The 144179-nt window shown below is 41.4% G+C and overlaps 1 protein-coding gene across 2 annotated transcripts; it reads right to left on the reverse strand.

Annotated features, from left to right (window-relative positions):
• Nucleotides 1–2178: 2178 nt before the first annotated feature.
• fut8b (fucosyltransferase 8b (alpha (1,6) fucosyltransferase)) lies at nt 2179–90589 on the reverse strand. Of its 2 annotated transcripts, XM_067572083.1 has the most exons (11): nt 90391–90589; nt 71442–71669; nt 43022–43628; nt 33467–33585; nt 32247–32409; nt 26151–26265; nt 21480–21717; nt 15172–15418; nt 6072–6248; nt 5749–5899; nt 2179–4336 (listed from the first exon to the last, which is right to left on the reverse strand). In XM_067572083.1, exons 3-11 carry the CDS (start codon nt 43222–43224, stop codon nt 3998–4000), a joined length of 1752 nt encoding a protein of 583 aa, XP_067428184.1. In that variant the 5' UTR covers nt 43225–43628; nt 71442–71669; nt 90391–90589; the 3' UTR covers nt 2179–3997. The 2 variants fall into 2 exon arrangements, with proteins under 2 accessions (XP_067428184.1, XP_067428183.1); XM_067572082.1 differs by lacking the exon at nt 71442–71669.
• Between the last annotated feature and the right edge of the window lie 53590 nt (nt 90590–144179).

Consider the following 144179-nt stretch of genomic DNA (forward strand, 5'->3'; position numbering starts at 1 on the left):
TCAAGAGCGATAACAGGTGGGATTAAAAATACTGAGCTAATAAAAGCCAAGCTGTGGCCCGATCTCTGAGTTGATTGCCTTGTGAAAACCTGACAGTTTCTCGTCAAGAGTTCCTCCTCTAAGCTTTGATATGGGCCAGGTACCGTAGGGCAGACTTCACTTGTTACTGCTGCGCCAACAGAGTAGTGATTGGAGATGGCCAGAACTACAATAATCATTTCCATTTTCTCTCCTTTTTTCATGAGTCAGTCAGAATTAATTCAGTTGCCCTTTACAAGATTAGAATTCCACAAGGCGATGGTGTACCCATTTATCTCTATATAATATGAATTCTATCAGAGTTATATGGCCACATTGAAGTCTTGGTCTGTGTTCTTGGAGCATTTAAGGATAAGTTCACACTTTTCGTCAGTCTGTCTTAAAACAATACTCGTACCTATATGTGTACTGAAAGAGTTATTGCTCAGTAATCATTCCTCCTCTCCATACTGGCCAGGTGAGATACATTCCTAATGCACTTTCAAAGTTACAGCATTTTTGGTACAAATTCTCTTTGTGTTACTATACCTCCACTGATGCTATGTAGAGGGATAGTAACACAATAGCAGTTTCATCTTATTATGAAAAAAAGAAAGATTTTTGTAGAGAACAACTAATCGATTAGTCAAAAATTAGTCATACACAAATCTGATTATTGATTGACCTTTCATGTCTCTTACGAAGAAAAAAAAAATCCACATTCACTTGGTTCCAGTGTCTGAAATGTGAGGATTTGCTGCTTGGATCTATTTGTCTTTGGATTTCAAACTTTTGTTTGCAAAAAAAAAAAAAAAGCAATACAACACTTTAAGCTTTAGGAATTCGTGATGGCTTAGCAAAAGGCTAATTGGCAGATTAATGGATTAAAATATTGTTAGTTATAGCCCTTGAATTTTGTATGAAAAACTGTAACTTTGGAAGATACCCACCCCATTTCAGAACAAGGATGGTAGGATTGTAGTGACCTTAGAAGGGATCTCTTCAGGGCCAGTAGGAAGGATGATTACAGCAACCAATAATTCTTTCAATGTATACTATTTTTTCAAGTCCGTCTTAAAGAAAATACTCATGTATGGGCACATGAGTATTTTCTTTAAGACGGACTTGAAAAAATGTGAACCTGTCCTTTAAAAGCAAGGCTGTGGGAAAGAAAAGCATTAGTTTGGAACAAAATGTAACCTGTTGACACCTGTGTTTGGAAATGGATCAGGCACTCAGATGGGACAGTTTTTCTTTCAAGTCACAAATTTATTAGTGCGTGACCTGCAGTTGGCCCCTCTTTGTTCAGCACACAACCGCTGCAACAATTAGACCACAAATGCAAAAAAAAAAGAATCCGCCTGCTAAAAATCTGACTGCACTCTATCAGGAGCAGTGGCCAATTAACAGAATAATTAACCCAACTAATGTCTCTCTTAAACGACTGTTACAGGACACCGTGACAGCAACAAGTGTATTTTAATTAAAGTGTCCTCTAGTTAGTGTGTGCATTTATAAAGCCCACAAAGGACTCTTTCCCAGTGAAAAGAGATGTTCAATGAACTGCTGTATGCTGCATGTGCATTGTGAACACTTTGTCAACGTGGGCTAAATTGGATGTGGATTGTTGTCAGGCAGGGAAGCAATAAAACTATTATTCTCCCTTGCACACACCAAAAAAGCTCATCTCCGCATCCAGTGCTGTGGCTTTCCTTATGGGTGTCCAATGAAGCATGCAGATCAGCGTTGAAATTAAAGAGCGATCTGTAATGAAACTCCCAGAGCCCCCTGAGTAAGAAAGTAACAAGACAGCCCATAAATAAGACACAGAGAAACAAGATCATAAACGATTTAGACATGCAGGAAGTAGGGCACTAGACACGAGCAGGAAGTATACTGATGCTTTGCTGCCATACCTGCGTTTTGGCTCCATGTGGAGCAAATGTTTGGTATTTAGGGCAGATATGTCATGTAGCTGTCACACAGCATATTTAAATGGCGGATGGTAACATCTCTGTTAAAGCTACTGATCTTGGTCCTCAGTTTGAAATGTAAATCAAAAGAAAGATTGAGTTTTTTGCTCCGAAATGATGAAAATTGATTCAGAGCCTGACTGAATGATGTATAAAACAAACTACTGGTGCTTTTTTGAAGGCAGGAGGTAGCTCCAATCACGGAATGCCAAAATGATATCAATTTTAGAAACAGGGTCCTCCTTTTTATGGAGATATCAAAAGATGAACTTGAGGTAATGACTTTTACGCTTCAAAAATAGATAAGATACCCTTTAGGAAATGAACTCTTCAAAAAAAAAAAAAGAGAAAAAAAAAAAGCCTTGATTCTCAGTTTGTGATGTGTGTGATGCAGTTGAAGCCTGTTCAGCCTGATTGAACGAGCAGGTGTCGCCAGGTAAAAGACGAGGAGCAGATGGTGAAACAGAATCAGACTGCAGGGAAAAATGCTGTGTTGGTTTCTCAAGTTTATTCGATCTGTGGTTATCAAAGACAATGCCCAAGAACATAAGTTATGAAAAAAAGCCTTCATGATGGGGACTCTGAGTCTGATATAGCATTATCATTTTTAAACATAGGCATATTTTTCCTCATTTATTTTAAAACAGCAATGTTAAAAGTAAAAAAAGAAAAAAAAAAAAAAAAAAAAAGAACAAACAAACAAACAGATGGACTTAAGAGACAGCAGAGATGCCGAAAGAGGACATTATCTCAGTGGAGTGCTTCTTTTGGTGAGCCTCGGGACGGCTCCTGTGTGTGTGTGTGTGTGTATGTGTGTGTGTGTGTGTTTGTGTGTGTGTGTGTGTGTGTGCACCATGAGTTCACCATACTCCACATAATCTTACCATTGTTCACTAGAGGTCACCAGCGGAGTGACTAGGGTTCACCATTGTTCCAAGTGCTGGGGGTACGAGGACAGTCCCCACTGTCACCGCCAGTCTCCCGCTGGGCACACAAACACTATTCAGTCGGGAGGAAAGCCAGAAATAAAAAAAAAAAAAAAAAAAAAAAAAAAAAAAAAAAAAAAAGAAACACACACTGCTCACCAATAACAGGCACCAGGTCGTGACATGGCCCCTTAGACTTTAAACAGCACACACAGGCACACTTGATCAGTCACGCATCCGTCTTTGCACTCGCACACACACACTGTACAGTATACAATGCACAAGCCCCATACGCACAAAATTAAGACCGTTAAAAACACTTGATAAAAGCACAATATGGTATTATAAAATTAATTGCACATGTAGAGACAAGATGGAGGAAGCACAGTGAGTGGAACTGGAGGAGGAAAGGGGGGCGGGGGGGGCGGTGATGAGCATGGCAAGAAGAGGATACAGTACATTCAGTAAACAAACAAACAAAAAAAAAGAACAGGGGAAAAAGAAAAAAAAGGCAAGATTAGAATCAAAACCACTGAAAAGAATTAAATAAAAATCAAAACACTTTTTTCCAGTTTGTCTTTTTTTTTTTTTTTTTCAGTCATTGATTCAAAGCTCACTCTAGGGTGCGCCAGTCTTACAGTAGTCCAAGTCTTGTCTCGGGAGAGCGAGCTCGGTCATTTTCTGTAGATTTTAATTGTTTTCTTGCTTTATTTAAAATCAATGTTCACGTCTACATCTCTACAGACCCGACTTGAGAGCATCGGGCGGGGGAGTAGTGGTAGGGTGCAAGTCTTCCATGACCTGACATATGCACAGGCATTTACACAAGTGCACACACGTTCACACATACATACACACACGCGCACACACACACACACACCCGCTCTCTCACATAAACACACAGAGTGCATTCTCATTCCTATCACCCCTGGGTTCAGGCGTTTTCTCTTTTCTTCTCAGCTTAGCGCACTCTGTACGCCTCTTTCTTCTGTACAAAAAAAAGCAGCCTCCTTCCCTGGAATCGGAGTCTGCGTATTTCTCCTCACTCCTTCTCTTCCTTTATTTTTTTCATTTCTTCTTTTACTTCTTTTGAGAGTTGAGCAGTTTGTCTGCCTCGGGGTACATGGGATACTTCACGGTCTCAATTTTCTCTTTGACCTTGTAGGAAGGGTAGAGGCCGGTGCGGCCCAGTTTGCGGTTGATGCCTTTTGAGTATCCGTCCCAGTGGTTGCCGGCTACGCCGATCACGTCGCCGGGCTCCAGGGGAATGTCCTCGCTGTTGCGCGGCTGGTGGGGGTAGATGGCGATCTGGTTGTGGGCGTTTTGACCTCCAAAGTAATAGATGTCATCCAAGGAGTAGAAGAAGGAGGAGGCGTCTGGATGTAGCGTCTGCATAATCTCATAGGCCACACGGCAGACCTGAGACAGAAACAGAAGCAGGGATTAATTCCATACTTAGATCTATAAATGTGGAGGAATTTGTCTTGATGACAAAGCCGTAGAGGCATGTGAACACTGGTACAGAGACAGAATGATGTCTGACTGTAAGACATACGTTTCATTTAAGTCCTGGTAAAAGAGGGATGAACTACGCTAAGCAACAGATCCTTGAAGTGGACTAATAAGCCAACAGTGAACAGGAATTATGTGGCTCACACATTATTTTTAGGTTTGGCAGGAAGCTCTTTCACTCCACGTTACAACTCATAAAACTGCACTTTAGAAGCTGTGAATCATCAGAATAATGGATGACAGAGGCCTTTTTAACGTCAAAGTCCCAGTAAATGTGGTTACCGTTGTCATGCTTTGCAACATGTGAGTGAAAATGGGACGTTGAGGTTGTTGACAATCACATGATTGTCATTATATAAAGAAGTAGTTCTGGTTTGCCTTGTGACAAACATCAACTGACAGTTGTCTTCCCCACAGATTTCATTAACTCTCTCACACAAAAAGTTTTATCAGTTTGACCTGGTTTTGTTCTTGTTTCGTTTTTTCACGGCCCTGTTCATAATTTATATGACAGCTTTTTGATCACATCTTAAAGATTTTTACTTGTAAATGTTTACTTGTTGATCTCTGTTACTTATTTTTACTGCAATTTAATTCTTTGACTTAAAATAACATTAAAAAACAATAATTTGAAGCTTGGCAGTCCATTATTTACCTTGGATCCAGTAGTTGGACAAAAATTCTAAGCAGGTCTACTTACTGGAAATTTTTTAAGCCCAACTTTTGGCCTTCATCAGTGGAGTTTGCTCAGTTGTCATGGAGATGGATAAACTGCTTTCACATGACTGAGGTGTGGAATTTGGGTCACGTGACAACAGGTGGTCACATTTAGATCACGTGATAACTGAGCCATTTCAATGACAAGTTGGCTAACTCTATCCACTGAGGAAGGCCATGAGATGTGGCTGAAAGCTCCAGATTATTTTACAATAAGCTATGGTTTAAAAATTTTTTTTGTTAAATTAATAATTTATTTCTAACTGTAATTTATGTGTATTCAGCAGCATGTTAAGGAAGTCATGAGAATCATTACATACTAATGTAAATCTGCTTAATGACATACTATATGCCCTGATGTTATAAAAAATGTGTTTTGCTATATGGATATAAAATCATATTCATTTTATGTCACTTCTTTGCTTACTGTCTATTAGAAAGCACACATCAATATTCCTGTCAACTCTTGATATTAATTTGGACTGCTTTCACACCGACATCAGTAAACTTCAATTTCAAGTAAAAACACATGAAATTAAAGTCCTTCCTAAAATAACATTTTATGTTTGATATAAAATGTGAACTGGGGAGAGCGGACTGACCTGTGAGGAGAAGGTGCAGACCAGGAAGTCCGTCTGGGACAGGAAGTGGATGTCCAGGATGACGCCCCTCAGTGAGTTCTCAGTGTAACGGTTGTGAAGTCCTGCCGACCACGAGATGGAGTTATCACTGATGAACTCATAGTCTGGATACCTGATGAGGACAACAAGGCAGGAAGGGAAAAGTCAAACAAAAAAGTCACACTAGACGTAAAAAGCTGAAAATAAACATGGACACAAACATACTCTTGCATACAGACTGACAGCTGACATCAACACACACACACACACACACACACAGCACATACACACTCCAGGACACTGACTTAGTCTTGGCTTCCTGCAGCAGGGAGGGGTCGTCGGTGGCAAGGTAAACTCGTTTCTTGTCGATGTGGACACGTCTGGCCAGATGTTGGAACTGCTCCTCCACATGTAGCATGTACTCCTCTATGGGGTGGAAGGCAGCCTCCGTCCCCACTTTGTCTGTCCTCCTCACATGGACTCTGCAGACAAACAGGAACACAGACAGTGTTACATACTAGTGTTGTATCTCACAACATCTGTAAACGAGAAGCTTTTCACTGTATTTTACTGCTTTTTTTGTTCGCTTTCTTATCAGTTTTGAGTTTTGGGCATTTACACTCCAAGCTAGTGGGTGGCAATAACATGGTTATGATGGTGGCCCCACAATATGATGTAATATAATGCAGCTGTGCTGGGATAGCAGGAACAACAAAGGTTCTTACAAACTCAAACAAGATTTCAAGACAAACTAAATTCACAAACAGGCAGGAGTTTGCTACACGTCAAACTTCTAGACGTCTGTGCTAGTTGGCTAGCTGAGCTGAGACTTTTGGAATTTGTTGACAATTTAGCATAAAAAAAAAACATAATCCTCATAATGAAACCTTGGTAAAATTACCACAAACAAATTGAACCGCTGCTGGTAGCTTCTGACTCACACATAGAGTACTATTACTGCCAGCTTTTCTAAAGTTAAGAGATAATTTCCTTTAAACATTTTTCCATCCCGATGGACTTCGGCTGTACATTTGTTCCACTTTCTGCCTGCCATTCATGCTGCCTGAGCTTCTTGTTTTGCACCACACAACAATGTTTATGTGTGCAAACAATAGTGCATAAGCTGCCCTTCTGCTATGGCATACACATTTTTTTTTACAGAAACACATAAAGACCAAGCATAAAGTATGATATCAAGTAGAAAACAGCATCTTCTATACATTCAAGAAAGAGTGCTGGCCAAGCACTAAGCAAATGCTTGCACTGTACTATTGTAATGTGTGCAACAGGAATATGAAAAAGAAGTAGTGTAGGTCTGAAGTAATGTATCAAGGATGACTTACAAATGACGAATAATTGAGGGAAACAAGGTGAGGGAACATCACTGAATGGTGGTAAATCAATAACAACACTACGGGCCATGCTTCTAAAAAAAAACTTAAAGTGCATGAAAAAAGAGTTGCATTGATTCATGTTTTGTATGTGCTGTATTTGGTAAGTTTGTGTTATTGAAAGAACAGTTTGAAGTCCGCATGTATTGTAGCGCAGTGATATTTTAAATTAGAATTTTTTTATGTGTTCAATACTAATTCATTTCCTGACAAAGGCACTTCAACTTGAATGGCATATTTTGGGATGATTTTGATTGTTGGTGTGAACACAAACAAAGAAGTGCTGGGACAAAAGGTGAAAAAAAAAAAGACAAAAGGAAAAAAAAAAACAGCAAATAGTGACAGAGGGAGAAAGAGATGGACAGAAAGAGAAATAACCAACACAACTGTATTTCTTTTTCTTTTTTTTTTTTTTTTGCGGCGTCCCTGTCACCACTTCCAGTAAGCAAGGACAAAGAGAGAGTGCTGTCACCGGCTGTATATATCAGAGGAAAAGAGCACAGCTTGAAAACAGAACAAAGGATGGTCGAGAGTAGAAACATTTCCTCTCCTGACACAGAAGCATCCCTCAAACTGATGGACGCTAAACACAATTTTTATTCCATCCAGAACTATTAAATTACAAAACTACCCAGCCACATCTGCAATGTGACTTCTGGCCTCGAGGAGCAAAGAAAATTTCTAAATCTAAGAGGAAAAAAAAAAAAAAAAACATACTTCAACCTTCACTTATTGAGGGAAAATTGACTGGACTTGTGCACTTCCCCCCCCCCCCCACAGCACATTACTCCATATTCATAAAGCTCCATCTGGGAGCTGCCCAGTACAACCAGCTGTCTACTGCTGGCCAAGGAGCAGCTCCACTGGAACATCTGGGGTCAGGAGCCTTTTTAAGGGCACCTCTGGGAAGAATATAAGTCTTCCAATTCCCCCGTTCAGGATTTCCCTGTTGCTTTAGGGATTCAAACAGCTTCTCTAACCTCAAGGCTGCCTCTGCCACTTTTGTAAGAATGAGGTAGAACTAAAAGAAGTGTTCGGAGTCAGGGGTTCACAGAAAGAGAATAAACAGGCTGTAGCTAATTTCAGCCACTGGCCAGAGATCAATCAGTTAGTATTGGGGACGCTCACTGGAGAAATAGACTCTTTATTTACGCGGCAAATAAAAGAATGGAGGCGAGAACAGGAGTGTGAGTGGGTGGCGGGGGCGTCAGTCTTTCATTTGGTCTCTGTCTCTCTGATCGGACAGAGGTCTTGACTCCAGGCTCTCCCATTCTTTGTCAGGGTCTCTCTCGCCTGCTTCTTTGCTTCTTTCATGTCTGCTGTTTTTTTGTTCCTGTGAACTCTCTTTGTCTTGCCCCTTTTTTTTTCTCTCTGTCAGAGCAGCAGAGGCCGCACTAAGGCGTTGCTTAGCTCTTAGCTTTCTCTCTCCCTCCCTCGGCACCCAGCACTCTCCCACACTACCGCCACAATAATTCAATTCATTTCTCTCTATTCATACAATACTGGCAAAGGAAAGGCAATCCTCACGGTGGGCGTAAAAGCATACATTAAAGGCATCATACACACCCACACTAGACACCGGCAAGTGCTGATTCTAGCAGTTTGTGACAATAACATATAGATCAAATAAATAATTTATCTGGATGTGACATCAGTGCTCTGCTGCCTATCAGATAGAGGAAAACAGCAACACTCAGCTACCTGTCTTTCTAGCTGCCAGGAACCTCTAGCAGACAGGTCATACCATCTTATATCTACAGTATACATGCAATCGCTGCTACGCACAAGTGTGCTTTATTGTATGACAGCACACGGTATTAAGGTTGACATATAAAACCAACAGAAAGTATCTTAGTAATAGGGCCACCACAAAAACAGCTTTCTTGGCACAGATTCTCTAAGTTTGTAAAGTCTAAGCACTGTAGCATGAACGCCATTCTTCAAAAGGATATGTTTTATTTTATGTTTTAATGATAGTGGTCGAGAGTGCTGTCTAAATACACAATCACCTGTTCAACTGAGCTGAAATCTGGTGGCTGTGAAGGCCATAGCATATGATACACATCATATCCGTACTCGAACCATTCAGTGAGCCTGTATGCTCTGTACAGAAGAACCTGCAGTGGTTTTATATCTATACTTTGTATAGATATAAAACCATATATCTTACTTATTGCAAGCATATATGTAAAGTAATAGATGGCATGTAAATTAAATTAAGTGTACGTAAATAATTGTGGTCAACTGTAAACTTTACAACAGCTTTTTGCAACTTTTATTACTAAGATATTGCTTTATGTTTTGTTTTTACTCATTTGACCAAAAAATACCTGGTTCCTTTTTTTTTCTTCCCCTAAATAGCCAATCATGATCTGGTCGTTTCCTCATGCACTTAAATTTGTTACGTTTTGTGCTGCATGAAGATTTTAACTTTACTGTAACTTCTCTTGCAACAAGCACAGCTCATAGCAAATTAAAACACAGAGAAAGCGCTAATGAGCTTCTAATTAGTCCCTGTAAGAAAAAAAAAAACCCAAACAAACAACAAATAAATCAGTTTGTGCTGAAAATTATGTTTCAAATATGATTTTTTTCCCCAGATATATATCTCTTCTATTTTAAATGTATCTTTTTCCAATTTTTAATATTCAAACGCTCAAATAGTCACTGAGAGATTTAGTGATTAGCAAAAAAAAAAATACACTGAATATAATAAGCACTAATTGAATAGAACAGCACTGGCACAAGATATTATAAAACATGTATACAGTCAGTTCACCTCTTGGCGAGCACATTGCCATGGCGATACAGCTGCTGTAGTATCAGCGGTAGATTAAGTAGCCCTACTTTCTCTTTCTCTCTGACTACACTTGCTACCATTAGGCAACATTAAATGCTGGCAGGAGGGAGCGGCACTGATAGCTGCTTTTAGTCGGTGGCTTCCAGCCTCCTTGCAGCTCACATCCTAAGGGAGCAGCAGGGAAAGAGAGTGGTGGTGGTGACTGAGGGGAGTGGAGGTCAGTTGGCGGTTGTTGGGTGCTCTGGGGACAAGCTGGCTTTCTATCCATCTCGGTACTCTCTCCATCAACCCCTGCACCTCCCACCGCTGCCGCTCTCTCGCTTTTCTCCTGCACCGACACTATGGATCTCTTTCAACCCCACTTTTACATCTCACATTCGACTCCCCCCTCTGACTTCCCCATACACACACATAGCCCTCCCCCCACAGTGCTGATAGAAGCGCACAGGCATTTTGTTGCAACATCAGTGCAGAGTGGAGTGGATGTATCAAGACCTGAGGAGGGAAGGGAAAAAAAAGTGATAAAACTTTGTTCTACCCAGCACTTCATTTCAATAACCCTTTCCCCAGTGGTAGACAGGAAGAAAAGGGTGGGATATATGTGTATAGAGGAGGGGAGGAGTGGGAAACACAAAGAACAGTGATAGAGATGTGTGGAAAACTAGGAGAGCAAGAGCAACTGTGGGTAGGGATGTGCGCCTGGGGAACGTGAGGGAGAAGTGAGTGTGAAATATAAAAATTTGAAAAATCTTGAAGCGGGATGAACAAATGAAGACAGAGGAACGATCACAAATAAGAGGATGTGCGAGGACAGGGAGATTGAAAAAGTTGAGATGAGTCACAGAAAAATAAAAAAAAAATAAAAATTAAAAACGAGAAAAAGGGGGAGGAGAGTCAAAGAGGGCTGTGAGAGACGGTAGCTGCCGCGGTGATGAAAGGCAGGGAGGTAAAAACCAAAGAGAGAGAGAGAAAGAGAGTGAGAGCATAACAAGAGGGAGTGAGAACTATGTCAAACAAGACAGGGAAAGCGAGGAAGATCAGCAGCGATTGCTCGCAGCGAAATGTAAAGAAGGTGAGAAAAATAAAAGTTATGTAGGGTGAGTAGCTGGCACGGAGTATAAATATATGGATGTGAAAGGTATGATGCGGGTGACAGAACAAAACCAGACTGACTATTAGAAAATAACTGTTAGGGTTTGTTTTAAACTACTTCCTTTCCCAGCCGGGTGGAGCCAGCCTCATGGGACGCTGCACGAACTTAAGACAATCTCAACGAAGTACCTAAAACTCATTGCATATACTACTGTACTACTATACTCCATTCCATGACTGACAGTTTACCAGTCATTATGTGCATTGTCCTTACATGGTAAATCTCCCATCTGGTAGACCAAGTAGGTTAAAACAACTGCTACCAATTATCTGCACAGTCCTATTTGATCCAGGGTTTGAAGTGCTGCTCAAAGATAGGTGGAATTATTTAAGAGTAAAGAGAGGCTGGTAGACAGCACATGAATGTTTACTGACTGAACACCTGACAGGGATACAGGAAAAAATAAATAAACAGCTGTCCAACCCCTTTCTTAGAAGCTATTATTAAAAGTGGCTTACAGTATTGTCGCTGCACACATCCCCACAAGGGGTGCGTTTCAAACAGTGAGAGCAACATCTCTGGAGATGGCAAAGCACCAAACATTCAGAATCAAAGCCAAGCTGATATCAAAAAACTCAGTCAGACCTCTCTTTAGCACCATTTATTGAAAGTTTCATGAAAAATAATATCTAGGCTTACAGTAGTGATGTAGATATTAGAGCCGTTAGATGCATTGTTAATGGCACCCTTAAAGGATGGTGTTATTTGATATTTTTCTTATTGTCAACAAATACCGTGAAAAGACAAAAATAAAACATGTGTTTATCCATCTCTCAATACTTTTTGGCTTCCTTACACTGTGTCTCTGTCACTCACCCTCTACACCGTTCATTCCTACCAATAGCAAGACGTAAATCTTTAAAAACAGATCACAATTATATAGTTTCGTTTTTTACGAAAGACCAAATAATTTCCTGAAACGGATGGACACTGTAGCTTTTTTGCCAACAGGAGTGAACATGAGTAAACAGCGTATTTCTGGTGGTCTATTTTTAGCGGTGGATTAATACACATTTAGTGCACTACTGAATATTAGAGAACCAGGACAGTTTATATGGGATTAATTCAAAATAAACTACAGTGCCCATGTTTATCATAATGAAGGAATATGTCACCCTGTATAATGATGCAGCTTAATTATGTTGTTTATAGTTTTTAGAGAACAATATAGCACTACAGCACAGAGGAATAAGCGTTATCAGGCTTTGACTACACAGACAATACTTGTTTGTAGGATCAGTTCATTGTTGTTTTTGGTCTTTTAGTGGGATTTGTTGACAGTAAGTGAAATATAGAATACCATCTGCCTTATCCTTTAATTGACAAAGACTACTGAAGATAAATGAAAAGCAGCCAGGCTATTTATTTTTAATACGGTCATTAAATGTGTTATAAGCCTCTTATTTCTAGTCTGGTTTGGTTTTACTGATTTTAAAATTAGCCAATTATGTTTTTAGCATGTAGTTATTTTACCTGCCTTATAAAAAAAGACAAATACATCAGATCAGGGTTTGGTATCAACAGATCCTCAGTATTAAGTACCTTGGACTGGAGACAAATGGGGACTACAAAAAAAAGGAACCCAATTGAATCACCCCAACATGTCTTTACTTGATTTGACACTTGTCACTAATACTGACAAATATATTAAGGCTGGTGTTTTGTCAGACTGCTTCAGTAAACACTCAGTTATTTACTGTGTATGGAAGATTAAACTTCCAAAATCGCCATCAAAATTAATTAAAATTAGACAACATAAGAAAATGAATGTAGACCTATTTATTAATGATCTAATGTCTATTAATTGGGATAGGTACCAATTAATACCCATGTTCAAGATGCCTAATATAAATCTAATTATTATAAAGAATGTCTCTAATAATTTAAAAAATCAAAACAATTCTAAACATTTCTGGAACAGTATAAAAGCCAAAATAAACTCTTCAAATAAATGTCATATTATTCAATTTAGAGATGGCAATGTAATAATTCATGACTCTCTATCGGTCAGCATTTTTCTTCTGTCTGCTCTGACTCAATACCTGGCTCTTCCTACACTGATAATTTCAGTAATATTTCATCTTGTCACCTTTTGCTTTATGAAAATAACACCCACAGAAGTTCTGAATGCTATCAAACAACTAAGTTTGAGCAGTTATGCTGGACTTGATGGGACTGAATCCAGATATATTAAATTAGCATCTCGTATTCTCATGTACTCACTTGCTGACTTGTTCAACATGTCCTTATCTACTTGTGAGTTACCAGCTATCAGGATATATTCATGCATTACTCCACTTTACAAAGGTGGTGACATTCTTGATCCGAATAATTACAGACCTGCATTGATAATCTGTTCTATTGCTTAAGTATTTGAAAAACTTAGTGCTCATCATTTATCCCAGTATCTTAAGACTAATAATATCCTATCACCATTTCAATATGGATTTAGACCTAATCATTCAACAACTACTGCCCTCTTAAAACTTACTAATGATGTGTTTTCAGTATGTCATACTGGAAATCTTACAGGGGCTATTTCTATTGATCTCAAGAACTCTTTTGATTTGGTTGATCACTACATATTCTTAAGCTTTATGCAGTTGCTCTATCTCAAAATGCATTATTATGATTTATATAATAGAAAACAATGTGTTGTCCTTCAGGGGAGTAAGTCTGATTTATTTGTTCGACAAAGAGGTATACCCCAGGGTTCGACACTGGGTCCACTTACTTTCTCTATTTTTATTAATGATCTTCCTTTAATTCGTTCTAATTCTTCTGTTCAACTATATGCATATCACTTATTCTTCTAAAACCTCATTTACTGCAAATCCAAACTGCCCTTCAATTGAATTTCAATAATTTACAAAACTGGATCTTATCTAATTAACTACTGCTCAATAAAACAAAAATCTACATATTATGGTCTTTGGTGCAAGACAGAGTCTTAAAACAAAATCTACTAATGATGTGTAATGATGGTACTTATCTGCATAGAGTTGATGAAACTAAACACTTGGGTTTATGGCTTGACTCTGAACTTACATTCAAATCTCACATTGATCATGTTCTCCGCAAAATTAATTTTGGAACCAGTGTTTTATTTTGACCTAGAAACTGTTTTACACTTAGTGTCTGAAAGATGCCTCACAACTTATTTCTCGACTATGCTGATGTTGTTTATCAAAACACATACAAAACTAACCTTCTACCCCTCAGTACAGCATACAATAATCACTGTAGATTTGCAACTGGATGTTCCATTAGTACTCATCACTGTATAATGTAACTCACTTAAGTGGCCTCCACTCAATGTAAGAAGACACATTCATTGGCTGCAACTCATTTTTAATGTGTATATTTCAACTATCCTCATTACCTTCAAAAGTTTTTGGTACCATATTCCTCAATATATTGAGGCATTCTACATAAGATCTCTTCTCCATTCCTAGAGTCAGAAAAGCTAATAGAAAAAGAGCATTTATGTTTAAGGCTCCGTCAGACTGGAATAACTTACCTTCAAACATACGATCCTTAACATCATTTCACACATTTAAAAATGGTTTGCCTTCTTATTTTGAGATAAACTGTACATATTTCAGATGATGCTATACCTATATACACAGTATATTCTGTACTAATATTTTTGCTCTAGTGGTTGTGTTCACTATCTTTCTGGTGTTGTTTGTTTTTCATTTTTGTTTGTATTGTATGTTATGACCCCCTTGAAAACGAGATGGTTCATGTCAAGGGTCTTATTCTAATGAATAAAATTATATCATCATCAAATTAAGTTACTTTTAATACTATTGTATTAACCTTGTATTAACCTCACCCAAAGCAGTGTTTGTATTCCACCACAGCCCTCAAGGCTACATCTTCTCTCTTGTTTTCTTATTCCTATGCCTTTTGTTTGTTTTAATTGTGAAGCACTTTGTAGACTTTATTGTAGAAAAATGCTATAGGAACAAATTCATTATTATTGAAGTGTTTATGACCATAGAAAAAGGAGAAGACAAAACCACATACACTGAGATGTTATAGCCAAGTGTTCTTACCCGATGATGGGGTGTTTGAAGCCCAACTTTGCAGTGGTCTGCTGGATCTCCTTCTCCAGCCACGCCTGAGGGCGCACCAGGTACTTGACAAACTGGGACACCCACCAGACGGAGGGGTCGCCATGCAGACGGTGCAGGCGTGGGGCCAGGTCCTCAGGGATAGCCAGGGGCAGGTATGGGGGCCGAGGGTGGAGGCTGTCGACTATAGGCAACTCCACAACCTGGACGTCCTTATCATGGGCCTCGCCTGCATGGGCCAGAGAGAAAAAAAGACACTCAAGAGTCAATACTTAATCAACATTCTGACAGAGCAGACCTTTCTTTAGAAGGTTAGGGCTGTAGATAATTATTCTTTTCATTATTAACTAATGAGCAGTTAATTTATTTGATGAATCGATTATTTGTTTAGTCTATATAATAATGTCACAAAATTGTCAAAAATGCTATATCACAATATCCCAGAGTATGAAGTGACATCTTCAAATGTCATGTTTGGTTTGACCACCAGTCTAAAATCCAAACATATTCAACTATGAACTATGATATAAAACAGAGAACATCACATTTGAGAACCTGAAACCAATAATAAATCGATTATCAAAATTGTTGATTGACTGATCGATTAATCAACTAATGGTTTCAGCACAACTCAAGTCAAAAATGTGTTTCGGGACAGCAAGGTGGCCTTTCAAACAACAACAGAAAATCTTCTACTGGTTCAAGTATTATGTCAGCAACAAGGTAAATATCTTTTGTTCTATTCTTTCTTTTTTAAGTATTGAGTCTGGAAACATCAGCAAGTTCTCACCAAAGCTCTGACCAACTTCAGGCCAAAAATCGAGTCGAATATCAGTCAAATAACTGACATAACTGACTAGCATCTGCAAGTGAATGGGGTCCCTAAAGCGTGCTGTAATATTGAAATAGCTACTAGACAATATGTTATTCTTTTAAATATAAAAATATATTATATATACCGTGATGCAGTGTGATATTTCAGAATTATTCCTTAGCCCTGTTATAGTCATTCCTCCTCCGTTTCCAGAATGAATCCATACTGAACATTCCAAACCCCTTTAAGTCCAGCTTTTGTGATTGACAGCTGCTCTTTGCATATCCTTGCTTAAAGGCCAAGGTAAGATCCTTTATATCAAGGCTGTGTAGAGCCAGGGGCTGAGGCTGAGGCTTAGGCTGAGGCGGGGGGCTGGTGGTCTGGCATTGGCCCCTTCAGGCTGAGTCCTGCTTGGCAGAAGCCCTGGGCAGAGGGGTTGAGCAGGGCTGATTACGAAGGTCACCTCTCTAGGCAGCAGGAAGCTCCTGTGCACAGCAAGACCTTCCAAGACATCAAGACCAACTGTCCATACTGTCCAAACTCAACCACAATCATGTAGATAGAAATACACACACATGAACATGCACACATACGGGGTCTTGTGAACAGTAGGAACGAAGGTGGTCCAACAGTGACAACTAATAAGGATCCAAATAAAATAACAATAAAAAGAAATGTGCATTCACACACACATACACACAAAGAGCCCCAGCTAATCTCATCTCACCAGAAGGGATATGCCTGGCAGACACAACCTTCACTCTCTTTCAGTCTTAAAACCTGAGGAGAGCTTTTTTTGTGTGCCCGTGTGTGTGTGATTTACGTAAAAACTAGTTTGAGGCCCGTGTTCTGTCTGACTGAAGTGGCTTCTGTAACCACCACAGACAGGCCCTAATACAGCAAACACAGCCTCCACAACGCACTTCCATATAAATGGCATAATGAGTCATTAAAAATGGCCTTTCACAGAAAGGGTACATAAAAAACATGTTAAAAACAAGAACAGAAACAGAGGCTTCAATTTGTGTGTGTGTATGCCGGAGCATGAACTGAATATAAATTGGTAGAAGCATTAAATATTGAACAGAAAAAATATTCCCAGGCCTGTCTTTGCTTATATAACAGCACTGGCATGATTCACATAAGGGGGAATGGGCATATTTTGAGGCCTGCACTTCTTGGCACAAATGTACAGATATGCAGTATGTCTTCCTCCCACAGCTACTTAATTAGATCACAAAGCTCTACTGAATTTCATCTCAACTCCAAAGACTCTGCATTCATTTCCTGTATGCATCATGACTTAAAGCATATGGAGTGAAACAGGATTCTTACACTGTATTTTAAACCTATGATGCATACTGAGCCTAATAAATATTCCATAAGATTAACATAGCTATGGAACCGGAGAACCGCGAGTGACACCATCCAGACACAAAATACCAAGCTTCTCTATTCATAATACATTTGAGTTTATGAACTTGGAGAACTCTTGTTCCAGTCTTTACATGGCAGGGGACATTATGTTTTTCCTGCTGCTCTCAGATTCACTCATAAGGCAGTGATATCTCTACAGAGAACCTCAAAGGAATACACTCTCTTTGGCAAATTAGCTCTTTGATCAACGAATCATTGTTCCACAAGAAGACTGGTTTCCCTTTTGTCTGTTACCATGCCTGTGAGATGGTGCAGCGCTGTTATGCTGTCCATTGAACATAAACCTTGTGGTAAAAAAGCCTTATGCACCAGTGGACTAAATAGACAGTAGTGCCGGGTATTGAACCTCAATACTTGTTTTTTTTGTAAGTGACTGAAATGTATCTGTATCATCAAGTATCTGTCAAATACCCAAAGCTGGCAATAAATATCTGGTCAGATTGGTAATTGTGGTTTGTACTTCTGGGGATAACAGCGCACACTTTTAGACAGTTTCTTCTCAAAGACATTGACACTGTTTGTACAGACAAGAAGTGATGGAAGTAGTTGTGTGATGAAGTGAAGAAGAGCTTGAGAGAGAAGCTCAAAAACTGCCTACTTTCTCACCCGTGCAAACCCAGGCAACCACAGTGTGATGTGGGCATGGTTGTCGAATTGTCGGTTTTGGGAGGTTAGAAAAACTGTCAGACACAGCCCTCCCCCAGTCCCTATCCCCGGGTGCACTGTATGTTATTTCTATTTTTATGTGGAAATTCTTGTAATGTTTTGTTTTTCCCCATTTCCCATTTGAAGAGGGAAAATCAGCAGGCCCCATAATGACTTCTTCGCTATCTTTGATTCCCCCCCCCCCCAAGCTATATGTTTTCCTGACAGAAATACCCCGTCACAAAAGCACACACAAAGCATCGTCTCTGTCTATAAATGTCTCACATCCTGAGGGAAATACTTGACAAAAAGTGGGCTAACCACATAAAGATATACGAGGAAAGGTGGGACAACAAGGAATCTGGTAGGGCTTCTCTATAAAATACTAACCAAGTCAATTTCCTACAAAAACACAAGGTTAGGCAAACAATACATAGAATTGCTGAGTGTATAATACACTAAGGCTGAAACAGTACACACCTTTGTATGTAATGGTAACGACAAAGGACTGCTGACATTTACCACAAAATGACACAGGGAGACATCATGATAAAGGTTCAGGAGTGACAAATTTACACTGTAGGTGCAGAGTTTACCGGCACTAAATCACTATGCAAAATATCTTAAGCATTTGCATGGTAGGCAATAAACACTGGTTAACCATAAGCTAAAAGCCAAAACATAACACATGCTAATTTAATGTTGAGTACTGGCACCATTGTGAATTTTCAGAGATCAGTATTCACTACAGTCAAAAGCCGTTAATGTACTGGCATGGGCAAACATTCCACTTAATTAGTGAGATATTCAGTGTATATCTACTTATTAATCCAAGGCTTTAGCATCCCTTTGTGGCCCTGTGCCCAAAGGAATGTTCTTTCCTGCACTGTTAACAAAACAGGCATAACCGCAGACACAGCCAAGTGCCCAACAAGCTTACATTAGCTTTGTCTAGCTAGTTAGTTGGCTTGGTCAACAGAAAATACTGCTTCTACAAACTGCAAGACTTTATAAGGACAAGAATGCAGAATTCTAATAGGCGTGAGGAGAGAGGTGGCTTTTGTAGTGAATTGGCGGTTGGCTACTAGCAGCCAGATGGCATATATGGATCTATAGGAGGCTGTTTGTAAGACAGTCATCATAGAAAGACATTAGATAGTGGAAAAGGACACATGAAAGGCAGAAGAATAAGAGGGAAGGCGCTGGGACAGCAAGAGATAAGAAGGGAGAGCCCAGGAGAGCACAAGTCAAATGAAGCGATAGGAGAAAAATGAAGAGCAGAAAGGATGCAGTGATGAGAACAAGAAAGGAATGAGAGAGAAAAGTGATGAGAGGGAAGGAGAGAGGGAGGCACAGTCTGATAGTAAAACCTCCAAATCATCACTGATCTTCATTTACGAATGCTTTGGTTTTGTCGGCTTAGCAGAGGCAAACACACTTACACCGTAGGATTACCTATTAATCATATTAATATCACATTTTTGACTCATAGCTCTATGCAATCTTATTTGTAAATGATTCTGCTACATTTGCATTAGTAGGGAAATCCATTACATCCAAACAAGTGCATCGATCTTTGGTCTAAGGTATTCTGGTACCAGGTATACATACAGTATGAGCTGCCTTATGCTTAAGCATGGTGCTCATAATGGACTGTCCATGACTAGTGCTGAATTCTAATAACACACATAAATAATAATAAATACCGCTCGGGTTTAGATCAGGCAGGCCATTCCTCTAAATCATCCCCCTCCAGGTTTTTCCAGCATTACCATTGCAAGCACTGAAATCCCCCAGCAGAAACTCAGATGGCACACTAAAAAAAAGGGCTGGACACTCTAAAGTGTTTGTTGGCCCATAGGCATAGACAACAGCACTGTGAAAGTGTTTCCTCTCCACAACGCCCAGCATTGACCTGTACGACCCTATCATTCTTAAGGGAACACTCCAAAGCTGTGTTCGGATAATACATTTGATTTTGTGGTACTTCAAAGTAGATAACAGCACTGTGTGAAAAAACCTGCACAACAATACATCCCTTTGCATTTTTATACTGCACAGCAGTTTTTGTTCCAAGTTTCCAGCAGCACAGCTGTGTTCAACCAGGGGCTTGGGCTTGTGAGGATCCCCACATGCACCGGATTCCTCTCAGGAGAGAAGTCTAGCCCCTGTCTAGGAGTTTGGTTGTTGCAACTCCCCCTATTGCACTAGTTATCAATCATTTCCCACTAGAAAGCCAAAATTCCACATCTCCAGAGCCAGTTTCCTTGAATGCACCCTAAACCTAAACTTACTGTTGGTGGCCCCATTTTATTTCCCTCGGGCTGAGCCTAACCAGGCCTCTTGAGTCCCCTCCCAGGCCTGGCTCCATCAGGAGGAGGGAGCTGTTTTAAGGTTCAGCCCAAGCAAGTTATTAAGACTGCTTTTAGACCAACAATAAACCTCTGGGCAAATACCACAAGGCTGCTTTGGTTTGGGGTTATTTCTACAGGTACTTGTGAGAGCATGAAATATGAATCAGGAAGTCCAGTTTGAAGGCTACTCGCTTGCCAAGACTTTGCCTCCACTGACAAATTTCTTCTGGGAAAAAACAGATATACAGTATCTGAATCAAAATTGATACACAGTAATACTAGAGTAGTGGACCTTTGCTAAGAGGTTTGTCAAATTCAAGTAGACTTTCACTTAGATGTGTTAAGAAAAGCACAATGTTTGCATTCAATACTAGATTAAATACTGATGTCAAATTGGACAAAGAACACAAGCTTTTAATGTGAAAATATAAGACCCAATGGCCAATCTATGCCACAAGCTACTGCAACTAAGAAAAACATCTAGTCGTCCTCAGTTAAGACGTTATACATTTGCTATATTTGCTGAAACACGTGTCAGTTATTGTGCATATTCCCTGATGAAATGTTCTCAATGTACAGGAAATTACAAAAACTGTGCGGGGAGCCTAGGTTCACGAATGATGCACAAACCTCTTGCAAACATCTTATTCCCAACAATCTCCATTTCTATCAACACCATCAGACGTAACTTACTGTGGGTCAGAGGAGTGGGTTGTTTACCGAAATCAAGTCACAGGATTTCTTGGCAATGAAACCTTTGAACAGTAACCTGCTGCTGTTACATTGGCTGCCAAAGTGCTTTAACAGGAATTGCAAAGCCCTGCTTAGGCAGGGAACTCACACTTTGTTTTTGCTGTAGCAGCATAATAGAGAGGTCTGGCAGACTCTGTTTTTTAGCTGGGATAGTTCAACTAACAGCTAGGGTTAATTGATTATCAAGCATCTGATCACAATCGTCTTGGGCAGCCCTGAACCCACAAGTGTATGTGTAGCTCAGGATGGTTCTGGTATGTGTGTGTGTGTGGTGTGTTTGTACGTACCTGACCAGTGTCCGGTGGTGGCCCCAGAGCGGTCGGTGCAGGTGTTACTGACGGGCAGGAAGACGGTTTCCCAGCCGCCAGGGGCGTAGCGCCAGTTGTGAGACTCCAGGATGAGTGTGCGCTGGGTGCCATAAGCGATCATGAAGCAGTAGACGACGTGATGGAGCTGGCAGCCATAACCACAGCCCTTATTGATGTTACACACCAGCTTCCTCGCCTTACTGCAGTCTGGGGGGTTCTAGGAGGAGGATGAGAGGAAAGAAAGTTTCAGCATTTTTATTGCTTGACCTTCGTCTTGTATCTCTCAAAGCCCTGCTCCCTGACTTGTAATAATACATGGCTGATATTGTTTTCGTTGCTCCCTGTACCTGTCTGTCTCATAATCATATATTCTCTTGTAATTTTATGAATCCGCCTCCCTCTTTTTCTTGGTTTGCCTTTCTTGTCGGTTTTTTTTCTCTCTCTGCGATACCCTCACAATTTCCCTCTTTTACCATCTTTTCTATCCACCCCTTTCCTTTTCATTGAAGGATATTCCAGAAGGATTTCATTGAAGAATAACGCTGCCAATATTCTATATTGTTCCAAATGTCAACACATCCTCTGAAAAGACCAAAACCAACATATTCTGCCTTTATCTGTGTAGCAAAAGCCTGATATAGCTTATCCTCTGATGCCATATGCCTCCATTGTATTGCAAAAACTATGAAAAAAACATCAGTGAGCCACATTGGTGCACTGTGTGACATGTTCCTTCATTATGATGAACATGGGCACTGTAGTTTTTTTTTTTGAGTCAATCCACACACATTGTGCTGGTGCCATAAATACTAGCATCATCTGCAGCTGAAAATACTGTAGTACTCAGCAAGTGCACTACTTCTGTTTAACTAATGTTTGCTAAAAAACTACAGTGCCCAGCTACAGTGGCTCTGGAAACTACATAAACAAAGTAATTAACCTTTAGTAAAAACAAAACAAAACTATATGTTTGTGACATCAATGTCTAGTAGGAACGAATAGGCTTAGAGACAGTGTAGGGATGTGAGAAAGTATAAAGAGTGGGACTAACCCTTAGTTGGTCTTTTCAGTGGATTTCTTGACAATAGAAGAATAGAAAACATTGTCATCTTTTTCTTGCTCTTGCATTCTCTCTTTCCCGCACTTTTAACTGTCCCTTTTTTGCTTCCTGTCCTTTTCCCTACCTCTTTTCCTTTCTCATTATTTTTCCCTTTCCACACACTCTCCCTCCCTCTTATTCTCTACCACTCTCTATTTCTCCAGACCTTCTTTGTGATTCTCTCGATCCCTCTCCTTCTCCTACTCTCCCTGCAATTCCCTGTCACCCCCCACCACACTCTCGTTCTTCATTTCATAAATTAGCTTCGATATCATACAAAGTCTGAAGGGAAGAATACCAAATGAGAGGCACTGGGGGGGAAGAAACAACGATTTTTCTTTTTTTGCTTAAAAAAAAAAAAAAAAAAAAAATCCAGCAGAGTGACACATGCTGTGTTGTCGATGAGTCGCCGGGCGGCTTGTGATTCGCTCGGCAGCCAGTCTGAGCGACTCCGCAACACTCGTGCCAACCAGCTTCCTAAACAGCAATTACCGGCTGATGGGAGTGTTTTCCTCATTAGGCTGCTGCAGCTGTGGATGGTTCACAGTAATCAGGCCGCCCGGCACCCACCGGCTAACGCTGCCTATCACACACTAGCAGGAGAGGAAGAGGAAGAGAGGGAAGAGGAGTAGGAGGAGGAAGGAAAGGAGAGGGAAACGAAGAGGAAAGGAAAGGATAAAAAAAAAAAAAAAAAAAAAGATGACATGAAAAAGAGGACAGGAGGCAAAAGAAAAGAAGGGCGAGGAAAGGAAATGAGAGAGAAGGAGAGGAGAGGAAGAGGAGAGGCTCCTTAAGGTACTGAAAACTGATTACCACCACTTCTGTTCAATAACATGAACAGATTACAGCAGCCATCGAGCTGACATAACAACCCACACAGGTATTTCCTCTGAGTTACAGCCTTCCTGTTCACCACTAGCCCCATAGGTGTGAGCTAACTTACTCTACAGTGGCATGCTGACAAGAGGCCTTGTGTGACACTTGTTTTCTGTCGACAGGCATCGGAATCTGAGCCACAATGTCTGCATGAGATCAATGTGTGGCATGAGCCGCGTGGCGTGGAGGCCATCCCGGGGTTGATAACGACTCCTGAATGTTGAGAGACGAGGTTCAAGGATAATGACGGCAGATGCGTGCACAAAGACGGCCTCTGAGTACGGCTCTGTACTGTAGGTTAAGTGACCGTTTAAATGGTGTCCTTTTTGAGTGTGAAACACAGAGGCGGTTGCGGAGTGGATTCAGTTCAGAGAGACCACAGAGATAGTGTTTGTGTAGGGAATACGGCTGAGAAGAATGTGAGAAATACTATGTCAAGCTCAGGTAATTATCCACGGTGATTCCCACATAGCTACAATACTTACTGGAAGATGAAAAGAAGCTGCGCATTAAAAGAAAGAGACCGCAACAATTTCTAAGTACTTTGAATGTCTGTTTTGCAGCTCCTTGTTGCCAGCAGATATACGGTAACAATTTTGTTGTAATAATGTTTCAAATGTAGACTGTATATCCAGCTCATTAAAGCTTTTATATTTGCCTCAGGGAGGTCTTTGGAGGACAAACAGCTGTATTGCACAGGTTGTGACACATTTAAAGTTTGCAGAAGCAGTAACAGTGCATCGTTTAGAAGAGGAACTGGGCGGTTAGCATGAGCAGCCCACACCCACGATGACTGAGCTGTTGAGGAACAACACCATCAGAAAACTCTATTTAAAATTCAGTATCAGAATATCAAAGGAAGGACACACAAAACTCTTGGAACCTAAATGATCAGAACACACTTGCAGTTGCCAACAACAACCACAGGTGTCTCCAAATCAACCACAGATGAAATCTTAGGAGGAACTTTAAAGTACTGGACACACGTGATCTCTGGGAAGGGCAGCAAACAAAGCACTTAAGAGACAGAGACAATGTCTGTCTGACTAAAACTAAAGTTGGGTGCCTATAAGTACTTGAAAGCAGTTTTTGATTGCAGTAATCATTCCTCCTGTTCATACTGGCCCTTAAGAGATCCCTTTCTAATATCCTTCCAATGTAACAGATGGGGGACAAAATTCAGTCCTCGTTCTGTCCAAAAATATATTCCAAAGTTTATCTGACAATAACATAAGCCTTTAGCAGTCTGTCTAGTCTGACAGTTAGTCTAATTAAGTGGGCATCTTCCAAAGTTATGGTTTTCAATTCATAATTCAAAGAGAGTCGATATTTTAATATCCAGAATGGACAGGGGAAATGATTACTACAAGAAACAACTGCTTCAGTAATAAATATGAGTGTGAGTATTGTTTTTAAATAGATGTGAAAAAATACGAGTGTATCCTTTAATACCACTGTATATCACAGTGCACAAGTAGATGAAAAGCTTGTCCAACAGAAATCCATCTGAAGGAGCCAGACATGTTCACCGCATGTTGTGAGTGGACAGATGGAGCAGACGCAGAGATGGAGTTAGTTCAACCAGGAACGAAGGGAGAGGCTGGTGCGGGTGGTAGAGACAGCAGGATAGGAGGGAGGAGTCTGTGTGTGTGTGTGTGTGTACGTATAGATGTGTGTATGTAAGTATATGTGTGTGTGTGAGCGATAGCAAGAGACACATACAGCATCTCTTCGCGTACGAGCGTGCGCATCAATCTTGTGGCTGAACGTGTGTGTGTGTGTGTGTGTGTGTATGTGCGGCAGTCGCTTGCATAGGTGTGGGTGAGTCCATCTGTGCACAACTCTGTGTGTGTGTGTGTGTGTGTGTGATGAATTAGTGATGGCAGCTGGTGGAGCGGTGTGATCCCTCAGCGGTGGTGACAGCAGCTGTTAGTGGTGCTGTCTCCGCCCAGCCAGACTGACTGGGTCCTCTTCATCAAACACACCGGCTCATTAATGCTGCAGGGCCCAGTGCGGTGCCGCACCGCCCCACCCCAGAACCCAGCAGCACCAGAGCTGGGGAACGGGAGCCGGGTGGCTGGGGGTGAGCGAATGTGTCCTGGGTCTCAGGTTGTGTGTGTGTGTGTGTGTGTGTGTGTGTGTGTGTGTGTGTGTGTGTGTTTGGAGCTGTAAGCATATGTACATCTATCTGAGCCTGAGCCAGCGTGTGCGTTTGTGTCTATCTTTGCACTGCGTCAACGTTTTTGCATTTCTGCATATGCACTCTCTGCCAATCTGTCATTTTGCGCCTCTGCATGTGTGTCTGTGTGTTTTGCTGCATGTGTGTGGGTGTGTATGTGTGTGTGTGTGTCACTAAACCGCTGACAAGAAACAAGGATCCTGCTTGTCAAATCCGACTGCTGAAACAGTCTGCTGTCACACCCCTCACCTGCTCCTCGTGGAAACCGATGCTGACAGTTATGGATGGTGCAAATGAGACAAGCAAGTGTGAAAGATGTCCTCAAAAACGCACATGTACGTGTGAGGGAAACATTCGCATGAATGCTCACAATGTAATTGCGTCTATATGTTGGTGTGTATGTGACTCTGTGTGTTTATGTGTGTGTGTGTGTGTGAGAGAGAGAGAGAGAGAATACAAGACCAGCTGTGTAAGCAGCAGGTGCGTCTGTAGTTACCTGTAGGTAGGTGATTCTGTTCTGGACCAGATCCGACAGGTCTTTAGCCTCCTTCACTCTCCATTCGCCCACTCCATCCGCCTGGCTGAGGTAGTACAAGTCTGTCATGATGGATCTGCAACCACAAACACACACGTTTCAATAATTTAATCAATTATGTTCACATTTAAATAACCAGGTGAACATTGACTATTTGTTTCATGTTTGTAACTAAATTTCTAAAGGGGCAGGAATAGCAGCATCCTTTCCAAATATGGACATTCCCAACACATGCAGATCATTAGTATGATCTGCAAACCACCCCTCATCCATCAAATGTAATAACTAACAGCCTACATTCATTTACAAAAAGCAAAACTAAATCTTAGAAGGGTTGGTACTTTGGAACTTTTCTTACAGACTGTAGTTAAACATACTGCATTGGTGCTAGACGGTAATATGAATACACTCTCGAAGATGACGAAATATATGACCTTATGTCCTCAGCTATCACATCAACAACTCTGTCATGTCCTTCAAGTTACTTCTAGCGGTGGTCATTCTGAATGTGAGACAGGGATTCAGATACAAGGTCATGGTTGTGATGCAAATAAAAAGGGGATGGGAGACCAGAGAGAGAGGTTTGTAGAGTATTTACAACTAGTCACAGGTTTTTGTCCATACAACTAACAAGCTCACAGACACAATCACACAACCAGAAATGTATTTCAAATGCTGCTTTTGCATCCAGTAAAGTCAATTAAAATTCATTGTTAAGTCTGGAAGAGAAAAATGTTTGCTTGACTAAAGTGTTGGGACATATGACAATATATACCATGAGATGACAGAAACTTGTCATCCAAGGTTCCTATTGCTCCCTGGTAAAGGTCTTCATGGATCTACTCAAAGTTCAAAGTAACTGATCGGGGACCTGAGTCGGACTGAGTCCAAATGATATTCAGTCTAATCAGATGGGAGTAGATTCTCACTGTATTGCTGTGGGTCTCAGGTTTGTGCATCAATAATGTATGTAATACCCGAGTGGACTCCGAGCGCACTCACCATCAGCTTTGATCACATGGTGCATCATAATCATCAAGAGAAAAATGTGTTTGTAGAGGTGAGATGGAGAGTGTGAACTGTAAAGTGCAGAGAAAAAAATAACATGTATTTCTACTTTTGCTACTTGATTATCCTCAAGTCCCTTTAGTATTGGCTCTCTTTGTTGAAAATAAATGTATCCATCAAGTTCAGGAAGGTTTTCAATGGGTCCGTTTCAGATTGGGCTGAACATTTTGGACCTGTAAAGACCTCTAAACTCTGGCTGTAGCGGGTAATTGAGACCATTGCAAATCAGAACTGAGCAGGACTGCTTTTACTTTTTTAATACTGAATTTACAAGAGTCTTGGATTTACCAATGTACTCCCTTGATTTTTCAGTTTAATTTACTGGATCAGCTAAAAAACAGACATTCCCACCTGGTGATTTTAATACATAAACTGTTTCTGAGTTGCATTTCTGGAAAATGTACTACAGTATATCACAGCACATCAAAGCAAAATTGCATACATCATTATAGAAGATGTTATCGCCCACCCCTACTAGAACATGCAGAGAAGTTATGTCTACATGACCTTGACTAAGTGAACTTGAATAATTTATATGCTCCAACTTGTGTATTTGCATATCTTGCATACAGAGCTGCCTTTGACCTTACTTCTGTCAAGACATCACGCCTTTCTTTTGTTGTCTATCCTCCAGAACACATAGAATAATTAAACTAAGCCTCTGCTTATCATGTGATTTCCTGGAGACAGAAATTCACAAACAAAAATTACAGCTACGTTATAGTGAACTTGTGAATCATGTGATTTGTGCGGCTAGATTGTGGAGCCAACAAAAGTTTCCCACAATACCGAGCAACGCTTTGAGCACCAGACAGCATGTTAACAGTGTACTGTGTGTTAAACATTACCGAGGCTCAACATGCTTTAAAGTTATTTATAGAAAAAAAGTGTCGTTTCTGTCACGCCGACTGACAACAACGGTGTCTTTCTGGTTATCTTGCTCTTTCTTGGATTAAGTCTGCCATCTGCAAGTCTCTGACAGCGAATTTGTGTACATGTCACACACTGCCAAATATCGTGACCATCCACTTACAAACATGCCCGAGAGCTCTGACATGTGCAGCTAAGGGCAGATGCAAACACATCTAACACATACACACACACACTTATGCAAGCTTAATTTATTACTCACTTCTTTGACCCAAATCAGTCACATCCTGTGTGACTGAGAGTTCTTATGCATATATTCAGTAGCTCATGCAAACACGCACACACACACACACACACAAACGTACCATGTCCCATTTCAACAGTGCAGCATGGTGAAAAGTGCTGTTCTCCACAGCTAAGACAGTATCATTACTCATTGTCCCATTTTGAAGCTGGAACCACAGTGTGTGAACAGATGTCAAACTCCCTTCCAGTAGCGCGCGCAGGGGAGCCATCACCGACCCTCTGCGGGAAGGAAAAGCAAACCTCGCTGGCCGCAAAACGTAACGAGAAGGAATCAACAGACAAGCCCCTGAAGGGTTTGGCAGCAAGACGGGGAAACACCACCCAGCCATGAAGTCCTGCATATGTATTGGGGCTTTGTATGCTGTATGTAAGTATGTGTGTGTGGTCTTGCGCTCATGTGAAGCTTGTGGGCTTCCCCGGTGCTTCTGATTGGCTTAAACTGCAGACGTCGAGGCTGCAGCCGCTGGGCTTGGCGGCCAAGCAAAGCAGCTGTAAGTACCAATTTGCTGCACCAATCGGAGAGCAATTACAAGGATTCAGGTTTACATTACAGTACTTTACCAGGCCAGGTGAGACAGAGGATGGGCAGCAGGGGGGGGGGAAACACAAAGGTTCTTTTTCACTGGCTTATAGGTCTATAGTGTGCTGTTCTACGACATGGTGTGAGTCATTTGGTGGATATTAAGCAGGAACGGTGAGTTTATTCAGTTTTAAACTCAACCTCAAACTCAACTCTGACTGTTTTTGTGTCTTGTTCTACCTAGAATATTACACCTTCAGTCATGGGTCCAATCCATCCTGTTGTAGCAGTGTTTTATACTGTATGTTGGGATTTACCTTTAGACTTCATTGTTACAGTATATAGTTTTTCATTTTCATCAATTTTCAGTATGGGATTGGACATTTTTCCTCCTGATCTTGTTGGTTATAAATATTGCAATAAACATATATTTTAGTTTCTTTCTTTATTGTTTATTTACTCCAGGCTTTTTTTATTTAGTGAGGATGGTCATTTCTAAAGGTATAATGAGATAACATTGTATATGTTTGGAGCATGTACTGTGTAATACAACATGGAGTAACAGGTAGTAGTCAGTGGTAGACATCTTGAATGTTGTTTCCAATAGTAGTCAGTTAAGACTGTCAGATGTTTTACAGGTAGATTAAAACTGCAACAATTAGTTGATACATTCATAATCACCGTTTTGATTATTGATTAGTCTTTTAAGTACATTTTTTGTCAAAATTTTCTGGTGTTCTTACTCCTTTAAGATAGTAAACTAAAAATCTTTAACTAAAAATCTTAAACATCACTGTAGGCGTTGGGAACATTTCTCACAATTGACTGTTAAAGATTGAAAAACAAAGGATGGTCAGACTGATCGCTATGAAAATAATTGTTCGTTGCATTCCTAAAGTAGATCAGTAGTGGGTTGAGATTATAAGTTTATTTTAGTAGATGAGGTTTCCCTCTGCCTATTATAGCTTTAATAGCTTTTAAATTATATCTTTAACAATTATGGCTGTTTAAATTCCCATTTTTTAAGCACTGAACTTTTAAATATGAAACTCAACTACATTATTTTAGCTCAGTTTCGTTGATAATAGACAGTGATACTGTGTTTTATTACAGTATACACTATGTTCAGTTATGATACATTCTTTTGTAGATGCAGAGGTGTTCATTGTCTTCATTTTCTGTTGCAGACATTTGAACTCTGAACGGTTATAAAACTATGTACAAGAATCTCTTCATAATGTAGTGATCATTTTCATAAGGTGAGCAGGTAAGTACTTGCACACTTTTTTAACGTGCTACATCTATATTTTACTTAGGAAATTTACAAGACAAGGACTCTTACCCCATTCCTGAGCAGAATCTAAATGAAAGAGCATTTATTTCGAGTCAAACATTTCATTGCTCTTTCCACCTCTGCCCCTATCTGTGCTGGCTCTCTCAGCCTTTGCCTGCAGCACATACAAAGAAATCTGGAGGGCTTAGAAAGTGAATGCATGTGAAAGTCTGTGAGTATTTGTGTATGTGTGTGAGTCTATGCCTGTCTGTGTGTATGGGGTGAGGAATCAGTCTTTGGAAAGCTGCTCAGGAAGCGATGAGTAAGACAATGGGCCCTGTAAGCCACTTCAGCAGGATTACAATGAAACACTTGGCTAAGTGACACCAGGCCTTTCTTCATTCAGCTGTGTGGAAGCCTGCCATCCAGAGGACAGCAAGGGTGTGTCTCTAACCTTTGCCCTTTGTCTCTTAGCAACTGCTGTAAGTACTGCCTTCAAGGCCTCTTGTAAAAAAAAAAATGTCCTAGTTTCAACTTTTGACATAATCAGTAGGCAGCAGTGCTAAACAGAAGCCTGCGAGTCTCTTATCAACACTGAATGCATTAAGAAGAAATGAGGAAAGATTAAATATACTGATACACTTATGTACAGGACTCTTAGCTGTTTCTTAGGCAGTAGAATATCCATACAAGCAGGACTACAACTAATGATTATTTTCATTAATGATTAATCTGTATTTTTTTTTTAAACTTTAAGATTAACTGCTTGTTTAGTCTATAAATTAAAAAACGTCTGCGTCTTCTGTTAAGGTTCACAGCCTATCCCAGCATGCATTAGATAAGAGGCGGGGTGCGACATAGACAGGCTACCAGTCTATCACAGTACTGACACACACACGCATAACACACGGTGCTGTGTCAAGCTGTATCATCAGAAGGATTTGAATTATTTTGGCTGATCAAACTTCCTCTCAGGACTTTAAGGGAGTGTACAGACTGAGCTTGTTTGACATCTCACTGAGTCTCCTTTTAGCTTTGTTGCACCTGTGAGGGCGGGACGAATTACACCTTTATTATCCTTATCAGTACATGGAGTCAAGTGATGTCATGAAATTACCAGCATAGCTCCGCCCACCGCCAACCTGGTCAGAGGTGTGATCAGCCAGAGTATGTGAGGGCCTTTCAATTGAATATTGTTGATGTGATACCTGAGTTTCAGTAAAATCTTTTTTTTATACCTTACTATGAGAAATATTAACCAGAGCCAAACATTCTAAAATATCTAATTTTGTCTAAATGCAAGCAAGAACTTAAACGAAACAGTCGACATAACAAAGGCCAAATTATGATTCAAAACAGGAAGTATCTGATCAGAGAATAAGTGAACAAGATTATTAATCTGATGAAGCATTCAATGCATTCTCTGTGCTGCGGATACATTTAAGTCACCACCAATAAACTATTGAGGTTCAGTACCCAGCCCTATACTGTACATAACAGCTGTGCCAGCTGAATGCTCAGTAAAATGAATTAAGCCAATGATGTCACTAGCCAACATATTGGTGATTTGTGAGACAGAACATCATTTTGAACACGGAACAGAATTATACAAACAAATGAAGCTCTTCGGAGGCTTTCAGACCACTATTTATGAAGGGTTTATATCTACTAATGAAAAATATGCCCTTAAAGAGTAAAATGTCTCAATATTTGCTGGGGGGTGTTGTTTTATGACATGTTCAATATTGTCTCTAATTTTTGTATGCATGGTAAATCCTAGAAAAACACATAAGCAGACATTCATTCTCACATTCACACCTGGGGGCGATTCAGCGTTTCAAAAATCACCAACGTGCATGACTTTGCACTGCGGGAGTAAACCAGGGGGAACTCTACACAGAAGGGCCCCCGCCAGGTGTGCTTTGCCTAGATTTGCCACAGATTTAAAATCCTTGTGGAACGTTTTGACATTTCCACCTGTGATCTTTTCCCTCGTGTTTTTAAGCGACGATATGCCCACCTCTCCTGGTGTCCCAAGTCCTGGAGGAGCGTGTCGGCGTACTTCTGCCTCTCGCTGGGCTCAGCGTTGGCCAATTTCTTCACCTCGCTGCGAACAAAATACCAAAACTCCTTAACGCCGTTCTCCACCCTCCTCCGCAGCTCCTCCTGAGTGGGCCCAGGTCCTGCAGGGGGGTGAGAAAGAACAGCTCACAACAAAACATACTGTAACAAAAGATACTCAGCTGGTGTGACATTTGAGGCACAGGTATGATCTAAAACTACGAATCTAAGACTAAAACTTCAAAGCACCTCCGTGGGAATACAGCTAGGAGGAACAAGGATGCCAAAAGGTCTTTAGGAATGTTTGCGCAATAGATTATGTCGGCTTCAGGCTAATGGCACAAAGCAACATTTCGGAATATAACCATTAAAATTTCCCTCTTTCATTCTGTGTCCCTGGGTGTTGCTTTGACCTCATTAAGACGCACTTGATCACTGCTTTTGTGCCTCATAACTCTCTCTCATGTGTTTTTCTCGCACAGTTCTAACAACAGGAAGGAACTCTACACCCCACCCGAGCCAAACAATGTGGAGTAACCCACATGGATAACACAGCTGCCTGCTCTGGTTTCTGCCGAGGGAAACAAAAAAAAAAAAAAAAAAAAATCGAGGGAAGGGAAGAACAGCCTCAAGCAGGAGGAGATGGTGGTGGAGTTCGTTTTTTTTGTTTTTTTTTTACCTTCCTATCTTGCACTCTCTTTTCTCTCCTCCCTCCCTCCCTTGGTGGAAAAAAGCTGGAGGGTATTTTTAGCTTTTTCTTCCCCTGCGGCAAGATGGAAAGGCTGACCCTGTGCTGCCCTCCACGCTCACATGTCCTTTATTTTCTCTCTGTCTGTCTCTTTCCTCTCTCCTCTCTCCTCTCTCTCTCTCTCTCTCCTATTCTGCCATTGGGGCATTCACACTGCTTCCACTTCATTCACACATTCCCCGCTCACCTGACAGCTTTCCTGCCCCTCTGACCACTGCTTAGAGTGGCAAATACACACATAACCCTGCTCAATCCGATGGTGGGGCTCCGCCATCATCGCTGCTGAGGTACGGCAGGCTCAAAAAGGGACGCTGGCTGGTTTCATATCATATATTCAACCCCAACTCCTTCAAAAATCAATCCTTTCATATCTTTCAAGCTCTGTGCCAAACCCTTCCCTGCAACTTTTTCGGTGGCCCTGCCCAGCTTACCATCTCCAGTGAGTTTCTGGAAGCTGTGGATCTTTTGTTTGGCTCTGGTTAGCTGGTCCTCAAGGGAGCGCAGTTTCCCTGCGGCCAGGGACCCAGCTTCTGCCTGACCCTCTGGTATCCTGTGAGCAAAAGACACAAGGAGAGGATGTGATGGGTGAGCATGGACGCGTGTGTACATCGATGGCAGGAGAGGAGTTCAAAAAATTCTATTCTGCAGGAATACATTGCTGACATTGTAAAACTGACATCCAAGTAAACAAAAAATCTCCAGATTTGGGAAGTATAACTGAATTAAAATGCACTCAGTTTAGTGCTGCAAGTAATGATTGCTTTCATCATTGAAGAAGAAGCTATCAATATTTTTTGGATAATTTAATGAACTAGAAAAAATGATGCCAAGTTGACATCTTCAAATTGCTTATTTAGTCTGGATTTAAAAATAAAAAACAAACAAAAAAAAACACGCACAAATATTACATTTACAATCATTACATTAACTACTCAATCATTGAAATTGCTGTCAATCCGTTTTCTGTTGACTGCTCTGTTTTCAGCACTGGCTCAATGTAAAAGTTACTTTATTACAAACTGGAGTAGAAAACAGTTCAAACTGGAGCAATCCCACAATTTTATTACCCTTATTTTGGCCAGAACCACAAATGAATTAGTATGAGACAGACACCATTTAAAGTGAGCTGCACCACGATGGTGATGATGATGATCGACTGAACTATAGCCGATTGATTTTTTTCTTCTCGACTCAGACACCAACATCAACCATTCCTGCACCACTCGCCAGATTGTAATTAGTCTTTCCTCATGATTTTTAATCTGGAGAAACATGAAAGCCGTTCTGAAAATGTCAAATTCCTCTTAAACCATCCACCCAAAATCTATGTGAGGAAGCAGCCCACAAGGTTGCAGGATCCTGCTTCATTTTTTATCTTCAACTCGTAGTTTTAATAGTTGTTAACAAGGTGCGGAAGTTTGGAGACGAGAGGCAGTGAGAACGTTTATCACCTAAACATTCATTGATTGAACTGACATGCATAGTATCTTAGTGGGGGTAACTCTTTTCTCATTTAGACGTTCCTAGACTTTAAAGCAGCAATGAAAGCTCTGCTGTGAAGGCTAGCATCTTTAACTGTTAACCATTGAAAGTTATATTTTATTTGCTCAGACACCACGGCGGTAACCTCCTGAAGCCCTGTCTAGGTTTATTTATTTTGAGCTCAACATTATGTACAAAGTACTGAATTACTTTCCATGTTTGCTAGGTCCAGCGCGTCTACCTCTGAACAATACATCCAAGCATTACATCCTGTTAAATCATCCATCGAATACTCAGAATGTCAAATTATGGAGACAAGAAATCGTTGAAATAACATTTTTTGACATGATTTTGATTTTTAAAAAAAACTATACAGAACTTCAAACAAAAATAAAGTGCATGAAGGTAGCAAAGAAAAGAAAAGCCAGATTACTATTCTCCTTTGGTTCTAACAATGTCAAATTTATAACCAGCCAGTTTATTATACAGTGCTTACATCTGCTAACCTTTAAACTCTATAATGAATACAAATTGAATTTAATGTGGAAAACACAGTATACAAATCAAAAACATACTTAGATAGAACTAACATCAATTTAAAAAAAAAATAACTGCATCTAAATCAAAGCTATTCCACTGCAGTAAATAGATTAAACATCATTTGTTACTGTACTGTGACCATTTGTCAGTGGCCACTGTGGAAAACCCCTCTCATGTTCCACATGCTGCATTAGTGCTGCAATGACCACGGTGGTCTGTTCTGTCTTACATGTGTGAAGAACTGAAAAGGTCTATTGTCAAACACAACATGTAGGTCACACACAACTGTTCATTCCTTCCTGCTTGCCACTGAGCCACATAGAAATCAATAGATCTATATATATATGTGTCTTTTTCTTGATAAAATGTGTGAATGGATGACAGATGTGTGCTCCAGGATCATATTTAGAAAGCTTAGCAAATATACTCATATTTGAAATTACATTTGTGCAGCCTTTTAGTACATTTACTCACATTAATGCAATGAGCTATTTTCAAGTGCATATATATATATATAAACTAATCTGTGTTGAAATGATCTATGATCAGTATTTTGTTAATTATGGCTACATGATAAATACAAAGATTTAAATCAGCTCAGTCTCAGTGAACTGAATAACGACTGCCTGCATGTAATGAAGACACAAATGAGCGCTCTGACATGCTCAGAACACAGAGTTCGAATTAGCCGAGGAGTAAAAAAAAAGAAGTGCCACTGACATTATACCGAATCAATTCCTCTACATAAAACTATTTAAAAAGGAATATGTTCGAATGCACAGGGGCATTGGTGAAGTGCTGCAAAGGCCATGTTAATGAGTCATCAAGGCATGCAAACTCAATTTGCTCCCTGAGTGAGGAACATCAGTCGCTGGCAGGCATAAAGATGAGACTTTTAAAGTTGCAACAGCTCTTCTTGCTGCACAACTCCCCCTTCATTGCTCAAGCCCCAGTAGCCGAGAAGCCCTGGCCTCCCACTTCACTGAGCACTAACTGAGCATTGTGCTTCAAAGCCGTGGAAATAACTGTGGAGAAAAGGGAGGATATTTTACCTCCTACATTATGTAAGTGATGGTCACGGATATTCATATATGACTTAAATTCATGTTTGCTTCCTTTGTGAAATCTGTGGCGTGTCAATTTCAGCTCCCTGACATAGATCATTTGAAATAAGACCCAGGTACATTTCCTTTCCGAGTACTTGCTCTACTATCTAGTATCAGAACTAAGCCTGTTCAAACAATCTTCACCACAATCTCTTAAAAGCCACACCCCAACCTGCTAGTTACACCATTGTACAGGAAGTAGGACTGTTTCCTCTGTGACTTCATTTCCCAGGGGTTTTATATACTCCTTAAAGTGTAACATAAAGCAACACGATATCTCCTTGAACAAGGCAGAAGAAGTAGGCCAGACCAGCACAGGCTAATGAATACAGACATGGTACAGAGGTTAGCTAACATCCTCCAAAGAGACATAAACTGCTGAGACACAATGCTGTTGCAGGCAAAACACAAGCATCCCCAACCTAGATACGCTGATATAAAATACATCCAAACACTCAGCGGTTTCAAAACCCACAGATACACACATACACAGGAAGGAGGCAAACGCCGTATACAAATACACAAATGATCCCTGACGGTATCTCTAGAGGACCTGAAGCAGAGACTAGACAAAGCAGCTGGATTCAACAGTGTCTTAATCAAACGATACAAGAGACGTAACAGATGAGAAAAACTCTGACTCAGGGGAGGCGGGGCAGGAAAGTGGGGAGGGGGGGGGGGGCGACACTGAGGAGTAAAAGACAAGCTATGAAAGCACAGGGTGATGAGCCCCACCGGCACTAAGCACTGAGCCAGATAGCAGGTGAGGTTCAGCATGCAACCCAGTTTCCTCTGAAATGCTGCCCCAGCTGTCGCTCCATTGGCTCCCGCCCCTACACCCGGTAACCATGGAGTTCACTGGGTGATCAGAGCCGGGCGGAGCAGTTTGAATGGTGGGGGCCTGGGTGCCACTGCAGCGCGTACATATTTCCGTGGTGTGATTTAATACACTCTGGTTGACTTCAATAGAAAACCCACGTGCTGACCTGGAAATCCATACATATGGATGGAGATGTAAAGTGTTCTGGGAGGTGTAGATGAAAGAGGGCTACATGAATGCAATTTGCCTTCATGTTGAGAAGGAACTTGGATTTAATGTTTCTATATATGAATGTGTGCATGTCCTGTGATGCATCAAGGACTTGACTGACACAATCTAGCCTTTCCTGGGAAACTCACTGTGTGTCACACCAAATCACTTGACTCCAATAAGTCAAGCTAATAAACCATGGGAATGTGGCAGTGGGAAAAGGCAAGTAAACATCATCAATGGGTGGAAAAGTCTGGTTTAACCATGATAACCAACTACCACCGTTGCAAAATCGGTTTGAAGGGCCTATAAGGAAAGCTAGATATGTTTGGTGACAATGCTACCTCCATACATAATGTTTGAATGTGTTATATTCAATATTTACTACAGCAGAAGTGTGTATCTGTTGTGTTTGTGAGAATATGTCGAATCAGTTTTTGTTGTCTCCTTCTTCTCCTGTATCCATGTTGTGACCACTGATTCAAACAGTATAATCCCGGGTAAACTGATTCTGAATGGTGCATTCTTGCTTTGCATGCTTCAGTGCCTCAACACATCCAGAGTGAGCCAGCTCTGCCTTGAGTCCTACTTGACAGAGATGTCCCGACCACAGACAGCTCCCACAATGGGACTAGTGTGTGCGGTAGTCAACCTTCCCTCGCCGAGCCTGAGCGACGGCTGGGTCGATGGGAGCTCAGGTCTGGTAGCGGCGGCGGCGGCATCTGTTTGGTGGGGCTGCGGTGGCCGCACATTACAGGATAAATTAATCCTCTCGCTGTCTCTTCACACATGGGTAGACAGGGGGCCTTATCACACCTACAACTACACGAGGCTCTCTCAACGGTTTTCATTTACATTTTATACGGTACATGAAAGATAGAGCCCCAAATGAAGCAGATATGTGCAATAAAGGACCACGTGTAGAAAAAAAAAAAGCTAATGTAGCCGGAAGCAAACTGGCAAACACACAAGGGCACATAGACAGAGAGTAATTGAGGTCTAGTGGTCAACGGCCTGCGCCATTAAAAGACAATTCCACTGAAGCATGGCAAAAACAATTTGTCTTAATCTTGCCCCCTTCTCCATCTGTTCTAGATGTGGGTCACATGGTATATGCAAATACTTCTTTGCATTTATTTTAGGGCCTATCAGATGAGAGTGGTTTTTACCACAGGGCCAACTGAAACAGTTGCACACAAGCTATTGATCTAAGAAAGGGGGCTACACTGCCTTTTATCACCTAGTTCTGGTGGTACTGTGCAATGCGAAACATCTCATCCTGTTGGCGCCAAGGTAGGCTGAAAAAACATGTACAGGAGATTAGTGTGATGACTGTGGTCTCCGCAACTCTTCCCATCCTCATTTTCTATTTCCTCCTTGCGGCTCTTTACTTAGCGCAGTCCTCACGCCATCCATCATGCTCCCTCCCCTCCGCCCCCTCTGCATTGCCCCTGCCCTCCCTCCATCCCTCTGTTGGCATGCCTGGGGGATCGATCAGGTCCTCATCGCTCAGCCCAGCTGTCACTCTCACCCTTCGCTCCCTCCGATGTCACACCATCAGACTGGCGCGTGTCAATGCCTCTGCAGGAGCTGTGGCTTCGTGCCCGAGGTGACTGACAGCTGCGGAGAGGGCGGAGCCAGACAGACTGAGCAACTCGACCCCGTGCTCACCTCTCATTAATGCTGCTGGGTGATTGGTAGGTTGGCAAGCTGCCTGTCACACCGATCACTCAGGATTCACCCTGAATAACTGAATCACTGGACTGACTGTGTAGGCCAGCCAGGTGATACTAATTTGAATCCAAGAGCTGATTGATAGATTGATTCATTTCACATGGTAATTCCATTTGAGCAGGTTGAAAATTTTGCAAATTTGCAATTTGTGATATAGCAAATCAATATCCTGCACAAAGTGCTTCAGCATGACTGTCTCTCCATCACAAAGCAAATGAGACAATACAAACACAATCCCTTCAGGTATGTAATGAATGCACAACACTGCTCATTAACGCACATCCCATCAATCTGGAGCTGCAGTGGTGCGATGACACTAACTAAGTTAAATCCTTCTCTGAACTATAAATCAGCCTGTATGTGGTAGGTTTCTTCTGTGTAACAACTCAACACAAGGGTGTGATTAAGATGAAATAATGTCAGTTTTATGGGTTTGTATCTCTATGAGGCCTCTCATCTAACTAACATGGAAGGAGTCTCTCTGTCTGTCTGTATGTATGTCTGTCCGTTCAACTTCACACTTGGTGGGGGGATTGCTGAGGACCCCAGGAAGTGCAGTGTCAAGTGCGAGCTCTTGAGAGCTTTTGTTCCTGGAAATAGCCTGGTCCCAAATAGCTAGCTGTTAGCAATGACAGCAGCCAGTTGATTATCTTACGTTCACTAACAAGTTGAACTATATTTTTGCTTGAAATGCTCATCCCTAATTGTGTCCTGGGTATCACCATTCAATAGCCCTGACTCTGCTGAATCTGGGAATATAAGACACTTGTTGTAAAAAAGAGCTGAAAAAGGCTAGACTTTCAGAATTAATGCTTTTGTTCCTGGAAATAGCATGGTCTCAAATAGCTAGCTGTTAGCAATGACAAGATATAAAAGGTTGAGAATTTTTTTTTCCTAATGATGATTCATTCTTTCTTTTGAATCATTTCACTTCAGTTAAATGCTATATTTATCTATATTTATTTATTTATATATATTTACTGCCTTTATGAGATTTTTTTACAGTCTTTTCTGCTCATATTTTACCAAGGTTGCCAATATTGCAGAGGGCATTGTATGAAGTTGAAGCTCTGAATAATTGGTATGGCTGTCTGGTGAGTGTTAACACTTGAAATGTTCAACTTACAATTTGAAGTGTGATTTTAACCGGCAGTTTCATCCTCCATTGTGGAAAGTGGACAGCAGTGTGTGTGACATCAGAGTTTAACCACTGACTGTGACATCTAATCTTTGTTGCAGACCACCTTTGCTGATGCTGGAGGGCACTGTATGAAGTTGAAATTCTGAATAACTGGTATGGCCGTCGAACTGTTCGACTTACCGCATGTAAGCAATTTGAAATGTGATTTGTTCTTTGGATGAGCAGCTCTGGAGAAACCTGCAAGCAGCAATACTGGAGGCCAAGTAATTGGCCTGTTCCGAACGGGCACTGCACTAGTAAAAATGAATGCACTAATGCTAATATTACGTGCTTTGTAGGAAACCAGAGTCAGCAGGACGCTTGCAAAGAACTGGTTCTGCTTCATGTACAACACTGAGAGATTCATGTTCTCAGTCCAAATCTGCAGAACGTGTAAGTCGGTGAATTGGGTTAGGCATGCGTTGAGCTAGTCGATCAGTGAGCTAGTGAGTTGTTACACAGTCAGTCAGTCTGTGACAACCTGCCGGCTGGAGTCTGGCTCAGCGCCATGCCTCTGTCAGCAGTTTGGTGGTGGAGTGAGCCAGAGGAGGACGAGGAGGAGGAGGAGGGAGGTGAAGGAGGAGCGAAACGGGGAACCGTAGGAGGCAATGAATGGAGAAGGGAGGGGCTGTGGCAAGAGATGGGCAGCTCGCTAACAGCCTCTTTGCGTCTATTAGGCCTCTAATATAAGGATAAGAGACACTATAGGATGACGCACGAGGTGGAGTTCTCTCCTAGGCCTGTATCAGACTGCTACACACACACACACACACACACGCATGTACAATGGCACAGAATTGAACAGAGGACAAACCAACCCTTGTCTCTGTCAATAGCTCATAAAGCTTAACCTCAGCAAGCCAGTTGCCTGTATTTGGCTTGCTGTGCTGGATACTTAGCTGAAGCTTAGAGGGACTTGAGAAGGCACTGTAGCACTGCCCTAGTAAACAACTGTGGAGGCCTCAGTCCCAGATCAACAACCGAACTCAATAACAAGCAACAAGCGTGCAGTGTGTCGGGGACCCATCTGGACACTGGTCGACTGAAAGCTGCACTTGTTTTTTATGCCATGAATTCCACCTTTGTTTTTGAGCCAATTTTGAATAATTACAAAAGCAAGGGATTTAATCAGTGACAAGCTGTCTGAAGCAACGTGTGCGCGTGTTTTTCGTGTTTGTGTATGCTGATGAGGGCCCTGCATCAAAGTGAATCGCAATATCACAGACGAGCAGCAATGGCAACATCTAAAGCTCGAGTTCTCTGTTAATATGGCGCACACCAGGACACACAATTGCATTCCATGCACATGCGTGCACACTTGCAGACATAGACACCCATACACAGACCTGATGTTTACGTGCGAAAGAGAAACGCTGTCAGCATGCGGCGATAAGAGCAGAACCATCTGTCTCTCTGGTACATATAGCTTGAATGTGTGAAAGATGCTGTGTGGTTAATGGGCTCTTACGATGTGCTACTGTCTGCCAAAATAACACAATAAAATCTGGTGAGGTGTGCGAGTCCATCCATCTTTGTCAAACATCTTTCTGACACTGCTGATCAGCTTTTGATTAAACTTTGTGACAACATTTCTTTAACTACAAGTCACACACAAGATGCTGATTTAATCAGATGCTGATTAAAATTTCACAAATAACTAAAGAAGCAATCATCTCATTGCTGCATTCTGGCATTTGTAAAATTACTCTGATTAGACTACCAGGAGGCTAGAGGGTGTTTTAAATTGCTGCACTGTATTTAATTGCTGGACTGACCAGGCAAGCAAGGGATGTGCATTTCATTAGTTTGTCCAAAAATCTCAGATCCATTTATCAATTCATGACTAAACTTTGGGAAATTATGCATTTTACCACTGCATTCCATAATTTAATGTTACATGGACTGGGCCAAGGAGGAACTGCAAATGCAGATAAAAACTGCAAAACTACTACTACTACTAAATCTTTACTTTGCCATCCATGTAGATGTTTAGAAACGCTTCTGCTTTCTTGCCAATGCCAAGGACAAAAACATGATGTACTGTAGAGTATAATGGAAAATGATGGAATTACATTTTAAGATCAGTGCTGTTGCTTTTGGGCTGAAACTAACTGGAACTATTACTTTTACTATTTATCAATCTGTCAAATATTTTTCATGATTTATTCGTTTAGTCTATGAAATGGTCTTTGACATTTTAACCCTTGATAACGAATTTAAACAATTAGATTACCAAAACTGTTTCTGCTGTAGACTAACAGATGACTTGATTAATTGTTTCTGCACTTATTTGTTTCTTTTGACTGTACTGTTTTAACTGTAGCTTTGAGTTTATTGGGGGTGTCAAGTTTATGAATGATGGTGAGAATTCAGCTGTCACTGTTGGCAGGGTCTTACCACTCACTGATTATGTTTATGTCAAAATTTGTATCCCAGTTTATTTGTATTTGGGATATGAAATTTTCATGGAACATGGAGAAACCTGGTAATATATCATATCCCTCTATATATGATTCTATCAAACAGAACTCAGGTTTCTGACATCCGCATGCACGTAAACCTTCCTTTCTAGTTTTCCAACGGAAAACCAGAGCAACAGTAAAGTTTGTTCTCTGCATTACCGGTGTCAGACTTTCTTTTAAGCATGTATATCATCATATTATTATTATTATCATATTATTTTTTGCTTGTTAAGTGAAGCCCTACTACAGAAGTTCAGTTGAAGATGCACAGGGCAGGCGTCAGGAACCTGGGTAAGGTTTAAGGTTTACAATCACAGTTAACATAAGATTTATAGAACATTTTGTCAAAACCAAGATGTAATGTAATGTAATGTAAATGCACTGGTAAGTAAAAATCTTGTTGGTGTTCAGTGTCGGCACACACAAGCAACTTTATAACAGTTTTCTGTTACCTGAGCGATTCGGCCATGCGCCGCAGGTCTTCATTCTGCTGCTTGAGCCGCTCCAGCTTTGCCAAGATCTTGGAGAGCTCCCGGCTGGACCGTTCTGGGTGCTCGCTGTCCCTCACCAAGTGACCACCAATGTAGAAGAGCAGCGTGCCCCAGGCCAACAGCACCAGGGTAATCCAACGCCATGAACCCGCCCAGGGCCGCATGGTTCAACCACACCCACCCGAAAATGCCTCTTGGTGTGCCTGTACACCCACCGACCCACCGGCGTGCCTGCCGGATGTGCGCACACACTCTGTGCCCCGTCACCACAAGTGCCACAGTGCCAACCTTGGCATCGGCATCTTTGCAGGGATATTATACAGCGAATGACAGATGAGAGGGTGATGCGCGCGTTTCTGGCTCAGGAGTGTATAAGAAAAAGCGGGGGCGTTATCCAGCGATCAACCACCTTTCTCCTGTGTGTGCTAAAGCATGGCTTAGATGTCTGTCTTCTGACGGCCTGATTGGTGTCCTCTCCTCTCCACCCAGCTCTGTGTTGGCCGGCTTATCCCAATCTGCCTCACTGATTTCTTACAGTCCCACGGGATTCTTTTACTGGAGTTGTGTCCTGCAGAAACAAAGAAAGACATGAGAGTTAGTTCAGCTTATACAAAAAAAAAAAAAAAAGTGTTGTCATGCAACTACTTTAAGTGCTTGTTGAGCAAACAGAGACAAATTAAAATAATTGAAGAGCAAGGCCAGTAATCCACCTTGGCAGATAAACAGACATGCCTCATACAGTGCCATACAGAGACAGAGCACAGGGCAGACAGACTGACAGATACAGCCAAGATGCTGCTGACTGGTCCCGACATAACCCTGTCTCAGCAGACTACAGGATTGATCATCATGACACTGCAATTTGCATTTACATAGTGATGTGCGGTCCCCGTGCTATGCTGCAATGCTGTTGAGGCAGGACAGGGATGCTCCACTTTCTACGTCTTGCCTGCTTGCACGTTACACAAACACACACTTCCATTGATGCACACACTAGTCGCTCCAAAGTACAGTACAAGCAACCACACGAACAAGAATATATCTTTTATTTTCTCGACATCGCGCACCACATCTTCAACCAGTCTACCGCAACCCACTTCCAACATTTCTTCCCAACATTTTTAGTTAAAGCGCCTCTAAGCCCGACATTTAATGGATTTGTTTGGAGATAGCTGTATCACACAAATGTTCTTCCCAACCATTTTTCCTCCTTCCCAAGCAACCCGCTGCCATCCTCGTAGCCTCCGTGACAGAATGCAACATTGTCAAGGTGATACGGTGAGTTCAATGGAGCAGAGGGAACGAAAAATCCCTGGATCATCACTTCCCTTCATCCCAAAGCAGCGGGGGAGAGGGAGATGGACTCGTGCCGGGTTTATAAAGCAACCTTCGCTGTCAACTCCCCAACAAAGCCCTGCCACGCAACTGAGACTAGTCGTGTGATGGGATGAAGACTGGCAGGTGTGTGCGTGCGTGTGTGTGTGCGCGCAATATTCAAGTGTGTGTGCATGCGTGCTATCATCTCTTGAGTGTGTACCACAGCGCACTGGAATAATGCCAAGCATCTGAGACTTGATGTGAGTGGTGGTGGGGTGGGGTTGATTGACACGTCGCAGTGTCTCTGGTGGTTCTGCCTGTGAGCGTTCAAGACAGAGGAAAGTGTTCCTTCTGGGGTTTGCCTGGCAGCACAGAAGTAGGTTAACAGTAGCTCATCATGTTTACCATGGCAGCATAGTTGATATGTAGGACATAAATGGTGCCATGCTGTAATACCACAGAGACTGTTCATGCTTCGCTGCTGCAAACTGCCCAGAATGCAGCAGCTGAGGTCATGGAAACAATGAGGTGCAAACTATTCTCCTTCATTTCTTATTGAAAGATGAGGGATTGCTGAAATCTGTGCAGACGGTTCTTCTTTGCTGGTGCTGTTGTGACTAACCTAGGCTGACACAGTGGTGGCTCCTCTTTATGCATGCAGGGCAAGGATGTGCTGAGCTGTGTTTTATTATGGAAAATAAGAGCTGCAAGAGGGTAGCACTCCACTAGCTAATGCACGACTGGGACTTTACTAAAAGGCAGGCTGCAAAAACCCTTGTCACTGTGTTTGAGGAGCTATAATGAGGTTTGTGTTCAGTAGACTAAAACTGATAAATATAAAACAGTTGGATGAGGCAGGCAAGCGCTGCCAATAGGATATGGAAAAATTTGAGATAACACTTTTAGCTAGAGCTGCTCTACTGTACTTATACTTGAAAGTCAATTTAACCTAGTAATGTATTACAGGTATAATAATAAAACTTGGACGTGCAAATATTGGCCAACATCTGACTGTGATATTGGTCAAGATAATAGAGCTAAAAGCTAATATTTGTTTTAACACCTGTTTAGAACAAACCCAGTAAGAGCAAATCAGTTTTATTTAAAAGGGCAAGCCACTGATTTTATACATAAAGGTCAGTTTATTTTCGTCATGGAGAGTGCTTCTTAGCCTGTGAAAACAGTTGTATAATGTCTTTTGTGGCTCTGTAGGGAGCTTTTAAAGTCTGAGAAAATAACCCTGAGGATATCATCAGGATTATCTTGAGTTAAGCTTGACACTTAAAATATTTAACAGAAAACCTGCGTCATAAACTGGGGGCATGAAATTTGAAAGACAAGATCCTTTAAACAGGGAAAGTGTAATGAAAGACTCTGTTGAATAGCATTATGGGAATTGTAGGATTTTGTTTTTTACGCTTCGCTACGCACTACAAGTCAGGATATTTCAGCCTCTCTGCTGTTTTGATTTTGACGATTTGCTTTTTAAATTTGTCTTTGTAAATTTGCAAATCCTCCCACTTTATGGAAATGCAAGACTAAATTGACAGAGTACCCCTTTAAAGGCCTTCATAAGCAATGCCAGAAACATGTTACAAGGTCAAAAGAAAAAAAATATCAGCATAATGAGATATAAAAGAACAATGAAAAGCACATATGTTACACTAAAGGTCATAAATGTGGAGTTTTGATCTTTGGAAATGGCAATGGACTCTAACCTTACCTTACAAGAGTGAAATTATTACGCAGTCTAGTGTCATTAGAAGCAAAAGCAAAATTTAGCCTCATATTTGAGTCTAGATTGTAGAACAGTGTGAGCTAATCTGGTCACATTACTGGGAGCGCACAGTGTGTAGAGGTGAGAAAGCAGAACCTGGGATCAACCGCTTGCAATTAAATACTGAAGGTTCTCAATAATCATTATTACAGTATGTAATAGTATAGTATGTACTCCATCTCAGAAGATACCAAGCCTACAGGATTATTGGTTAATTCTCTCTTAAAATAAAAGCCATCTCTACTAACTCTACATTATGAAAAATATCAATCTAGTGAATGGTGTCAGATAATGAGGGAGGACGGTTTTACAGATCCTTTTCAACATGCCTTTGAGCTTAACCTTGGCTTTGATGAAGTGGCAAAGGAGAAGAGAAACACATTCATGGTGCCTCTTGGTGGTTTCAGATCACTTATAACTAAGAGAACAAGGAGACATCTACTGAATCCTGTGTCAGCAGAATGTGGCCTGATTAAAGAGAAAATGACACTCTACTACAATTTATTCCACTGATGAAGATCTGGCGGTGTAATCTTCCACCAGCGATATAGCCCAGTGCACAGCACTGAAGATTTTTGCATTTTCTCAAACCTCTCACATCTGCCCTTGAGTTGCCACCAACAGGGACTAAATAAATAATGGAAATTATAATGATGTCAGTTAAATAAATAAATAAACCCTCTGTGGTACAATTATTTCAAAGTTGGACTGTGTGACAGATATGCTGACTGTGGGATTTTAGATAAGTTGGCCTTATACAGTAGTTCCCTTTTTTTCTCCACTTTCTTTTCACCAAGCCCCTCCTCCCTCATCTTCCAAGTGAAATGATTGTGAGGTTTCAGCATCTCTGGACAAAATGAAATGTGTCCTTTTGAATGTCCAGTCCTCCTACTGTATACAGTAAGTGGAAGGAGCAAGTGGGCCTATGCTGTTCATAAATGCACCCCCTACACACACTCCCCAAATCTTCCTCTCGATGTTGTGCTTCAAACATCATCACTCTCTCCACAATGCCCTTCACATTGCTTCATGGCAACCGAGGGGCCTGCTTGGCCGGTAAAGCCTGGCTTGGTACATGTGGAACTGCGGGGCGGCTGTCACCGCTGTCACAAAATACCCCTGCGCCGTGGCAACATGCAGGAGCCTCGGGGGTCAGCAGAGATGACCTGTTTTCAGTCCTGCTAGTGAATCTTCAACGTGACTCAGGCCACCGCAGAGGTCATCTATCAGCAGGCTCCGGTCTCCAGGCAATAAGCACTGTGATGAAGTCCACCGCTGAATTATGCATGGAGCTTGGCCAAGGGCGGCTTCTATTACACCAATACGACCACTCCGGCTTGGGGACAAGTGGAAGAGAGCGTCATCTATACCACATATATCTGTCGCTTCTCATCTATGTTGGTGCAGGAGAGTGTATTAAGCCCCGTTTCAACCAAAAGTTCCAGGTGCATTGGGACCAGAGGAACCAATTTCAGGAACTTAACTTGGAACTTTTCCACTGCATCCCAGGAACCAGGTGGATCATGCAAATTAGACCGATAAGGAATTAAAAAATGACAGCAGCACTTGAAAAGCTGTATTCACACATGAGGACAAAACATCACAGATTTGTCCTGTTGTCCTTTGTATTTACTGCTGCATTAGCTGGATGTAATGAATGAATGAAAAGGAGAAGTCAAGAGGAGGAAAATGAAACTGAGAGCATCTATCTCCACAGTAAATCATCTGTTGAGTGTCTGATGGTTATTTCTACTTCAGAACATAACCACCATGAAATAAACAATCAGAAAATAAGGTTTTATTTCTCTAATTCAGAGGCTTTGTTCTCGCTACCACCGCTCCCTCTCTCCATACACTCTTGAGGTCGTTTGACCACCGCTACGCTGTCTCTCTTTTTCTGTTGTTCTTTCTTAAAATGAGTAGGGAAGTCAACAACAAAGCCTAACCTTGCTAACGTGAAGAAATAAAGAGAAATGTCCTCTACTCGTCCTAAATCGATTTTATTAGAGCACTTCCTTGTTTTGTGAATGAAGCGGTACACAAGTTGAAGCAGCCATGCTGTGTGTGTTTGACCAATCAGTGGCAGTCTTCCCTGCAAACCCAGCCCTCAAAGTTCCTGTACTTTTGGAAAGTACTACCCTCCCAGCAAGGACATTTTGAGGGATATAACAATCACCCTGGAACATCATTTAGACCCTGGTCACTCTGGTGGAAAGGCAGGTAGAGGAACAAGGTTCCTCAGAAGGTTCTTAGTCCCTGGGGAAAGTTCCTCCAGTAGGGCTGTTGCAATAACCGCATTATAGCGATACTGCACTATAGACAAGCCAACCATGGTGGAAGGCAAGCAACCACCACAACTGTGCTATGTTCATGTTTTTTCTTTTATTCATGAGGCCAGGCCCTTCTTGTTTTACACTTCAATGCGTGTGTATTGAATGTTCAGCGGCTCATCCAGTCCGGCCTGGCAGCTCCAGAGGATCCCGCCTGCTGCGCACAACGTCTCGCACATTGTGTTCTCACTTGTGGGGTTCCACAGAGCCTCACCCGAGCCTCCCACAGCCAGCATCCAGAATAACAATCTGATCTGCTGGGGATCGGTGCCAATGCTCAGTGGTTAAAAACACGTCCATATGAATATTTTGTCTCAATTATATGTTTTAAACTCTCCTGGGTCACTGCATAGCCAACCAGCTTGCCATTTAACCTGTGAGGTAAAGTAGCTTTTGACCAATCATACAAGCTAAAGGCCCATCCAGCCAGACTCCATTCATAAATCCCAGGTTTAAGGGGACTCGGCTGTTGGCCAACTTTCCACATGGAGTGAGTCTTCCACGTCTGTAAGGTACTGCTGCTCCATTCGGCCGACACAGAATCAGACTAACATACCTTGATTTTCACAAAAAAAACAAACAAAATGGTGATAATACCACATGGACCACATACCGTGCTGTTCAGCCACCCTAAATCACCGCAGGAGAAATTCCTTCACCGCGATAGCCCTGGTTGCCAGGGGCAACCCTAAGGGTGATATGCAGCAAGATGTGCTACATGTTATGGCATGTAGTGTGGTGATGTGGTGACAGAGATATGATGTGTGTCTCTAGAAAACAGACAGGTAGGATGAGACCAAATGCACGGCAGCACTGAAAGCAAGTCGATGGGAAAATGAAAGTAGACACATCTGTAGCTGTGATGCAGAAATATCTTTCTGACAGGGGAGGCTGAATGTTGCCAACAATTGGGCAGCAGCTGCATTAAATATTTAATACATGAAATTTGGAGTATTCCATCGAACATATGACCAGTTCAATCCGAGATGTCAGATTCTCAGTATCGGCTTATGAGCACAATAAAAAGGGGAAGCTTGCAGGTGTTTGGACTACAGAAATGTAGCAAAAGAAACACTGACTGCAACTCTCTCAGCAATTGTTGACCATTATATATCCAGGGATAGTTTGCTGAGCAAGTTGTTCTACAGAAACAACCTACTTTATAGCTATAAAGCTACACTCATTTCCACCTGATGGCCGGCCGGTGCAGCCAGTTTGCTACAAATGGCCACTGAGCAGCTTTTTTTTAGTTATTTTCTCAGCTGGTCTGGAGGTTCAATCCGACGACCTTCCGGCCTCCACTTTTGTTTCCAAGGGATGAATGACTCTAGTGTCAGGAACACATTTCAAATACAAGAACCAGAACAAAAGACACTTACTGCTGGATACGACAAAGATGTAAAACAAAAAAAAAGAATCAGGGGAAGGCACTAAAAAATTGATCATAATGTTTTAATGCAAAAAGTAGCAGCGGCAGAGGAAAACAACACAAATGTTTCATGAACAAAAGGTTATAACTTGAAATGTTTGCTCCCCTGCTTCCTGCCATTTGCAACAAAAGCCTTTACGATTACATTTTGAATGTGACTCCCTGATTATTTCTTTCCATCAATACAGTATGAATATCAGCAAAACGTCTGACTCACTCAGCAGCAGTGAGTGCTCCCACTCCCAGAGCTGCTTTTCGCTTCTCACTTGGCGCGCAGCTGAGATGCGGAGACACCCTTTGGCTTTTTGGGGCGCCCCGGTGTTTTATATGCATGCGGATGCCTGTGAGTGGGTGTGTGGGAGTCACCTGGCTCGGTCGGGTATGGCTGACTGCGCACACACACACACACACGCTCGCACACCTACACACATATAAAGGAGTGTGGTGAATATTTCATGAGCTGCTGTTTACTTCACAACATTTTGAAGCTGAATGCGCAGGAGTCCATTAACTTAGGCTAAATTGCAGAGAGAAAGCCTGGTGTGGGGACTAGCGTGGGGAAAGAGAAGAAAACAGATAAATGGGTAGCCGGGAGAGTTAAAGGTTATGATGACTGCAGCTAACATTGAATACACTGAGGTCATGTCCTCACTGTTATTTCTGGGAATTTGGGGGGATTTTAACAAGACTATTTTAAGTTCTACAATTACAGAAAACTTAAATAGGTGCTTTAAAGGCTGATTCTTATCCTCAAATGTGACTTTTTTAGGGCAAACATTTATGTTGAATAAAAATAAAATGCAGAGCGCAGAGTTTCATCATTCAGACCATCATGTAGTGGGATCAACTGAACAGCTGCATTAATTACTATAGTGTGAAAATGTAATGATCCAATCCTGAACTACACATGAAAACAAACAGTCTGGACATAATGTCTGTATAGAAGATGTTACAGCTAAACAATAATCTTTAGCATTAAAGATGACAGTATGAGTAAATGTAAGGTAACAGTACATTTTGAACTTTTGAAAATGAACATGCTTTTAAATAACGACACAAATACACAAATAACATGCGATAGCTCACGAGCACCGTGGAATTACACAAGTTCAGCAAGCGCGACATGAAAATCACTCAAACATACATAATGCATCAATAAAACATTTCATTGCTGCAGTTTACTGCTTCGCAATTTTTGTTTTGTTTACCTGCCAACATACAAAACAGAAAATCAAGGCTGAATTACCAACCGGCAAAGCAGGCAGCTGGTCTGGGGCCCCAGACACAGAGGGTCCCTGAAGCCTCGGGTTCGATGCATGTCAGTGGGTTTTTGTAATTCCATTAATTGCGGATGTGAATTTGCAGCACTAAAGTATAATATCAGCTAAAGTCGGTCCTGTGTTATTAGCTTATCTTGTGGATCTTATGTCAAAATCCAATGTTAAGGTCTATTGGATTTGAGTTATATTGTGTTCATATGATGAAAATATTCCTTAACTGTGTTCAAATGACCATAAATAACAAATGAAGTACTATCCCCCGTAGGAGTACTGGTTGCATGACTTAACAAGAGCCTGAAGGTGACAGGGCACACAGACTAAACAGAAGAGTACAGAAGGTGGGGGGGTAAAAGTAGGAGAAGGAGCAACCTAACAGGTAAATTCAGCCATGCAAATAATGTTAGAATCATGTCAATATTTGCTAGTGATGTCGGCCTGCCAGTGTACAGGTTTGGACTCAGTAGAGACATCATATGATTTGGTCAAGGTTACCAGAGAATTTTAAAAAAAATTAAATGTTTGTCAGTTCTTTTCAAAGAGCTTCCTGTATTCAAAGAGCGACACACTTTTACCATCAAACGGCAACTATCTGAGCAGCGCCTCGACTCCGGCGCTGAAGGCTGCCCACCTCATCGCAACTTTGGGATTAAGTCTCGCAGAAGTGGCTAAAGGTCTCAGAAGAAGTTCTGGGAACGCAACCGCTGAGCCCGCTGCAGCTTGGCATTCAGTATCAGAGCTAAGCACACAGCCGCTCCTTCAAGGTTATCTCTGTGGAGAATTCGCTGACAGCAGGATACACGTGCACGCGCCGTTCACACGCGGTGACACAGAGATAGGCACCCACACACACACCTCATTGGCTCAGTGTGTGTGTGTGTGTGTGTGTGTGTGTGGGAGGGGGGCGGAGGCGGGGGGGCATGTTTGTGTTAGTTGTTTATGCAAACAAGTTTTTAATTGAGATGGAGGGACATGTGATTAGCAGTAAAAAGCGCTGATCATTTCTCTGTTTTATTACTTTTTATGTCCAAATAAAAATGTGGACCTGGGCGGGGGCCCCACCTGCCAACCCAATCTGTCTCCTGACGAGTGAAGGTGGATCTCGGGGCTCAGACATGGTCAAGGACGGCATTGTAAATTCACCGTGTCACTGAGGGTGATGAACTGGCTCTGCAACGGTGTGTGTGTGTGTGTGTGTTTGAAAGAGAAGGGGAAAAGAGCAAGAGTCAATGCCACTCAAGCAGCTGCATGTATCATGCCTGGGACAGAGAGGACATTAAGTGTGTTTTGTGTGTTTGGTGTGTGTGTGTGTGTGTGAGAGTTTGAGCGAGTGTTTATTTGAGGATAGGAAGGTTGCAAAAAAGAAAACACTGTAAAACTAAGCATCATTACAAATTGATCGTTTACTTTATACGCAGGAGTGTCGAGAAATACAATCTGTGAGAAACAGAAAAGGGGAAGCTCAAGGTCTGTGTTATCCATCCACCTTGAGCTATATCGCTGCTCAGCTCTTCACACACACACACACACACACTTCTTGTCTCTTCCAGTTTCTGTTCCTTGTAATGAGTCCCAATGACGGCTGACCTTTCACGGCCTGGGGTGCCAGGGACAAGCTGCGGAGGTGGGGGCAGTAAGGGAGGATAGATGGGCCTGTGGTGACCCCATACAGAGGGTGCCAACCTTCATTCAATCCCTTTAAAGTGGCCTAATGAGTGACTGAATAGACAAGAGAAAAGAGAGAGCGAAAAGAAGGGGATAATAGAGGAAAATCAGTGGCCAGAGAAGGAGGGAGAGGAGGAGGAGGAATAAAGAGGACACTGGGAGATAGAACAGCTACTGTTACACTGTAGTAAATTGTGCGATTTTATCATCTGAATATGCAGTGATGCATAATACGATACGCCTGGATCCACTGAATATGGATTTTGTTCAGATTACAATCAGACCTTTGAAACAACTTGGAAGTGGTCAGGCTCACATTTTGATTACAATTATATGTAATTTGGCTGCAATACACAATGAGAGCTCCATAAAAAAAAAAGATGGAAAACCGGTGTTCTAAACACGGGAGTATGTCAGTTAATACACCCACAGGAGATATAATAGGCATTTCTAGGTTAAGTGGATGCGCGACCGTGTGAACCGATGAAACATTCTTTGTGGTCAGATATCAAGAAAAAAAAAAAAAAAAAAATCACATTGAAATGGCTTGAAGTGTAACCACAGTTCGGATGACAGGGCTGGCAGGAGAGTTAAGGGAGAAAATCAGAAATGACACCACGGTGAGAACAGACAGAGAAAAGAATGTGTCTGAGGTGGAAGCCAGCAGTTAGGGGACACCAACCACGGAGGAAGACAGCGAGAAAAAATCGTCCTATCCCAATCTCCCAATAAAAGCGAAGATTGACGAGAACAGGGGTCTAGGCAGTCTCTTGTGCAATAAGTTACATTTCCAACAGCAATAAGCAGCGCACCCCACCCCTGAACACTCCCTACCTCACTCATCTTCTGCGACAGAATTTACGGTCAGCGGTTAACTCCCATTATACAGTGGCTCAGGGCAAAAGCAGCCCCCCGCCCCCGCCCTCCCTTCTCCACCCACAAGTCAAAGTGCCCTCTCCGAGGCCGGGGCTTGAATGATAAAGCAATGACTGTGGAAGAGAAAAGATGGAGAGGAGGGTGAGGCAGTGGAAGGGGAAGAGGAGGAGGCGGAAGAACAAGGAGTAGGGAAAAGTAAACAGCACAAAACTGCCCAGACAGCAAGAACACCCAAGAAAAAAAAAAATCATAGAGAAAGAAAAAATAAATAAAAATAACAAAAAGGATTGTGGTAGGAAAGGTGGGAACCAGGGAGGTGGTAATCAGAAGAAAGATGGCGGATGTAGACACAGAGACAGAGGGGGAGATGAAGAGAGCTCCCCGAGGGGCCCCCCCGAGTCCTGACTAATACAGAGAAAGACTTCTATAAACAGCAGTAACACACACAGCTCCCACCGATTCATCCTTCTCTGCTACATTACCTCCATTCTCTGTCTTCAACCCTTAGCTTCTTTGCTCTGTGACCTTAAATCCCTGCACTGCAAAAAAAACACATCAGCGGTAACAAGTGACATGTTTATTTATCCTCTGTCTCAGCTTTAAAATCTTACTTTTTTTCCATCCAAGACAAGAAAAAAAGAAAAAAAACTAGCTAATTGCAGAACAAAGTCGAGTGCAAGATACAGGAACCTGCAAGAAACGTCTTCAAATGAGTGCCTTCCTCTTGAAATAAAGCACCACTCCGTATATTTTGAAATGTCAACCATTTTAAAAGTCATTCTTGTGCAAGCCGTATCAAAACTTCTTGTCCTTGCATGGTTTTTTTTTTTTTTTTTTTAAAAGAAATTGCTGCAGGTATTGAAAATGCCCTGGTGATTCAGTGATAAAAAAAACCTGCCACCTCCAAGCAAGAAGACCCTGACTCTCATGTTCTGGTCTTTTCTGTGTCTGCTTCGCCCTCCACGTTTGCCCTTCCCGTCTTGAGTTTCCTCCAGGTGCTCCGGTTTCCTCCCACACTCCAAAAGACACGCATGTGACATGAAATGAAAACTCAAAAACTGCCCACAGGTGCGTGCGTTGGTCGGGTCTATATTCGCCCTGTGATGAACTGGCGACCGGCATGAATAAATGTAAAAGCGGACTATGAAATTAATAATTGACAAGTTGAGATGGGTGTTTCTGTGCCGTGCTCCTGCCTGACTGCATCTTTGCGGGTGTGCTGCTGCTGCTGCTGCTGCTGCTGCTGCTGCTGCTGCTGCTGCTGCTGCTGCTGCTGTCCTCTCAACTCTCTGCTCCCCTCACTTTTGCTTTATTCTGGTCGCCGGCTTCCTTTTAACTCCGTTTTTTTTGTCTTCCCTCATCTTTACAGATTTTTGTTAGAGCTTGACATTTAAACCCAAACCCATTGGGACCTGCCTAGAAAAGACTTGGGTAAGCTCGCACTGAATTTCCCATTTAATTGCTTTGCTTTAGGTCAGAATTGTTTGAAAAAGTTAAAACACTCTTACCCTCACTTAATGATGTGAAATTACCTAGCAATGTTGGAATTCAAGGGGCTTTGATATATATTTGATTATAAGTTTAGCTGCAGTTTAGACAGAAACGACTGAGGTTTGGGACGGCTTGTGCACGATTTCCGAGGTAAGTTCCGATTTTTGCAGCTCGTCACCTACACTTCCCACCCTCCTCTCTTTCCTTATTCCTTTGCCATGCCTTCTTTTCATGTCCCCTCCGCAACAGCAGCCCGCACGCGTCACAACACGAGCCGTATTGACAGAACTCCTCGTCCCCGTCAGGTTGTGTTTTCTGCTTGGGGTCCGTACTTGTTTGCTCGCCTGACTTCTCCTATGTCTCTTCCACTCTTCGGCTTTATGTCTGGCACTCTGTGTGTGTGTGTGTGTGTGTCTGCTTAGCCCTTCAGCTTCCGCTTGGATGCTCCTTCTGCTCGATGTGACCTGTTTGTAAGTCTTTTGTAGTTAATGTATAGATTGTGTAACGGTTCCGCATAGGGATGGGCGATTGATCGGATTTTATTTTCGATTACGATTTTGGCTTCCAATGATTATGACAACAAGATAATCGAGATAAAACGGTTATTAAGCCGCGTTCCGTTTCGCGGCGGTGCTCTTACTTCGTCTTGTGTTATAAATCCAGCGCACCCCTTTCCTTTACAGTGGTGCACCCTTCCCTAAAAGCCTCCCACCTGTGTTCAGCGTCTCTATTCACAGAATCGGCAGTCTTTCTGCTCCTGACCAGCAGCCGGCTAACCCGCCTTCACCAGGCTGACCCACAGCAGAAATTTACTGAACTAAAATAGTTTTCATGTCGGCACCACAGGGAAGAATTCAACAGTGTTTGTATTTATTGATTCATAGATTTTATTTCCCCACACGCTGTAGCGAGTGAGGGGAATCTGTCCGCCTGTAGTGAAACAGGTGAGCTCACAGACAGACTGGGAGCCTTGATCAATCGATGTAGTTACCGCTAATAAGCTCAAAACACATGCAGTGGGATATTTGTGTTATTTAAACAGCTGTCAGTGCAGGTTAAGCTTCACTAAATACGACGGAAATAGACTTGGAGCGTAAAAAAAAAAAAGACGCTCGGAGTCAGTGTGGATTGATAGATTTAATAAAACGGAAGCGTTTCTGTTCCGTGAGTCGATGTGTAATCGTGTTAAATAATGGTGATATCAACGTGATAATGTCTAGACCTTCATGTGGAAGGGATGTAGCACGGCAGCGACGGTCGGCATGATTTCTTTTAACCGGTTCAACAAGAGTTTGGTCTGTTGTTGTAGCAAAACAATCCTGTCAGCAGACTGAAGGGGTTTCTGCTTTGCTGGAGAGACTAATAACATTGACTACATTCAGCCTTGACTTGCTTGACTCAGATATACTATTGGTTGTAAGTGTAATGAAACTGACAATTACAGGCTACAGTGCAAACATTCCCTCTGTGGCTTTTCATAACCAGAGGCTTTTTTAGTGTAGTCATTGGGGCTTGGCCCTAAATGGTTCAACTCTGCATTCCTCCAGAGGGCGATAAAAAAGACACATTGAAAAATAAATCCCTGTCTCACCTCTAGGGGATGAAGTTTCCTAAATGCGATTAAAAGAGAAATAGCGGCACACTGTCTTCCCTGACCCCTATTAACAGAGCCTGAGAAAACAGCCACCGCATCTCTCCTCTGCACACACACCCTGCCACTAAGCAGGACCTGTTGCTCAAATCACATTAACTAACAGAAGATGAAAAAAAAAAAAAAACTCAATACACACTGTGCCAAGCGGCGCTAACGCAGAGCTGATGCAATCACACCTACAAACACAATCCCTCTTTTTTTTACTACCCCCGTCTCTCATACGCAGGCAAAAAGGGAGAAATAAAAAATCTCTCTTTGCTGCAAATGGGAGTATTTCTTTCTAGTCCTTCCTCATATCTAGCGCAGGCACCGCCGAGGCCTTATTAGGTGAAGCGTAATAGCAACAGTTTACACAACGTGACTGTGTACGAGCTGAAAGTAGAGGGAGAGAACTAAATACTTGAACTGCTGGCGGAACATTGTGATCCAACTGGGAGCAGCTGCATCCACGTTTCAATAACACACACACACACACACACACACACAACAACACGCTTCCCCCCCCCCCCCCCCATCCACCCCCATCCACCCCCTCCCCTCCTCCAGTTGTGAGGATCAGTCGGGAGACGACCCGCAAGGACAGAGACTCTGTCGCTCTCCTTCACCGCACTCTAGGATGCAACGTGTCAGCAGCGTTGACCATCAAACAGGATCACAGCGTTACATGTGTGTAGCGCTACATGTGCGTCTTGTCAGCGGTCTGAAACCTCCGTGCTGACACTAGTCTAGACAGAACAGGGAAGTTCATCAATCGTTCTCTGGGGAAGGACTGTTGCTTATTCGCTTCCCTTGTGCAATAATTGTGCTTTCACCCCCTCACTTGCTTGCAGCTTTCATTTTCAGAGTGTGTAACCAGCCACTGCGCACAGCTGTCATGTGTCTGGTGAAAGTGGTGTGACTGACATTCATTGTTCCAAGATTGAATATGCATTTCTCCCTCCAGGACTGACGCATGCCAAATGAAGGACATTCCCCTGATTGATGGCATCTATTTATATTAGAGCTTTCTCATATACTTCCTCTATATTTCTCTCAGTCTACCGAGCTGACCTTTGACAAGCACAGGGCTGGAATCCACCGCTGGGTAAACAGAGCTGAACCGAATCCAGAGTTATTGGAAATCTCTTATAGTTCACCCAACTTTCCATTAAGGGGTGAAAAAAAAAATTCACTCTTTCGCTGCAGAAATTATGCATGGGTAGAGGGATTCGGGGGGGGGGGGGGGGGGGGCGGAGAGGTACTCCTGAGCACCAAGGTTAGATCACAAACATAATCAATAATGCACTGCCTATTGTGTTTCGCGCTGCAGTCAGCTCAGCTCAGTTCCATTCAAGTGAATCCACAGTGCTGGGTCCAGCTGGGGCCTGTGCTAAGTCAACAGTCTAGATGAAAGATGGGTCTTCTTGACAGCAACAACAGTAGAAACAGCGAAGAAAAGGATGATGGCCTGAGCAGATGAGAGGTAACGTGGACGGACTTGGCAGGAGAACGAGGCGCGGAGGGAATGTCTGGTTGCCACTTCTGCAGATGTTGTTTGTGAGTCTTCAGACAACTTTGCACTTGATCCATCAAAAAGAGTTCGAGACTATGATCCTGGGCCGAGGTACTAGATAGTAAAATGATGATGATAATAAAGATAAAAAAAACACTGGCATATTCTCTAGTACACTTCGTTTGATGCGTTTGATTTGATGGAAACTACTAAAATTTTGTTTTGCCTGTGCTTGTCTTCGCACTCCTTCCCCAGCTCTCCTGCCCTGGCTCACAACTACTTCCCCTACCACAACCTATCAATACGAGCCAGACTGAGCAACAAAATACTTCCTCAATGGCTGATCCACCCCTCATGGAGAATTGATGGTTTCATCTTCCAACTCCGCAAACCTAAACACCGGCTAATAAAACTGCAGTTACCTGTATTTGAGTCCCCCATATTCTTTTCCTCACACTGATTATTCTTTATAGGCCCTTGGAGTGCGTTAAAATGTATATTACTATCCATACACCATCCGTATCTACACATTTATTACCACATGACATGCACGAGAGTTATTTCTGCTGCTTATCCTGGTGACCACGCTATGCCTATGGTGACAAGCGGGCCATTCCGTGTTATTGCTGCTATATTGCCTTGTAACGCAGATGGCTTGTGTGTCTCCCTGTGAATTATTGATCTGCTCATGTGTAACGCAAACACAATAAACTGACACGGTAATACCTCTCCGTCACAGCACACAGGATATGAGTGTGTGTATTGCTCACTTATCATAGATAAACACACACCATCTGGAAACTACTAAACACATGACATCACAGAAACAAACTGGATTGTCGAGTACATTTGCAAATTCGTACTAAAAACACCACCGGCAGGGTTTGTTTTTTATGTTATTTTGTATCTTGAGATAAAAGCGGTGATTATGTTGGAAGATCCTCATCCAAACATCGCCTATTACAAAGTTCTCCAATTCAAACAGCCGCTTGGGCTTAGAAATTCTAATCACATCCCTGCCAATACATGATCCTGGAGAACCACATAAACCTACGAGGCACATTCTGTACAAAGTATGCATTGATCTTAGGCTAGCGCTGCTCCACTAGCATTGATCTAATGCCAGCTCTGTGAACAGGCAGGGTGCTAGCCGGATCCCGTGTGCTTGTGTGTGTGTCGATAATGGTCTAGTTTGGTCTCGGTCTGTCCGGAGGTAGAAATCTCCTCCCTCCCGCCCTCCCTTCTTGCCTCCTCAGTCTGTCGGATCTGATCCTCCCAGTGTGTCCTCTGTGGTGTCTGCTTCTGTTCCCCTTCCTGTCGGTGAACTGAAGGCCAGCAGAGGGGAACGGGCTGCCAGCGCCTTGGCCTGGTTGCCTGGCTCCCCACAGCCTAGTCATTACTGCTGGCTAACAAGCAGAGAGCGAGGGACGTTTGCGGATGCTCTTCCCCTTAACTAACAAAGAGAAAGACCTCATGGGTAACTGTGGTAGCAGCAGCAGTACAGAGGCGCAGGCTCCTGCTGGACCCATAATGGCGCTTTCTCATTATAGGCTGTCTCCTGGGGAAAAAAAAAAAAAAAAGAGATGTACACGCTGGGCTACAGGTCCTTTTAACTAGGCATTGTTGGACGACAGGGGTAGAGAGGAAGGAACATTATGCACATGACCTGTCACATGCCACTGCTTTGAATTATCCTTTCGTAGTGATGGTTGTAAGCGTGCGTGCATGTGCTTTCTGTTTTCCTCACAAGCAGTCAGCTGAATGTTTACACGCTTCCTTAATGTCATCCTATATTTTTGTTGGTGCCAGGAACGTCAGAGGAATTCCTTGGAGGGGGGGGGGTTTGATTTGATTCCAATGGCTCTTGGGAGCCAGGGGCGACATGGGGAGGGAGGACTCACAGGGTCCCTGCATACCCAAGCGCACATAGTTCAAACCAATTCACAGGCAAATATGCTTGCAAAAATATATATCATCCCAAACACACACACACACATAGACACATTATGCTTTCTTAAAGGCCCGCAATCTTTCCGTATATGCAGCGTTTACCAAAGGTTGGCAGTCAATTTCAGAGATGGGTGATGGAGGCGTGGGATATGTTTATTAATGACTTGTAAAATACTCTTAAATCCTCTGCCCACCACTTGTTTGACAGTTGTTTTCATCAATTTTCAGTTGTGTGTTTATATTGAAGTGGGCTGTATTTTGGCAGCATTTTTGTTTACATTTCATTTAGTCAGCTCAATATCTCATCTTTGCTCAGGCATGAAAGTCTCTCACTCTATTATAAGCTAATGAGACTAGCATTAACCAACTTGCTCATGCAAATTTACTGGACTACTATGCTGCCATATGATTACCACCAGTTTTATGACCCCAACATACAGCCAGTTATATCCATAATTGGCTGCACAGGCTATAGTTAAAACTATAGTTGTCACTGTATTGGATAAGTGACCTTAGTGGCTGATGTCTCGATACAGGGGTTATGTCCAACCCCTGGAGACCCCTGTGCTGGCTATTAAAAGATCCCCTTCAAATACACTTCAAATGTAAGTGATGGGGGACAAAATCCACAGTGTGTCAATGCAGTCTTTTGAACAAAAATGCACTTAAAAGTTCATCTGAAGCTTATCTGAGGCTTCAGCAGTCTGAGTTAGTCATATCAAGTGGATATCTGCCACATTTGCAGTCTTTTTAGCATCAAATTCCCTCATTTTGTTTCCTCGGACAGTGTTTCCCTGTTGAGCTGTGGTGGAAATATAGTAACAAAAAGAGGGACTTTAACACTAAAAAGACTGTAATGTTGAAAGATATCTACTTGATTTGACTAATTATGACTGAAGCTTCATATTAGCTTCAGATAAACTTTTTGTACAGAAGCAGGCTTGTGGATTTTGGCCCCCATCACTTATACTGTAAGTGCAATACGAAGGGATCTCTTAACCCTATGAGCCCCAGGCTATTTTCAGGGTAATTTCACTACCTTTACTTTCAAGCTCTTATCTCAGTCATTATAAGGGCTGGCCATACATGCTATATCTTGTTTTTTCGTCATTACAGTCTAAGCTATCCAGATCTTCCGTCATTTGATAGCCTTTATATCAAGAAAAAAGAGATTGTGTCTTATGAAATTGCTTTACATGTATCTCACCATAAAATGCTGGCAGTAGAGATATCTTTTCATAACTGCGTAGGGGAGATTGTCTGGAATCTGGCAATATCAGAACAATGATGGTGGGATACTCTATGACTTAGCAATTTGAGAAAATATGTGCTTAGTGCATAATGGAAATGTGTTTGCGCATGTGTGCAATGCACATGAGCCTACTTGCGCACAGGTGACCTGCACAGGTCATTTGACCACAACTTTTGAATCATTGCAATGGAAAGCAAATTTACATTATTTTAACATTATTTTGTGTTTATTTTTTCCATATAAAGTGGGATCACAAAATGGACCTGCATCAAAAAGGCAAATCCAATTCCCTCTACTTGAGATGGATTAGATTTTGCTTGAATGTGTTTGAATAAAATTTTGATGTTGGGATTTGGTTATCGGTGCTGAACAAGAGGTAATAAATGAAAACTTACAAACATACAAAATGTACTACAACAAAGACGCAAGCGCAGTCGGTTGAAAGCAATTTTCTTGCATCACATTATGTTAATTATAAATTCACAACATTCTGACACCTTCTTCTCCACCCCCACCAGGGCTATCAATGTGCAAAGCTGCCAATTTAAGTGTTAAATCCACGTTTAAATACCAAGGATGAATACCAGTTTACTGCATCACAGCAGCCAAATTAAATATATAACCAACATTTACTTGAGGGGTTGCTCATTTATCTAGACCAGCTGCCCAGTTCAAATCAATATGTGTAGAAATGCAGAATCTGCAAACAGCCATTGTTACCCTCCTTGTTCCTTCAGTAGCTCACATACAGATCATACACACCAGACACCAGTTACGTCCTCACAAACCAGGCATGCCCCCCATGTGTACTCAGGTCACGTGGCTGATCTTTGGCAGGTTGCACACAGCGGCCTGCGCAGTGCAGCTGCCCTGAGACCAAAGCTCTGACCCCTGGTAATGGGTCTCTGGGGGTTGGGGGGGAGCCAAGCCTATACTGCTCTGTACAGTTGTACTGGCTGGCTCCTCCCCTGGGACTGACTCACCTTCCCTCCCTCCTCCACCCTCAACCGCAATGAAGCAAAGTGACGCTGTTGCCAAGGTTACATGGGGGTGGGAGGGGGCGGGAGGTACAGATGAGGTGGTTTGTTATCTGCCTGCGTGGCTGATGTGAGAAGGAAAATGATTGTGTCCTGGTGGTATAGGTAGTGATGAGTTGATGGAGGTGTAGGAATTTGGCGGGGGCATACAGGAAGAGTAAATATGTATGTTTCTGAGAAATTGCAAATATATCAGCATATAGTATGTGTGAGTATGTGTGTGTGTGTGTGTGCATGTCTAAGCAGAGCAGAGGTTGGTGAAGCTTAGCCGACTCTGTGGAATGTAAACTAGCCACTGCAGCACTCCTGCCTGGCCTCAGTCAGACGCTGCCCCACCGGGGATCCAGCGTGTTGTTCGATGCACTCCGCCCTCCCCCCACCCCCTCACACAGCCCTGCATCCGGCACACAGGGCCGACATCCCTGTTAAACTGCCTGCCTAGCACCCACCTTGCATTCCAGTTGCCACGGTGATTCGCTGGCCTTGTCTCTATTTTCAAGCATGTGCAGATAAGTTGAGTTTAAACAAAACCGAGCAGTCACTTACCATGCATTATCATTCCGCAGCTATTTGATACCTGCGCCTCGCACAGCCGCAGCCATCTCCCTAGATGATTGCCCAAGGGAAGGTTCAATGCTTTAATCTAATCTGATGACAAATGATTCGATTAACTTGGCCACTGATTAACCTCTTCCTCTGTGTTTTGTGCACCTATAGCTGAGCAAGACTCATTTCATCCACCCTCCCTCCCTCACTGGATGTGTCTCTACAAATGTCAGCATTGGCTGCATGTGTCACTGACTTGATACATTGTGTTGTGCTGTGTGTGTAACGGTGGATCCGCTGCACCCATGGCTCACCAGCCATCTGCAGCCCACTGAGGGACACATGATGATGACGGCTGAGTCACCCATTAGCCCAAATTAGAGCCATCCTTCCACCATTCAAGACAGGGCCGCTGGCAATGCCACGCAGTCAAAGCCATTACGGAAAACACGCACTAAACTGATTTTGCTCTGCAAATACCATTAGCTGGTGCCCCAAGATTATAAATATCCGAACTCCCAATCTGAAGAAGAAAATGGGCTCGGGTGGGGAACCGTGTTAAGAAAATCCTGCATCAATGTCATGGACTTCTTCACTGGTTGCCAGAGGGCAGAGAAAGGCGGGTAATGGCTACGACAAGCCAAAGATGAAAGAACAAAGAAAAACGTCGGTGGTGAGAGAGGGTGAACATGGACAGCTACAGTTGCTACTGGGAGACTATTGTGAGGATGCTCAGTTAAAGGCACCAAGTGTGAAGATAAAAAATGACAGCTTTCTGTTTAGTCCTCCTACATTACGGATGCCACAGTGAGGACATTTTCCCACCAATTAATAAACTCGTGACAATGGTTACCAATATCTATAGAGTGCTTACTTTGATCTTTAGCGTTAGATTTTTAGTTTAGATCTTCCCATTACTTAAGAGTTATTGATGGCGGGCTTCAGGGTGCTGCTGCTCAGGATCACCAGCAGGGGTCATCCTCTGTGTACAGCCCGGGCTGCGGCGCACACGACAGCTGCTAAGAACCAGAACCAGAGCATACCACCTGCTATCCGGAGAGAAATGCACTGAGAGCAGGCTGAGCAGGCAGAGAGCGGGAGAGTCTCTGCTGAAAACAAGCACTGAGACCCGGAGAGACATGAGAGCAGCTGCTCACCAACAGCTATGTGTTTTTACAGCAGAGAGCAGGAGAGAGGACAGACGTCTCACTCCGCTACTCTGTACAGTGACTCTCACTTTCAGTTTATAATTGTAGCATCCGTCGTTCAACTAAGTATCGATAACATGCTTAATATTTTACAAATGAGTTTTTTTATTTGATTAACTTGGGCGCTGATACATGAACTAAATGGCAAAACAACGGTGGGCAAGTGGTCGTCCGTTTATGTCTGAACACCGCGCAAAACCGGTAACACTTACTAAAACAGCAAGCCTACCCAAGCAATCAAAATAGTTAAATGCGCAGCAGCTTTACATCACTTTAAACACTCACTGTTATCACTGTTGTAAATCTAAGAGAAAAGATTTGAAAGTTAAGAGCTTGGAATAAGTGCTCCCTAAAATGGCTGCAGTAATCCTGGGCCACGCTGTTCAAATGGCCTTGGTTTGGTAAACAACTGTCCTGCATGTGGGCCAATTTGTCAAAACAACATAGCCACTTCAGGCCTTGGGGAAATTGCTATTTTGTCAATACAACCTATTTCGATCCACTCATGTTTCCGTTTTGCCACAAACGCACCCCAACCCTCCCGCCTCTTTCACCATCTCTTTTACTTGAGGGTTCCTGTCGAATGCCAAAAATTGTTGCCTAGCAACTAAATATTCACCCTGCAGAAATCCGCCAGATTATTATTTCTTTCCAAGTTTCATATTTCTGAGAGAGAGAGAGAGAGAGAGAGAAAAAAAAAAAGATATCTTTGTGATTTCAAGTTTACAAATCCCAGTGGTGCACAGACAACGGTATGCTCTTCAAATGAAATGCACAACCCTCCGTCACATCTACAGAGGGAGGCTGTTGCAGAGACACCGCAGCTATTTCAGGGCAGCTGTGTGAATTAGAAGTGTTATAACCACGGTAACTAATGAAATGTACTGGTTGCAAAACATCAAATTAATGATGATCCCCTGTACATGTGATTATGTTAAGATAATATACATTAGAGACAGAGGATTTGAACTTGCAGAGCATTTTTATTGACCCATGAAAAGCAAGAGACAGACTCTATCCAAGCACGGGCTGCTTTATTAAATGAACCACTCTGTGAGACCTATCTGATCCGATCTGTTATGTGCATGTCTTCATTCCTGAGCAATAGTTACTTTGTATTTAAAAAGTACACTCGCTTCATTGCTCTTGTTTTTGTGAGAGCAGGTGTCTTTAAATAGAAGAGATATCTCAGTTTCAAAACTATTTCTACCATGTTTATCAAGACGTTTTCTCGGAATCCTCCCATAACCATCTGGATTTCTGAATATTCAAACAAAAGTTGAGGCCATATTTCAACTGACTTTGGCGTTCCCACCCAAATGCTCGAGCAGTGAACATATTTTTCCCTCAAAGACTGAGCGTGTGCCTGTGGCTAGCCGGCAGTGTGGGCTGAACTCTGGACTCCCAGTAATATGTCTATTTATCCAAGACAACAAAGGCCCTCTGTGATAAATACCATTGGGTGGGGACTCACAATGCACACAGTCAACATTGTGGTGATGTATCATTTCCAGTCTGAATTAGTATCTGACCGCTGCAGAATGTGTCTCATAGCACAGGTAGAAACACTGCTACTGTATTTGTGATAATATATTTTGATGCTGATTATTAAGTCTAATCTTTTTTTCTAAGAAAAACACTAAGCCTTGGTGGCTAATTTTTACTCGTCGGAACAGCATGTTTCTTTGTCGCTGTATTGTGTGTCTGTTAATAACAGCTGCAGGAGCTTTATTTACTGTAATCATGGTTGCAACAGTAATGCGCCTTAACACAAGGCAGACACAAACTATTGTACATAATGTACTGTTGGTGTTGATGAAGCATAATCATAGTTCTCATGTGTATTTCAGCTTTGTGCAGCCACAAAAGCCTGTTTATTGAAATATTTTTCTTCCAATACACTCCTAAGGTAACAAAAGACTACAAAGGTTACACAGTAGAGGGTAGGAATCAAGGAATCAAGTATTAATCAGAGGTAATGAATTGCAAAGTTCTGCAAATTAACTATCGAAAATATGAGGTGGTACCTGCAGAGCTCTTCAAAATGATGATCGTATGGTATTGTATTTTGGTGAATCACAAGTTGTTTGACAATCCTGATGAAAGCACAGGGCCAAAACACTCCAGTTTTAGCTATTAACTTGCTGTCAATGCAACAAATTTTGCTGGAGAAAGGTGTTAAATCACTGACATTTTAGAGAATCAATCTGTCTCTCTACATGCCAGTTGGGATGTACTTGAATCCATCTTTTCAGTGAAATTGATTGGACAACCTGTGTAAAAGCATTTAATGATACATATGAGAGTTTCCGACGCTTGCACTGGATACATTTGCACATTCGCTGTAGTGACTGCACACTCAGGGAAGTTCGGGGAATAAGTGTACCAAACACAGACAACTAGAGGGGCCTGTTCTTTTTTTTTATAATTAATGATGTTCTTCTGAGACCTAAATGAGTCTGCTTAGCCTATCTGATGTAAGCTCTATGCGTGACTGCTTATTAGGATCATGCCATATTCCATCTCGTGCAAAAATATGAAAATGACACAGAATAAAAGCCTACGAGAGAGCAGGTTTTGGGGGCTAGAGAGCAGACTAGCGTGAAAGGAAGGGTGTCACAAGTTCATGTCAGGCTCTCGATGATGTTCTCACCATCAGTATGTGGACCTGGAGGCTATCAGCCTATCAGAGACATGTCTACCACTCCTCAGCTCCTGCATATATGTGGATATAAGCCAAAAAAAAAAAAAAATCCAACATGGCCACACCGATCTCTGGCTGTCACCGAGGCTCACCTTGTGCATGCGCGCTTATGCAAATATTTATCTGAATTCACACTTGGCTTAATTTGACAAGAGCAACCCAGTCTTGAATGGCTTTGGATGCAAAATGGTAATTACTCCTAAACCAAGCTGGAATAATGAACTTGTTAGCATGCTCAGCCTCCTGGAATTCATTACCCGGCTCTACTCTGCACTCCTGGTGGAGCAAAACCTGATCTGTTTTCATTCCCCAACTGCTCAGAGGGACGCACACTCTGACGGCGGCTCTGAATCAAACAGCCGTGTTGCTCGTGACATGTCCAGCAGCCGCTCCAAACTACTCACACACACACACACACACACACACATATGCAGTAGACAGACATCTATCAGCTCATCTAATGAGACTGATTGGTCCTGTCGCTGTTTCAGACTGTCTCATGTGATCCCACACAGACTCCTCAGACGAAGGCATGATCCATGGAAATCAAGAGGACTCGGACCCCTTAAAAGAATGTGCATGACAGTCTCAAACAAACAAGCGGGATGATGATGATGTCAGTGTCACCAGTTAGATAACAGAAAATGTTTTCTCTCTTTTATTAAATAGCGGGAAGGCAGCAATTTGGCTGGTATAGGAACTATGTCTGAAACAGCTAAGTGCTCTTCAGGGAACATCATAATTTGAGGGATGGCTCATATTTTACATTTTCTGTCCGTTTAAAATTATGTTTGGGATGAAGCACGCATCATGACTTCAAATCAGCTTTACCGGATCTCTACATCACCGTTTAATTCCAAATGTTGAAGAAAACAACACTAGAGGCTTTTGTAAAACTGCATCAGGCAATAAACATGCTCACCTTGAAAAACACTTCAATTTCGGTTTCATATTAATGTGCAAATCTGAGAATATTTGAGTATCGAGAGAAGACGGGAGGAAGTATCTGCCTTCCCCCCTCTTCCGCTTCTCACTTTTAAAAACAAATCTTTTATATCTGATCTTGTATAAGCCAACAGCAAAGTTGCCAACTTTGCCAACTACAGTCTATAAAGCAGTGTTTCATTTCACATAATTAAATTAAAATAGCCACCCACAGTGGAATTACAATATAATACAGAATGTAAACATACTTACTGACAGTGAAAAACATTTTAACCTAAAGGAAGCAGCAAGTATTTCATTAAATAACACAAAAAAACAAGAAAATAACATGATGTAAAAAAATACAGGAATGTAGAAATGACCAAAAACTACACTTAAACTGGAATTGTCCTTTAAGGCTTTATGCTGTTTCTCATATTTGCATCATATGTTATCAAGCTGCTCACAGATCACCCCATGCGCTCATTTCTCTGCTTTACACAGTCTCATTTTCTCACTGTCTTCCCTACCAGATGGGTCAAGGACAGATCAGGGGCGACACGCCTCCAGTCAGCATTTGTCCTTTTTTTTTTTTTTTTTTTTTTATCTAAGGAAAATGCTCGCAGGCACTCTGCCTGTTTGTCCAGCGTTTGAGTCAATCACACCACCAAACAGGCTTACAATCAATGCACACACTGCTGATTACATTTCAGATGGGTATTTGGGAGGTAAACATTTGAATGACAGTACAAACAGACACAGTACTGTGACAGACACTGCTCCGTACCTTGCCAAGTCTGTCACACGGCGGCGGCTGTAGATTCACAATCACATTCTGTCGCAAACGCTGCTATGCCAGTTCCTTGTAGAGACTGATATTAATGCAATATTGGTTCCCCCTAATGTTGGCAATTTACAACTATAAACTAATTCTATCATTGCCCGCGCTGTGACTCACTCTGAATACAAGCGCCGGCTAAAACCGCCTAATATCTGTAAAATGTAACACAGTTTTTTGCCACTATAATTCGGCACCTGGAAGTGTGGAAGCTTTATTAGGGTTGTAGTGTATCTGGTGACAGCTAAAGAGATTTTCAGGATTGGAGCGTTTAATGGAAACAGCTGGGCAGCATGTGGGTTAATGTAATAGCTTTGCATGTTGAGCAGAAGTGGTGCTAAGCTGGGGCTATCAGAGAGTCATCGACACAGCAGAGACCCGCCGCTCCATCTCCCTCTCTCTCTCTCACACTTGGTCTCGCTGGCCCCGCATCTCCAGCTCTCCTTTTTCACTCCCCTCTAAGCACCCATCAATTGAGGCAGTGAAGCCATCAGTGCCCACGCTTAGCCCGCCTGTCTCATTGCTTGGATAGCCGTGTGTATGTATGTGTGCGCGTGTGTGTGTGAGAGAGAGAGCTTTAGCGTTTGAGGGTGCTTGTGTGTGGAGCCCCTTGATTGGACTCTACAGCAGAGGCTGGAGCATTAATGAACACTGCCTGTCACAGTCACAGTCCTCTTTTGCAGATCTCTCACCCATCACTCCGGCCGACGGATCAGTGTGGCCTGATCTAAATGGGCTCTCTTTTACTTTTCTCTCCCTGCGGTGCTCTACTGCCGGCTGGGGTTCGCTGAGATCAGTGGAGGCATCTAATCCTGACCTCTCACTGGCCTCTCAGCCTACCTCCCTCAAGTATTGCAACTTACAACTACCCTTGTAGTGTTCGAGTAAAAGTCAGGACCGAAGTGTATTGAGCCTAAATCTCGGATAAGTCTGTGAGATTTTGAGAAAACTTGAGGGAATCATACGTCTCAACACGGCGGGGCAGACGTTTTCAAAATTACAACGGCAGACTAAAAGTGGCCGTACACTGCATACTTCATGATTTAATTTAATATAACCTAAATTCACAAAATCTAGGGATGCATGACACAATACACAGGATCGGTATGAGTGGAATATATGACCTTTATTGAGAATAATCCAGTCAGTTCCAAAGGGTGACACAGATTTCTATTCAGTTTTTTAAGGTCATACACTTTGTCTATCCTCTGCGTGTGACAGCTGAACAATTGGCTTTTTTGGGACGACGAGGATGTGAGCAGGACTTTTTCAAACAATTTCCTGAAAAGTATTAAATGATTCCCGTCTAGAGGCACCGGGGAAATCCCTTCAGATTGCAACTAAAATTAAGTTTGCAGTTTTTATTTCTTGAGTACACCAAACTATTGAGTGTAGTATTGTGTTCTCTATGCCCCTATACTGTATATACTGACCTCTACTATAAGTGCATTTAAAATGATAGTTGAAATTCCAAAAATGTCGTTTCTTCACTGCAATTATGTGCAAGTGTTCTGACTAAATAGCATAAAGTTTTTCTTTAAACTAAAAGTGTGGGTTGAGTTTAAACTGTTTCTCTTCATGCATCTTGCAAGGAGAAGTTGAGCAAATAGTTACTGTAAATAAATTTAGTTTCACAACTCGGAAAGCTTAGAGGTGTGACCAAAAATTCTATGCTGGAGTCCCAACAGAAAAAAAAAAGCTACTAAAAAGGCAGAAATGCACATTCTGGATGGTGAAACTTCTTATCGTTGCTTCGCTTATGTCGACACACCCAAATCATCTCACAGAACACACAGGGTTGCCTTTGAGAGTGAAAAAAGTCAGAAAACAGAGTCACCTTGCCTTGCACGGAGTCTGCAGAACAACAGCACACACAACCAGGAAGCACCCAGCCACATAATGTCAACCTGCGTAACATCCCTCCACTCCACATTAGGCAAGAGTGCTCATTATGAATATGCAAGGTTACAGTAGAAGCAGGCTTTTGTCCTTACTCCCATGTTTTATTTAATGAGCCTGGGGTTGGTATGACTTGATTTGCATGTGCTTGATATAGAATCGCACAGTGCCACACTGCTCATGCCCCCCCCCTCACCCCCCCCCTCACCCCCCCCCACTGCCCCCCCGCCAATATAGGGACATTTTGATTCCATTTTTCGCTTGGCTTGTCTGTCAGTTTACGCGAAGCAGAAGGACCATGACTCAATTTTCCACCAAGGAGGATGCTGTGGCTTTCATTTGTGCACACTTTTGCATCAAGGATGGCGGTTCTGCTGTTCGTAGTGTATGTGAGCACATGAGCATATGCACGCGTGTGATCTGAGGTGTGTAATTTGAAGCGGGGGTTGCGCGGGGAAGCGGTGGCTCCCTTGTGAGGGAAAGCTCTGAAGAAAATAGTGCTGATCTGGTCCCTCTCACCGACAACAGCGAGAGAATGCCAAGTGAGGAGACGGGCAGGGTATGAACTACATGAAAAAGCCTAAAAATGTGCAGCAAGCTAGAATATTTCTTTGATAACACAAGACAAGAAAAAAAGAGACACAGATATGAAACTCTTATTTCTCCTTCCTCCTCTAATCTGGAAATGGCATGGATGTGAAAATGTGGCTCATACCATATTTGGCAATTAATAGCCCCCGGGGCAGAAATGTGTCCCACTTTGATGATGTCAGTGCTTTGAGGATTGAGGGACAGGTCAGTGCTAGCGTCATGGACATCAGAGGCCCTTAGCGTTGCGGCGAGATGTCAGCCCGGTTAGCGCCATCGCTGCGTGATGAGGCCTGGACAGACGCGCACAGGGGCCAAACGTGTCAAGGCAAGCAGAAACGGGGATGACTCAACCCTGCAGTAAGGATGGAGGCAGGCGGGAAGAGACAGAAATGCAAGGAGAGGAGGAGGCGGGAGGGGGGGTAGAGGGTGGGGGTGGGGGGAGAAAGGATACACAGAGCACATGGTGACGGAAAAGAAAGATTGAGAGGGAGGGGAATCAAAAAAGAAGAGGAGGAGAGGGCAGCGGGAGAGATGATCATGATAGGGACAACAAATGAGGAGTTTATATATACAGTACAGAAGGAATTCACCAGGGGCGTGGAAGGAGCAATGTATTAATAGAGAACAGCACAAGACTGAATGAAGCATGTTAATGAAAAGGGGATGCTGCTGAGCGTAGAGTGAATGGGAATACAGCTTTTGAATAGCTGAACCTCGCAGCAATAATGACTGAAAGGCGTGATGACGGGGACGGGATCAGAGGACGGACAAGTGGACTGAATCAAAGATGAAAAATGAAAAATCAGCGACAAGTCAAAGAGACGATAGCGTGACCAGAAGTGGGCCCGGCTGAGGATAAATAACCCTTTTCCCCGCCCTCCTCCTTCGACACCTGCATATACACTGCAAGCCATTCTGATCCATCTGCTCCACGCTATCTGCACGTTAGAAGAAGAAGAAGAAGAAGAAGAAGAAAACAAACGTGTGGTTCTCCTGCAAGAAATTCCCCCCAGTGAATTTGAGTTTGCTGTATGAATGTGAAGCAGGGCATTGCAGAACAAGAGCGCACATCCTCTGCAAACTTTCACTGAATAATTTAATGATCTGTGTTTTCAAAAATAAAAAAAATGAAAAAAAAAGTCTGTTTTTCTATTTTCTGCCGCTGACTTGATCCGACGCAATTCAATCTATAGGCTGTTTGTGAAAGCTTTTTCCCATTTGTTCTTATAAAACAAATAAGTTCCTGGTAGGTCCCTCCCAGGAAGAAATCCTCCTGCACACAGAAACTGCTTGTGATACTTCCTTTTTTATGGTCTACTTAAGATGGTTTTTTGAATGCGGGGTTTTGGATTCGTGTCAAAAAGAAGTTTTGCTGAAAGCACAGACAACCTTATGTTTTGTTAAAACCCATTCTTGCTTGCCCTGCTGCCGAGCATATTTTAAAAAAAATGAAAATATAAATTCTAAAAAGGCACAAAGGCATGAGATGAAATGGCAAATATTGTGTATGGTTGAAATCTTTTGAGTCAACCATCACAGTGTTTGCAAATTTGTATAATATATTAAGTTGCCTCATATGAGTTTTCTGTAGTTTCTTATGATTTGCTAGTAAGAACACAAATGTCCATTAAACTGTCAGAAGGTGAAAGGAAGACACTGTGGTCTGTTCATTAACTTCTGCCTATAAGTCAGGCTACAAGACTATGTGTCATGTAGAAAGACAATCGCCTACAGGCATCTTCTATGCTGATTCAAGTTCAAAAACACTTCTCATTCATCAAACTGTTCACCATAAATAATAGATTTCTTTCTCTATGGTATAATTTTCATGTACAAAATGTATTTTGAGGACGCACCGGTGGCCTGAGGGTTGAGCCGCCAACCACAAACCACAACATCCACTGTTACATTCTTGCCTGGGACCTTTATTGCACGTCAAACCACATCTCTCCTCATTTCTCTCTACTGTCATCTGTCTAATAATGGCATAAAATGCCCCCTAAAAATACATTAAAAATTTATTTTCAAAGCTGCATCGCGAGATTAATGCTAATGACGGTTTCATTCAAGACATCTTTCACTTAATTTGTAATTGCGTACTTTGTAAGAGGGAGTAGGGGGTGTGTGTGGGCGGGTGGTTTGAAGGATGTAGAGAGTGTCGTGTTGGCGAAAGGTGTGGTGGTGACACTGAGGCCATCTGGAAGGCTGGTGGGAGATGAGGACCTAACAGAGAGAGCAGACTGCCACCTCATACACACACCTGAGCTCAGGCCAATGTCTGTATATGTGTGTGTGTGTGTGTGTGAGGCAGACAGAGAGGAAGTAAGTACATGGAATATTACAGATATCAAGAGGGGGGTGTGTTTGTATGGTCATTTAATACGGTTCTACATGTCTGTTAGTGAAAAGAAATGAAATGGAGTGAGAAAGAAGGACAGGAAGAAGAAAAAACAGGAAGTGACAGTAACAGATGGAGAGAAGATGAGATATTATGTCAGATCATATTGACACAAGCGTCTCTATTACCTTGTTTATCTGATATTAATCATGTGACCTGAACCATTTATGTTCAAATGTCACAGGCGGCCCTTGAAAAATGACAAATATGATTAGAGTATGATGTTAAAGTGTGGCAGGAAACAGAAAATTCAAAGATGTAAAAATAAAAAAAAAAGCATTTCTCAACTTATTTTTCAAGTTCACAGACATAGATTGTTGTATGAGAGGAAATAGATAAGTAGATAAATCGTCCTTCTCTGACTTCACCAACAGACCAAATAACAGAGTTCACTGGTACTGAAACCAATTGTAAAAATTTATTTCAGCAGTTTCTAGCGGACAGAAGGAGGCATTTAAGGTTAGTGGAGGAAAACAAAACCCACTGGCATTAGCCTCCGCAGAGTGGACAGGCAGCCTAGCTAGACCGGTCAAATCCTTTGTAAGCGGGTCCCTGCTGCACGCCAGAGTGCAACCGGACTGAAATGTCAGGGGTTCATCCGACAGTATCTCCAACATCAGTACTGCTGCTGATAAAGAAACCTTAATACTCACACTGTTCATTAGCAAATTCATTTTTCTGCTTCAGAAACCAGAACTGATTTTTTTCCCTGATATGTCCTTTTTCTCCCCCCACTCACTTTATTCCACTATGATGAAAAAATTATGGTGTGAAGATCCTATACAGTCAATGTAGAGAATTATAAAAAATCAGAATACACAAAGTGAGGTTTACGTTACCTTCTATGAATTAATCTGTTTGATTCGCACTTTCATTTAAATGCTTGATCCTCTTAATGAAATATTCAGATTGTTTGCGTGTTATGTATTGATGCGCCTCTATTGAATATAAAAATCGTTGCTTTGCAGAGAGCCATTCTCATTTCCTTCCCAGGTTCAGTGCTTTTCCCATTTCTATGCAAACATCCTGTAGTCAGCAGTTTCTAAATTAATCGTTTTCAGCCATTATTTGCTTAGCTCGTTAAAATGATATCTTAGATTTTATAGCCGAACCCCAACTCCTCATACAGGCGTGCCCTCCACCTCGTGTATTGCTTTTTTTTTTTCCACCGGAGCTGCTATTTTTCCTGAGGTTTATTGCAATTAGTTTATTGCAGATACATCAGTATCGGCGTGTCAGCCGATAAGCAACGAGAAACTGCAGTATAGAGAAATGTCCGACTGGGTTTGAGGTGAATAATATTTGCGATACTATCCGTCAGAAATGTTGTTATCAGGTTTTTTTAAACTCAAATATCGACATCAGTTTTGGCCTCAAAGCTCAGGTTGCAGTTTTCAATATCAATGTAGCTGCTAATTATTTTCTCAATCAATCAATTAATCTTCAAAATGAAATAATAAAAAAATGCCCATCACCATTCCACCAAGCCTAAGGTTATGTTTTCAAAAAGTTTGTCAGTCAAAACAATCTAAAAGTCAGATAGAAGTTACTCATATAAGACAGAGAAAAGTATACTATCACATTTTGTACTAAGGAAGTTTTGGCGTGTTTGAAAAGTGCCTGAAACGGTTAAACGGCTATCTATACTGTTGCCTTTTATTCTCTGTTGACAAACTTATCAATAAATCAGCTTGTTATTTCCTCTTTACTTTCTGTGTTTCACAACTGCATTTTTATACTTCCTGACAACACTACTTGCATGGTGTGTACATACACAAACAATGCAAAGCTGAAGCAAGTGTACACGAATTTGTACGCTGTATTGTGTTTGACTGTTTCTATTTCAGGCAACTTTGCTGTTATTACACCTTCGCCTTAAGCCTGGTTAGAGCGGGTCTGACACAGTCTGGGTCCGCTGCTTCTTGCTGTGTGGCCTATATAGTAGGTCAATGTTCACACTAACACAATCATGTACAAAAACATACAAGTATGCATACAAACATACACGGTGAGGCCCCCTCGGCTATACAACCGGTCTCCTTGCCTCCGATGTAATATATGTTGTTTGTTTGCCGGATCTGTGCTAGCCAGCAGCATTACCCTGATGCAGCCAAGCGTAACCTGCACTGGACACACACTCTGTCAACGGCAGTAAGCAAGCAGAGTACTGCACTGCCAGAGATATGGAGCAACAAATCTATACCTCTCATAGAATGGGAGGGTGTGGAGGGGAGGTATATAGCTACAGAATATGATAGAATTTGATAAACAGCTGGGGTCAGGAGGAGGCAGGTCAGCAGACCATTAAGTTATTCTGACAATTTTGATCCATTGCACACAATACTGGGACAAGGCGCTGGGCGTCACCTAAGAGGGGAAAAAAAGGGTGGTGGTGGTGGTGGTGGTAGTGGTGGTGGTGATGATGGGGAAACGAAGGGGAAAAGGAAAAACTGGCAGGAAGCATAAAACAAACAGAGACAGCCTTTACTGCAGGAGATGAGAGGAGATAAGAGACATCAGAGGGAGAGTCTCCTTTATCAGAATGCAATGAGAAACCAGGAGGAGAAAGGCACTCCCTCCGAGGGGAGGGGAGGAGAAGGGATACGCAATATATATAGAGGGCGAGAGCTGATGTAAAACTGTATTGTAAATCATGTAGAGCTGCATTAAAACAAAATCAAACAATAATATCCTTCAATCCTTTTTATCCTTATTGTATGATTGTAATACTCTCAACAAAAAAAAAACCTTTTGGATATTTATGTAGCCTACAGTATATCACTAAATCCTGGGGAATGGAAACGGCTGTAGTGTTAATATTCTGCTCTTTATAATGCTCTTTAGTTCAGTAGAGGGAAGTTTGAGACTCAATAGGGGGAAACTTAGGCCTTTTGTTTTAATTAACAGTCCAATTATCAGGCAACTAATGGCTTTGTAAATATAATGGGTTAATAACTCAGCAAGCAAGATCAATCATCTGATTGTCTTTTTATGAAGCTGGAGAAAGTTCCAATTTAGTTATGTACATGCACATGTGTGTGTGTGTGTGTGTGTGTGTACAGCATGTACTGTATGTATGTGTGTGTGTGCTGTTATATCAGTGAGGAGCAAAGAGCAGCCATCGCTCCTGAGATGGGTTTTCCATTAGATTTTTGAGTGAAATAATACAACTGACCCAGTATCAGCATTTAGCCGTATATATCAGGAGGTCACTTTCTCTAAGCGGATGATCCTGATGTTTGGCAGTCTGTCATGCTCACAAAGTAGCTGTTAGAGGCTTGTAGAGTGTAGGTCAACCATCTAAAATGAACCAAAAAGAAAGAAAAGAAAACCTCCCTCCAGTCACTGTGATAGACTAAAAACACTGTGTAGAGGGAGAATGATTTTTGTAGTCTTTATATCCTCAAGGTATGTTGAATCACTATCGTTTAACAATAACCTTATGTACTGTGGCTCCATTTAGATGAAGTATTTCAAACGTGTGTGTGTGTGTGCATGTGTGTGTGTGTGTGTTTCAGGGTGTGCGTGTGTGGGCATGAGCCCAATGAGGCAGAAAGGGTGCCAGTAGCCTTTGCAGAAGGAGCATGTGTCCGGCATCCACCACTGTTGTGCTGGGTCACAGATGTCACCTGCTCCAGCAGCCTGCCTCACACCACTCGCCCTACCCCACCACTTGCCCACTTGTAAACAGCCCCGAACCGGGAGAAGAAAACAAGTCGCCTACAGTGTTGCTACTTACTCGGATTCTATTGAATTGTTATGTCTGCAAAAAAAAAAAAAATGGGATTCAAGCGCAGGTCACAGAAAGATCATAAGAGTCCACAAGAGCCCCTCTCATGAAATAAGAGAAATGTTATCCGCAGCTACTGGCTATGCTATGTTGCTACTTCTTCTTGCCAAGTACTGACATTGCAAGTTAAGAGTAAATTAAACACTGCTGGCTGGTGGATTGGTAGCATTAAACTGAGCAAAATAGCCTGGAAAAAAAAAAAAAGCTTGGCAAAGGAAAACCTACTTAGATAATGTCATCCACAAGAAAAAGTGTGAAACCACCATACAATACCACAAAATAAATCAGCTATGGAATAAAAAAAAGTGTATGTGTGTGTGTGTGTCAAGAGCATATAGACTCTGTTAATCTTTCAAAGGAGCTCCCTTGCAATGGTGTGGTCATCTTTTTGAGAGGGCCTGAAATTCCTTTTGCATGCTTGAGAAGCCGAGAATGCTTTACCACAGGAATCCTCCATGGAGATTGTTGATGTGTGTATCTTTCTCTCTCAAAACACACACACACACACACATACACATACACATTAAATATGCCCACCCACACATCACTGACATTTCTTTTTGGAGCGTCTTTAAATTACCACGCATATTAGTGAAGCACTGCCAAGACCCCTTTTTATTATTCCTCTTAATCTAGTGTGCTTACGGGGTCAGCAGCTGCCCCCGCTCCCCCCCACCCCCCCCCCACCCTACGCCTTTCCTCTCCCCTTCACTCCCCCGTCTTGGTCGTTACACCCGGTCTCCCGTGGGAGACCCTAGTGCGCTGCTCTGACAGATCAGGACAGGACAGCATGGCACGCTCCTGCTACACGCTTGCCTCCTCTCCCAGCGCCTGCCGCCAAAACCGAACCCACTTGCTACCAACTGTGACTTGCCTCTCACAAATCAGCCAAGCTGTTATTCCACTTCAGTGGTGTTAAAAGATGCTATATGTTCACGAATTTAATGAATAATCTTGAGAATTTTTCAGGTTCCAGTTGAGTGGCTGATAATTTGTTACTTCCCTTAGGGATTAAGGTGTCAGTTTGCATCAAATGAAGTGCTTGTCGGATGGTCAGACTTTCAATGTGTCTGGTGATTTTTTTTTGTGTGCATATTTTTAAATTTACAATCTGACATTCCCACCCACTTCACACAGTAATTGGCAAGGTGTGCAGGGGTCAAAAAGTAGTTCTCTTTCAAGATTCTCTTTTTGATTCTTCAAACAACTACATGTATGCGAACAATCAAGTGCAGAACCATGAACGCCTCTGAGGAGAATGTCCGAATGTGTGCACTTTTATCCCCATTTGTATGATTCACTGCATCTCAGCCATCTATGTACAGCAGACCGTTTGCCCCACCTTCAAGTCTGACCATTTGGAACAGGTATAAAGGGCTGATGCATGTGTGTTCTCTGGGACAAAGACTTTTAAACCAGCAGTAATAGTATTTGGTACAAAACATACTGTACAAAATTCTTACAGAAACTTGGCAGATGTTTTTTGTCTTTTGTCAGCTGTAAAATGATGGTCTTGTTAACTTCAGAAGGCCACTTGTGAATAGTTAATGGTGAACTACTCATACAAGTTAAGTCCAACAGAGTGCTAAAGTTTAACATTCAGGTAAGATTCATAACACAATGCTGTGGTGATTTTTTTTTTTTTTTTTTGTAAGAAACATCTAAGGACACGAACAGGGTTCAGTCAAGTAAGAAGGCAGGGGCATGACCACAATGTGGGGGCCTGATGGGCGCAAGTAGCCCACGCCTCTAATCCCAGTTAAGACAAGCCCGGCAGGCGAGCCGACACAAAGGAGCTTGGTCCAGTGTTAGTGGAATTAAAGCAAAGCCTCTCCTCTGTTGTTATGCTAATCCACAAGACAATGATTATCTGCAGGGCAACGTTGCCACGGTGATAAACATGGCTCTAGAGTGCCTCAATTAGGGCGCCAATTGCCAGAGGAGAGCAAAGACCGAGTGAGGCGGATGATGCCGCTATGAACGGGAAAAAAGGGAGAAAGTGCGGAAGGCGTTTTGTTATTTCAAACCGAGTGGATGGGTCAACTTTCAAATAGAAGGGTAAGCTTACACATGAAGCTTGACCCTCACAGCTTGACCTTGGCTGGGCTTGACCCTCTCTGTGCTGTAAAGGCCTCCCCACGCACTGGTACGAGTACTTCAATGGCGAACATGTAATAGCTCTCAAATGAAGACAGGGTATGTTATTCTGCAATACCTATAGAGTATCATTATGACTCTCAGTAACATGTTCTCTGTGTTGTGCATGTGGAATGAGTATGCCATACAGGGTTGCGGCTTGCTTCATTCATCTTCAAATGCGACAGACTAGCAGTTCAGGTGGTTGCACTGTTCTAGTTTTTGTTTAAACATCAAGAGTTGGAGGACAACCATAACACTGGATTCATCTATAATAATCCTTCATTTACTCCACAAATCAAAGTGAGGAGGCAAAGCCCTCGCCGGGTGTTTAAAGCTCCTCACTGAGTTGAGGTGCCAACTTCAATTCTTTGCTGTTGTCACAAGATCAAAGAAAAGTAAAAACCAGGCTAGGGGAGGCTGTTTTCTGTTTCTGGAGCGGCTTGTCACGCAGCTATTTTACAGATACATATTTGAAAACCTGGTAGTGTGGCTGACATCACACGGGTGTCTCCTCGATCCTCGTCAAAACTAGCTCTGGGCCACCGACATAGACAGACAGAATACATCTCGTTGGTACAGACTACCTCCATCCTGTCTATCCAGTCCTCCGGTGCGTTTTCCTGCTGTTTTCACGAGGGATGTTTCATCATTTTTCGGTATATGGTCAGTCAGTGGCTCTTGTTCTCTCCCTCTTTTTCCTCTCTCCATCTGTCCCACAGCTCCAACGGCATAATAGGCCTTGGACTGCTGTGTCATCTCATTGAGTCCTATCAGGGGCTCTTATGTCTGACTGGCATGTTGTTATTGCTCTCTCAGACCACAGCTTAAACTGAGAAATGGGTTTGCCAAGCAGGCCCTTTAAAGTCCCGTATGCATTGATGGCACTAACAATGAGGAGCGGTTGGGTGTTGGAGGGTGGTACTGCGACAACATGAAACAAGAGGAAGGGGAGGAGGTGACAAAAATGTGATGCAACACCCCTGAGGCTACAGTACATGACAGGTATGTCAGATGCAAATGGTCTCATGCTGGTTTGCCAAGGGCTTTGCCATAGGTGAATGCCACTGCTGCCACTCTCACAAATGTTGAAGGAGGACTGAGAGGCGTCAGTAAGCTTGCAGAGGTAGCAGGATGTTTAACAGAAAAGTTCCTGATATGGTAAAGAAAAGGGGGGGGTTCGGTTTGACAGGAAGCTTAGCGTAGGGGTTGGGTTTGAACAAGAGGTTCAACAAGGTTTACAACTTCGCCCCGCCAAACTAACATAGCTAGATGTTACGGGCAAAGTATTTTAACCCCATGACCTCCACTGAAAAAAAAAGAAAAAGAAAGGGACAACAGAAGTAATGCAAGCACACTACCCTTCTGCCCCTGAAATTGGCCCATGCTGGTTAAATCACACTCCTCCACATATGCAAACAGCTAAGCTATAGTTACACTTTGTATGACTGATGACTCAGAGACACCGGCGAACACTTAACCCTCCACTGAATCATGCACAAGCTCTAAGCTGAGAGAGATAATGTCTTGTAGAAACAAGGTTTAAGTTGTACCACTGTAATGGGGAGGGTAGTACACTGTGGTACCGCAAACCTCCACATTGCACTCAACAGCAGATATTTGGGTAGAAGTCTGTTTCTTATACATTATTTGTGAAGCAATTGTTCTCCAAGGCATGACAGGAAAGACAGCAGAAGCCACAAAGATGAGTCAAACCTACACACAGCTGTCTGGCAAATGTACGGCTTAATTTTTAACCTCAACATTATAGAACTGTAACTGTGTACACAAGAATGCACGGTGGTTTACACTTCTGCAATTATTTATTTTAGAAGTTATGAGGAACTGAAAAAAATCTGTCAATCAATTTGCTCCTTTGTGATGGAAATACCCATGGTAGCCAATGAGATCTGTGTTGTCTTGAGAATAACACGTTGATTTTGACAAGCATGCACGTATGAACTGCCTCTAAAACCTACAAACGCCTGCCGTCTGCACTGTGCAAGTGCTAAAAATTTGTATTGATATTGCAGTATCAAAGAAGGCAACATTTTTATGCAATATGAGCATTACACATTTTATGACTCAATCAATAACTAAAATATCGGGAAAGAGACTTTTCTGGCAAACACAACTCCTTAATGCCCAGAAATACCATTAAGCAACAAGAGATTGGACATCACGGAAAGGTCTGATGGGAGATATTCCAACAATAGCCCAAAGGGGAAGCTCCTGGAAATGCTTCAAGTTACATCTATTAAGTTAATAAAACCTTAAATTGATTTTTCAAATGCATTGTAACTGCAATACATGTCAAAAATAATGCTGATGTGATGTTTTGTCCACATTTTGCAGACCTAACTCTGTGGTAGTCAGTTTGGTCTTGAGCAAATTGCACAGGTATGAATTAATGTCAACTCATTGCGAGGATCATGGTGTAATCCGCTCCTTAACACCTCCGTGATCCTCCAGTTTGTACAATGATACGTCTGGCTCTAGGTTGTGTATACTCAGGGAACAAATATTAAAAAACATCATATCTGTCCACCTACATACTGTTGGACCAAGTGAATCCAAAACAAAGCTGATGGTGGTATTTCAAATTCTGGTGAATTTGTAACACAAAACCGAAATTATTAGGTTCAGGAATACATACATTAAGTCATGCCTGCTCATGATTGTGAACAAATTAATTTCAAGAGACATTCTATTACAAATTTCACACACACCAGGTTAAGATTTTAGTCATTCTTTATAAAATACTGCCCTGGTTTTTACTGATGTCCTCGAGTAAATCCACCACAGCCCTCAAGGAGAGTTGTGAGAGAAATCCACCTGCTGATAATCTCACACTGTTGAAAATCATCAATATGTGATGAACAATGCATTCAAGTAGTTATTCTGTGATAGTTGTAATTTCTGTTTTGTTGTACCCACTTAGCTTCAGCCTTCCTAGTCTAATTCGACTTGTTAGTGATTTCCTATATTTCCCAGAGTGCTTTTCAACAACCTCAAGAGAAAGGCCTGACGAGCTCAATGGAACAAGCTGTTTTATTCAGCTGTGGGTTATAGACGTATACATAGAAAGAAAGAGATAGTAAACATACCAGAGCTTTAATCAAGAAAGTTCTGCATTAAATTGATTCATGCATTCTGGTCTTTCAAGGCTACTGACCGGAGAAATAAGCAGCACAGCTTGGTTAACAATGGATATCTACTCGTATAATTGTAGATCATTATTCAGAGTGTTCAAAATAAAATCTTTGTTTGATTCTGAGTGGGTGTGTTACTGAAATCTGAAATTTAAATCTGGGCTTCTCAAAAGAGGGAGTGTGGGAAAAATACACCATCAAGCAATTACATGGTTCCAGAAATATAAGTTGAAATTGCCACAAACTATTCTTAATGTTTTAAAAGGTAGATTTTTCCACATGGGGAATTTTCCCTACAGAGAACCCAGTCAAAGACTTGGCAAAAGTTGCCAAGGGACTTTTTTTTTGGAAGTTCTTGCTTCCTGCTGCTGTGTATGAATGTAGACTTTGCTCTATATTCTCAGTGTGGCTGCTGTCTGATTGCTGCCCTACTGTCTTCCACAGCACCATGCTGGACCAGGTGACAGGACTCCTGCCACGGAAATCCAATCAGGCCAATCCTCTATGATCCCTCACAATCCTCTCACCCGCCGCCCTACAACGCTAACCATCAGTAACACACTGCACATGCCACACACACTGACAATGAACTCTTTGATAGATATGGAGATGGACACACGCACATTAACCACCTCACCTCCTGTGAACTTGGCAAAGACATCAGTGGGGCTTAGTGCTAAGAGAAATACTGAATCCCTTCCGGCCATGAAGGCAACAGTGTAGCTGACCCTACATTCTGACCTCTCAATGGAGGTCACACAGATGAATTTTCCCCTTGGGGTTCAATGGTGCAAGAGCAAAAAATCCACAAACACTCTCCCCACCATTCAAACAAACCCTCCAGGTTGCCGGACTGGCACCAGTGACATAAATAGACCTCCGCCTGCGAGAAAGATAAAGTAGGCCTTTCATCGTGGTCCAGGTCCCACTTTCCTGGGGCCTAGGGCTGCACCCTCTCTGGACCTGTGTGGAGGTCACACACAGGCCACCCAACACTGGCCAGTACTGGATCAGATACCGCTGGGTAAAAGGAGGCCATTCAATAGTCCTTGTGTATGTGAGGAGAGGTGGAGTGGCTGCTGGGAATTTGGGCTTCCTGTTGAACAGTATAATATCCACAAACCCCCATGCAGAGGCGGGCCTGTCACACAACCCTTGCTACCCAAGTGTGGGAAATGCACCCATTCTGTCACATGAGCTCATAGTCTTGTTGTTTTCTGTTTCTATGTGTGCATCTTTGTGGGCTTGTGCATTCAGTATTCTGGCCAAAGACTGAATTTGGGCTATTGTCACTGTGATCCTAATGGCCAGCATCTGGCTCTCTGGCTGCCCTTTTATTTTTTTGGGGTGGGGGTGGGGTGGGGAGAATAGGGGTAAAGGGGTGAGAGTGAAGTGTAAGGCCCTATGAAATCTGTTTTAATTTTTTCCAGATTCAACTTTATTTTTTCCCAAATTCCTTGTTTTCGGTTTTAATCTTTCTGAATTCTGTTTTTTTTACGATTTAAGCGTCCATTCCATAGGGCCCTAGAGGTGGGTGATCTGACTGCTAGTGCCTCAAGCTGTGCAGCTGTCCCAATTACTACCTCTCTCTTCTCTCCTAATTTCCCCTCCATATCCATCTGCCTCTTCTGCACTCCAAATCTCTGTCCCATCCATGCATGGATGCCACTAGTGTGGATTTGTGCTTTCAGGAGGCTCCCATGCTAAAAAAGAGCCCTTTAGAGACCGAAATAGGTTTACATTCTGTTTTAAGTTAGATGCTGTGAGATGCACAAGACCTAGACAGTGCAGTATCTTATCAGGCAGCTGAGGTTTTTTTTTAGCTGCATCTCTGAATCCCTCCAGTGCTTCCACACCTGCTCTGGTCCTGGTCTGAGATGTGGACTCAGAGGGGCTGACGAGGCTGTTTGATGGGCCATGGGCACTGAGCATCAGGGGATTCTGTAGGTAGGTGGGTGGTTGCTTGGAAGGGAGAGGTATGGGGGCTGTTAATGTCCCACAGTGTAGGTCCCTCGGCAACTTCTGATGAGCTAAAAATTCTCAGTGTGTCATACCCATGTGAATTCAGTTCCTCATGCAGAGAAGGCGCCACAAACTTCACTGCATTCTTCTTGTCCTAATGCAAAGCATTCATAATGAGAGTGAAAAACTAGAATAAACACAAACATAAACCAACACACCCACACTCAGTGATATGTATGCATATACATAGACACAAATAAATGCAAAGGCACAGGAGGCAACAAGGGACAGTTAAGTGCTTCAAACTGTAAAGGAGGAAAAAAAAGGGGAAGGAGAGAATTTAAGTGCTGCATGTAGATGGGTACATGCCTATTTCTGGACAGCTCCAACAAGCTGAGAAGAAATGTCGTAAGACCCACTTCTCAGCTCAGGCTGCAGCAGCTATAACTCCTTGAGATATAGCAAAAGTAAGCACACACAAACAAACACACATCCTCCGTGATGAAAGTACACTGCAGGCAGGAGGGCCAAACAGAGCTGGGGTTGCACACTCTTTGATGGGAAGTCCAGGTCAGGATCTCTGACAGGTCACAACAGTAACAAGGACAGGGTACCCTTAAAGCTACCTCTCAACCCAACACACATTCAAGCATCCTTCAAACCCACCCAAGACTGTTGTGGCTAAGGCGCTCTGTGATCTAGATCCAGTCCCTACACAAATCCAATCTGATGCCACATGGCTATTGGGCCAAACTCCTATTGTGCCTGTCTGACTGAATTCCTATTCAGAACTCCCCTCCTTCCATCCTGTCTTTAGAAATTCAGCTGAGTAAGACAGGTAGACAAGCAGCGAGACATTTAGACAGGCAGACAGCAGGGCAGGCCTACTGGGGGCTTTTCTTTTTCTGCTGCCGGAGAATGCTATCAGCCTGGATCAGGCTAGCCTGCTCAAGCTGAGCTTCAGCAGCCTCACAGACCAGCCCGCTTTTCTCCATGGAAACCTGCCCCACACTAGCCCTGTGATTGGCTCGATCACTAGACAGACACTCTGTCTTACAATACAGATAATAATGGCCCTCCGGGAGGATGAGAGCAGAAGAAGAGTGATGGCAGAGAGGCCTTTTTTTCCACAGATTTTGCCCTTTGGAAAGGCTGCATTCTGCAACCTTACAAGAAACTAGAGACTACAGGTATGTTGCTGCACAAGGCATGCAGTTGATTAGCTCTGCAATCCCTACCCTAATGCTTGAGACATCACAAAAATCCCCAACACATTACCACAGTAAGAGGCTGATGATGATTTTCTCATCTATTTACTGGGGTCTTCAAAAGCCTAGAGAATAGAGGAGACAGAAACAGGGCTTTTAACTAACTTTTTCCACAGCATCCTCACAGAACCGTCCCGAAATGCAATCTAAGCCGTCCCGAATTTAAAATCTTTGTTTTTCTACCTTATCATTGGTTAAAATCATTCAAAGTAACCCTCAACATAAAGAAAACATCATACAAATGTTTAGATGATAAATTATAAACCTTTTTATTTAAATTCATCTTAAAAGATTAGATTAGAGACTAGAGGTTAATGTAACAAAGTCTTGCTTAAATTTGAGCCCTGGACAGAAATCAGACACCAAACACCAGCCTCACATAAAAAATACCAGCCAGATATCAACACTGGTCATAGAAAGATATTTCACTGAACCACATGCATGACACAGTAATTCTTTATCTTTTTTGTCTTGACAGACCAAGCCTTAAATGATAAGACTTGTGTGTGTGTGTGTGTATCCATATATAATAATTTCAGTCTTTCACTACCTCAAAGCAGGAACAACAAAAGCTAAAGCGTCTTTTCAACATCTTCTGCTCTATTTACAATACATTGTGTGGAATTGGGATACAGAAACCCTGCACAGAGATTAACAATACCAACAAAACAATGCTACCAGATGATCATTCTTCTTCTGGTAGTCTTGTTACTGCAACTGGCTACAAGAATCATTGTGTCCTGCATAGCCTCTTCACTTCAATGTTCTTTGTGTTTGTAGCATAAGGCCCCCAAACTGGGAACATGTCTTCAAAATGTGTTGTTTGTTTCCTCCGTAGCTCCATTCAGCCTTCTCTTCTCATGCGTCTGACGTTTTCAGGAGAAAAAAAAAAAAAAAAAGATATATCTGGGACAACAGGGGTGCAAAAAGGGGATGTATACACAGCACACTGAAGCCAATATCAAGCATTATACACACACTGTACACTGAGCCAAAACACTGTGATGCTTGAAATTAGAATGGCTTTTCATGCAAACAGAGGCGCTTGCTGTGCAGGTGACAGGCTGGTATTGCAGAGAGAATTGAAATGAAAAACAAATCCAACTGCTGTTTTAAATAAAACTCCAGTTGGCAGTAAGGCTGGGTCTTACAAAAATCAATTTTCCTATTCAAATCGATCTTTATTTGAATGATCTGATAGCCATTCATGAAATCCCAAGATCAATCTTCTAATATGCCTTTTCCTGTGGATGCATGAAGCTTTAACCCTGTTAGTCTTGGCATGACCAGTCTTTGGTTCTTTGTTCGACAAGATCTCGTGTCCAGATCTCACACACAACGAGATCTGACCACGTGAGATCTCGTCGAACCTCGGTTTTAATCAAAAGACATGTCAGGAGCTGCTCCACTGAAAGCGCCGCCAAGCCTGGTCGCATTTTGGATTTAAAAATTATGAAGACAGAGAAGAGCTGGACAAAAGCAAAGCTACGTGTAAGATGTGCAAAACGGAGGTGAAATATTGTGTTAATACTCGTTGACTGTATAGGCTGTAGACTTGCACGATATTGTGTTGACTGCTGTAGTGTGTTGGTTGTGTTGAAGAAAAATGACATTAATGTAACTGCTTTGAGGTCAATTCTCAATATAAACATTCATAGTTTTAATAATGCACCAGGTTAGATGGTTCCCTGTACAATTTACAGCATTAGTTCTCTGAGAATCTCTTTCACATCCAAGCAAAATTGGTATTGTTACTTATATCCCTAACTGAATTTATATTGAATGGAATCAGAAATCAAATCAGGACCTTGTGAAACACAATCCAATCGATTCGGGAGATCAGTATTGATACCCAGCCCTACATGGCAGTGACTTGCTGCACTAAACCAAACACAGAAATGGTTCTTGCCACGTGACAAATGTGCACACTGTTAAATACAGATAAAACTATGAAATGAGTCACCGCCCATTTTTGCTCACCGCACCGCATCTAACCTCTTTGGCAGAGCAACACTAATATGTTTAATGAACTCATTAGTCAAAAATGAAGACAGACAGTGGCATGAGGCATGGAGGGTGGAAGCACAAAGGGCAGAGAAAGAGGGAGGGAAAGGAAGGGGAAGGGAGAAGAGAGAAAATCTACCTCTCTAGAAACCACATTCTCCTGTATTATAGATGCAGTATCATGTGTTGCACTCGCTACATGGTAACAGATACAACATTTGTCCAATGTCATCAACCCAACAAGCAGAAACAAAACAAGGTGGGAGGTATTTTCCGAAAAAAACCCCTCAAATTAAAGTAAATTTCAAGGGTTAGTTTGAGGGTTAGTTTGAGTGTTATCACTACTATTTGATTTAAGTGCTTCATCAAAATTTACGCAGCCTGGGATGAACTGCTCTAATGTAATTATTTGCACTTGGCCGATATAAATGGGTCCACCCATGGCTATGCCTATTAATTCCAAAAATGGCAAAGCCCAGATCAAAGCAAATGGTTGCCAAAGCATGAGTCACTTTGCTTTATGTAAAATAATTGGCCCCTGACAGTTTAAAACTGTTCAAATTCAGACAGGCGTCTATCTGAAGCAGCACAGTCACCCACCACTGGAATCCAAGACAGACTTCCCCTGCCATAGACTGCTGTCACTGCAATATATATGGCTGTTTACTTATTCATGAATGGATTAGGGCAACTAACTCAATCAATCTACTTCCAGTTACCAAGGCTGACTTTATTAGATAACATTAATGATGCATTAGTTGTCCATAGGTGTTGAGTTTCTCCCTTGTCAGCAACTACAATTCAAATGAGAACACAATGGATACTGGCTGCAAATGGATCGAAACTCTGGCATAATTGTGGCACTATACAACACTATGAACTAATCATTTATTGTCAGACAATACGCTGTCAAAGAAAGAAAAATCACAGCACGTGGTGTGGAGCTGAAATATGTCTTGTAATATTAACTCCAGACATCAAGTGATGTGATACAGTTCAGCTAAAAAGCCATACCTCATCCACATCAATTGATTTCATGAGAACGCAATAAGACATTCATTTTCCATTGACTCTGTCTTACTATACTATACTGTTCCTCTACATGCTTTGATCTCAGCGTCACTTCTGAGATCATGACAATATTACAGCCATCTGTATACACAGAGTTGGCTGTGTGAGCTGCACATTTCTCACAAGCTTTTTGGTGGCACTTTTACATCACTATGAAGGTGTTCTCATGGGTGCTCCTGCTGGGAATTGAACCTCTAGTCTCACCAGCACTGACACCGGACTCGATCAGCTTGAGCTACACTGAACACATACACACACACACACATACACTGCCTGTGCATGTGAGTGCTGCCATCTTATCATCTTCCTTGTCAAGTATGTGTGTGTGTGTGTGTGTGTGTATGTGTGGAAAGGATGGGAAACAGAAATCACCCTGCAGGCTCCCTCATGACTGTCCTAATGTGATGAAGATGAAGATGACGCATGGACTGAGCCGAGCCGTTTTATTTCATAATCACATATCAGAGGCCTTATTACACATTAACCACACCTCCAGAGATACTGAAAACAAACGCACGCCTGGCTCTGGCGATTATTACAATGCAATTCCTGATAACTAGCAAGCAGCAGTGCAGTGAGGCTGTTAACACAGGCGGCTGCTTTGTCTGCTCGCCACACATAAAACACAATGAAGGAAAGACACTGAAGGATGCACACACTTGTCAAACAACACCCACCCCTCTCCCTTCCTATGTCATGTGTCTTTATTTTCACGTGGAGGTCAAATGAGTTTCACTCTCATTTAACGGTGAGAACTCAAACATGCCCGCGACAAACAGAGCAAACAAACGCAGACAAGACAGCTAGCTCACAGGCTACACGCTTTTAGCACTTCTGATGCCTTTAGCTCACAATAAGGCTGCAAAATCCACCAAATGAAACCACTTTAATAACGGTTGACTCACGCTTCCCAGTCCACATAATGCCGCGGTGTTAAAAAGAGGTTTCAGACTGAACTACCCTCTGGCCGTTACGCAGATACACTGTAAATTGTTTTGAACATACCCCACTTGCCTTTCTCAACCCGAATAAGCAACAAAGGATGACGCGGGGTAGTTTATAGGGAAGTAACGTACGCAACTACCAACGGTTCATCCCTCTAAAGCAGAGAAAAAAAAACATCCGAGTAACGGCGTTCATATAACGGGACCAGAAATCTCTGCCTACCGTGACCGCTATTTGGTCACTGTGCTCTCGGCAGCGACGCAGTCAACAGGCCGAGATGTAGCGGGGGAAACTGCCTCCGTGTCTCCTACATTTTTCCGCCATGCAGTGGAGTTAATATCACCCACCTTGGCGTGATACACCGGCTTCCAGCGGCATCCGACCGACGGGGCGCTGCGGAGGCTGGTCTGACGCCGCAGCAGCCTGGGATGTGTTGCTCCAGAAAACTGAGAGGAAAGGCTGCGGCGGAAACAGAGCTGCGATCTGAGAATACGGCAGCCAAGGCTGCTCTGTGGGGATCTGCTGGTCTGGATGGCCGGTGTCAAAGTAGACAAGAGAGGGGGGAAACCTAACATCCGATCACGGCTTTTCAAAATAATATGTGGTCACTAAGCACAGTGCAGCACAGTGTGACCATGTGTTAGTTCATTGTCCTGTTTATTATATATGTCTGTATTAACTGGCAGATAATTATTAACATAAAACAACACTACGAATAAAGACACCTTTTTGTGAGTTTAATGTTTAACACCTGTGCTAAATATCATTTATTTGTTGATCGTCATTTAGATTTTCTGAGGTACATTTGACCACTTCAGCCTGATGGAAATAAACTTTTCCCATTTTGTCTTTGGTGACCTGTCTAATAGCTAATAAATAATTGTAACATAATTTGGGGCAGTGATCTTCAAACTTTTTCATGTTAAGTACCCCTAAACTGACACAAATTAGACCACGGACTCCCATTTGGTTAGATTTGCCCAAGGGTCCCCCATCTGATAAGATGTTTGCTTTTAGATGTTTTATTATAGAAAGTGTATGAAACCCATGACCAAAATAGTCATACATTCTGTCATTGTGTTACTTATGGATGGAATTGTAGTGAAAATAAATTATTCCCCTTTTTGCTGGGGACCCCCTGGAACTCCTCAAGGACCCCTGAGGGTCCCTGGGCCACATATTGAGAACCACTGATTTAGGCTATCAAAAGTAATTCATCTATACTTTTTCTCCACTTATGCCCCCCAAAACTTATTTTGTTAAATCTGTGCTGAAATTTAATTTCCTACTTGAATTTTATTTTATTTTCCTCTAAAATATCGTGATGCATTTCTATGCCACGTAAAACACTTTGAATCAACTCTGTGTTTACAATAAACTTTAACTGCAATGATTGTATTTCCCCTGAAATTACTCACTGGGTAATTTATTTTGAAGGCAAAGAGGTCCCATCTCCTGTTTTTGTCTGGTTCTCGCTGGCTAGCTTGACTCCTTGTGATTCCGACCCTGCTGGGAGTCGTTTGGAGTGGAAGCTGCAGTGCGCATACCAGTGTCAGGTTGTTGTACTGCAGTCTGGTTGATACACTGACAGACTGACCGGCGGGGGTGGGGGGGGTGAAGGGTAGCCTACCAACTCCCCCACTCCCCCGAAGGCTGACGCTCAGCTCGACCTTCGGGGTGCAGGGGGCAGCATCGGTGCAGGGGGCAACATCGGTGCAGGACACAGCCTCAGTGTAATGTTGTAGCCTCAAGTCCTTACTCATATCGAAAGTGATCATGTCACTCATAGTTTCCCAAGAACAGCACTCTGCTCCAGTAATCATCTGTCACAACCTCTTCTCTTCCTTCAACATAATCACCAGAATTCGATTCCCTCTCATTTAAATGATAAGAGAAAATAGTTTGATATCCAGTGTTTTTATCTAGCTTGATAAACTCGAGTGCAGTGGGAATATGTCAAGACAGATAAAGAAAACTTTTCTATAGTTTTTCCACCAGGTGGAGGAGACACATTGAGATATGTCATTATTGCTCAGTTCCTCAGTTGTGATAGATTTTCCAAAACACTGGATTATGTTAACATTTTACATTTGTCTGTCAGCCAGAAAGGACTGGTTTCAACATCAAGGGTACACAGAAAAAGACTTACTCTTACATCCGCATGTCTTGAGCTACGTGTAATCTCACTCTTAGTAAAAACCTAGCAGACTTACAGTGTTTATCCATTCATGGTACTTGCAGTAATCACACTGTGGGGACAAAAGTGTGTTCACACAGTCACAACATGGGGACTTGACTGTCATTCAGAGACAGAAACTGGTGCCCACAAGAACCGTAGGGTTAAGTATTGGTTTTGGTCAGTGCTAAGGTGGGGCAAGGACTGTGGTTAGGCAACCAGTGATTATATGGTTTGGAATGAAAGTTTAGTCATAACAATGCCAACTGAAGTGATGAAAAAGAGAATGTGAGGGTGAAAGTGGAAGTGAGAATGTATCTTCATAACAACCCTTTCTTTGTTTGAAAGTGGTTTCAAAGACAAAGTTCATAGCAAGGTCTATGGATCATCCTGAGTTACCAGGATATTGTTTCTGGAAAGACATTGTTTTTAATACTTTGAGCACCACAAACAAAATTCCATTCACCTCTGTTGTATTGGGATGAGAACTGTCAGAGTCAGATATCTTAATACCTTGGCAAGTAAAGCCTCTCTGTAAGGTTAAATCCCACTAGTAACAAGAGAGATGTGTTTTCTTGTGAACAAACTCTTTAATAAAAATAGCAATATACACATACCATATCAAGAAAGCAGAAATTAACAGGAAAATATTGGACAGCAGCTGTTTTCAGTGATAATTTGCAGGAACAAATTAAAAAGTAAGTTGTTGTTCGCAGCGGAAAGTTAAGTCATAACATAACCTCTGAAATGAGTATAGGCCCAACAATGAACACCACCCCCCTAGTCCGTTTGCTGTATACTATTTACAGCTCTGCACGTCAGCTTTTTGAGTAGTAGATTATTTACATATTGTAAAGATTACATAATGCAGGCGCATAGCTCATCCATTTAGGTTTGTAAATAAATAGCACACCTGAGTGGACAGGGCCTCTGGACAAGTCATCAGTCACACAGCTATAAACCACTGCTGTAAAGGCTGCACATTATCACACTCAGCAGTCTTCTTGTGGAGACCTGCTTATTCATTCATTCACAGTCATGGTTCAGATTACATGGCATTCATTTTAATTTAGGCTAGTCAACTTTACAGCAGAAATGTTCATTGATTTGAAATGGACTCAACAAACAAAGACACCTTTCTTGTATGCATTTCATGTCTGCACTCCTCGTCACAACATTAGGTGATACATATTAGTGCAGTAGTTGCTGTTTAGTGTGTGTAAAGATCTATTTTATCTGTATATATCATTTACCCCAGGTGGTATGAAAAAGTAAAGCAACAAGGGAAGCCTGTGTATGTGCGTGTGTGTGGATGGGTGCTGTGAAACAGTAAACAGGCTTTCAGGTATAATTTGTTGCCCTTGAACATGTAATTTACTGTACCACTCTCTGTGAACTACCATATATGGCTGTTTTTTCTATCCTCGGCTTTTACAGTCACACTTGAGAATTAAGTGACTAAATCAAATTCATAATACCCAAGGGCTTTTCATTTGCTGTTGCTTCCCCATCTATCTTTGAAAAATATCCAGCCTGCCTCTGAGAGGTCTCACTCCTGTGGTGAGGAGCTGAATCACAATAACCACCCCCACCTACATTTGGTACACACATAATTTCCGTCTTACTTAGTGGCCCTGACTGCTAAAGCTGATGCAGTAGCACCATCATGTGGAAGTAAGGCCACAGTACACTGTCGATGGGAAGGAATAAACCAGTCGGAGGTGTTTTCTTTGAAACTGTAGACATTACTTTAAAGAGAAACTATGACTCAGAGAACCTTTCAGTTTTATTTCTTCAACCACCCTTATCTCATTCCCAGGAAATGACTCATGTTTATGGTTCAAAGGGCCACCTATAATTATTGCTGGCATACATGCGTACAAAACACCAACTGCACATACACTGTTGCAGAGAAACACCTACCCCTGGTATGTCTATTGGCAGCTCTCAATGGAGGGGAGTCGCATCTACCCGCTGCGTGATGCACATTTCCTTATTTGGACATCACTCCTGTAGTTGCAGGTGTTCTCCATGCGTAAAGCATGCTAAAGGGACTCCATAGCTTTTGTTCCCCATCTCCTTTCCCCAAACATAGGTTGTAAAGAAATAGTTAATAAATGATAAGTGCAAAGAAATAATTGCCTCTGAAGCTCTTCCTGCACCTTACAAAGTGGTGCCAAAACCTGGGAATAATCCAAGAGAATATGAGAAAGATTGTGCTGGATTGTGAACTCTACTGAAGCTGCGGGGACAGACGAAAAGAAGTCATGGCAGAAAGTATTGCACGACTGAAAAAGATCAGGGGAGCCATACGATCTACAACCATCTACTACAACCAATCTACTAAACAAGATTGATGGGGAACTTTTGAATGGGGATCCAAATCTTGATGTTTTGGAAGAATATATGGAGCAGTTGATATGTAAGGAACAAAGTTTAATTGAATATGAAAGAGACATTGAAGCAGAGACTGTGGATGATTTGGATGAAGAAATAAATTCTGCATTAGAATATATGGATGGCTGAAGCTTCTCCAAAAGAAACAATGGCCAAATATAGTATATATAGTATAGTATATATAGCATATAATATAATAAGACCTCCCAAACTAGTCATATAGAAATTTTCTGGGGAGATAAGCGAGCGGCAAGGGATTTGGAGTCGATATGAAATGGTAATGAAAGTTTGAACAAAACAGACAAATTTAGTTACTTGAAGTCATTTTTAACAGGTACAGCAGTGAGTGCATTATTTAATGATAATTATGATGCAATGAAAATACTAATTAGTTGATTTGGCTGCAAGGACCTGGTGATAAATGCACAAATGAATAAGTTACTAAATATGACTCCTGTAAGAAAGGCCACTGATGTAGTGTCATTGCGCAACTTGTATGATGACTGCAGAGTACAAGCACTTGTTGTCATGTTGTTGTATCTGATACTGATGGAAGCCTGTTATGTCCTGTATTGTTAAAAATGTTTCCTGAGGAAACTACCCTTGAGTTCACCCGACAAGAAGCTGACAATGTGCTCAAGGCAAAGGATTTGATGGACCTTTTGAAATTGGAAGTGGAAAGTAGAGAGAGAACAGCAAATCTCACTCAAAAGAGAGAAGGTTATCAGCATGAGGAAAGAAATGCTGGTCGTGATAAGGAGCGTGAAAAGGAGCGCAGAATGAGAAGGCCACACACTGGCACCACAGTGTCAGCTGCAGCCTTCCATATTTGGAGTCCAAATGATAACAGTGACTGTTTATTTTGTGGAAAGGCTGGACATAAATCATCCAAATGCACAGAAGTCACCATGGCAAGTGTTTTATGTGTCTATGCTCCAGACACATTGTGCATGTCTGTAAGGCACAAGGCATTGTATGTGAAGCATGCAGCAAAAGACATTATAAACTGTTTGTATCCACCTGTCAAAACGTGCAAAAGATGACAAAGGTAACGAGCCATCATCCACAGATACTGTAGTGTCAGTTTTTCCAAGTAATTGGGAGGGCAACACTGTATTGTTACAAACTGCTAGTAGGGCTTTAAACCTACCAGTCGTGGGAACAGAAATAATACAGCTACACATTTGTCTCTGTAACTCAAAAAAGAGTAACTTCAAGAAAGGCCAAGGCAAGCTTGAGAAAGTTAAAAACAAATGAAGCTGTTGATGTGGAATTATTGGAAACACAACTGTATGCGCTTCAAATATGCAAATAGCAGATGAAAAAATAAGACAGTTCCTTGAAGATAAAGGTCTACAGATTGCTGATACTCCGGTGAGAAGCATGGAAATGGAAGACATTGGGACTTTGATTGGAGGAGACTGCTATTGGAATGCAGTGTCAGGACAGAGAGACTTGACAAGTGGCTGTAGAGAGTAAATTTGGATGGCTGATTCAAGATGTTGTGTCCATCCCTGTCCACGGAACCTGTGGATGTGGAGGTCTTTCATCTGAGTGTTGGAGAGGAGCAAATACTGACCGACAAGCTGTGCAGTTTCTGGGAGACTGAATCAGTGGAGATTCACATGGAAACCAAATAGAGCCTGGAGACAGATGCAGTTTGGAAGTTTGAAGTGTCGGTAAAGTACCAACAAGGTAGATCTGAAGTTTGTTTGCCTTGGAGGGAGGATAATTCAGAATTGGCTACCAATTACTGTACTGCAGCGAATCACTTGAACAGTCTAGCCAGAAGATTTCAAAAATAATGACCAGCTGTATGATCAACATAGTCAAGTGTTTCAAGAGTATCTAGCAGAGGGAATTTTAGAAGAGGTAATTAATGTTGAAACAGAAAATCCAGTTTACTATCTGCCACATCATCCAGTGATCAGAGAAAGTAGAACTACTACTAAGCTATGAGTTGTGTTTGATGCCTCTTCTCATGAGAAAGTTACTCTCTGAAGGAATGCCTTTTAACTGGACCAAATCTAAATCCCAATTTACTTGCATTCTGATCGATTTCCAGCAGCACAGAGTTGCAATGATGCAGACATAAAGGAGGCTTCTTTGCAAATGACCCTAAATGAAAGAGATAGAGAAGTGCTGAAATTCTTATGGCTAAAAGAGAAACCAGTCTCCTTTGAGGATTTGAAGGTGGTGATTACGAGAATGACGCACATGATATTTGGCACATCTGCCAGCCCCATTTTGTGTGCTGCAACGATTAGGCATCATCTCAAAAAATATGAACACATATATCCAGAAGAAAGTTTTGGATGAGTGTTTGTATGTGGATGATTTTATTACTGGAGCAGAGAATGTTGATAATGCCATAAAACTATCTCGGAGAGCCAAAGAAATTATGTCAAGTGCAAGCATGAAATTATGCAAATAGAACACCAATTCCCTTGGTTTGCAAACTGTGTGGAAGCAGCAACATGAGATGGAACAAGTGGAAATCAAAGGGCAAAATCTGCTCAAGGTTCTAGGATTAACATGGAAAACTGACACTGAACTTGTGTTTGAGATGAATAAATTAATTGAATATTTGCAAGACAAAAGAGACACAAAATGAGGGGTGCTTCAGGCTGCTGCACACAAGGGCATAGATTTGGTTTTAACTTTGGTGGGGACATTTCTTTTAATCAAACGCCCAAAATAAACAGCAGTGTATGTGCACATGCTCTCTGTCTCTCTTTTCTCTTTCATATGCACACATGTGCTCACATACATACACTCATATAACTTGCTTGAAACAGGCATAATATTTAAAATTGACATAGATTTTCCACAATAACTGCTACAAGAAAATAATGTACCAGTAGGTAATGTGAACCAACTATCTGCTGTAATGTTTTCAAACCTCACCTGAGATTCTGTTGCTTTTCTTTCGATTTGTTGATTGATATCTTTAAATCATCTCAACAACTTCTGCTTGTGTTGTTTTTTCATTCAACTCCCGAATTTATGGTTTGATCTTTCATTATGACATCAGAGCTCACCGGAGAGGCTGCAGCTCACCTGTCTGTGTGTCTCTGTGCTGCTCAGGCTGTTCCTGACAGGATTTTCAGAATAAATTGATTCAACACATTCACAAACAAATCAGTGAGACAAGCTGTGGCTAATTTAGCTTATAAATAATCCATGTTGTAATGACCCATATGCAATAACAACTCATCCACTATTTGAACAGGGGAGGGATGAGGTTATATAAATATTTCTCCTAATAATGTCAAAGAAGATTAACCATTAATTACAGAACATTCTTGTAGCTAAGCTCGGCTGTTACTTACACTTCGGTTCTTCTTTAAAAAGGACCTGAAGTCCTAATTTGCTTTTGGGAGCAATTTTCGCCTACAGTAATAGTTTTTTAATTAAACGACATGTTTGAGCAAGAATCATAAATCAGTTAACAACACCTAACTCCTGGAATTTAAATAAGATGTTAGTTTTGTCTAATGAAGACATTTTCAATTCTATTACGTTTAAAACATTTAAGCTATCAATAAATACTAACCGCTTCAAGTTCACCATTGTTCATCACACTACTACCAGGCCCCTGTTGGGCTGCAGCTAGTCGACAGCACGTACTACAGCTTGCAGTTAAGGGTTGCCAGATAATCAAGTCAAGTATCCCCCTCTTTAACTCTTTATCATAATGACCCACTTTTTTTTGCAGAAAGTACACAAACCTGGCAACCCTGCAGAGATCTTACCGGTAACATTATGTGGAGTTAAAATGGCAAGGTAGTTTGGACAATTCAGCAACACGTTGACATTTGGTAGGGACATGTCCCTACCAAATCTATGCCCATGGCTGTGCATATCTTTGATCCCATTGGACTCTTATCTCCATTCACCATTTGAGTAAAATGTCTTTTTCAGGAGATGTGGGACGAACCTAAAAATGAGAGATAATGAAACGTATTTTTGGACTGATTCTATGATGACGTTCCACTGGATTAGGAGACAGTTTGGGTCAGTGAAATTTAGAGCTTGACCTTACCTGGAAACTGGAATTATTGTGCTGGAAAAGAGAACCCCACTGACCACGGGACATGAGGAACAAGTGCCCAAGCTTTAAAGGACGATGATCTGTGGTGACACAGGCCAGAGTAGCTGAAAGATTTATGTTGTGAAACAGAAGTGATGATTGACATTAATGATGATGTTCAGGAATACATCGTTCAGAATACAGTGACTGAGCCAGACTGTACAGTTCAAGTCCTCTTTGATTTGAGCAGTGAACTCAGTAAAGCCTTGAGAATAACAGCCTGGATACAGCGTTTTGTATATATAGACACCAAAGAAAGACAGACGCACTGGGGAACTGTGTACAGATGAGATTCATTGAGCAGAAAAATACTGGATAAAGCTGACTCAAAGTATCAGTTTCTCAAAGGAAATGGACAACTTACTGAAAAATACCGGATTGGACAAACAATCAGAGGTCATTACTTTGAGACAATTCTTGCTTTATTCACTTGCGCTGTAACACAAGCTGTACATTTAGAACTAGTGTCAAATCTGTCCACCAATGAATTCCTGTTGGCCTTTAGAAGATTTATTTCCAGACGTGGCATTTGGTCATCTATTCTGATAATGCAAGGACCTTTGAAAGAGCTGAATAGGATCTAAAATTTCTGTGGACTCTGGTGGAGGGAAAAGAAATACAGGAATGATTTACAGAGAATAGAATTTCTTGGAAATTGGCTATGTTGTGGAGCGAGCCGCCTGGTGGGGATGTCAGTTAACAACACCTAACGCGTGAAGCGGAAGCTGTGATAAATTTTCCATACAGAGAGCAGTGAACCCTCACCTCTCATATCTACAACTGGACAAAGGATTGCTACTCCTCCTTCATACCCTGTTCGCGATTCCAGTTTGGATAAAACAAACGCCAGCCAGCTCAAGAGATGGCAGTATAGTCAGAGATTGATTAACCATTTTTGGAATCGTTGGAGGAAAGATTATTTGACTGAACTTCGTACTGCACACTGTGCAAATACCTTGAACCAACCATTTAAGTCTGGAGATGCTGTATAGTTGAAGATAAATAACCAAAACTAGATGCTAGTCGCATTTTTCCCACACACAATCATGGAAAAAGGAGAGGCTGTAAAATGGTAGATACATTTTTTTTAAGTGTCACAACTACCGCAAAATGACCCATTCACTATCAGAGTTTGATCACATTTCAAATGTCTAGAAGAGCCACTTGATTGAATTGTTTCATCCACATTCAAGTTAGCCGGAGGGCTAAACCGGAAGTTAGCTATCTCAGCCAGTGGAAGTCTCTAGTGAGCATGCTCTATGCGTGCATGGGGTGCATAGAGCGTGTGCAGTATGTTTTCATCCGGGTAATTGCTTTACAGCAGGAAGTGGCTTTTTTGGCTTCATGTGCCACTGTGCAACTTTCATACGAATGAATGGGGCCTCACCTTGGACACTGTGATCTCTTTATACATCCATGGTTCAACTACTCTACCCCTTGGAAGTAGATGAACATTGACTCTGGAGGAGACAAGTTCATCACACCGGAGTATGTTATGTCTATTGGCAGCTCTAAATGGAGGGGAGTCGCATCTACCTGCTGTGTGACACACATTTCCTTATTTGGACATTGCTTCTGGAGTTGGGGGTGTTACCCAGCTGGGCTACATGCAAACCTCGTTCAAGGGTTTGCCCATCCCCACAACCACACACACAACAGAATTTTATCAGTCACCTGTGATATCATCATCAGTGTTGTTTTCAGTGGGGAAGAGGAAGTTCGATCACATGTGACCTTTTTGTCTTTTCTGACCTTTTCAGATTGAGACATTGAGGTAGAGTTTCTTAAGGAGAACATGTGAACTCTATTCACCTGAAGGAAAAGCTGTAGTGGGAAGGTACAGTACTGGAGTATATGGAGCACCAAGGTGTCAAATGTCTGCACAAAATGTAGCCTGTCACTTTTAATGACACAAAGATGCATCTCATACTAGGAAATAGAAACAAAATGGAACAGAATAATGCAAATATCATTAGAGTATCATTATAATGTATTAATCTGTATCACTTCAGAAGGAATCACTTTAATGGCACATAGAAAGCTTTTCCAAAATGTATTCTGTGCTACAACACGTTTAATGAAATGTGTGACAGTTGGAACATTTTAATGATTAAATATATTTAATGGACGCTCTGGTGTAGAGCAGATCTTAGATTCATAGCATGTAACTGCAACATCTCTTCCTCAATTCTGGCCAGGGTTGTGAGTGAAGAACAATCTGGGGAATGTGACATTCTGCACATTCAGACATAGTTAGTACTTGACAATCAAGATCTTGTCGGCATGAGCCCTTTACAGAAAACACATAGATCTGGTTTATCACAGGTTTATCTCACTTTAGTTACATTAACATATACATGGCATTCGAATTTTTAAATAAAATTGAGGATAAATACCTAGAGTGAATGGGACTTCAATGCAGATACTTGTTTGCAAGATATTTAAAACTGTTTTGTTGTTATAATGATCTTACCTGCCTTGACTATTAATGTTGAAACCTTACCAGCATAATATGTAACAGCAACAGTGGTATTTATAACTGGCCTGTCCTTAGTAAAAGCACTGTAAATTAAATTTATCTGGCAAACTGAGTTATTCTTGAATAGCTGGTAGCTGAGCTCTTTTAAAAATGTAAAAGACCCCCCAAAAAACAAAAAAACCATACACCTCAGTGGAATAAACATTTCAAATAGCTAAGGCCTTAAAATGGGTTTGCACTACACTGTATGTGCTGGAATTAAAATGGAAAGAAATGAGAATACTTTGAGGACTGATATGCTTGCAAGGAAGTTGCACATTAGAAGTTATAATGGAGTTTGGAATGAGGTCAGAACCAGTGAAACCCCTTTAACCTCTAATATTGATAGTATGAGTGGCACAGATGAAATTGTTCATCTATGGCAGAAACACTTTTATAATAACCTATTTAATTGTGTGCATGGCAAAAAGCCTAGCCTATTGATGATGTTGTCCTCTCTCAGGATATGAAAGTGAAATTTGATGAAGTGTCTGAAGCATGAGTGCCAATTGGAGTGCCAGGGGGTGACTTGCAGTAACTATAATCTGAAAACCTCCTAGACACCAGAGGTGTTCAGCACTTGAACAAACAAATTTCATTAGTGTCACTAACTGAATCAGTCGCCTTTTTCATTCACTGGGTCTCCCCTTACTGGTGACTAAAAGAACAACTGCCTGTGATATGTTACCGATGAAAAGCTTACTAAAAAGCAAAAGCCATAGACACATGATGCAAACTGTGTTGAGAATGGAATAAATAGTAAATAAAATCCCAATTCAAGGTCTACTTACAAGCATTTTTTAGGGCTTTTTATCATGTCATATGACCTTCATTAGTGGAAGGAATTTGCTCAGTCATCATAGAGATGTCAGTAGATGTTATGATTTCTTCCATAGCACTTTTAGGATGTTTCACTGTCATATAGGTTGAATTTTTTCACAGAATTGAACAGAACAGTTTGAATCAGTAATTATTTCCACCTCTACTAGCCAACCTTGAGAAACCTTAATGAAAGTGGCATTCAGTGGAGGGTGAAGTTTATATGAATGGCAATGTTATAATTTCTAAAAACGAATATTGTCAGATGATGATGATGGTGATGATCCACAGGGTGGCACTGCTTCACACACATAGAGGAATGAGCACAGATAGAGCTCCTAGCAGTTGCTTAGCAGATTTTAGATGGTGAGCTAATCAAGCTATGGACGTACAGTATGAACCACACCCAAGTTGGTTGAATATGCTACGGAATTGACAGATTTATGGTAAAAACACAAAGACAAATAAGTACATCAGTAATTATGTGAAGACACATTTGGAGCACAAGTCATGGTTGCAAAAACAGCAAGATGGAGGGAGAAAGATAAACGTGAAAGCAATTTGGGAGTTGATGTTGATGCTAACTAATGTTAACCTTATTCGTGATAATTGTCCAGAAAAAGGAATCAACTGACCCAGCTGCCAGGCCAGCTAATGTTAGTTTAACTTGTGTACCTAAAGTGTGAACTGGTATCAAGTTAAATCTGCTCAGTGCCCTGGCATTTCGGATGGAAGGCGAAGAACAAACACCTGCTTGAAGATAAGACAGCTCGCTTTATTATGGCCTCTTTAATGTTAATTGCTGCTTTAATGAGTAGTGCAACAGTTTGTCCTGTGTGATTCTTTGTTAATCTGTTAGGAAGCAGTGGCCTCTGTTTAGTGTCAAAGTGTGAATTGCAGAAGATAGCGTACTTCAGGTTTTATAGACATATCAGACTGATTTGAATTTAAATGGAGGGAGAGAGATAACCAGATGTGTGGTGAGTGATTCACTGGTGTGCAATGAGAAAGACATGTGTCTTCTTTGATGTTTGCCTGTGGCTGATGTCGCTAATTCTTCTGTTTCAATATTATATTGGACTACAGGTGCTGATGTGTTCCCTACATACAGTACAATGCAGCCATCTATGGGTTAGACATTGATTCAGTGTTATTATATGGGGACTTCAGTCAAAATCATGAATGATAATATCATCGTGTTTTGTTTTGCGATGTTCTGTCGTATCTAATGATTTAATGATTCCAGGCAGATAGTGCCAATCAAGTTTTACTGACTTATTCTGATGGTCTATGTAAATGTTGTTTCAAAGCCCTCCTCACGCTGCCAGGAATACAATTTTGGTTAAGATGACCTAAAAATATTTAAGTTTTTAAATGTAGAATCTACACTCTACCCCGGTTGCTAAAAACCCCTCAAATCACCAGAAAAAATACAGAAGACATGAGTTCATTGTCCTCATTAGTGACTACAGGCCTGATCACAATATACATGTACTGTATATTGATATTGCAATATTCAATAACATATAGTGTGATGTATTTATATATCCAGAAGGGCTAAGTCAAGGGCAACTGAACAATAATATGCCAGTTTTGTTGTATTATTTCGTTCCATTTACCCAAGGTGCATTTTGTGCAGTTCATTTCGTGGTATAACTGCAGTGAAACGTAGCATGTCATCCTTGGGGTCCAACAGTTTAGTAGGACAGCTTGTCTGATAAAGCCAAACAAGAATTTAAGCATTTGCTAAAATCACGGATGATTATCTATAAACCCTGAAGCAGACTGAAGTTTCATGTCATTCTGCTTAAACTGGTTTCCTGTCAGCTCTTTGAATGATGTGTATGTAGACATCTCACTAGGAAGAAAAGTGATCTTATGTTAAATTTTGCGGTAGCAGTAACAGTAAATTCTGGTTCTCAGTGTTTGATTATAAAATCATTTGTGGATGTCTGAATGTTACAATATTAGTTTTTGTAAAAACTAATCTGCAAGTTGATTGAAGATTGAAGACTGGAGTGCAAAGTGCATGAAATTACAGTTATAAAAAAGGCAGATAAATAAATCAAAAAACAAAGAGAGCATAGCTAATGTTTGATCAGAAATAGAGCATAGATAAAGGATACAAGATAAAGGATGGTGGTGTTTACAACCTTTGTTTCTTAAATGGGCATTTCCAAGCATTTTATCTTCTGGGGGTTGTTGTCATAAGATGTTGTGACACAGTCATTTCATGGCAGTCAGTTGAGAGTCATTGGAGTCACATGAATTTAGGTGTGAATTGTTGTGAAACTGCCTGTGGATCCCATGTCAGCACTGTAAGTAGCTAATAACTGGCATCACACTTTGTCTTTCTTTTCAGGCATGGTTATCCTAGATATTGACACTGATAGCCTACTGCTGTTTTCTTTTAAACATTTTGTCCTCTCTTTCTGAAATGTAATAATGCTGTCCTCAACAGAGTTTCCATTGTCCTCTTGAAAGTGGGTAGACTCTTAATCTTAACCTGAGGAGGTACTGTAGTCCTTTTTGGGTCATGAGATTATTCACCAGTTGTTTTGTTTCCTAGCTTTGGAAAAGGCTTTTAAGGTGGACGAAAGCAGATTTTGTCACCTTGTCGATGTGAGATGTGAAGGCAGGTTCTACAATGGCCCTTAAATTTGTTGTTGAAAGTAAATCTTTTTAAGGCACAATAAGATTTCACATTTATCTGAAAAAATGCTGTTCACAATATTTTGTAACAGGTTGTTCCATTTGGGCCCCCAAAAACTCAGAAACACTTGGACATCTGATGCAATAAATATCTATAATCCCTGTCATGTTGCAAGGCCCCTGTCCAATAATGGGCCCCCTGAATCATGCAGTGTTTTCCTCATGTCATGGTGCCACAGCTACCTCACATGCCCAATCAAATGATATTAGGTCACAGACTCCATTTATTCTAATTACAGCTGTATAAAATAAAATAAAATAAAAACAGCTGTCACAAAAAAAACAAGACCTGAACAAAATAGGTTCTCAGTTTTTGCTTTAGTTAGGCACAGTGATGACTGTTATGTAAAACAAATTGTTGTTTACATGTAAGCAACTTCTGTGACATTCGTCTTTAACTCGTTATTCTATTTGAACACTAGATGGCGGTGTAATGTTATGTTTGCACACTGTTGGTCCACACCAATCTTGTGCAGTACTATAAATCCAACAGGCCACAGCTGCATACATACAGCTTACATACAGAGTTTATTACATTTATATTGTGTTTTGTGTTGGATTGTGTGTATGGATTATCCTTTGAGGTCCATTGTGTTATCATGTCCCTGTTCACCTTGCTTTTTATATTATGCAAACTGTCTTACCAAGGCTTCCCCCCGGTCTTGTTGGTGATTAAACAGCCTGAGGAAAGAAGGTGACACATTTCTATTGGTCAAATTTAGATGAACATAATGTCATGACAGAAAGTGCTCTCATGGTTGTTATGCTTCCAGCAGATGTCACTAAAGATTCCTCACAGTGAAGCAGGCTGAGCCTCAACACAACTCTCACTGCAGTCTCCACCATACCTCTCTAACCAAGCCTTTATCTTCAGTCCGGTATTCACATTCATCATCATCGTCATCATCATCATCATCATCATCATCATCATCATAATCATCATCATCATCATCCTTCAAATCATGTAGGAATTTGTCATAATAGTATATTTACAACATAGTACAAAGATGTCAAGATTGCTGAGGTATGAAGACATACAGTACATGTAGATACAGTAATAGTCAATAGAGAATGTCCCTCTAAATACACTTTCCACATTTAATGATGATATGCTATCATGCAACACTGTGTACTAACTCTGTATGCAACTCATTTTCATTATCAGTTAATCTGCTAATTATTTTCTTAATTGATTGTTTGATCATTTTGTCCATAAAATATCTATTACAGTTTCACAGAGTCCAAGTTGATGTCTCAGATTGTTTGTTTTGTCAGGACCAACAGTCCAAAACCAAGAGACATTCAGTTTTTATCATATAAGAAAAATCAGTGATTAACACTGACTGGAATTGTGAAACTGCATTGGATATAGTGTTGAAACGACTAGTCCATTAATTGATTAGTTGAAGGGCAGAAAATTAATTGGCAACAATTTTGGTTATGTATGAATCATTTTAACCGGCTATAATTTCTATCCCTTGATACATAACAGGGTATCAAATGACAGTTGAAATGTGAGAGGTTTCACTCCTTGTGATTAACCTACAGAGAATTAACACCCGACTCTGCAGCCCCCCTCAGCTTTACAAAGCTTTACAGCCAGTTTCAGCTAATTGTTTAGATGTCTGCCCCACAACTCTGTGTTCCGGTTCACACTCATAGTGACATTTTCACTGGAAAAGCTTTAAAAACCCACTGTGCACTACCTGTTCAGCACCAAACAGACATAGTTTGTGACTAGATGGTGAACATAGTCTAGAATTTAGCAGCTAAAGAGCCAGACTCTCCCCTCAGGAGTTGGTAGAGACCAAAACATGTACTAAAAGATATTGAATATTGGACTCACATTCACCAGCTGGCCAGAAGCACAGCAAAAACCAAATGAATAATACTGTTACTCCGCGACTGTGTAAATAAGCAACTGTTGGCTAACACATTGGCCATATTGAATGGTGATGATATGTCAGTGTTGTGTTCACGACTTGTTTCCAAAAATCAGTTATTTCAGGTTTAACATTTGCTGGTTCCAACTTCTCAAATGTGAGGATCTGCTGCTTTTCTGCTTTATATCATTCTATCCTTGGCTTTTGGACTGGCAATTGAAGAATACAAGCAATCTAAAGACAAACTTTGTTGATTGCAGCCCTATTTGAAGACCATTGAAAACCTTTTATCCCTCTATATCGTGTAAGTGAAATGAAGCTGTATACACTGGCTGTCAAAGATTTTCACCACCCTTTCATTTGGGTTCATTCATGTTACTGACTTATGGCAAGTTCCAAGCATTTTTTAGTGCACTTCTCAGCATTTCCAATTTCATCTCTGTTGTGTGATTCACACCTCTATTTCTCATAAAAGCTGCTGAGTCACATAGCAGTGTTTGAAGTACAGAGTGAATCACTGTGTTGCACGCTGTTCCACAATACCTTGAGGCCAAGAACCATCAGTAATTTGAACTAAGCTGAGAGATTTCAAGGTTTATGGCATGAGATTTTAAGAGGCCTCCATTGGCAGTGAAGCTGACACCTGCTCATGGATCGTTCTACCTGTACCACTTCATGGTCGATGGCAGTAGTGTAGTAGTGTTTGCTGTTGCAAGCTAGGTTAAATGACTCCAGCTCTTCCATCTGTGGCAGTGCCTGACATTTAAACTTAATGAGGATGTAAAGATGTGCAACAATGAAACTCATCAGTAGCTACATTCAGTTTGAAAATGCCACCCATTTGCCTGCGTTGTAAAACAAGCATGCAAGGTCAAGCTCTGTACATAACAGCATTTCCCAATCGGGTACTGTACTCAACATCAAGACTTCCCCTGGTGAAAAATCCTTGTCACCTCCAAAAGAAAGATTGTACTAAAGCACCATCTCATACTCAGCATGTCAAGTGGAGATTTAAATTGAATCCTGGAGGTTGAGACTGTCACAAATCTGCAGCTGTTAAAGAATGTGCTGAAGAGGAGCTGGCTGAGTGACTATTCTAATTTGTGAGATAGTGGGTTATCTGGGAGATCTCTTGCTGTAAATGGGAGGTGCAGCAGCAGTGAGTGGTTGGAGAGATACCGTTTGTATTGTGTGCATGGCGTGTGTGGTAAGTATCAGCACTTACCTGCATGCTTGTGCAGTTTGTAGCCTGTATGAACCAATTCCAAAGTATACATAAAGTAGTGAGTGCATGTTTATTTTCATGAGCTTCAAAGAGTTCTATATTTGGTAGAGACGGTGTGAAAGAATTAAGGAGAGTAAGGGATAAAGACACTTTGACTTTTAACCTTCTTTATATAAAACATTCTGCCAAAGCATAAAAAAGCAAACATCCAAATTTAAAAAAAAATCTACCCTTATACAATCAAAGTGTCCTGCAGCATAAGAAAACAAGCAGAATGGACAAAACACAGGAAATGAAGGAAATATCTTCACCATTTTGACAGCACAGATGTCGAATTTAGAATAAATGGTGCAAATAAAATACAAGATAATAGCTCTTTTTGCTCGATTATTTCCAAGAACTATGAAGTCAGCAGACTAACACTCAAAAACTATAGGAAGTAAAAGTCAATTTTTCACTTGCTTACTGTTTGAATGATGATGCACCCAAGTTGAAGCAGAGAGAGAAGAACTTTATCTAGAACCTGCTTCCTCTGTTCAAAATGTAGGTAAGACTCCTGAGTTCCTGAAGTAGTTCCTGGATCCCTGGAAAAGTTCCTGCATTGGCCCTATAATTAATAGACATATTCACCAATTTGACAATGTATACATGACATGCAGAAACAAATAGGAAAACACAAGCATATACAGAAATGCTGCAAGTCATACAAAGGACAACAGAAATGAGTTACAACAAAACACTAAAAACTGATGAACTGACTTGTAATTAGTAAAAAGCTAAAACTAGGTGTATAGAATCCATTATCTCCAACAATATTAGAATCATGCAGTCACAATGTTAACCCCTTCAGTTTCAAGCTATCCTACTCATTGACAGTTGGTGGCGGTGGCGTGCCAAAAGTCGTATAACAATGTGCCAGCAAAACAAAGAAAATAATTCTTTTACACCAAATATAAACCAAAGCAGAAACCATTCTTTTAAACATGGCCGCAGCATTCGTTGTACCAAACCCTTTCATCTCGAGTAAGCAAAATGGCCAGCTGAGCCTGAACAAACAGAAAATTAACTAAAACTGCAACTGATTTTCTTCTAGCAGAGTACACAGACCCGAGGATAAAACCGCTCACAAAGAAATCCTCCCCCTGCTTATCACACAGACCATTCAGCAACCTTAAAACAAACTGAACTCTATGACACTGAGGAAAAACATAACCAACAGTTTCAGACACAGAGAGAGAGAGACAGCTGCCAAATCGACGGCCGAGTGGCCATGTGTTTTGTTTCTCCTTGCTATCTGACTTCCGTTAATGATAACACACCCGCAGTGACAAGCATGGATGCAACGGTGGCCATCCCGGCTTCAGTCTGCTAACCAGCAGGATTGGAGACATGGCTCCTCTCCCACTGATAGCTATGTTAAAGAGGCTGCAAAGCAGAATAATGACAAGCCACCCACAGATATGCACCAATACAAAGATAAAGAAGTGTGTGTTTGTGTGTCTGGACTTTGATTTTGGTGCATTTGCAGGGAAAATAAACAACAGAATAGCATCAAAATTATCAAAGCAACTTCACCGTCATTTGATTGTCAGTTCAGTGCCAAAAACGAAGGAACAAATGCATAACTTCCCATGATAAATGGGCACAGTGTGAGCAAACACAAACATTTACACACATTCTTTCCCCCATGGCAAAATAAATTCCTTCTACCGATCCATTGTGACTCAGCACTATGTGAGAGTATGTGGTGTAAGCGTATGCAAAGTCACTGGAGGATGAAGCCGTAAAGATGTCGGTGGCGGCCGTCATCGCGCCAGTCTCGTTTGGCAAGGGCGTCTCCTCCCTCTGACTGAGGAGAGAGACCACTCAATAAAACTGGATGGCAATCTGGAGCCTAAATTGAGCCACAACCTGGCCTCTGACAAGATGAATTCATTTAATAATGAGAGCATTTGGGATTTATAGGTACCGGCGAGGTGAGCCCCATCTCTCAACGGGCACCAGCTCTTAATTCCGGCCAAATCCACCGACTCACGCCCTCTCTGTGGATGTTCACAGTCATACATACAGCACCTTTTCACCCTTGTCTGCACTGCTCAGTGCCGGCGATGGCAGTTCCTCTGATGAAGCCTGTCCTCCTCTATATTTGCAGATCACAGTGAGAAGGCCCTGTCGTCAAGAAGGCAAGACCGTGGAAGAAATATCTGGACTGCTCTGGCAGAGAAATAACTCTCCTATTTTCACTTGCTAGCTTTTTCACACTTCATGGGTATCAGAAAAATGGGATAGGTAAAATGCACATTTACTTCTTTGCTAAATATATTCAAACATTGATTATACCCCTAGGAGATGCTTTGGCCTGGATAATGCTGTGTTCATCTCCCAGAAATAAATAGTTTTTCCTCCTAAGGGAGTGGTTTCTCATCATGGCAAGAGCAGATACCTGACACGTTTATGGCTTAAAGCTGTGGTTCGGGAGTCGAGACCTCCCCCCACCCCTCCCCAAGAAGTGCAAGAAGTGGAAAGCTAAATCTAAGGGGCCGTGAGACAATTATCATGATAGGAAAGCAGACAAAAACTTTTATGTGACACAATATTAGATTTATTTATTTTAGACTTTCTTTTAGTCTTGCAAACTACTGTATAAATGTGTCCCTTTAAATCTCTATAACCCACTGATATGCAACCAGTGACGACTGTTGAGAAGGTAGATGTTGCTCTGTTTTAAAGGAATAATTCAAGAGTTCAACAACAAGCATATTTTCTTTCTTTCTTTCCAAGACTTAGATGAGAGCTATTTCTTGACAAACACCACTTGATCCATCTGCCCAGCACTTCTGACAAGTTTTGATTTTGGTCTTTGTACAAGCATTGCATACACTAATCCTCTTTGTCGTCTGTGGGACACAAGGCAACAATGAGCTCCCTCCATCGTTCCCTTTCCCTCGCAACATGTTCAGCCTTCCCCCATGTTAAGTTCATCTTGGCGGGCTTGTTGGTCACAGTTCTGCGCCAGGCCATTTTTGATCTTCCAGATTTTCTTTTCCCTGAAGGAATCTATCCGAGCGCAACTTTTGGATAGGATTTATCTGCATTCGAAGCACATGGACTAGACATCGCTGTCACGTCTGCGTTATTTCAATGATGATGTTATTGCTTTGGGTTTTTCTGTATGATTCCAAAATACAAAATGGATTAGGCTCAATGTCCATCTTCTTTTGACAACTTTTATTTAAGGCTCGGTTCAGTTGCAAAGCATTTTTTCAAGTCACTTTCGGCCTACTACCTTGTTTCTAGCTGCAACAGCACACCCACACTTTTTCTTCTCTTAAAGGGGCAGCGCTCCAACAAATGCAACCTCCTCACAAAATATGGCTCCATTATAGCCATGTGATGTCAAGCATATAAACAGAAGTTTTAATAGAATATTCCAACGTAAACATAAATCCAAAGCAATCTCTTTGTCTGTTGTAGTTTTTCTAGGGTGCAGTACCCTCCCAGACTACAAAAAGGGGAAAAAAATAAAGAAAAATATTGGCATAACTCTCTTTTTTTCATCTTCAAATGTCTCTTATACTACCTCTGACAATTAATGCATCAACTATACACACAAAACCAATACACTGGGTGGCATACAGTTACAGTTACAGTTATGGCAACATCTACAGTACCATTCCACCTTGCTTAATACATTATTGCATTATACATGCCATGAGTTGTAGTATTACTAATCACTTGTATCAAGCTCTAAATTCTGTTACACATTCTCTGTACATCATACTAACTTTATATCTTTTATGTACTTCATTGTGTTTGATTTTTAACAGTCTCATGTAAATAAACCTTGCCAATGATGATCATTGATCATTATAACTGTATTAATCACCAAATGTCCATTCAATACATCATGAACTCCATCATGAACAAAATCTTTTCGTAGGTACTGTCTCTGTTCTTCCTACACACTATGTTTATTGCTTCGCTGATGTGTATGTTGGTTGTTCTAGGTTGTCAGAAGTGTGGATAGTGGATTGTCTTGGTCTCCTAACCACAGGATCTTCCTTTAACACCTCTGATATGTCCTCTTGAATTTCAGAATCAGAACCTTTCACTCCAAGTCCTGCTTCATCATCTCCAGCATAGTCTCCTCATCAGATTTCTTTTCCTCCTGAGCCTGACTCCTCTTTTTCTGGTCAGGTCTCTCAGTCTCAGTTTCCACTCTTGGATGCTGCTTTGCTCTGACAAACTGCTTAGCTGTAAGTACAGAGACATGGGCTTGTGATTTAAGAATTGTGTCCTGTGTCAGTTGAGGCATCCACACAGCATACTCTTCCTCATGGAGACTATCGGCATCTACAGAATGAGTATGAGTCCTTATTTTCTCTCTTTGTTTGTTTGTTGTTTTTCTTTGATCTGTTTTCCTCTCTTTCAGTGGTGTAGCACTCTGTCCATCAAGGAGGTAAGGGAAAGGTAGCAGAAGATTTCTGTGTAAAACCCTCTCTCGACAATCATCATCCAGAGGCTTCAAAACATATACAGGACTGTCAGTTCCATTTATTTCTATAACTACATGTACCTTGTTTTCCCAGTAAGCATGGATCTTTCCTGGTCTTCCCCTTTTTGACAGGTTCAAGATCAGTGCATGGTCACCAGGTTCAAGAACCGAACTTATGTCTCCATCCTCTCTCTGCTGATTTTCTCATATTCTTTTCTGCAATGGCATAATGCTTCTTGCATTGGATTTTGCCATTTCTCAGCATTTCCTGCTTGAGATGTAGTGTTTTTCTTTTCTTCATTTGGAAACATGAGATTGATGAGTAGTGTTGGCTCACTTTCAAAAAGAAGGAAAAAAGGTGAGAATCCCATTGATTCATGCACAGTGGAAATGTATGCATGGACAACTTTGTTTAGACAGTCCTTCCAATTAGACTAATGGGTTTCTTCCAGCTTGCAGAGCACAACGTTCTGTTGAGATGCTCTGCTGGGTTTGACTGCGGGTGGTATGGCGTTGTTCCTCAGTGCTGTATACCATTTTAGCTCTGCAGTTTGCGAAACAACTAATTCTCAGACCCCTTCCCTTGATCATGATGAATTTTAGATGGGAATCCGAATTGTGCAATGAAGTTGTCGAAGATCTTGCATGCAGCTGTTTTCCCAAACTTATTTGGTGTAGCATGAGCCTGTGCAAACTTTGTGAATTGGTCTACTATCACAAGGAGGTATTCTATACTGCCTTTGCTTTTCTCCAAATGCAGGTAATCAATTGATATCATTTTAAATGGAGCAGATGTTGCAATACTTTGCAAAGGTGTGCTTGTTGTTCTGTTTAGCTTTCTTTGTTTCAAGCAGTGACAGACTGTCATCCTGTCTGCTCCCAAGTGCCCCATCTACTCATGAAGCTGCTTTTATATCACTGGCTTGAAGCTTGCAGGTACAAGTTGATTCCTGGAGGTAGTTTTACGGCATAGGATTCCTTCTTTGTCTAGATACAAATGAGTCCATTCTCTAAGCAGGGATTTTACTGATGCAGACTCTTTCAGTTTCTCTCTATGTCGCAGGTGTTCATGTTGCTGCTTAAGTGTGACCACTCTGTTTATCACCTCATCCTCTCTCTAGGCAGCTTTAATATTTTCAGCTGGGATTTGGGTTTGACTGTAACTTCACAAGTGTTGATGAGTTCAGATGGCACATTAACATTGCATGTGATGGCAGAGATCCAGTCAGCAATCGCCTTACTCTGGGCTTCCATTCCTTTCTATACTCTTGCTAGGACATTTGGATGACACTCTCCAGTGCATTCTCTCATCATGTCCTCAATCTCTGGAGGTCAGCATGAAAGGAAATCTGGATCACAGTTGCAGGTCCCAGGTCTGTTCCTCAGAGTGAAATGATAATCTGCTAACTCTGACACCCAGCGATGCCATACAGCATTCAGTTCAGCATATTTCCTTTCATATGTTAATGTTTATTGTCACTGTATACTGTGAAGTGAGGGGCATGAAAGAGGTAGTGGTGGAATCACTATGTCATGGCCCACTTGAGAGCCAAAAACTTCAGCTTTCTAGAATGGAGTCTGTAGTTTTTTTCTGTGGGAGTAAGTGTCCGTGATCCATATCCTATCCCGTCTTAATGCGCCTCCCTGCCGCTGATACAGGACAGCCCTGAGGCCTTCTGCAGAAGCATCGATACTCAATATAAAGGGCTTCTCAAAATCAGGGTATCCCATTAAAGGAGGATTTGACAGTGCATCAACTAATATCTCCAACACTCGCCAGTGTAATGCTGTCCATTCCAGTGGTTGAGATGGCGGTACTTGGGAGGCACAGTGTTGCTTGTGTTGTTTTTTTTTGTGACCACTTTCTTTTTCTCAGTCTTTGGGTGTGACATCAACTCATAGAGAAACTTGGCAAGTCTTGAGAAATCTGCAATGAGTGATCTGTCATAGCCATGAAAACTAAGTAGTGATCTCACCTCTTTCTGGTTTTTCATTTTTCGGAGCTTAGATTGCCTCCACTTCCTTTGGATTCATCTGATATGCATCCCCTGAAATGACATTACCTATGCAGCACACTTCTCTCTTGAAGAAATCAACTTTTTTAGATCTAAGTTTGATTCCACACGACTTTTGCCTCTGCAGCACTTTCCACACATTTTCAACATGAAGGTCAAAATTCTTACTAAACACCAAGATGTCGTCGAGATAGGTGACACATACCTCATCTCTTAGATCTCCAAGGCATCCTTCCATGTACTACTGAAAAGCAACCAGGGCATTTGTCAGTCTTAAAGGGATTCTGAGCCACTCATATAATCCCCAGGGCATGATGAAGGCTGTGCACACTGTGCTTTCTTCACTGACAAAGCCCTGGTGGTAGGCTTTGCCTTGATCAAGTACTGTGAACCACAAATTCCCTCTGAGATTTGCCAATATGTCCTGGATTTTTGGTATTGGGTGACGGTCAGCCAGTGTATTCTCGTTTAACTGCCTGTAATCCACACACGGTCTTATTGTGGAGTCTTTTTTTCTCACAATTACGATAGGAAATGAGTAAGAGGAGCTTGATTTCTGAATCCATCCTTGATTTAATAAGTCTTGAATGCGATTTTTCACCTCTTAATCAGATGACGTGGAAAGACATTGTATATCTTCTTCACTGCATCCTTAAAGTGTATTACCATCTGTAGATCGGGAATACACCCACTCCCAGTCATCTCTGGCAAAGACATCATACTCTTCTCTTAACATTTGTCTCACCTTCTCTTGCTGAACCACTGTTAAGTGTGAGAGGTCAACTGGTGGGTCCCAGTATGCCTTCTCAAGATACGTCTATGTTACTCTTTCACTGTGGTTGTGGTATTTTCTTTCACTTCCACTTTGTTTGAGTTAACGGTTTCACTCTGTTGACCTGAGGCTTGAGATGTGGCTTTTTCCACACAGGGGAGAATGGCCTGCACCTCATATAACCAACCAATTGCAGTTCAGTTTTGTAGTCTACTATTAGTCTCTGTATTATTATCTGCTGTCACTGTAATCACAGCATTATCTTCAGTGGGGTGCTGCACAAGTTGCTGATTCACTATCAGTCCAGTAGGCCATGGTGTGTTCTCATTTAGTTCCAGGATTGCATAGTCACCTTGCAGCACTTTCTTATTCAGTCTGCCACAGTTAACTTTTGTCATGCTATGTTTTGGGATGATGACATCTTGCCTGCCCAGTCATGCAATGTGAGTTTCTGAGTTATTTTTTTGCTTCTTTAAGACTGTACTATATAAAGCTCTCGCCTGCTTAGGCCCTATATCCAGTGCTGAACCAAGACTATGGAAAAATCTGCTCCTTACTGTCCTGTCAGTAAGGTGTATCAGTGTGGGCTTACTCAAGTCTCTCAAGTGGGTGAGTACTTACTAACACAGATAACTCACTGTCTCTGTTTCCTGGTAAATTAAACTCCACCTGTATCCAGCCCTCATATGGATTTTTTGCTCCATTTGCAGCAAAAAGATCCAACACACCTTCATTAAAACCTTTCTTTAGCCCTTGTTCAATTTGTCTTTCAAGGCTGTTAATATTCAATTTGTCTTTTTGGCCAACTTCCCCTATTTGACCAATAATCCTGAAATCATTTTGGTACACTGGATGAGTATCCACTTGACCTCTGACTTGAGCTGGCTCTATTTCTGGCTCTATCTCTGGCTCCTGTCTGACCTGAGCTGTGAAGAAGCTGTGGTGAGTGCAGTCCAGTCTGGTACCTTAAGAGGGCGCTCGACAACTGTCTCAGGTTGCTCGACACTTTCCTCCTGATATGCTGGTTTTACTTTCATTCTGCCACTGTCTTTCACATTTCCTAAACCATCAATGCATTCATTAGTAGCCAAAAGTACAGGAAGTCCTTGATCTTCCAAAGTGATAACATCTTTGATTTAGTAATTGGCGTGAAGATTTTGCCTCATCACTTGGTTTAAAGGACCAGTGTGTAAGAAATAGAATATAATATTCATAAGTATGTTTTAATTAGTGTAAAATCCCATAAACACTGGCTCTACAGGGCCTTTCACATTTTTTTGCAGGTTTCACAGCCACCATAGGTTCTCCTACATGCTTAGAACGGGAGGGGGAGGGGTTATCAGTTGGTTGCAATCTGCAACCTCACCACTAGATGCCACTAAATCCTGCACACTGGTCCTTTAAGCCTCACTTCTTCACATAAAGTATTTAGGTCTTCAAGTGATAAAGTCACTAGTTTCCCCTCAATATCAGCCATTAATGATTCCTGCTCAGTCTCCATATTTCTTTTTTTCATTCGTGTTACTCATATCCCATTTTTCTGTTCCGTAATGTCTTGCCATGTCACAGGCTAATGTAGCTAGCTAGCTATTCTCCTTTATGTGGTACACCTCTGTCCAAAAATCCAGTCTTCTGCTCATTCCCATTTGTAAACCTGGGCGGAAACACCAATTTATGTTGCACCCTTAAAACGGTTGGGGCTCAATGTCCATCCTCTTTTTGACAGCTTTTATTCAGGGCTCAGTTAAGTTACAAAGCATGTTTTCAAGTCACTTTCAGCCTACTACCTTGTTTCTAGCTGCAACAGTGCACCCACACTTTTTCCAGAACTTCTCTTAAAGGGGCAGCACTCCAACAAATGCAACCTCCTCTAATCACACAATATGGCACAGTTATAGCTATGTGATGTCTAATATATAAACAGAAGTATTAAAGCAATCTCTTAGTCAGTTGTACTTTTTTCTAGGGTGCAATACCACTCTCAGGCATCCACTGTGGAATACCACAATCCTTTTCATATCAGCTTTGGTTTCCCGCCAGCATTGTAAAAGCCTGATGCTAAACTTGGCCAGCTCACTGTTGTTGTTGTTGGCTGTTGTTAGCTTGGAAATAGTTCCAGCACACAACTTCACTGAAACCACAATTTGTTATTTAAAGATGTACCAAAAAGTGGATAAAACGTGCTAATTAGTCAGCTTTAGAGTTGTTGGTAGGTGTATTTTTATTTTTTATAATTGTGGACATAGCCGGGCTAGCTGTTTCTCCATATCCAGTCTTTATGCTAAGCAAGACTTAACATGCCCTTACTCTGGGTTCATACTGGAGTAGTAACAGTAGTAACATCTCACTCTTACAAAGAAAGCAAATAAGCACATTTCCCAAACAAATTCTTTAAGGGGTTACAAGCAGAAAGGGTTGGATACTACTGGCTTAGAAGCTACATCTTTACCTTTTAGGTTGAACAACACAACCACAAGACACTCACAACCAGATGCATTTCCTGTCTTTGCCTGACTTTGAGGAAAGAGGCTAATATTGAAGGTGGAGAGGAGCAGGCATGGAGGCCACAGCAGGATTCTTCAGTCATTACTGCTGCACGGCCAGACAGGATTTGTGTTTACTGTGAGCCGAGCAACTTCTTAGTCATATCATTGCCCAGCAGGCTCATTTCCTCTAGCTACAACTTCATCCCATGCTGCTTTAAGGCAAAGCTTTGTTCTGTGTGTAAGTCATGCATAGAGCCAGTGGAAGGAAAAGGCACACCAAAAGCGTGCCTATAATCATGTCGTAGGGATATGATGAATAATTCTGTGTTGCGAATACCCAGTGTTTCATTACAAACACATGATGGATTGGAGTCTTGTTGAAGACTGCAGATGAAAGCTGCAGTTCTTTTTTGGCCTGGCTAAGTGCAGCTCACCCTGCCTTAACCATTGTAAATGAGTTCTCGCTAGCAAAGGAAGGCTGCCCTGCTGCTTGGCCTCAACGGGCCCCGCCTCGCTCCACTGGCCCCTGGACTCGCCACTCAAAGCCTCCTTTTTCCATTTTCCAATGCAGCCAGGAGCCAGCTGGCTTTATTGGAGTTTTTAAAAGCTATAGCCTCAAACATTCATCCTCTGTTTCAACACATTCAAGACAGTTCCCCTATTTCTTTCTGCCTCACTTCATCTTCTTTTCTCACTTACTTCACTCTCTGTGTTCTGTAAACTCTCACTCTCTCTTTCTAAACTTCTCTCCTCTTCCCTCGTTCTCCCCTTTTCCCTTAATCCTTCAACTTATCCCCAGAGCTCACTCCAGTGGCTCAGTGTGGCCTAGCTTCTTCTAAACCCCTCTCATACAGACAATCAACACTGCAATACTAGTTTCAACCATATTAAATTCTCCACCTTCCTTCTTTCGCACAGAAACAAAGTCCTCTGAGTACAGGGGCCTGCTCTTATCTACTTAGATTTAATTTAGGTTTCACAAAGTGATACAAACGCATTCTGCTGTCTGACTCATGTCGAATGAAAGACCTAAGAATGGAGAGACTGGCCTCAATTTTCTTCCTGTGCTTTATTATTATTCTGCTGGCAGCGTGTCCCAGGGCAAGGTTGTGGTCAGCAGCTCTCTGCGGTGCTCCAACAAAATAATTACAATGGACAACTGGAGAAACCACAATCAATGGCAGATTAGGTGCATTAGACACAGTTATTCTTTCAATTTGACTCACTTCTGTGCTTTTAGGAGCATGTGTGCTCACATTTTGCACATTCATTAACGCTCTTGAGACTTTATTTTATGGATCACACAACATGGGGTAGTTTCCTTTGATTCCAAACTAATTACCACTGGAACTTGAAAGTGACATGAGGACACAGTTTGAGTCATAGAGTTGTACTGTATACATATAAACAAAATCCTTGCCAAATGAGACAGGATCCATCCCCAGTAGAATTGCTTAGCTGTGTATTTCTTTATCATTAGTGGGGAATATGTCCAAATTCTGCACAGAGGCATGTCATTTCCCCTTGCCTAGGGAAATGAGCACATCTGTGGGGGTGCGAGGCTCTCAGCTAGGCAAACAACACAGCATCTGTGTTCTTGGAGATGCATATCCGCAACGAATAGGGCCTGCTTCAAAACCCCAATGAATCCCCTAAAAAGAGAGGCAAATTGGAATGCCATTTGTAAGACAAATTGGCATGATAATTCAGTGGGAAATTAGCTAAATGCAAGTATGAATTGTAGCTTTGTTACTGAATTGGACCCTTATGTTATCAGTGATATTACACTGAGATAAATGGTTGCTATGGTTGCTTTTCAGCTTTCCATATTGTTTATTTCATCATGAGGGAGCAGTCTTTAGAACTGTTGCCCTGACATGGAAATGATCTACTGCTTACTTACAGGGATTATTTAGACACAAAATGGCCTCCATTAGTTTTAGCCTGCCAGTAGTTTGTGTTCCCTCTGATTTAGACATTTTAAGTGTTGATATCTCTAATCTTATTTGATTCATCATGTCATTTTCATCATTAGAATAATCATCATCATGTTCTCTATTACATCATTTACATCCACTGACTAACATCGTCCTCTTCATCATGAACAACCAGGTATGGAAAAATTAAGAAAATTAAGTACCACAATATTTTTGGAGAAAAACCTCAATTAATTAAGTAATCCATTAATTAATAATTGTCTTTGTAATTAATCTGTAATTAATTTGGGGGACAACTGATAGTACTCTCACAAAATATTTACATGCATTTATACAACAATCCTAAGCAATGTGGTGAGTAATCTGGGTTATAGGTGGACGTGAACAAGCCGCTATTTCTGAGGTGATACCTCAACTGTAAACCTGTGCAATAACACTCTCGTGTTTAAGGATTTCATTTTCTTTCTGCATGATTTTTGCCTGATAAAGGTCTGAGGATCGAAGAGGATTAGACTTTGTGTTAATAAAGTGAGTACAAATAATGGCAAGTGTACAGGATTCTTTGGTTTTCTTTTCAGGTTTCTTTTTTGATCCTACAAACCTGTCACTAAGACTTTACTTCTTTTGAACTTTTTTTGATATTATGAAATAGAGGCTATATGTCATCTAGACCTCTAACTTTTCAACAAAATGTTGCAGTTTAAATAGACACAGATATCTTCTCACCAAATCACCAAAACCAGCTCACTGGGCTGTGCTCTTATCAGATCCTCAAGATTAAAGAGGACCTATTATGCTCATTTCCAGCTCTATATTTTTATTCTGGGACTCCACTAGCTCTGCATCATTCACAGGTCACAAAACTCCTTATGTAGCTTTGCATGATTCACAGTTCACAAAACTCCTTATGCATCTGATACTGGCCCTTTATACAGCCCCTCAGTCTAGCCTTTGTCCCTAACAGGCAGTCTTAGATCCTGTCTCTTTAAGCCCCCCTCCTGTTGAGCCCACTCTGTTCTGAATGGCCAGCTTTCAGGAAGCCTGACAAGAGGCAGCTCTATCAGTTGTGTTAAATTACTGCCGATGCAAACCCAACATTTCCTGCTTTGCTGCTTCAAATTAAAAGCTTTTAAATAACTAAATAACAGGGGACTTTTATTGTGAAGAATGTACTGGAAATGAAACGTGCTCCTCACTGAATTAGCAGACCTTCGTTGGCGGCACCAAAAACCGGTCAACACAACAACATATGGAGATATTTGGAGCTGTTTGTTTAGTGGATCAGTCAGAAATAATGCAGGGAGGAACAGTACAAGCAGAAACAGCCACAGTGACGATGATGTTTGATGAAAAGCTGTAGACGACCAGCACACCTCCAACGGGTAAACTACTTATTTTACTTTGCCCTGCTATGTAATGGAAAAACATTCAGTGTGCCAGCTTGACTCCAGTTCTGGCTCGGTGTGACTGCCCGCAAAACAATGGAAAAATGCCGTAATGTGTAATGGAGCAGAACACTGAACAGATGACAGCTTGGGCTGAAAGTAGAAAAAACTGTTGGAAACCGAGTGTTCAGAGCTCAGAGACTACTTCTACACATGTTTACCTTATTATTTTGACGTTTTGGACATGTTTAATATGAACATCCGACATTGTAACATTATATATGTATATGACTGAAAATAAGGAGGCATAGGAATAAGCATAATAGGTCCCCTTTAAAGTCAAACCTTAAATAAAAGCTTTCACTCCATTACATCTTCTACCATTTACAGTAATTAATCTCTATCGAATCTTAAGGCTCCATGTAAAGCCATGTGCACTGCAAATAGGCCAGAATTCCTGTCCACAAAGAAGAGTTGTTTTAGATTTTCATTAAATGACATATATATTTAATGTAAGCTAGCAAATTCTAAAGAGTAATACCAGCTAAGGCTTCTTTACCCCACAGCACTTCACAGCATCCATTTGGGGATCGGACAATAGTGGTATAATGTCATTTTTTCTTCACTTCTACGTTTAGGTACACTGTCCCACCATAGTAACTGGAGGTGTTGCTAGTTAGTGCAACTTGTAAATCAGTCAGCAGATTAGTCTGTAGCCGAACAGAGAGAGAAATTATTTCACTTGGACAGAACAGTCTAATAAGGTCAAACAACTGTCTCACAGCGTTAGGCTGTTTTTCAGGCCAAAAAAAGACCATATTAGTCATGCAGACATGTCGATGTTAAATCCCCCAAATACCAAACTGGTGCAGGTGAGAAAAAAAGTTGTATGAGCCAGACAAACCTGACATCTCAAAACAAGTCTTATCTGGATTTGTTATATTAAAACCATCATCAACCTCATAATGATTATAAGCACATTTACCATCATCACCACCACCGTAAATGTCATTACTCCTGGTATAACATTAGTATCATTGCAATGTCATCATACTCTTCCTCATCATCATCAACCTACTTGTCATTAATATAATTACTTCATCATATCATTCAGCCAGAAACTGAGCATTTATATCAAATGGTTATACTGTTAGATTTCCCAGAAAAGGCTACGTTCTTTGAGGGAGCTCTCAAACATTTTGAGCAACAACAAGGATTCTGCTGGTAGAACTAATCCTCCCTTAATTAACACATACATAAGTATTACTGTAAATCTAAAATCAACAATTTAGAAAAATATAGCACATGAGGAGGAGGTAGGGGTGGTTGGAGGGAGCTGCAGCATCATCATAAGGATATCAGCAAGGAAATAGTGAGAAGTGTCAGGCTATGATAGCTGCACTGCACACCTGCATGAATATGATTGGAAGTTACCAGTCAGCTATTGGCCAATAGCTGATGAGTGAGCCAATGATCACGAAGCACGAACAAAACAACTGATGCTAACCAGCACAACCTTAGTGCTCTGATTGGATTATATTGTTAAATTGTACATTGTTAACCTCTTTGTAATAATCACCTTTACTGCTTTATCACCATCATAAAATCAAATTAGACTCAAATTTCATTTATATATTGGATTATTTATTGTAATTCAAAGTGCCAACATTATAAGGCCAGGAGAACGGAATTAACCTGTGCGACACACCTATTAAAGGGTTAGTTCACCCAAACAAACAAACAAACAAACAAACAAACAGCAAAACAAACAAACAAACAAAGAATAATCATTGTCACACGGGTAGTTTTTGTTTTATTTGCTCAGATTTTGAATATATCTGTCTCTGAGATTTCTGTTGAGTTATGGTGACTAGGACTGCAACTTTTTTCATTATCGATTAATCTGTTGATTTGTTGGTCTATAAAATGTCAGAAAATGGAGAAAAATGTCGATCACATTTCCCACAGCCCAAGGCGACGTCCTCAAATGCCTTCTTGTGTCCTGACCAACAGTCCATAGCGCAAAAATATTCAATTTATTATCACAGAAGACTAAGGAAACCAGAAGCATTCACATCTAAGAAGCTGGAATGAGAGAATTTATTTCTTTTTTGAAGAAAACATGACTCAAATGTCATTTTTGAATGCCGCGAGCAACAGACAAAATTGTATTCGCTTCCATTGTTTTGAAGTGGAGGCAGAAATCTCACAGACAGATGTCAACAGAGATAAAGGGGTAAAGGAGGAGGAGTGTTTTGCTTGTTTTTGTAACTTGGGTGAAATTACCTTTAATATAAGAACAAGGTGTTAAATCACCTACATTAACATTGTAATCATAACTTATTCTTTCTATTAACTTCACAGTCATTATGTGATCCTCAAAAGCCTTCCGTACTTTATTGTCCTTGGGCTCTTCATCATCATCATCATCATTGCTATTGCCTCTGATAATCTGGAGAGGTGCAGAAAAACGAATTGATTTTCCTGCACCATGTAACAAGGATAGTGGTGGAAATGTCAGAGTAAATAGCCCGCGGGAGAAAGAGAACAAAACAAACAGGGGCGATAGTGAGTTTGATCTGCTATTTATGAGAAAGCGGAAAACAAAGCAGGACTATGAAATCGATAGCTTCCTAAATCACCTAAGAGAGGGTAAGCAGAGGATCCTGGGCAGCCCTCCAGCTCAGGGACTGGCAGTTTATGGATCCTCCGTCGCATGCACACACACAAACACACACACACACACATATATATATATACACACACACAAGCAGACACACACGCAACCACCAAATCCTGAAAACACATGCATCTTCATGCATTTCTCAAGTAAACACACACCCACATTAAAAAAAAAAGAATGCATACCTTTCTCTCTCACACACAATCACACACACAGACAGAAAAATCCTACACCCACACACACATACAGTAATCTCCATTCCTGTCACATATGCACACACACTGACATCCATGCTGACAGTCCCTTCATAAAATCCCGAAAGCACAAAATCATATCCAAATCACATCATCCCCATCGTTTCCTCTGTCACACACCCACAGACACATGCAATCATGTGCATGTGATTTACTGTCACGCACATGCGTGCTCATACTCACCCACACAAAACCATGAATGCACACCTTTTCTCTCTCTGACACACACACACACACACACACACACACATACAATCATAAACATCCCACAAACACCCCTTCAAACTCGCTCACAAACACAAAACCCTGTAGAGATTGTCAGTGCAGTAAAAAAAAAAAACAACAACTGGAAACTATATTAAACTCATATTTTTAGATAGAAACTGTGTGTTGAAATATGACATGGGGGAGGGGCTGTAAATACATGCAGTAAACTGCAGCGTGGAAATATACTGAGCAAATAAAAATGATGTATATGATTTTTGATTTTAACCTGCAGTCGTGCACTGTTAACCCATATCTGGGCTATAAATAGCTTAGATGCAATTTTTGTCTCGTAAATTACCTTTACTGCCTTGCTTTGACACTGTTGTGGTGTTTGAGGAACTGAGTTTCAGGGCCGAATGAGCACAAAGTCAGTGAGTTTTTTCATGAGAGAGAACTGTACTAATCATGTTGACCTGTTCTTTGTGTTCTGTGTTTGAAGCCTGTGCTTTTTTGTGTGTTTATATGTTTTACAACAGCTACTCTTGGACTCCGCTGAGGGTTGGCTGTTTGTTTGTTTACGCCGTCGGGTTCTCCGGTGCTGCCCACTCAGCATTTTGCAACTGGTGTCACGGAATGGTTGAGGTGAACGCCTGGTCAGCTAAGTTTAGGCTTTCCACCAAGGGGGAACACTTGATTCATATTCACAGGATCAGGCTCATCTGCATACATTATCATGATCCGGGATGACACGCAACCAGAGCGTGCTTCCGCACTCCCTCAGTGGGTGGTAATTACAGCCGCAATGCTCATTACATCCCAGAGAGACGGACGAGAATGACAGGTTAGACAAGGAGAGAGGGATGAAATGAGGCAGAGTGACAAAGAGAAAATGACAGACGAGAGGAAGAGAAGGAGACACAGTGTCAGAAGAGAATGAGAGAGAAGGGAGGAGAGTCATATTGCCAAATAAACAAAGGCGGAGGCGAGATGTTTGTTGAGCTGAAGAGAGGCTGAGAAAAAAGGGAGAAACTGTGGCTGTATCCTGCATAATATACTGTATGCTGTCATATCTATGCGAGGGCTCGCTGGTAGAAGTGCAACTGTGAATAAGGAGAGGAGGATGATGAGGGAGAGAGAGTCGAGGCCAGAGCTGTTTTCTCCTGGGCAGGAGGCAGGATGTGAATACCTAATCAATAGCCATCAGGACTCAGGAGAATTTACTGTCTTGTGCTGCAGGACCCAGACACCCCAAGGCAAGCCGAGCTTAGACCAGAGCAATGGAGCATGAACGCTCCTGCACAAAGAGCCACTGTGATACAAACAGGGAGGAGGGTCCACGGAGAACAGAAAGGACAATCGGCCTTGGTTCTTTCTATTTCTGTCCCAAAACAGCTTATATTGTGTCGTGCTGCATACAGCAGTATGTTTTTGGATTGCAACCACTGTCTTCCTCAGTTCTTTTAATACAAACCCTTTCATATACCTAACCGTCTTGCTACCTGCCCAGCCTACTAACAACCTCAGCACTACACCTTACTGCAAAATATCACTTTTGTATGAAATAAATCCCTTTTTGTTTCACTTTATGTATAGCAAACTGTGTACTTTTGCAGCAAATTACACCCTTGCCAAGATTATTATACCAAATTATTTAAACAAAACTTAAAGGCACCCTGTGGAGTATCAAAACTAGTAGTACTATTGAACAATGTCCCTGTTGTTAGTCTCTTTTGCACACACCCATTTGTGCACAGACATGCATGAAACATGATAGAGACTGGTATTTATATAATATTTTTATAATGTCTTTTCAAATGTTTTAATGTTGTTTCTTTTTATATTTTGTTTTATCTCTCTATGTTTAGCCACAGTTTTATTGCATTTTCTGTGTATGATGTTCCTTTAATTTTTGGGGGTTTCTTCTCTCTGTTTTCTTATACTTTATTCTGTTGTATTTTGTGAAGCACCTTGTAACTCTGGTTATGAAAGGCACCATAGAAATAAAGTTTATTATAATAATAATAATGATTATTATTCCACTGATTGACAGGTGCATCGACAAGCATAGCAATGCACCCAAAAAATACATGCAGACTGCTAGCCAGCAAACATGGATGTAAACAATTCTGATTTCAAAATACTCAAACATCTAGTATGTATTTTTTAAAACATTTTTTCATGAGGGAGGAAATGCCTTTAATATGTTTGTAAGGCCTCAAGGATACACAAAATGCATTTTAAGTGAGCAACACTCAATGTAAACAGAACTTTGCTTGTTTACAAGAAATTCCACAGGGTACCTTTAACCCTTTTAGGTGATCTACATTTTAGTTCAACTTCAATTAGAACATGACCAGTATATAGTTGATATTATTGACCTATTACAGATATGTGATTATCTGTCAATATGTTGGCCGCTGTATTTATGTTAAAAAATAGAAGGGACAGTTTGATATTTTGGAAAATACGTGGATTCACTTCTTTGCAGAGAGTTAAATGGGATGAATCAATTGATACCATTCTCATACGAGTATGTTAAATTTTAAGATATTGCTAGGCAACCAGCAAAGACACCAGGAAGTTATTATACCTGAAATAGTGCAGCATATAAGCCCCCATAAAACCACAATGTGCTGCTCTTACATTTAGGTTTCTATTGAATAATACAATAATAATAACACTGCTGTGGCAATTTTTGCAGTTCCACTCTGACAAAGAGGAACAAGGGAAAAATCTCTTACAGTATTGTCACACTTTATTAATGCTCAGAGCATGATAGTTTGTAGTATGCACACAGATGAAACACTGTTCACACCTTTTATACCTTGGAACTCTTCCCACTTGTTAAGGCTGCTTCCTCCAGTAAACATACTTATCTGGTTTGTATCTCATCTTAAGTACTGTGGCAGTCTTGCAACCCTCTGATGTACAATTTTAGCCTTGGCTTCTCTAAGCAGTTAACAGCAAATTCTTTGCTCACACTCCTAAAGACCAAGATATCTTTGGTCATACAAATTCCACGAACCCTTCTGTTACATTGATAGTATCTTAGTGTGTGATCAGGAGATGTGCATTAACTACATTCAAATATGCAATAAAGATATTCAAACTTCATTATATGTATAGTATGTGTAATTTCCCTCACAACACAAAGTGTCTTTTTTGTTGTGTTTAGTAGGATGTGTACAGGCTGAGTAAATGGCAGTGTGAGTATGTAGTACTGTAGCAGGGCTGGGGGGCAATGGATTATGTGTGATCAGTTCAGTAATCTGATTGCCAAACACCGGTAGCATTAATCAGTTGGGAGGTAGGTTGTCAGACAGTGTGGTACCTGCGCCTGAAGGCATAGACTTGAGTAGCTTAAGCTGAAGGACGGCCCAGCACACAAAAATATCTTATTCCATCCAGTGAAATAAGACAATGAAGGTACAAAGTGCATTTAAATACAAATAAAGCAAAGTCTAGTTAATCTTATGTGCTTTGCATAGTGCTTAATTTAAGTCCAGTGTTGGTGAATCACGTCATTGCCCAAAAAACACTGAAAGAGTGATTTGCTGATTGAAAATGTTTGCATGGTTTTTCATCGTGACTCCAGATCATCATGTAGAAAAAAACCTCTTTCAATTTTCATGTCGGTGCTTTGCATGTAAAGAGAAGTGGCAGTTTCACTGTTAGTTAGACCGGTAGTGAGAAACTCTTTTGAAGTTTTAATCAATCAATCTATTAGTGTCTAAAGCATGCAGATGTTTGAATCAAAAACAATAATTATTTGAATGATTATGCAATCTGCATAATTATAGATACAAACAGGTATGACAAGGCATTAATAGGCAGTTATCAAGCCTTTCATTTTGAAAGCAAAAAGAACAAAACCAAAAAGAAATACATTTAAGAGGCTGACGTTAATGGTTTCAACTTTAACCTGGTAACTATTAATCTGTTTAAATTTGCAATCCAGTCAGCAATGAGGAATGATGACAAATCAAGAATTGGAATTCAGAGCTTGAGGAAGATTATCTATCTGGCACCAGCACTTGGATAAATTCCATTATGAAACTGCAGACATGGTTTAAAAAAAACCCCCCAAAAAACATGTGATCATCGTGGGTGGCACGGCATGGCTACCACATGGGTGATAATTACGAATAATTACTGATGATAGTGTTTGTTTTTGGGTTGTTCTGCATAATTTTGAGAACAGAAAGTGGCTGTTAATTACTTACTACAGCGTCACTATCTTGGAATTTTCAGTGGTTTTCATCTGAGCCGCTGTAGGTATATGTATATATATATATAAATATGCACCGTGAAAACAAATCAAACCAAGGGTGAATGGATTGACTTAATTAAGATTTCAAGCTCGATTTATGTTAACAGTTTTACACATACAACCACACACTGACACATATGTATCACGCTACAAACACGCACATATTGACACTTTACACACCGACACCCATCTACAGGCACACACACACACACACACACACACACACACACACACACACACACACACACACACAGCTCTCCCCAGAAGACCCCTCAGGGCCACACCAGAGTGGCCTTGACGTTTATGCTGATCTAGCATGCAACAGCAGATATTGCTCTGCACTCCCTCTTCATATTGTCTGTGCTCGGCCCAGCACGGTTCACTTACTCACCGCTCCACAGCCTGGCGGCAAATAGACTGTGAACATCCAGACTGTCCATCATGGAGGGGAGTTTGACAGTCCTCTGACAGGCCCGCTGAATTGATTCTTCAGACTCGCTGTTTATTTTCGCCTGCCTTGCCAGCCCGTTGCTCAGCTGGCTCCAGTCTCTTGCTCGCTTGAATTCAAGGTCCGACCATCCACCCACCCGTCCTCCCCAACCCACCCAACCAATCCCTGTCACTGCAGCGAACAAGTGACAATGACAAAATAACAAGGGTGCATGTTTCCCTCCTCTGTTTTCCAAAGCTATTTTCAACACCATACGACATGACAATGAGTTATGAATGGCAGCAGTTGGTAAGAGGGAATGTAAGCACAGACTGGGGTCCTTAGTTCAAACACACACATATTATCCAATGTGTGCATATTCCCCCAACACACACACACACTCACACACTCACACAGACCTCCCATACAAACCTTCCCACCTACTATAGATGCACGACTACTCAATATACGCACAAACCAGCAAAACCAACCATGTCTCCTGAAAAATATGTGGCAGTAGCCTTTTTTTGTAGGAAACGTAATATTATATTTTCATGTATGCATATTTCATGTAATAGAGACATGTTTATAGTGAATACATCTGCAACCTGCCAATGCAAAATGCTCCTAATGGGGCTTTGCAGTAGTTCAGGCAGGAGCGGAAGTCATTTTGCAGTCACATCTTTCATTTTGCATCCAATCATTCATGCCCACTACCTATCTCATTCAGCCAGTCAGCTCATGGGGGGCCTCATTTATTGTGCGTACACCATTGTAACTGTACCCTGTGGAGGTTCAACCACTAACGGAGCATCGAGAATCGTAGAAATCTGCCAACAAACACAGTGAACATGGATGTAAATAATGCACAATTTAAAATATTAAAAAACGGGTTTGTGAAATGTTTTATGAAGAAAGAAACACATGAAAGAAATACATGTTTCTTAGACCTCCAGGATACACACAATGTGTTCTTGTCAACACTGAATGTAAACATAACTTTTATGTGTTTACAAGGAAAACTCCACGGGGCATATTAAACTCCCTCCACCTCCCCGGGCTCCTCAAATATTAACATCAGTTGGGTTTTAGAAGATTTTTCTCTGTGTGTTCATGTTCATCAATGTCGGGCGCATCAGGCTTTGCTGGAGGGGTTGGACGGGGACAGTTTATGTCAAACTTGCTCAGATTTTCTTCCCAAACATCACATGAGCATTCTGGAGTGGAAAAAAATGACTACCAGTAATTAAGGCAGCAATTATGTTTCCTCCAAAATGTATTTGTCAAGGAAAGTTAATAGTATATAAACATTTTCTGTACAAGATAGGGCTTCTAAAACAGTGATATACACAAACTAACTCAACATAACCAAATATTCCTTCATTTAGACAGAAATCATTCTGACCTGTAAACACAAATGCAATTCACATATTTATTCTCGCAGAAATAGTGTATTCACATAAAGTCTAGACAGTTCACTAAAACAATCTCAATCTGTCTCTGGCCTTTCCCACTGCTTCAGGAATGCATGAGCGAGGGGTGGTCATAAATATCTAAGATGGCCCATTCACATTCTCAGTCAATAGACTCTCCAGTCAGTCAGGCTGATGGTAATCAAACTAAGAAGTCAGTGCTGTGACAATATCACCCTGACCTCAAACCTGCTCTGTGCAGCCACGGGCATAACATCATATCTCTTCATTAGCTGTACCACAGTTTACAGCCGTGACATCATGTCTGAAGAAAAAGGCCAAAAAACGAAACGGGCTTTTTAAAATAATTTTACATCACTGATGTTAGGTTTACAAGAAGAAAGAGGAATTTCCAGAAGGAGTTTTTAATCTTGTTAGTTTTTATTCAACTAGTGTAACCTTTATTTATTCAGGTGGGCCCTGTGGAGGTCAAGTGTTTGTTATCCAACTAAAGCTTGTACACCTTGCAGAATGTTTAATTTCTGACAGAAATAATGAAAATTTACTGTGGCAGACTTATTATATTATTAACAAAAATGCATGTGAAATGCATGTGAAATACATGCAATACATGCGTAGATGCTAATTTATAAATTATGTAACATATGATAGATAGATAGATATATATATAGATATATATATAGATAGATAGATAGATAGATAGATAGATAGATAGATAGATAGATAGATAGATAGATAGATAGAATGGACTAAACAAATCAAGAAAACCTTTCCAAACTGACTGGGAAGTTAAAGTGCTGTAGACTCTGGGACATGAGGCAGTGTGTTGGCAGCTATGCCAGTTTAGTTTTTGGTTTCCCTCTGCAGGACTACAAGCTGATATTGGCAGTGTGGCTCGGTCTCTGTTTTGGTGCCATTACTATTTTTACCCTCCATCCGTTAAAGCTCCTTCTCTCTCCGGTGATTTCCTGGGAATGAGGGTTTCTATCCCTGTGCTGCAGCTGGTGGCATCTGCATTTAAATCTCTGTAGTTACATCCCACCTGTTCACCTGCCAAAATACACATATGCTTTAACTATTAGCATTTTTTTTTTTTTTTTTACAATGTCCTCCCTCTTCTGTGATTTAAAAAGACGTTCTGCTGAATAAATAATTGAAACTTTCCCTACTGTTGAGATTTCTCTCCTTTCTCTGTCTCTGTCTTGCTGGTTTGATTCTTCGTTTCTGCCTAGAACAATATTCTTTGATCCAGCATAATCCTTTCTGTCAAACTCTACCTCCTCCATTGATCCTTCTTCCTCCTCCCACCTTTGTTTCTTTCCATCCCTCAAGCTGCCCCCGTCCATCCTCTGCCTCGACTCTCCTGCACCCGTTCTCCAAATGTTGTAAAGTTAATCTGATCTCAGTTTAATGATTTTAATGGTCAGAAATCATGTAACACAACAACAGTGAACTACACATTCCTTTAAGCTCTTCTTTTAGTTCCTGGTAGAAATGATGATGAAGCACTCACTTCCTGAGGACAGTTTGAGTTTTCTGAATTTATTTTTGGTCGATGAAGATTCATGTAGACAATTTCATGTCATCTGGTCTGCCCTGAGTCCTCCGAGCTCATCCCAGAGTGCAGCCAAGGTGTCTCCACGTCACCAAAAGGCTCCTATTGATTGTGACTCATGTTTTGTCGACACAGTTGTAGTGTAGCCTGCAGCTTAGCCTGCAACAGTTTACAGGCTCCATGATCACACCTGCTGAAAGCAGGATTCTCACGCATCCTCCAGGCTAGTGAGCAGCTGAAAGCCACTAATGATGATGTTGTAAGTGTTGCTAAAACATATCAACACATCAGCATCTGCCAACATTGTAGCTAGCTGATGATTAGCCCTCATACAAGACGCTTTGGGAATCATGAGGGAGCCAGTTTACACACCTTTATGACATTGTTTCGGGGACCTTGTGTGTCATGAGATTCCTGTGGGATTCCTGCTGGATGGGAGTCAATTTCACTATTCATCAAATTACTGGGATGGGACAGGAAAAAAGTAAACAGGCACAGGCGGGACGGGAATCATATTAACAATAGGTCAGCTTTTATATATAGACTAAATATGAAGTTCTAATATGAATAAACACTATTTTCTTTATTTTGAACATAATGCTGGTTGTTCTGTTGTCTTTTTTATTCCTGTCTTTTTATTCCTGACTCCTGTCTGCTCTGGTGGCTGGTTGCTGGTTGGTTGCAGCTAGATGTTGACATTTTTTTGGGAATCCTGTGGGTCATGGGATTCCTGTGGGATTGTGGGAATGGGATATGATGGGAGTTATTCTCTAGCTCCCTTTTTTGTTTGTTACACAATTATTTCTGGGCCTTTTAGTGTGTACAGTACAACACTTAGAATACCAGAGACTATGAAAATGTTCACCATTTTCCCAATATTTAAAAATTTGTACTCGATTAAAGCTTAAAATAAATTATCACTTACATACTGTTCAGGTCAAATTTGAGTTGTTTTAACATTTTAGAGCAGTAAAAACACTTTTGTGCAGCTGAAACACATTTTTGTACATAGAAGGTGTAGTGGGTTAAATGAACCGTATGTATTCAAAAATGTCCATTCAAAAATGTTGTTGTCTTCTTCACATTCAATAATATTTGTTGAAATCATTATGGCTGTTATATTCTCCTGCTTTAGGTAGCAAAGGACCACAATATGTGTGATTGTGGATGTATTTTCTCCATAAACACATAAAGAAATACAGCTTTGCTCTATGAAAGCTTAAATAAGGATCATCACCCATTTATTAATGACCAATGAGGTATTTATGTATGAAAAATAGATCTGCGGTTCATAATCTCACCTGGTGCAGTTTTAAAGACGTGCTGTTTATAATTTACATCAGTGTGATATTAATCCCTCTTTCCTTTGCTGCTTTTTTTTTTTTTCCTGGACAGGGATTTATTTAGGTGTGGGGAGTATTGTAAACCCCAACCCCCACCCACCTCCACTTCCAAGGAATACACACAAAGACAAATGCACTTGCCCACATGTTTACATTTTATATCTGTGACCTGTGACCTCAGGGTTCTGAGTGTCTGACATATCCATATGTTACGTGTCCCCACGGCAACAACCTCTTCATCTGTCTTCGGTTTCTACTGTCACACTCCCCAGAGCGAGAAATACAAACACACACACACACTTCCACAACCTTCCATCCGACCACCTCCACATCCTGCCACCATCTGATACAGTAGCACCCTCCCTCCGACTCCTAGCCAGAGTAAACACGTCCCCCCCCATCACCACCCCCATACCAACGATGTTCTCATGAATATTCATCAAAGCCGAAGCTGGCGCCCAGAGAGGAGACTCATTTTGTGGACTGCAGGGATTGGCCACTTCATCTTCAGGAGCAACACTCGGTGTTTATTTAGGTCCGGCTGTGGTTGTTTTTTTCCCTCTCTGTCCTCTACCTCAGTCTGACTCTCGTGTGATGAGCTTACATTATAAGAGACATTCACTGCATTGTTTGTGTGGGTGCACATGTTCGTTGTCAATTATGGTGTATTTGTTTATATGTGTCAAACATGTGCACATGGACTAAATATGTATGTACACACGTGTCTGTGCAGTGTGCTTTTGCAGGTTGAATTCTAAAATAAAAGCCAGTGGCATCAAGGTGGTGAGTGTGGTTGTACTGCTCAGGGCTACAATTAATGATTTTTTCTATTATGGATTAGTCTGCCAGATTATTTTATCAATTAATCAGTTAATCATGTGGTTTACCAGATGGAAATAGTGAAAAATGTTCATTACCATTTCCCAAACCCTAAGTTGAGATATTTAAATAGCATGTTTTGTCCAACCAATAGTCCAAAACCTAAAAATATTCAGTTTATTATCCTATAAGACTAAGAAAACCAGAGATGTATGCTGTAGAGATGTACATTACAGATAGAAAAGATTTACAATAAAACAGCATCAACAGCAAATTGAAAGGGGAGCACATTGAATTCTAACTAAAACAGTAAAATATACTAGAATTAATGGCCTAGAATAGTTTCTATTGGTGAAGAATATGCTACTTTGCACTAAATGTGTGCAGGTGTTTGAGTATATGTATTGCTCGTATGTGGGTAGGGACCGTATCTAAATGATTAGGGGAATAGAAACCCCCCAAATAATAACAATTGGCTACAGGATCATATACAGAATCATATATATGAATAATCCCACAGATGCATCGGCTCTTTGTTGCTGCTCTTTCACTGTTGCTGTTGGCAGCCTGTCTTTGTGCCTGTTAGCATTGCAAAGTTATCAAGATTGTTGATGTCAGAGGAAAGCAAAATCAGTAAAACTTGGCTTTGACAGGCAAAGAATAAAAGGACCAAACAACAAAGGAGGTATTTTGATTTGTTTCACCAGGTATCTGGGAAATAATGCAGGTTCAGTGGGAGCCATCTGTAAAAGCAGGAAATAAGTATCTACGCAGCAGCCTCCTTATTTTTATTTTTTACTTTTCCCCTCACTTTGTCCTGGATCTTCTTGTGCATCTGTGGGATTGCATCTCCTGGGTGGATTGGTCTGTGAGTTCAGCACTGGCTAGTGATCACTGTTGGTGTTTATTTATCTTTTTCCTCACACTACAGCATCAGCACAAAGGTCTCCCTCTCTCTCTCTCTCTCTCTACCTTTCTTTGTATCCCTCTCTCTGGCCTGTGGTATTTTAAACCTTGTTGTTAGAGTTACCTGCAGATGAGATACAAGACCTGGCAGTCAAACACCGCTGCAGACTACAGATACATGGTTGTCTAATTCTACTGCATAGCATTATCTGTAGGTGTTACAGAAGCAAAAAAAAACTGCCCTGAACACACTTTTTCATAAAACAACATAGCTCAATGGAGTGTTAATGACAGCACTTATACCAATTATAGTGTAGCAGAAAGTCTGTGTTAACAATGGCAGCTTCTTCGCAATCCTCCCACTTAGAATCATTACCTCAGAACCCTCATTCCACTTAAGTCACTAATATTAATGAGAGCTGCACTAATTGCAGGTCCATCCTGGGATTCTCTCCTGTGTGTGGAGGAAATCCAATAACTGTGCTTCACTGTGGACCCACAGCTCTTCCTTTCAGTGCTTAGCAACCACATCTTTTTGGGTTAGGTTCTCCACCTCCCCTGCCCTCTTTACTCCCTTTGTCATCTCTCTTTGCTTTTTTTTTTTTTTGCTGAGAATTCCATCGCCTCCCCAATCTCACTCTAAATTGGATGGCAGGCAATTAAGTGAGTTGTCGGAGGGCTTGCTGACAGCAATTACAAGGTGTGTAGGAATTCATGTGGAGACGCGACGCCCTGCACTTTTGATTTCCAGACAGATGTCTCTCTCTCTCTCCCTATCTCTTTCTCATCCGCCGAGGAGAATACATTCAGAAAGGGGGAGAGAAAGAGAAGCGAGCAAGTAAAAAGGTTCAGGAAGGGGTGGTAGAGTTAGAGCAGGGGAGAGAGAAAGAAAAATGAGGCAGGGTGTAGATAGAGACAGAGAAAGACAGAGAGGGAAAGTAAAAGGAGGAGAACTGGGTGAAGAGAGGAGAGACAGGAAAGTGATCAAAGCCCAGTCAGGGTTTCTTGTTAAAGACTGTGGGGCAAACTTAAAAGAGGCTGGAGATAACCTCCTCAACAGAAAGCACACACTTGTATAAAAACACAAACATTGAACAGAAAATTGTGGGCATGTGCACATTTTTTTACTGCTAAGGGGGCTCATGGTGTTTGGTATAATTGAACAAACTCACTTAAAACATTCACACACATTGCACAGGAATTTTCAAGGTTAATAGAATTTCCCATTTGACTCTCAGCCTATTGAGAGTCTTATATTAAGTTGGAAGACCAAGTAGTTTTACTTGGTGGCAAATAAAACCTTAACAAAAACTACCCATGCCAGACAGCTATTTAAAAAATCACTTATATGTCCATTAGTGCTTCATTATTATTGCTATTATCCTCTCAACAAAAGGTTTGTCGGCCTGAAGTGGACAAGCCCCGTTCCCTCCACATCCTGACTGCTTCTGAATATGAAATATATCAAAGGATTAAAGGAGCTAATTGATATTTGTTTTCTGTCCAAACAGAGCTGTGTTGGAGACCAGCTAATGTTCATTACCATGTAAATCACACTGCGTTTTTAATTTCAGTAATAGCAGCAAAGTTCCTGGTTCATTAGCAGTGCCCTCGTGGCCGTGGCCCATAATTGATGAACTCACAGCTGACGCTCAGGCAGTTCATAATAACATAACGCTCACACTCACACTCATGCAGAGACACGCATGCGGACACATTTTTGAAGGGCTTTATTTGAATTCACTGTTGAATAAAAGGTCCCAACGCGAACATACAGAAGCGTTACTCATACACTCACGTACATTATAAATGCTGTTGAATAATACATCATAAACATGGTGTAAGGACACATAAAGTAGTGCAAAGCAATGTCATGACCTTAATGCTTAGTTACCTGTTACAGCACCATCAGAACAAAACACTAACCCAGATCACTGGCCAATGGAATGAACGTGGTGTATAATAATGTCAGTAAACACCGGCTAAGATAAGCTTTCAATTACATTCTTACACAGGCTCTCAAACCATCACCATTATCCTCCTGAAAGTCGAAAAACAGGTTGATGCTGAACATATGCGAGTGTGAATCCTATGTGTATGTTTGCTTGATTCTTTTTTTTAAATATGCAGCAGTGTCAGGCTCAATAAAACTTCAATTTAAAATACATTTCACTTGATAATGACAGAGCCTCCTCTGTAATGTATTTACAGACTGTACACAAGCACAGTTTCTAAAGATAGAATATGTCCGTTTTTCTTTTCAAGCTTACTTTGGAGAAAATCTTCATACTGACATTATTGAAGGTGAAGTGAGCTCAAACCTTACATTCATGCGTATGTATTTGCTTAAGATACTGTAGGCTTCAGTAATTCAATGAATGTGTTTTGTAGAAGGAGGAGAGCAGTGCATTAACAACAAAAACAGGTGAATTCTGCCAGTAGCACCAGCGCTGTCAATAACTATATAACAGCCTTGAAAAGCAAGAATTCTTTTAATCTCCTACTTTATAGGAGGTAGTCTGTGATTGCATTGCTAACAGCGCTACGGAAACAACCATATCAGTAACCTGCTGCAACTTGTACATCTCATCCAAACTTGTTGCCATTTTTCTGTTCATGGATGTAGCTACTAGGGGTGTGCCCAAATATAAATACATTATTCGGCAAAGCACATAGTGGGTTTTATACAAATATTTGTTTCATACAAATATTAAAATAATTATTTGTTGGGGGTGTTCTCCAGAGATAAAGCTGAGCTACTGACACAAGCAAAGTGCTCTCAACCTGTTGTTCCCTTTCTCCTTTCCACAAAGTTAGGTTGTAAAAAATAGGCAATAAATGAAAAGTGCAAAGCAAGAATCACCTCCCTACACATTACACGGTGTGCTGTCTCTGTGTTATGGGTGTATAGATAGGTAGAGGTCTGTCTGCATGAGGTGATGAGTAAAGTTTTAGTTCAGTAATCAGTGCAGTCATCTATGATCTGGGAGACTCCAGTTCAAGACCTGATGTGGGGACCTCCTTTGTAAGGTAGTTTATTCATGAACACTTATTGTAACACTATAATTTTCTAAATTAAAAGTGTCATAAAACAAAAACAGGATTTTTATCCACTTTTACTCGAATACAAATACAGATACAAATAATTTGGTGCCTTAACAAATACAGATACAAATACAAATACCGGGATCTCTGCCAATCCCTAGTAACTACACTTATTTCTTTGGTTTGAGCACAGGAAGATGAAGCTCCTTTTCTTAATCCCACCTACAAAGCTCTGATTGGTCAATTGAATTTTCAGCCGCAGAGATAGCCGTCAATAAGCACAGCACCAGATCTACAGTATTTGAATCCCTGAGTAAAACAAATATTTGGATGCTCATTCAGAGGTCTGGAAGCAAGGGCACTAAATATGGCTATCATAAAGATAACTGTTACATTAAAAATGTCAGTAATGACAGCTGCTAATGAAAAGTCTGCACTTAACAGAGTCAACAGGCATGACTGCATGAGTTCTTCTCCAAGAGATGGCAATGTCCATCCTCTGAGGGTTTACTCAGACTCTGTGGGTATGCCAAGCCTGAAGGACACAACCTAAAGAACACTGTGCAGAGGTATTCAGTGCATGAATGAATGAATCGTTAACACCAAATCCTTAAACAGAACTGAGTCCCGAAAACAGGAAGTTTTTCCATCACACCTTGCTGGAGTCTGAAAGCACTACTGACAGCTCAGCTGTGATAGACAATATGTTACTTCTTGGTTCAAAGCTTGCTGAAAGACCTGAAAGTAAGAAAGATGATAAAATTCAAAGAAGTAATTCCACCTCTAACACTGAACCTTTGAAGTTTTGTTTTCCAATTTCTACTTTTAGGTGGGAAATTAGGACTTCGGTTGCTTGATATCAGACAGAATTGTCAGCTTGTTGCACTCTATTTCCAAAAGAATCAGTCAACTCGACTTGGTGGAGTAGGCGGATTCAAAGGTCTGGACCCAGACAAGGACTTCAGTGCATCACATCAAAATGTTTTTTACTAAAAAGAAGTGAGATGATCCCCATCCATCACTACCTTTTTCAACATATATGAGCGCTCACCTGAAAAGTTGGCATTTTCCTTTACAGGCTGTTGCATGTTCACCAGACGGGAGCGACATGCCTACGTTTGTTTTTGTGTGCTGAAATACATTGACACAGCTCGGGTGATGGATTTACTCAGCCACAGTTAATGTAAGCTGACAGTGACCTTAACCAGGAAGCAAAGCTCTGGGCTATGAGCCGGAACAGAAAGATAGAGAAAGGGAGAGAAAGACAGCAGCTGATAGTGGAGACAGAGGGAGAGTATGAGGAGAGAGGAGAAAGAGGAGATGGAGTGATGGAGGTTAAAGAGGGAATAACTAGGAATAGAAGGAGAGAAGAGAGAATGCAGGGAGAGAGAAAGAGGTCTTATGGGACTGTTTTTACATGGTTTGGACAAGGTTCCTTAGTTTTCATTATCTTAATCATGTGTTTACATGCATTTAAGTAACCGAGCTACTAGTGATGTGCAAATACATGGAGCAAAGCAGTAACCAGATTTCTCCCCTAATCCCCAATCTTTTTTTGGAAGCGTGGCTTGTTTTTTTTAAACTGTATTGACAGAAGATGCTGCTTGCTGACTTTTGCTTTTGTTTTTTCTTTTTTTCTTTATTGTGTCTGTGCAGAGAGGACAGGCAGGCAGGCAGGCAGGCAGACACATACAGCAGGGCCACACAGCGTGAAATTGCGTGAAATTAGCAAATAGTCAAATGTTCAGTGATGGAAATCAACTTATTTTGACTTTTGGAGGTTACTTTGTGTCAGTTTTTGTTTTTTTCAAACTTTAGGGTGGAATTATTTTGAATAAGAGGATTCATCGCTCCGTGGAATCACCTCTCATTTCATCCAGGCGCTGCAATGTTACTATCTCCATGTAAAGTATTTTGTCATGCACCTGCGTACTTGTTAAAAGCAGATTAGAAACCCTGTATACATGGCCAATATATCGGTGTTCTCCAGGAGAAATCTACCTGAGGAGAACCAGGTTTCCCTAACCATCACCCTGATTATGATAACCAGATAAGATGACAGTTAAGAAATCAGTTTACTGGAGAAAGCCGACTATAACTCAGTTACTTAGGTGCATGTAAAGGCACTGAATGCTACATCATACAGTTGTAGACAAAAGCGTGCATCCAGATTTGTGCCAACGGTTTTTGGCTTTTTGGACGTTTTATAGACCAAAATGATTGTATATCAGAAGATTAATTGACAGTGAAATAGTGAAAATACTCGTTTGATGAAGCCCTTATTAATGCTCATAATTTTGGAATTGAAGGTTCAACAATCATATAAAGATGTAATATTTAAGTGTCCATATACCATATTGGGTGTTTGAAAAGAGGTCGAGGTACAACAGATGGTTAAAGATAGAGATGGTTGTATGAAGAAGAGAGATGTAACAGTGAAGAGAAGAGGAAGTCAAAGACACATATAGGATGATCTGTATGGAGGAAAGAAAGAGTAGCTTGGGGGAAACAGAACAGAGACAGAGATAGATGAATGGAAGCAGGAAGGAGCTACGATAGCACGTGTGAGGTAGATGGATACAGGGATGGATGGAGGGAGAGGGGGAAGGAGGGAGGGAGGGATGGAGTAAGTAGTAGGGTCTGAAGACAGCGTGTGGCCCTGGTTGTGTCACTGCAGGGTGTAGTGCTGGGCAGTCGGCCAGCCATGGGGGGAGAACCAATCCAATCAGCTGTAATGGAGTCAAAGGTCACTGTTCACTCCTGCAAAATTGCTGTGGCCAACTGCCTGAACAAGAGACATTGAGCTAGAAAGCACACAAACACACACACGCGCGCACACACACATACACACAGATCATTCACTCTTCCCAGCAGCTCTAGTATATCCTGATAACAAGAAGTGTGTATGTGTGTGTGTGTGTGTGTGTGTGCGCGTACGTGGGTGTATGCTTTCGTCCTTCATGAAATATAAAGAGAGCGGCGAGGAGGAGACATGTTTTATGCCTTTGGTCTTGTGCATGTCCACTGATGTAAAATGTACAATCAGAAATGATTGATGATATTGGTAGTTAAGTTATTAATAGTTATTGAACTTTCCACTGCTGTGATTAGTGTAAACCAACCTGGCAAGCAAAGAAGCATGTACTCACAGGTTTTATTCACACCACATGCTGAATTCAGCTGTTGTACTGGCTCACATGTTCCTTCATGGACACCGTAGATATACACCGTATATCACCAGCCTTATCCTTTAAACTCAATAAAAAGTAGTTTTTTTGAGTTATGAAAGTAGACACACCTCTTGAGAGTTTTTGACCTCTAGTGGTGCCATGAAGGAGTATTTTGACCAGCGGGTCCCAATTTGTCTCTCATGCTGTACAATCACGCGCACGAGGACACATATGTACGTGGTGTTGGTGGCGGTAACAAGCCAAGGACCACTGTGTAAGATTTAGTAGCGTCTAGCTATGAGGTTGCAGATTGCAATCAACTGAATACCCCTCCCCTTCCAAGCATGTAGGAGAACCTACAGTGGCTGAAAAACTCACGAAAAATGTGAAAGGCCCTCTCTAGAGTGAGTGTTTGGTTTGTCCATTCTGGGCTACTGTAGAAACATGGTGGTGCAATATGGCAGGCTCCATAGAAGAAGACCCGCTCCCTATGCAGATATAAAAGGCTCATTCTAAGGCAACAAAAACACAACAATTCTTATTTTCAGGTGATTATACACTAATTAAAACATACTTATGAATATCATATTCTATTTCTGCCAAGTCCTTTCATCTAGATGCCACGAAATCTTACACACTGGTCCTTTAATATAATACAGCAAAAGCTGCTTTGCAAATGTTTTATGAGTAAGGAAATGTTTGCTGGACATCAAAGATACATGCAAAACCTAGATAAGCTGCTTTAAATTCTTATTCTAGATGTATTTCCTGAATAATATTTACTGTTCAAATTTTACAATTAGAAACTTTTACAGAAACATTTGAGATAAATGTAAACACCAGAGTACATTTGTAGATAAGTCCTCTTGCCAAAGCACGTCTACAATATCTAACCTCTGCAGCCTTTTATTGCAGTGAATTGTGGGATACATTTCATGCTGGAATCAAGCATTTTATACTGTTGCTGGAAGGGTGAGTAAATTATTGCCCTTGCTTGGTGTAACTTGAAATTGAATTTCATCTTGTTTGGCAGCCTTGTTTCGTTTAGGTCTGAGTATTCCCCCCTTGATTTAAGAGAAAACAACAACCAGAAGCAAATGTTTTACATGGAACCAAATGCATGGGGCAGGCTTTACTACAAGGATGTCACTTCTTCCCTCTTCCCAATTTAAATTCTACAACCATATGAGGTTTGTTCTCCAAAAATACCCACAAGGTTATATCTAGGATTTGAGCTATGTGGCCAAATTTGAAAAAAAAAAATCATACAAACAAACATTTTATGGCAACAAACAGCGACATCACATACTGTTCCTACTGCTGTGTTACATTTGTTTTACCTGTGTTTTGTGTACAGGGACAATTGTAAAATTGTATTTATTCATGTTTTTCACTTTATCTTCAGAATACATGTGAATCCAAAGTTTCAGTTGTAGTTACACTTGGTTCCACACAAATAATTGGATGTTGTAGTGCAAATGTTTTTTTTAAGTAACTGGGGGAATTAGACAGCGCTAGCCTCTGATCCACTGCACGTGCAGGGCAGAGTGCAACAAGAAAAACCTTTCAGAAAAATATGTGTCATAATCATTATCCTTTCCCTCAAGCCAAACTGCGCGGTAAAAATAACCCTTGTCAATAGTCCCTGGCCGGGCTACAGTATCTGTTCTCATTCTGAGTAATGATCACTGAGCTGCAGCGCACCAGAAAAATCATACTGTTCAAACACAGAGCCCTGAGGCGTCAGTCAGCAGGGCGGCTGCGCTCGTGCTGCTCTCATCCACTTTGCCTCTCCGGGTCCAAGAGTCAGAGATTGTCAAGTAATTAGATTCAACACACTGGCATGATGTGCGTCCTTCCTGATTATTATCTGGACACCCCTTGACAGCCTGATTAATGTCTGGGCATACTGCTCCCTTTGTTCCAAGCTTTATCTGTGACTTTGTTAACTTGCCCACTCTGGATTGCATCTTTTGGTTAATCTCAGTGTGTATTTCATGCATGAAATATGGCTGCTTTATTGTTTTTAATTAAAAACACATTTTGCTCAATTTCCCCCCCATTACCGCATGGAGTGAGGAAAAGAGGAGAGCCATAGCTCTCTAGAAAAAGAACAACTAGGACCTTTCTGCTCAAGGGTGTCAATTTGCAGTTATTTAAAACTACTTTTGGATTAATGGGATAAAAACAACATTAGAGGCTTTTTATGAGGTGCTTAAGGGACAAATAGCCTGTTATTTCCAGACTGTCCTATCATTTAGTAGGGAGCCAGTCCTTGAAGTACCTCAGCAGGGGAACTATTACCATGAGACCTCACAACAAAACCTTGAAACCTCCTCTGTTGGATGCGGAGGAAGACCTTCAATGTCAGCTGCCGCCGGTGAATTAAAATTTTGGAAATTAAAATCCAATAGGCTCTATAATTGATCAGCCTTCACTGACCTGAAACCTCGGCTCTGCTCACAGCATAAGTGAAAGAGACAGTCAGATACCCAGTGAGAAGTAGTCGGGATGAAAATCAATAGGTCTCAGCATCTATTACCAGCAAAGGAGATGGAGTGAGGAGAGAGAAAGACAGGCGAGAGGGACACAGACAGCTAAACAAGGCAGCGATAGCCTGGGCAATGAGGCTGACAAGAACGCAGCAAGGAAGCAGGGAGGTGGGGCACGTAATGAACACTTGTAGTACTCTGATGTGCTGGGATATAGCGAGGTCAGTGGAAAAAAATGGGCTTCAATCTATTCATCTCACAAGTTTTAGTTTTAGTTTCGAGATTTTGAGTAGAAGTGAAGCTCATCAGGGAATATTATCGATTTTACAACCTCTCTTACATCTTCACAGAGAACAACGGTGAGTCAAAATGATACTGATATTGAATGATTAGAATCGTTTTCACGTACAGAGAGTGTGAATGTGAGGATTTTTTTGCTCTCTCAAACAGCCATTTAGCATTTTGCAATTAACAGATTTGGTGAGTGTGAATTGGCAGACTGTTTGGGATTTCCCTGGAGCGGGCGACCAGCTGAAAATGGAGCTAAGAGAAAGGAGAAAGGTGAAGAAAACACTAAACCTTAATTGATTTTTACTGTGCTCTAGAGGAGGTACTG

Source organism: Thunnus thynnus, chromosome 18 (genome assembly GCF_963924715.1).
Source record: "Thunnus thynnus chromosome 18, fThuThy2.1, whole genome shotgun sequence".
Lineage (NCBI taxonomy): Eukaryota > Metazoa > Chordata > Actinopteri > Scombriformes > Scombridae > Thunnus > Thunnus thynnus.

Excerpts from the sequence above, each read along its gene's own strand:
- fut8b (XM_067572082.1), bottom strand. The coding sequence starts at position 43,224 with ATGCGGCCCTGGGCGGGTTCATGGCGTTGGATTACCCTGGTGCTGTTG. Across the intron at positions 21,718-26,150 it reads ACAGAATCACCTACCTACAG|AACCCCCCAGACTGCAGTAA; the intron begins GTAACTACAGAC and ends TCCTCCTCCTAG. Across the intron at positions 15,419-21,479 it reads CACCACCGGACACTGGTCAG|GCGAGGCCCATGATAAGGAC; the intron begins GTACGTACAAAC and ends TGGCCCATGCAG.